This window comes from Toxorhynchites rutilus, chromosome 2 (genome assembly GCF_029784135.1).
Source record: "Toxorhynchites rutilus septentrionalis strain SRP chromosome 2, ASM2978413v1, whole genome shotgun sequence".
Classification (NCBI taxonomy): Eukaryota; Metazoa; Arthropoda; class Insecta; order Diptera; family Culicidae; genus Toxorhynchites; species Toxorhynchites rutilus.
In genome coordinates, this window is record NC_073745.1 from 92,720,178 (window position 1) to 92,864,356 (window position 144,179).

Below are 144,179 nucleotides of genomic sequence, written 5' to 3' on the forward strand. Positions count from 1 at the left end.
CAAGTAAGGTGAGTAACACGATTAATTCTAGCAAATAAAATTTAAATTTGGAACTTAAATATTGGTTGTTTCGTAAAATTTAATATCCATGACCGATCGTGTATTGTGAAAAATTTAGCACAAGTGTAAGTGTAAAATTGTATATGGTAGCAGTTGTGTTAAAAATGACTTGATCTATGAAACAATTTATTTCTATTTTCATAAATAAAAACCAGATCGTGTTCCCGCTCGAGAACGGGTCGTTTGGTTTAAGCTGTCTGTTTTGTTGTGTTTATTTTCATCCAAGTAAAGTTTATACGGCGAGAAAATTTGGAAAAGTGGAGAAATATTACAAAAAGTGATTTCCCATATGCTCTACATATAGTATTAAGTTCAGTTAGTCCAATTAAAATTCGCATTGGGTAACATTGGGTAATAAACACTCAGAAAGTTGTAAAAGAAAATTACCTTCCTCATTTCAAATATGTTTTCTCTATATTAAAGTAACATGCTTTTACTGATGAGAAAAATTGATAATTGTGTACGGTATTGGTAATTATCTTATATTACATTGCACAATGGTCCAGGAGATGTATTTAAGTGGAAATTAACATTTAGAGCTCGAAAGTTATTCTCTAGAAAAAAAAATGTCTTCGACCAAAATTGTCGTTGAAATAAAAAATCTAACTTTCTTATCTTTATAGATAGAGGTAAACATAGTTCGACAATGTGGCAGTCCCAATTATTTGAAACATCTTTGTAGAACAAAGTTTTTTTCTATTTCTTGAAATAACCGATATAGCGCTTTTCGATTTTTTTAGGGTCATCATGAAAAAAATCTGTTTTTTGTTCTAACTTTTAGATTTCAAGTTCTACATACAAACTGTCTTCGGAAGACTTTTAAAGCTTACTAATACAAACATTTAGGGATGCAGAACTTGTCAATATCTCAACTTCACTCAAAGTTATTGATATTTCTTCCCAAAAAATACGCTCTCTTCAATTGTTTGTCATTTTTTCTGGGGCAAACATAAACAAAGTTTATTGGCGGCATTAGAAAGAGCATATATATGATGTGTGATTTTCAACACAATGTTATTTTTTGTGTTTGAGTAAATTTAAATTAAAATCATGAGTTTTTTGGTAAAAAACACTAATTATTTTAAGTAGGATTAAGATATTGACAAGTTCTGCATCGCAAAATGTTGGAATTGAGGATATCTAAAAGGTAAACGAAGACAGTTTTGATGTAGAATTTGAAATCTTAAAATGAATGCAAAAATCCCTTTAGTCAAAGTGCTGTCGAGCTCTAAATGCTAATTTCCACTGAAATGCATCTCCTGGACCATTGTGCATTGGTGAGTTTTGTTTTTCTTTATTTCATCCATACACAACATAGGAGGCATCTCGTCTAGGGTCACAGAGGGTGGTTTTCATCACCTACTGAAGTGGTCTTTTATCTGATACGCACCATCCAATGACTGTTTACCATCTTTCTATCATCATCACGCGGTAAACACTGGTGGAATTAACAAACAATATCTAACAACCAAACCAAACGGCCACCAAAACATTATCAAAGAGTTTAACGATGAAATTCTTCAAACATATCCAAAATCAACAGACAGCCTAACGGAATCCTACGTCAACTATGCGGTCGTGTCTCGTACACAACCCTCCTGTGAGTTTTTTATTCAATCCCATATTTACAAAAAACTTTCGAAAGTATTCTTGACACTGTAGTTTCGGAATTTCTAGTTATTTTAAATATGTGTCAAACGTATACAGTATTGTAAAATTTTTAAGCTTGTATGTTTCAAAAAGTCCAATGCAAACTTTTGTCTCGTGCGCACCTTTTTCCCACAATACTCTACATAGTCGCTTTTCGAGATCCCATGGTTATCTGTGCAAGCAGTGAGGCCATGCTATTGTTGACACGGTCCTTCATGGTGACCCAGTGATCGCGATCAGAACATTAATTCTGAGCAATTTTTTTAAAGGATCCAACACCGCATTTTAAAAAAGCCTCAGAGATGGCAACACAAGTCAACAGTTCAGGATAAGAAATTTCTCTATTTTCATGGAATTCCCCACAACCATGAATTTTATTTTAATTTTTTATTGATCGCAGTATTTTTATCGTTAATTTTTATAAAATTTGGGTTATCTATATGTTTTTTTTCTTTTACGTGTTGTGTGTGTTTCTGTCTGGCTGTCCATCTCGATCGAGACGTTGCTCCCGAGACGATTACTCTACTTACGTTTCTTGCGAACTTTTTTTTTCATCTCAAATACGTTTCTGTTACCCCTTTCAGTAACTACTAATAAATCCTACATATTCGTCTGCTCTTTTCTCCTTCTCTTTGTATATATACTGTAAATAAAATAGTAAAAATAAAATCACAAAAAACATATTAGAGATATCCTTTTTTCTCAATTTGATTTGCTTATAATCTTCACCTAAGCTGGAGTTTATATCTCAGTTTTCGTCCGCGGTTTCTTACTGGAGCTTTGCTTTCTATTTTGTTTTGTCAAAACATAATTTGGTACATGTTCATTTGTAGCTTGAGTTGTTCTCTAGGAAGCTTCATGGGTAAATCATTAGTTTTGGATACACTTCTCCTACTTTATCGTTCTCTCTTTCGTTTTCTAAATATACATACACTACTACATAAATACTAGACTTGCAACGTAAAAGCACATAGCACATAATCCGTGTAGAAGGTTAATACGTAAACAGGAGCAGGCAAAATTAGCGCAAACATTAGAGAAAAATTTTTTCGAAATTAAAATTATTTCGCTTTTGCGTACTTGCTACGCAAATCAACGTTAAAACTAGAGAGCAAATCCTTAAAAGATATTCGCTATTGAAGCAGTCAAGCCGAGTACCGATAAAAATTAAAATGAACTCATTTTTCTATCATAAAAAGGAGCGAAAGTAGCACTTTACAGCACATGTAGCACATGGTTGCGAGAACTAAGGAAAGTGTGTCTGTGATGTAGATTTGCTAACAAAATTCCCGAATTTGGTTTTCATGAGAAAATTTCAGCACTACCTAATACTTCTGGTTATCAGTAAGACTTGCGTCACCCATTACGGTGGCTCGATGAATTCCACTCTTCTCCAACGCTTGGAAAGTAGTTTATTTTCCTGTCGTTTTAGCACATTTATACACACACATACATACGCGCGCACACACGCACACCCAGAAGCGCTTAAAATAATCACATTCCAATGGTTGAGAAAGGATAATAAGTGTGCACTATTCGTTCCGTAGTTTGTAAGTTCTATACAACAGGTGTCGAATCTAGATCACAAATAAATAAACAAGTCCTATCTCGTTGGGTGAGGTTTTTGACCTCCCTCGCTCATTTGTGTTCCGTTGGGGATGTCCTGTTCACAGGATATAAAAGAAAACTGGCGCAGAATGAAGACATCAGCATGCACATACATTATAGGGGTGGAGGTGTATAGTTTGTTCCGGAAGTGGAGTTTGTGTTTGGTCATTTCCACATGTTGTTAAACTGAGTGAGAACAAGACTTTTTAAGGTACTGAAAATCATAAATGTATGAACTTTTCGTAGTTTCAAACAAATGTTGTACTTGAAACTTGTCAGGAGGAGAAATTTAGCGATATCGACAGTATCTAGGATATTCTTTCGTTACAACAAAAGTTCCGTTGAGTATTCAGAAATGAGACGAGTACTGTGACTGAAGCTGGATTTAGAATGTCAAGTCCAATAACGAAAATGATGTGACCGCTAATTGTGCGCATCAGTGCGACGGGAAGCACAACGTGACATCCTGATTTCACCCAAAGTGAGTTAACAGTGCATTGTCCACTTAGAATCCGTATGTGTTGCATATTTTGTAGTGACACACTCAGTTATTCTGTATCCGACGGATTTCCATTTCGTTCGTAATCGTTATTTCGTTCGAGCTATAATTTCGCATTCCCTATTTCGAACGTTTTGCCCATTTAATATTCAAAGAGAAACGGATCGAACGCCACCCAGTCTGTTTCCTATGGTTCACTAACACTTCTTCCCAACATTGAAACACTGACTGCAATGTTAGGCCTTGCACAGACAGCAATATACCATAGTGCTCCAACCAGTTTTCTGTATTTAGCGGACTTGCATCATCAACCTTCGCGAGTTACAGGGACTGACTGAATTCTTGAGCCACCATCCGCCCCTTATGCCCCAGATGCGTTCCGTTTCAGTTTAAACATCCATAGACATTAAAAAGGTACTTCGTTCCGTTCACAGCATGCGATTCGATTTCAGTCTCCATTGTACTATCCACTCGGCACGCTGCTTAGCAGTAACTGCTTCCTTGAAGTTACTTGGTTCATTCAGTTTATTCTACGCATGATCACCGACCACCAGCACCTCTTCAATCAACCATTTCAGTGAAACTGCTTTGTTCGATTTCGTTGGAATCCCGCAATCTCATTCAGAGGAACATCAGCAAATGATGTTCCCGTCTTCAGCCGGATTCTCGTATAATGTGGTGTTCAAGTTTGAATCCGCTTCTTCCTCTGAATTCAGCGTCAGAGCTTAATTAATCCCAGTATCCATACCCTCGGAGATCGAGCTTGGATCTTTGGCAAGTCGACCACAGTGATACCCTCCTATCGGATTTGTCAGAAGTTTCCTTCTTGAGCGAATCTGATTTCTCTCTAGGAATTTAACATCCCTGCTGATCACAATCCAGTCATTTTTCGTATCCAGGAAACGGTATCCTTTTCGCCCTTCCGCGTAACTAACGAAGATCATCTATGCTGCCTCCTTGTCCAGCTTTCGTCACATCTTCTTGGGCACGTGGATATAAGCTTCCGATACAAAGAAGAGCATAAGATGACTTCTTCCCATATCGAAGTGCTTATGGCGTCTTCTCGATAGTTGACGTTGGCAAACGATTCTGGAAATAATTTGCAGCTTGCTGATCACGAAATCCGTCGTTAACTCGTTTCCCAGCCAGTTTTCAATCACATTTATCAAGCTGCCTTGCTTGCAATGGCGGAAGACTCGACAAAATGAGCGCCATAAAAACTCTATCCTTCAGACCCTCTCCAATCACATCCAAACGATTTTCCAGATCCGTTATCTCATTCGGGTGCGCAAGAAGACCACCTCTTCCGATAGCCCGATAGCACAGCTTTCATAAGATGTGAACCGTCTATGACAAAGACGTTGACTCGTGAATCTGCTTTAACGAGTTCCACATTTCTTTCGCTGTCTGCTTTCGGATAACATAACAGCTTTTTTGCCAATTGGGGTTCGTCAATTGATGCCATCCCAATAGCCACTACAGTATCGTGAAAATAACATGGACTACATCGACTAACGGGTGTTCAATAAAAATGAGAATAGCTTTAATACCTTTTTGTAAAAAACAGTAACGAACGTAAATGTTTTTCTCACCGAGAGAATTGTTCTCTGGGCTCCCTAGAAACGGGTTGCTCGTTTCGTTTCGCTCGGGTGCTGTCAGTTCAATTAAAGATGATGTCGAAACAACAAGTACTTCGCGAGCGCGTTGTACTGTTCTTCGAAGTGCGTGAAAGTCAAGGAAAAAAGATCACCTTCGGGACGAGAATGTGCCGGTGAGCACTGTTTACCGGATCATGGTATTTCGGAACGTTGAGCGGAAGACCCGTGGCCGTCCGGCAAAAATCATGACGAAAAAGAAGAAGGAATATCTGAAAAAGCTGTTCGACAACAAGAACGGTACGAGTTTGCGAGACGCCGGCTGAAAATTTCGCTGCTCCCATTCCTACATCCACAGAACCCTCGAGCAGGTAGGGCATCGTCTGTCGGAAGAAGACTAGGTCCTCAGAGTACATAGAAATTTCAGTACCGGTGGATGACGGAGAATTTTCGCGGAACGTCGTTCGTGCTGAACGAAGATAGTTATTTTCCGCTGTCAAAGTCCCACAATCCCGGCAATGACTGGTACTCTACGAGCGACAAGGAATCCACACCCCCGGGAGAAGTACAAATACAAGCATAAGTTTGAGAAGAAAGTTATGCTGTATATTGCAATCTCCGACAAAGGGATTTCAAAGCCTTGGTTTAACAAGCCGAGCGGACTTGCCATCAACCGGAAGGTGTACCAGGAGGAGTGCCTGGAGAAGATCCTGGTTCCGTTCTCAGATGAGCATCATTTTGATGGGAAGTACGTCTTCTGGCCAGACAAGGCGTCTTCTCATTACGCCAAAAAGACGTTGGCGTACCTCGAGGAAAAACAGAAACCGTACGTACCCAAGAAACGGAAGCCGACCAACTTGCCTCAGTGCCGTCCGATCGGCTCCCTCAGTGCCCTGGTGTACAAGAATAATTGGCGGGCCACGGACACCAAGCAGTTGATAACGAGGACCCGGAATTGCTTCCGGAAGATGGATGTAAGTGCCGTCCAGCGCTCTCAAGAGAGTATCTCCACCAAGTTGCGCCGTACGGCTGAGCACGTCCCTTTTGCCAACATTCACTGGCTTTTTGAAGAACAACGGTTATGTTTAAAAAAGACTGTATTGCTTGAAATAATTTAATTTTTTTCACTATTTCACTGAAGAAATTCTCTTTTTTCAATGAACACCCGTTAGAACCTCCACCCAACTGTGGAACGCAATCTTAAGATTTGCAAACGACTCGGACACTGCACAGATGACCAAAGTTTATGACAAACTTTCTAAAATGTTTATACCACAGGTACATCCTTGTGATGACGTGTATCACAAGGAAAATGCACAGCCATATCAGAAATGAATAGAAATCATTTGCCATTTTTTTCTGAAAGTGCAATATAATCACCCGATTCTGTATTTCGATCGAATCGAAATAGGAAATGGAAAATTCGAACTCGATCGAAATAACACTCTTGAGCAGAATATGAATCCGTCGGAACACAGAATTGGGGTAAATATTTGAGCATTTCCGAGACTAGGAATTATGCACAATTATGCACAAAGACGTGAGCCTTCACTTAAACCTACAAAAAATTTCTAAGTTGCAGTATCCTTTGTGATTGACGAGTGTAATTCATGTACTTAACCAGGAAATTTTATCCGTGTACCTGGAAGTCATAGAGAACCTAGAACCTAATCGGCTCTATTATATAAACCGAATCGAGAATTCGATACAGTCACTATCACTATGGCACCGACCAAAATTTCGTATTTTGTAAATCGAAATAATCTCTTACCAAGCTCAAATTTCATGTGTTGCAATTGTATATATTTAAGTGTTCCTGAAATGTTCCCCGAAGGGAAGCAAACCATAGCAAAATAATTATCTGAAGATATGCAATAAGCACACAAAACAACTCGAAAAACTCTGACAGTTGCATCGATAGCTTTCACTCGGTCGATGCTGTCGAATTGCTCGGTATCTATAATAGTAAAAAAGAGCTAACGAGCAAAATTATTATCGACTTGATTTCTATAATAGGGCCCACTATAATCGAACGAAGCAGGTAATGTATATTTTCTAAGTCGATCAAGCCTCCATCTCCATCAGATTCATGAAGCACGCAATGGAAAACTTGTAGTCACCTCGATCCTGCATTTCGATCGCCTTGACAAATTCCATTATGTATTCCGTTTGATCCTACTCGGATGTCACATTTATTTTTACTTTCGTTCTTGCTTTCAATTTTTTTTGTATTCCTACCGAAAAGAATTCGAATAAACTTGAATTTCAGAACCCGACACGATATGACTTTTATTTAGGTTTGTTTTGCTTATTTTGACATTTGTACTCCTGTTAATTTTTTTTCGAACAGTTTAAAAAAAGTTGATCGAATAAACAGAATACAAAATTGTCACCCCTATTCTGTATTCCGATCGATTCGAAATATTTCGAATGGCTTGATAAAATTCCATTCTGGATTTCGTTCGAGTTGTTTTTGCATTTCATTTGATACGTTTTTCTTCGAACATTAAATGGGCAAAACGTTCGAAATAGGGTATTCGAAATCATAACTCGAACGAAATGGAAATCCGTCGGAATGGATGTTGCGCACGAATTGGACGTAGAAACTGACAACTCCCGAAAAGGATCGGGTTTCGAAAACATTGGTAGCTGCCGGAATGAAAGTGATGGCTTGGAGCTTTCTTGGATCGGGGTGAATGCCCTTGCGATCGATGATGTGTCCAAAGTGTCTGATTTCGGTTTGGAAGTAGTGACATTTTCCAGATTGACGTGAAATCATAGCGTCCGAAAACCGCCGGATGGTTTGCTTGAAGTTGCGAAGTTATTTCTTCAATGCACGGCCACAACTTGGCTGCAGAGAGTATCGAATGAAGCCGACCACAGGTTGAACATTTCGATGCAGTCAATTCCTGAGCACATTGCGATCCGGTGATGTCGAGACGAAACCATGCAGTTAAGGGTTATCTTCTTCTTGTTTTTCCTTTCCTTTGTTTATGAAGACATTAAATCTTACGATCCATTCGTCTCCGAGGGTGACCTCACAATGGCAATCGCCGATAAGGACAAGTAGCCCACCGAACGCGTTGGATGTTTCGACCGATGATGGTTTCATCTTTGGACGTCCAAGTTGCTTTCATGTTGTCTTGGAAACCATCGTTATATCGCTTGCGGAATCCAGTTGTAGCGAAATAGTGACATCATAAGTAGACGGACTAAATTCATTTCACGTTTTCCGTCACACACGCTAAAGAAAGACAAACAGCTGTGTGTGGTTTTGTTCTTCTCCTTATGCGCGTTGTTCGTGCTAAGTATGTTTTCGTTTGTTTACGATAAAAACCGCGGAATAGAGTTTTCTCCGTGAGCGCGCCTTTCGGATATTTGGACAGGCTACACGAAGAACTGTTTGCCGAAAATGGAAGTTTTTGTAAAAAAAAGTACCATAAGGATGAAGATATTGGGCCTGATCACGAACGTCACTTCACGGTGAAAACGAAATAAATTGTACGCAATTAATATGCACTTCATATCGTTTTCACCGCGCAGTGTCGTTCGTGATCAGGCCCATTGTGTTCTGATCGGACGTAGCATCCTCCAAACGTACACCACGCGCGGCCGGTCGAGTCGTATTGGGCCGTATTGATGTGCCAAAAAAGGAGATCATAAAGTGGTCCAGATCATGATGGCGAGAGATCCGAGGGTTTCGATGAAAATTAAAGATGAAGGATCACTATCTGTCTAATTGTTTTACACCTCAAACGCATATTGCATGGACTTGTGAAAAAGCAACAAAGAATTTAATAAAAAAAACTTTTTATACTAAACGTGTTTTCATTTAGTCCCGCTACGTATGACTTACCCGTTAGAATGGGAGGCGATCTGGCGTAGTGGTAACATCCATGCCTCTCACGCTAAAGGTCACGAGTTCAATTCTCACTCCCGACATTCTTCCAAAAATGGAAGTAAAAGTGACGAACCAGCCAAAATGAGTTGAAAGTCACTATAATACAGATAAAAAAAAAAAAAAAAACCCGTTAGTAAGCCACAGTAGCCTTATTTGTGACCGGTGCGGTGCGGCTACCAGCAGGGAGTACAAAGGGAGGATCTACATAACGTTTTCGGTGATCGTTACTGATTGTCTGGCTTCTTCTCCGAAATGTTCTATCATCTATCATCCGACTTGAGATTGATGAGCCGCTAGAACTCGTGGATCAGAATTTAAATGGTCGTCGGCGCTTCTGACGTTTCACTTTCGATACGGGAAAGAAGACTTGTTCGAACGTCCGCGTAGCGTGGGGCTTTGAGACCTTAGACGAAAATCAAGCACTTGAAATGGTCGATCTTCAGTTCGTTAAACCCCAATTGTTCAAGTGCCCTGCTGACCTTGCCTCCGTAGGTTCACCAGCTGCAAGCATTGATAATGCTTGTGGAACACGGAAACCTGCCTCTCGAAGATCTTTTCAAGCTCTTCATGGTGTTAGGAAACGTGACATCAATTGACGGTTTCGACAGTAGTTTATGTAGTTGACATAGCGGCTGTGTGGGTTATTCGCAGAAACGCTGCTCGAAATTCCTGGTTTATCGCCATCCTCCCTTGGGTTCAATTCTGGAGCCCTTGAAAATCCCAGAATGATCATCGTCGCCCATAAAGTGTCTTCCAATACTTTGGGAGTAAAAAACTTAAAGTATTGAGACGCTAAAATAGATCCTTTATTCTACTTTCACGGTTACAATCAGTGGTTTCTGTGATTGCATAAAATGGAACAGATTTAAAGATTCATTCGTCCAAAAAACTCGGCGGGTGAAAGATTTAAGGGACGAGAATTTTAATTACGATTCATTTTTGCCATTAAAGTGCTCAAAAAAAGTTTTGTTTTTCGATAAAGTATATTTACACCTAAATGGGTCTGTTAAAAATCAGAATCTAAAACCTATCTTTTAACCAGTAGCTTCTGGCTGCCAGGCAAGATAGGGATTTTTTAAACTTCAAAAGTCAAAATATAACTGCTAATGTAGGTTCATTCAGACTATTTGAAAAAAAATGTTTGATGGTAGTACAATTCGAATGTTGTTCATTTTTGCTTTGCTTGCGTTGCTTTGGGCAACCCTGTCTTTAGATTTCCATTCGTAAAGTTCTATATTGATGCAATAAAATACCTTGATACCTCTCATTCATGTATAACTGCTGTCAAGTGCATGTGGAACACCACGCTTATCCATCCAAATACCACCAGGAACCAGGCACAAACCCCGGAACATAATTTAAAGAAACGATTTTCATGCATTCGTCTTGTCTCTTGTATGTTCAGCGAGAGATCGGATTTGCTGACCCATAATAATATGTACATACTAAATGTATGTGTATACGTTTCTCGACTCTTCTTTGTCAACGGTTATCAATCAGTTTTTTTTGTTCTTTTATCACGACATATTACACGACTAAAACGCTCAATTAGTTCGCTCATTTTTTCTGTGTCTGTGTTTCTTTTTGGTTATTCTCTGTTTTTTTTTTATCAATAGGTTTCAATGACCCCGATACAATGAAGATATTAGTTTAGTTACATGCTTCTTCTCTATGTACGATGTTTATGTATAAAGTCTGCTTGCTGCTGCTGCTGCTTACTTAAGGTAGTAATTTGAGTTACGATAGCTTTACCCCCTCCTCTTCGTGTATAAATGGCTGTGTTTAGTATTACGCGTTATCTCTTCCGCTATCTATGCTTCACAAATCGTATGGTCTTACTCTTAACAATTACTAAACGCTTTATGCTCATTAATGCATGGTATGTATCGTTTTGTGGAAAAATTAAACTTGGAAACATCGAAACCAATAGACATCAATCAGACTTACCGAACGTTTACACTTGTGTTCTATGCCGATGTGTTATTTTTGTTTATTGTGTTCATCATCAACAGTTGGATAATTGTGAAATGTTTATTTCACCGGAATACGATTCATTTTACCATGAATGAAATGCGTATGTTGAGAGTGTTGATATATTTCCTGTGTTCGTAACGATTCTAGTTTATCGAAAGAAGGTTCGGTAATTCGCGCAATATGCTTTTTTGATTCGTTTACTGTTATTGGTCTCAACTGAAGTATGCCTATATTCCATAACAAAAAATCAAGATTTTCGGTTTCATATTTCGGCGTGTTTCTAACGTAATTAAAATTTCATCGGCTAGTAGTTATTGTGTTGTGTATTATTCATTGCTGTAGGTTTATTCAATGAGTATGAGATTTTGTTATTATTTTTTTCCAGTACTAGTCGGTAATTGTTTTTCTAGTATAGTTGTATATTTTTTATCAATTGCGTCGAATCATTAAATTCATATATCCTTCAATATATACCCATTTTACAGATATAACAGTAAATCGTCTGACAGCACGTTTTTTTTTTCAATGCACCAGAAATAGAATTACCTCCAAAACACAGTAAATCTTCCCCGGGGCGCACATACCATCCGTCTGCGAGTCTAGAACCTAAAATCGGGATGCTGTATCCGTACGCATTATACAGCGTAGCGGAAAAAGCGTCACTTGATGTTTTAAAAACTTTCTAATCTCTACTCCAGGAAAAAAAAATCCAAACTCCGTTATTTCGATAGTAGCTCCCCTCTCTCCGAATTAGACAATTTCACTATCCAGCCTTCCTGTTCTCCAACGTCTTCTCCACATCACCGCTCAATCGAAAAATCAACATTTTTACCTCCTATTGAATTCGGATTTGATAGCTTCTATGATCTCCTGTTTTGCTTTCGCAATTTCGTTTCGCATTTCCCGTAAGATTTCCTCCTTGAAATTTTCCAGCTCAAGTGAGCTAGGCAGAGAGAAACTGTCGCCATTGATTTGCTACCGAAACAGAAACAAACATTAATTGAGCACTGCGCAATCGAATCCACGAGAATTCACCTTGAGTATCGTCTCCTCACTGGCACTACCGAATCGTTTCCGCGACGGTTTCGGTGACTCGGAACCACTCAGACTGGTGTTGTTGCTGTTGGCGTTGTTCTGACTGCTGCCACCCAATTTGTGCGGTAGTGTACTGGACTTTTCCCACGCTCGTTGGCGTGTCGACGATTGAGACTGAGCGTCCTCGTTGGGGTCCGGCTGTTAAAACGAATGGAAGCATTTCTTAGGCGCCAGTGCTCCTTTCAACTATACGGATTCAACATACCTCCTTCTTTTCCACCTGTGCTCGCCGTCGAGCTAATGTCTTCGCCATCTCGTCCATCATCGAGGCCATTCCGGAGGAAGATCGCCCTGTGAGTAATGGGTAACGGAAAATTTGTTATAGCAGAGGAAACGACACGAGTGAAGAATCGAAATATAATCTAGGAAATTGAAAGTAACTAAGTAACTCAGCTGCAGTTATGTACTGATTATCCATAGCTGCTGTCACCTCGATATCTAACACTGCACAGAGAGTCGAACAATGCTGCATGTATCATCTCGTATATGGGTACAATAAAGAACCAATTATCCGCGAACGCGAATTCCACTAAAAATAAAATCTCAACCAGCTTGATGCAAGATAACAACGAAAAAGTACAATAGGCCTTATAATGCAATTCTATAGGCCTTCCCAGAATTTTCCGGTGAGTGGCATGCTCTTGCTGATTTGTATTGGTTATGCCGTTAACATCATCGTATCATTGGTGTTTACAACATGCTGAAACACCGCATTTTCTGTATTTTATTGCGTTATCCGTGGTACCCTTCCACATGCTTCCCCGGATAATCCGGACTCTACTGCAAATTAATCATTTGCCTTCAGAAACAGACATTTCTTCTTTCCCAGTCTGATTTTACTATTGCGATACACATTCGATTAGAGACTCAATGTCCGATTGAGCTAATATTTTGCATTGGGTATTTGATCGTGTAAATCAAAATTTCGCACGAAGTTCCAAATGAAAAATCGAGATGAACATTACCATTGGCATCCTAAACCAGTGTCTTAAGCCGGATTTAGACGTTGTAAGTTACTCGGTTGCGAGTAAACGTCAATCGATCCAAAGAATTACGAACGCACGAAATTTGACATTTGATTTGTATGTATGGAACTACTCTGATTGCGGCTGTGGTTACTATTGTGAAGTTTTGGACCGATTAAGAACCGCGATTAAGAACAAAAGGCATAAACCTGGACGAAAGGAGTGTTCCTCATCCACGATAATGCGCGGCCCCATTCTGCTCGCGTAACTCAAGAGCAATTGAAAAACTTCAAATGGACTGTGTTCGAGCATCCTCCTTACTCCGCAGACCTCGCCCCTAGCGACTATCACTTGTTCCCGGTGATGAAAAGGATGCTCGAACACAGTCCGTTTGAAAAATTTCAAATGGACTGTGTTCGAGCATCCTCCTTGCTCCCCAGACCTCGTCCCTAGCGAATGTCACTTATTCCCGGTGATGAAACAGGCGATCGGCAGTCAACGATTCGATAACACTGAAGAAATTCATGACGCAGTTACATCGTACTTCAAAAAGTTGGACGCTACGCACTTAGCGTTCGGAATAGAAAAACTCGTGCCACGCTATGAAAATGCCTCGAACGTTACGGATATTATGTAGAAAATAGAAAATAAAACTTAGATTACGAAAATCACCTTGTTTTTTGTCCTAACTTTATTTTTCCGCGATTTCTAAGGCACTGGAACTTTTTTTTTTGAACGACCGTCGTACTACCAACGTAAAGACAGTTCTACAGGGATTTACAACACTGCCTGTTGTACGGAGAACATTCTGTTATTCCATACAAGTTTCGAGCCCGTGTTCTCCGTTAACTCCACAAAGGACATTTCGTCGTGGAATGTGGACGACTTATACTATCTGATCGATGATTTTCGATGTTCGATTTCATCCCTGATGGAGTGAAAGCTGTCAGCTGTCCTCTATGTGGAAGACATACTTCTGCTAAATACATTCGCAAGATACCAGGAAACGCTTGCAAGGGTGTACCAATGTGGGCAGAAAAAATGCACAAATTACGTAACGCGAGAAAAGGGAAAGGGTAATCGAGATTGCGTTACCTAATGTGACGTAGGGGAATGGCTCCTCTTCCCCGGGAGCTAACAGGTTTAATACTTCCTCAAGATTATGGGGGATTTCACTTGGATCAAGAACTCAAAAAAGCGAACGATGGATATCTAGTCAAAACAGAATATATTGAGTCCGCAAACACCACAGGTGAAGCGAAATTAGTACGATATTAAGGGGAGACCCCTGTCTGGAAGGTCAAAAAATTATGAATTTTCGTGATTTTTTTTCGGATGTTAGGAATAAAGTGAAATGTTCGTGTATTTTGGTTATTGTTTAAGGAATATTTGAAGGTGTATTTTCCATTTTTTGGGTGCACGAATAATGATTATTACGCTGTTGACAGCTGAATGCGTAGATGCTGTCTGAAAATCGGTACCTTGCTGGTGGTATCGGTTCTGAAGCAACGGGGTGTCGTAGAACAGTTTCCAATGAACATTTTGAAACTTTAGGACAATACCTGAAGCGTCACATAGGGGATTTTGAAAATTCAAAAAATTGCCGAATGCGGCCATTTTTGTTAAAAATGAGTTATTTTTCGTGAAAAATCGCTGTTTAGAAGCTCATAGAAAATCGAAAAAATGAGATATCAAAAAATGGGTGGGTTATATCTATCATATAACCGCAAGGTTGACGTGGGACTACCTTAGCTTAGCAATCATTTGTTTGTATTAATTGAATTTTTGATTGAATGAAACAATTTTCGAATTCAATTGACTTCAATAAATTTGCTTTGTGATTAAAAAGATTGTATAATGCCACGTACGGTCAATTCATGCATTCTTCGTTACAAGTAAATTTAATGACAGTTCTTTTACGTTCGGTATGATGCCTAGGACAAAATACGTGAACGGAAGAACTATCAAACGATTATTATTTTATTTTATTTTATGTTTCCTTCTGAAGTTTGCATCTCTCAAGTGTATGTACTTCTCGAACAGCGAATTTGCTTAATTTGATAAACTTCAGACACTCAGTTTCAATTTTGACATATGCGTGGAACGCATATTGTTTAATCAATAGGAGTTATCGCAGCAAATGGTTATCAACATTTTGCCTAATCATCAAATGATATGTGTAGAAATTCAGTGAGCAGAAGATATGAAGGCATATCCTTCAATGCAATATTGAATAACCGAACCAAAGTGTTGTGTTCGTACCCGCTTTTGTAATCCGTGTTAGGAAAACACTTCTCGAAATGCAAAAAAGTACCCCCGGCTTGCATGAATCAATAACTTCAACTTCTTTTTTTATACTATAGAGGATTTATACTTGAAAGTTCATTCGCCTCTAGTGTCTGCACGATTTTCCCAGGTTCCTAAGTTTAGGAGACTGTGTTAAGGAAAAATTTTCTAGTTTGCACAAAGGCAAGCGAGTACAAGAGTACTCGCAATTTGCATTTGTTTGCAAAACCGATCTCGGTTCTGAAGTCTGTGTTGGGGAAACATATTTCAGTCGGAACAAAACTACCCCCGACCTGCATGTATTTGCAATGCCATTTTCCCTACGCTCCATGGATTTGAAGTCTGTGTTAGGGAAACACACTCAGTCGGAACGAAAGGACCCCCAACTTTCATGTGTTTGCAATGCCGATATCCCCAAGGCTGATTGGTTTTGATGGACGTGTTAGGGTAACCGTAAATCGGGCCAATCAAAACGAGGCAGTTAGGGCGTTTAGATAACGCTTAACATTTTACAGTTATTCAATTGTTTATTTAATGAAAATGACATTTTATTAATTGCAATAGAAGCGTAGAAATATTCCCTATCAATTGATGCAAACATCTTTCCGATCCAGTAAAAAATGTTCGAGTTATAAGCATTCGGAATCTTTCATTCTTTCCTACATGTTCTGTGTTTAGGTTTTCATTTTACCCCCCATATACTCCGGTTAGACGTAGTCCCACGTCAAAAAACGGCTATGTAAAGCTCCAGATAATCCATTTTTATATGCTGATAAAAAATTTCAGCCAAATCGGTCGAGTAGATCCTGAGATATCGATACCACCACTTCAAAAAATATGGTTTCGAGATAAACGCGTTTAAAAATTCGTACAACAATACTTGAGATGATTTCATACTTTTGGCTATAACTTTTCAACGAAATCAAGTATCGAAAAATCCTTTTAGGACAACATTTCTGAGGGCATCAGCTTCCCGGAAACGTAAAAAACAAAAATGCGATTCTTTCGATTTTCCAGATCGAGGTCCCACCTTAAGCCGAGTGGTTTGCTCGTTACTAAAGGACATCTCAGGTATCTTTTGCAAGTAATGAAATGTAACGATAGGAACTGCCGCAATGAACCAAGGAATAACGTGTGCAAAATATATTTCAATGAACCAATTTTTTCTCAAATCCTACGTTTATTGAACCTTCTATAAAAATGTATTGACACCCTTATCGGTTGATTTCCAGCAGTCTCGGCGAAACTATGAAACAACTACGTCCGATACTTTGTTCGTTCTGAGAATTTCTCCCCAGAGCGCGAAGAAGTTGGACATCGTAAGGCACTTCGCCATTCGAAGTTCATCCATTTTTTTAACGCATAAGTTAGTTACTTTTGTGTAAATCAACATTAACCAGCCCATGTTCCTCTCAGCTGAACACTAGATGAGTTGAAAGCACCAATCCTAATAAATGTGGGCATTAATTTTCCGTCTGTTTTTTTTTTCGAAATTTTATGAACTTGTCGGAAGTTCTTCCGAAGTCACTATTTGCTTATAAGAAGCTTCCGTATGAACATTTGGCAGATGTCTGTTTTTTACGTTGATATTTTCATTAGTTCAATAATTCTCCTAACGAAAACTTTTCAATGACTTTGACTTTGATTATTTTAGCATTACGTAAATTAAGGGGGTGGGGGGGGGGTTTTGTCTCGCCTTACTCATTGTTACATAGGGGGGAAGGGGTCCATTTTTAGCGTTGACAGATTTCTATAGCAGCATGTCCGAAAAAGAACCTGAAAGTACAGTAGAACCCCGATTATCTCACCGCGGTTTACGTTACGAAAATCGCGGATAATGCAATAAATGCCTAAAAATGAGGTATAAACACAAAAAAAGACATTTCAGCATGAAAACTATGTTTTATCAATACAGGTATCATAAAACTATCCATCTGTAATGTCGTGTACACCAGTGGTCAAATAATGTGATAGTCAAGACCAAAACAAAAGAACAAAAACCTACAACTCATTGACAAATTCAGGGAAGGTTCATAAAATTACAATGGAACTCGTTTTCGCGGTTAAACCGCACCGCGGATCATCCGCTCGCGGATTATCGGGGTTCTACTGTATTGAGAACCAGAGCAGAGGGTCGAAAGTCCCTAAGGAGGATGGTTGTAATCAGAGATGTCAACTTTCCTGATTTTTCAGGATTTCCCAAATGTTTTGTCACGTTCCATAATATCCTGACAAACACTCAATTTTTCCTGATGTTTGTACTTTTAATTTTATCAGAAAAAAATACTTTATTACACACAAAATAAACACACTAGGATCCCTACCAAAACTCTTGTGGTGCAAATCTGTGCCTAACTATTTTATCATACATATTGCCAGTTGTAAATCGGCTGAATAAGCTTTTCCAGAATTAAAACCCCGAATTATATTCACAACACTCGAATTTTTCTAAAATTTTCTAAACAGTGCGGGATAGTTTCATGAAACCAGAATATTTGACAGATTTGAAGGAATAAAGGGTGTGTCACATCAAATTGCATCACGGAAAAAACGCTGTAGAAATTCGCCCAGTAGACCGATCCTTTTGAAAATTTTAGACAGTAAAATAAAAACTATTAAACAACTTTTGGCATTTTCTTTTTATTCATACTTCGAGCCCAAGCCCGTATGCTCGCACCTTCCTCTTTACCCCGTCCATAAGGTTCTGTACAACGTCAGGTTGTAGTTTTTTGACGTAGGACTACGTCTTTCATTTCTATACCGGGGTGTAAAATCAAAGTTTCGAAACCGAAAGCGTTACGCCGAGATTTTGAGCGTTAATAGCTCCTAAACAACTGAACGAAATGGTATGATAAACACTTCATTCGAAAGATAAAATGTCTACGCGTTATATACTTGTTACTTTTTGATGCAAAAACTTGTTTCAATAGCCTTAAAATTGTTCTCAAAACAGGCTATTGAAATCACCAATCGGTATATAAGCGAACGCCGCTCGGAAATCCACTCAGTTCTAATTGAACAGCGATTGGAGCATGTTGTCGCTGTTGTGGTGAAGCTCTTCGTGTTTATCATGAAAGCGCGGATGAACGGTGTCACCAAGAGCCTGTTTGTGCACCTTAGGCCAGAAGGGAATCCATCAGGAGGAGAGTGATGCCACAAACGGTTCCCCGGGAAGACATCGCTACACACACACATACACGCGCGGAATTCTTTCCGTTTGGATGCCATTCAGCATCGAGAAAGTTCCGGAAAGATCTAATCACTTCTGGAATATAATCTGCCAGTTCCTCTGGGAATTTAAAAATACATTCATGTGAAAGAGTTTATTTTAATGTTTTCTAACCAAATAACACAGCGACCAAATACATTTGATTTTGTAATTTTTCAACTAAGTGTAATTAGCAGGAAAGCTTCTGAAGATTATTCTTCCCCATCAGTAGGATATTTCCGTATCCAATATTGTATGCGCACGCAATCGATTACTGCTCAGTCGCCGAAAGTTTCCAGCTCAGAGAGTTCATCGCCCTCTAGTTTGCCTTCCAAATTGCCATCGTAAACCACACCTTCTGTCGATTCAATCACACACAAAAAAACATACTTAAGCGATATTATGGTGGTGAGACGCATTTATTTTTCGTGAGGACATCGACAAGACAACATCGTTGCCTAACGTGCTGGAGGAGGTGGACGGCTAAGGATCGACACATACACGCGCGGAATTCTTTCCGCGCGTGTATGTGATTCGTGTTCGTGATTCGTGATTCGTGATTCGTGTGAGAAAGTTCCGGAAAGATCTAATCATTGCTGGGAAATAATCTGCCAGTTCCTCTGGGAATTTAAAAATACATTCATGTGAAAGAGTTTATTTTAATGTTTTCTATCCATGTAACACTGACCAAATATTTTTCAATAAAGTGCGATTAACAGGTGGTTATCGAGTTAGTATTAACTACTGGTAGGCTTCCAGTATCGAGGAAAATGTGGAAATATCTCATCGTTGCTGGAAAATAATCTGCCAGTTCCCCTTGGAATTGAAAATTACATTCAAGCGAAAGAGTTTATTTTAATGTTTTCTATCCATAAAATATCCATATAATACCTTTGGTTTTGTGATTTGTCAATCAAGTGCAGTTAGCAGAGAAGCTTTTGAAGACTATTCTTCAGAACAAGGTTTTTCGTATCCTATATTGGATGCATAAAACCTTGTGCCTCCACCGTAACGCTCTAGTTTTCGAAGTCCCCCAAATATTCATTTATTCATTTATTCAGAATGGATTTAGATTCAACTTCAAACAAATGATCTCTAAATCAACGATAGTCCTACGTCACCCTTGAGGTTATACCATAGATATAACCCACTTCCTGTTTTTTTAACAGAAATCCATTTTCTCTTGAAGTCCGCCTCCGATTTGACTTTTGGGTTCTTCCGGAGGGCCTGCTTCATAATCGCCCAATATTTCTCTATTGGGCGAAGCTCCGGCGCGTTGGGCGGGTTCATTTCCTTTGGCACGAAGGTGACCCCGTTGGCTTCGTACCACTCCAACACGTCCTTTGAATAGTGGCACGAAGCGACATCCGGCCAGAAGATGGTCGGGTCCTCGTGCTGCTTCAATAGTGGTAGTAAGCGCTTCTGTAGGCACTCCTTAAGGTAAACCTGCCCGTTTACCGTGCCGGTCATCACGAAGGGGGCGCTCCGCTTTCCGCAAGAGCAGATCGCTTGCCACACCATGTACTTTTTGGCAAACTTGGATAGTTTCTGCTTGCGAATCTCCTCCGGAACGCTGAATTTGTCCTCTGCGGAGAAGAACAACAGGCCCGGCAGCTGACGAAAGTCCGCTTTGACGTAGGTTTCGTCGTCCATTACCAGGCAATGCGGCTTCGTCAGCATTTCGGTGTACAGCTTCCGGGCTCGCGTCTTCCCCACCATGTTTTGCCTTTCGTCACGGTTAGGAGCTTTCTGAACCTGGTATGTACGCAGGCCCTCCCGCTGCTTGGTCCGCTGGACGATTGAACTTGACAAATTCAGCTTATTGGCGACATCACGGACCGAACTTCTCGGATCACGTCTAAACTGCTTAACTACGCGCTTGTGATCTTTTTCACTGACGGAGCATCCATTTTTGCCGTTCTTCACCTTCCGGTCGATGGTTAGGTTCTCGAAGTATCGTTTCAGTACTCTGCTGACCGTGGATTGAACGATTCCCAGCATCTTACCGATGTCCCGATGTAACAACTCCGGATTCTCGAAATGAGTGCACAGGATTAATTCACGACGCTCTTTTTCGTACGACGACATTTTTCCAAATTTACGAAAAAATGACAGTGAAGCATGGCCAACGTGATCTATACACTCTTATCTGATTATAAGCGAAAGCTGAAGATATAATTCTTAAAAATTAAATTTCTACAGCGTTTTTTCCGTGATGCAATTTGATGTGACACACCCTTTATAGCGAGATTAAGTTTGAGGCACAACGTAGAGGCGAATGAACTGCAAAAGTTTAAAGCCTCTTAAAAACAAAGAAAGAAAGAAAGAAAGGCACAACATTAGGGGCTGTCCACATACCGCGAGGACAGAAAAATCATGTTTTTGAACACCCCCCTCCCCCATCGTGGACAAACGTGGACTTTTCCTATACCCCTCCCCCTGTTGTGCACGTGGACATTACACCAATTATTTCTAAAAAAAATCAAAATAAAATTGAACTTCGCTTGAATTGATAAAAATGTTAGTTCAATTAATAATAACGGTTTGTTTTGAATTCATTTATTCGCTTTCCAACATTCCCCGCAAAGTTATTTGTACCACTATTTAGTTTCTTCCAAATTCCACTTATGTTGTCAAATTGTTTTCACCGCTAAAATTCACATAAAAAAATAACTGTTCAACCTCGTATGTCTTGGAAAATTTTAGGTTGTTCCCGAATTCGTGCCGGCTTTAACCCTCTAATGGACTGTGAGAACCAGGCACGTAATCAACTCAAACTACAAACTACAGCGACATGTTTACATGCTGAAATACACAAAAGATTTTTTTTTCAATAAACAAAACAATTAAAAACAAAAAATTGGTGGCAATATAGTTGCCACCTGCCCGTCTAGCGGTAAGCACTTGATGGTAAAAATGTTTTTCTTATATTTGAATTTTTGATGTTAGTTTCAACAAAAACAATTAATAAAATTCATGATGAAACTCAGCAGGTCCTAAACAGTTCATATGTATTGAAAACTTCAACAAATAGACTGTTTTTCAATGACTTTTCGGGAAATTTGCTCTTGCTGCTCTAAATTTGGTTTTGTTTAGACGAAATGGATAGTTTTTAATTTTTTCGCACCCAAAAAAATCAGGCACGTTGCTAGATATCAGAACTAGTTACCACAGTTAGGCTAGAAGTAATAATTTATTGTTAAAGAAGAGAAAAAAATAAAATCGTTGGTGGAAATATAGTTACCACTACCCGTAAAAGGGTTCAGGGAAAAAATCCAAAGCATCACTCTTATAGACACAGAATTATTCGAATATATTGGGTCATTTAAAAAGTATCCGCGTTTAATTTCTGATTTTTTCTGTTTTATTTCTGAATAATTTTTTTTGAAGTAAGACTACGTCTAACTTGAAGATTGGGGGGTAAAATGAAAATCTAGGTACTGAACAAGTAGGAAAAAATCAAAGATTTCGAGCGCTCATAACTCAATCATTTCTTAATAGATCACAAAGATGTTTGCAGGGTCTGGGCTATACCGTGGATGCATCAAAGCTTCCCAACTAGTCGCCCTATTTTTTGGGGCGTCATCAGAGATTTATGTGACACTTTTCTGTTGATCGATTTTAGTGGTTTCTTCCATAATCGCCTCGTGAAAACTATCTAGTTGTGAACCGCACAACACTGAATTAACCTTTTGGCTATGTAACTCCTCATGATCGAAGATTCGCTTCCAGTTCCACCATACACACAGCGTCCCTTTTTTGGAGTCAAGGCTTTGATGATATTTGTAGTGGTTTGTTTTGCTTATCTCATGATCTTTTGCGAACGATATCGTATTTTTCCCATTTCTATCACCCGTGATTATTTGTTCCAGAAATGGGTTGATCTAGTTGGGCTTCGCTGATGAAAAATAGTCAATCAAATTCCTATAGAATAATTCATGCGTCTTCCAAACATCGAGTTTCTCTGCGTGGCCTCTCTTTCAAACTATTGATTGCCTAATTCTTATTCCTAGTTTACACAGTGTATGGTATTGCTGAATCGATCCTTCCGCAACATCTAAGCCCAACCTCCCAAAACAATTTTGGTTTCTCGTAAAAAACTGGGTAAGGTTATTTTTTATGCTTTTCTATGAAATTATTGCGCTCAAGAAAAGTGTCCCGAACAATTGATAACCAAAAGGTGCAATATCTGGAGAGAACGACGGGTGAAATAGCACACCTTAGGGAAACATAACATTTTCGGCCGGGCTATCAAAGAGAATGAAATTTGACATTGTCCGATGGAATACGACGTCTATCATATTGGCTAACTCTGTTAGTTTGTTCTGGATCGCTGACTTTAATTTCGCAGTACTTGTTAGAATTTATCGAAGCTTCATAGAATCACATAAAGCAGAATTCCTTTTCAATCTCACCAGACACAAGATGCAATAGTATGGAACCGATATATTGTAGCGTTCTACGTAACCAAGCTTCACCAGGTAATTCGTTGTTCATTTTCCTTTGGTTTATCATTTTTGGAGTTCTCGAAAGACAGATACAGCAACAAACCCGTACCTAAGAAAAGTATGTCGTGCATTTTTCAAATTACAAGATTTTAAAATTCTTTGATGGTGTCTTTGTCCTGGCGGAATGTAAATAAGTTCATCACTCTCAGTTCATGTGAGTTACTCTCAGAATACGCATTTTAGCGAAACAGTTCAATGATATGAAAAAATATGGAGCGGCAAGATTGAAATTCGTTGAAAATGCAGAGCAGATTTCATTCATTTTTGATTATATTGTATTTTCAGAAATATTTATTTTATGTGTCCACGTGGACGTTATCTAAACCCCCTCCTCCCTCTCCGTGGACAAGAGTGGACATTTTCGTACCCCCTACACCCCCTAAAGTTGTCCACGTGGTATGTGGACAGCCCCTTACCTCAGTGAGGATGATGTGTATGTAGGAGTAGCCGCAAAATTTATGATGAAGTGATACGGTTAAGAGTGTAAAATTACCCAAGAGAAAACATTTGCTTTCAAAGTCAATATTATAAGATTTTTATAATCGAACCATATAACATAAAAATTTGAAAATGATCATCAATTTTACCTCTGCTATTACGCTTTCCTTTTTTGGTGAGGTTATATCCAGTTCAAGACATGGACTATAAATACCGATAAATTCTGAATAAAGATTTTTTTGTAATTGACTGCTGTGCTGCAGGTTTTTGGAAAAAATATAAATGATCAAGAGATCCGGCGACATACTGGCTTTTCCACTTCTGGGTGATTTAATAGCATGCTTATCAATTCTTCCACATTTCTCAACATCGGTTGACCGACTTTTCTCTCAATTCAATCTTAATAAAACGAAGATTAAAAAATAAACGAGGAACGGAAACAATGAAAGGAATGTTAGCCACCAAAAATTGTGTAGAGCTAAACAAAGAAAAATACAGGTTCCGTTATATTTCACAGCGAATAAAATCTAAATACATCAAATCAACATATGAAAGATTTAGAAATAAGAACATTGAATAATCTATATAAAGTTGTATGGAAAGCCGTCTAATGTGAATACCAAATCGAAACGTTGATCAGCAATAATCCTCAGGACACGACAAATAAATAAGCAGATTCTCTACAGATACCTTAAACAGCCTTTAATTTGGATCTGATGATACTTGGTTACGTAAATCGTTACGATTCGTGGGTACCAAAGATTTTAACCAAAAATTTTTGATAGATTGCATCTCGGTCTGCGACACGCTTCAAAAACGCAATGAAAATATCATTTTGAAGCGAATCGTTACGGGTGATGTTGAGCGGCTGAGAACTTGGGGTAAGCGAAATAATAAGCTAACCCCAAAGCCGATATTTGCTCGAAGAAAGTATTACCCTGTGTCTGGTTGGATTGGGAAGGAATTCGGATTATGAGCTTCTATCAACCCGTCGATACATTCGCAGAAATACTGCTCGTAATTGGACAACTTAAAAGCAGCGATCCAGAACCAAAGTCCATAATTACTCAATGTGTCTTTTTGTCTGCTTGACCACACTACACATTATTTTGGAGTTTGGCTAGGAACTGCTTCTCAACCAGCTGAAACCAACTTTTTGGATCTGGTTCAGTTCCTTGCAAAGTTCTCTCAAGGTTAAAAACTTAAACTCTATGAACAGCATAGAAAATACCGTGGACAATTTTCGATGTAAAATCAAACACAATCTGGGAGGATTTTTTTAAGTTACATGAAAAATGGCAAATGATTGTGGATCAAAAATTGACATTTGTCTGTCTATAAAGTGATGCTTTTGTTTCCCCAAAAATAGTCACGAACTTTTCGGACAACTCAATATAAGCTATTCTGATTTCTTCCTGATTTTTTTCATTCTTCCTGATTTTTGAAAATTATAGTTGGCAACCCCGGTTGTAATAGCTGTTATCCATGGTTATTATGCGAAAAAAAAAATGGATAAACTCCTAATCACATCACTCACCACAGTGAATTCTAATTTTTACCTCCCCCCACTAACAACTATACCTTCCTTGATAATCGCTAGGAAACCACGCTATAGAGGCAACCCTTCTAGCCTTCGGGCGACAAATACCATACTAACATTTCTTCCCTTCCTCTGGTGATGTGGTAAGGACGTCGTTATTGACTATATAAAACTCGATTCACCGATACTTGCACAATGATAATGATTTGCTACTCTTTAACGTCATTCGGTGTGTTCTTTGTGCGATTTCGCAGGTTCAGGTCAATCACGAAGAGCAAGTCGTTGTTCTTCCAGAGCTTAAGATGCCTCCTAGTATAACTTGGAGGACTAAAAGGCACGTAGAGGCTGGCAATGATCCCCAGAATGATGCCCTACGTACTACAGCTTGCTGATAAACGCATTGTCCATACCGATGGGTCTGTCACTGATGACTTCATTGGAATTCTAGATGGTAATGCTAAAACTAGCATTAGAGGCCAATTAGTTTAGCATCTACTCATGTGAAGCTCTCGGTATTAAGTGGGCATTAGAGAACATCACCGATGCTAATAGTGCCGTGATTTATTCGGACTCGGCAAGTGTTTACAAAGCTGTAGAGGGTGGTAATATCAAACACCCCAATTATTCAAGAAATTGAAGAACAGCTCAGAGGTAAAAACAGGACCCTATTTTGGATCCCGGGTCACACCGGGATCCCGAGGAACGAGGAAGCCGCCCCTATTCTGTATTTCGATCGATTCGAAATATTTCGAACGACTTGATAAAATTCCATTCTGTATTCCGTTCGAGTTGTTTTTGCATTTCGTTCGATCTGTTTCCCTTCGCACATACAATGGGCAAAACGTTCGAAATAGGGAATGCGAAATCATAACTCGAACGAAATGGAAATCCGTTGAAATACAGAATAGGGCTGTTGATACTGTAATCAACCTATAAGGTTTTGCGGGCGGATACCCCGGAATGACTGTTTTACAGCTCAATGTCTTCTAAAGGGTGTGTCACATCAAATTGCATCACGGAAAAAACGCTGTAGAAATTCGCCCAGTAGACCGATCCTTTTGAAAATTTTAGACAGTAAAATAAAAACTATTAAACAACTTTTGGCATTTTCTTTTTATGCATACTTCGAGCCCAAGCCCTTATGCTCGCACCTTCCTCTTTACCCCGTCCATAAGGTTCTGTACAACGTCAGGTTGTAGTTTTTTTTTTTTTGAACAGAAATCCATTTTCTCTTGAAGTCCGCCTCCGATTTGACAACTTTTGGGTTCTTCCGGAGGGCCTGCTTCATAATCGCCCAATATTTCTCTATTGGGCGAAGCTCCGGCGCGTTGGGCGGGTTCATTTCCTTTGGCACGAAGGTGACCCCGTTGGCATCGTACCACTCCAACACGTCCTTTGAATAGTGGCACGAAGCGAGATCCGGCCAGAAGATGGTCGGGCCCTCGTGCTGCTTCAATAGTGGTAGTAAGCGCTTCTGTAGGCACTCCTTAAGGTAAACCTGCCCGTTTACCGTGCCGGTCATCACGAAGGGGGCGCTCCGCTTTCCGCAAGAGCAGATCGCACACCATGTACTTTTTGGCAAACTTGGATAGTTTCTGCTTGCGAATCTCCTCCGGAACGCTGCATTTGTCCTCTGCGGAGAAGAACAATAGGCCCGGCAGCTGACGAAAGTCCGCTTTGACGTAGGTTTCGTCGTCCATTACCAGGCAATGCGGCTTCGTCAGCATTTCGGTGTACAGCTTCCGGACTCGCGTCTTCCCCACCATGTTTTGCCTTTCGTCGCGGTTAGGAGCCTTCTGAACCTTGTATGTACGCAGGCCCTCCTGCTGCTTGGTCCGCTGGACGAATGAACTTGATAAATTCAGCTTATTGGCGATATCACGGACCGAACTTCTCGGATCACGTTTAAACTGCTTAACTACGCGCTTGTGATCTATTTCACTGACGGAGCATCCATTTTTGCCGTTCTTCACCTTCCGGTCGATGGTTAGGTTCTCGAAGTATCGTTTTAGTACTCTGCTGACCGTGGATTGGACGATTCCCAGCATCTTACCGATGTCCCGATGTGACAACTCCGGATTCTCAAAATGAGTGCACAGGATTAATTCACGACGCTCTTTTTCGTTCGACATTTTTCCAAATATACGAAAAATTGACAGTGAAGCATGGACAACGTGATCTATACACTCTTATCTGATTATAAGCGAAAGCTGAAGATATAATTCCTAAAAATTAAATTTCTACAGCGTTTTTTCCTTGATGCAATTTGATGTGACACACCCTTTATGATGTGAACGCACCGAATTGACTGGGCAGCAACAGCCAGCGTTAGTCCTACTCAACATTCTAATAGCGAATTCGTTTTTAAAACTGAGTCAGTGCCAAACTGACTCTGTAATAAAAAAACGTTTTCAGTTTCACGAATGCGTTGGTTTGTTGGTGTACGTTATATAGTCTGATTTGTTTATATTTACGACGGCAAATGTACAGTGTCGACGTCTGGTGGTGATATTAGTGCTTGGGAGGTAAATTGTTCTCCATCAGATCAGAAGGGCCAAGTGCAGTGTAAACATATAAAAGTTTGAATGAAAATTTGTACTTCATATTGTTCGATTACCTAACACATGTAGTTCTGACACTCACTTAACCATTTGTCGATGCATTTCCTGTTTGTTCCACAAATAATTACTATTATAATATAAAATCATCATTAGACACAGTTTTCGTTCAATATGTTTCTGCGATATCGGAAAAATCCTCTTATTTAATCACATAAAATAAATATTCGATACGTTAAAGTAAATTTCCATTCATAATTTTGATTTTGAAATTTATTCCACCTGAATATCCATCATTATTTTCACCTCCCAATGAAAGCACACGTAGCTTAATGCCGTCTACTCGAATATACTCTTCAAAATCAGAATCCGAATTGGATTACGCTTCCAATAATACAAAAGCAAAAGCAGCAGGTTTGCCATTTTCATAGTCTTTATTTTTAGATTTTCCAAAATAATATTCGGAACTTGACAGTTCAGTATAGTTGTATTGGTGAACCCGAGTGCCAACCCGTGAAACATCTCAGTGCGAAACTAATAGTTTTCGGGGCGAACTAGTGCGACACTGAGTGCGAAACTGAGTGAATAAAAAAACGTTTTGACAGCAGTTAGTGCGGCACTGGGGTTGAAACTGAACAAAAACGAATTCGCTATAAGATGGTTCATAAAGTTCTTCCCTAAGGGTGGGTTTAGACTAGTGATATATTCATGAGAAGAAATATGATGAGATTTATAGAAATCGCATCCACCGTTTACACTAGCGCGAACTTATATAATGAATATATTCATATTTTTGGTGAATTTATTCACCTGAAGTAGAACTGCATCCAATTTCAGTGATTTCTCACCAGTGAGAAATTCACCAGCGTTTACATATGCCTGAATTTATTCTATTCATCCTATACATTTATACCTCGGAGAAGTGTATCATATATATTCTCACCCGTTTACATCTATTTTCGGGTGAATAAATCCATCTATAGCTATAGATCTCCCTAATGTAAACCCGCCATAAGAGATCCTTGTTCTATACATTTCGCAGAGCTAGGCGCGATATGTTATGCTCTAAGGATCACTATATCTGGCGCGTTTATCATTATTTCATCGTCTCAAAATTACCTATGTATGGATTCCATTCCATTGTCGAGGAATGAGTAAACAAAAATAATAAACCTGCATTTATAGAACCAAATGTCTATTTCCTCACGATTGAATATTTCGTTTCATTATGCAAAGTTTGGTTTTTTCATAGACTCAAGATCGTAGAAAAAATCAGTCATTCAACAATCATCCGAAAGTAAACAACTTTTCGTTGCACTCCAGAGCAGAAATCAGACTACTGAACGGGACGACGCGTGTCCCACATCTTCATTATTCAAACCCGATAATAATGCTACGTATCTTTCTTTTTTTCCACATAACCATATTACATATGGTTGTGTATTCTCTTTATAGAATTATCCGCAGCCATAAAAGCAGCAGCAGTAGCTCCAATGAATACCAAATCAGTAAATTACATTACGTCGCGTTTGGTTCGCCCATTGAATACGCAATTGTTCGATAGTAATTTGGTGCAAGCGATGATGCGCGAATAGTAGAATGATGCAGCTGAATACGCTGTTTTAGATGAGGCGATGCTCGTATAATGCACGTGGTTAACGAAGTGATGATTATTTTAGAACTGTCTGACCGTTCTTTTGATGGGTACATAATGTTAGCCAATCAGGTTAGTGTGTTCGACTACGATTGTGATCTTCGAATATTCCAATTTTGGTGACTAGCGCGACATGAGGGAGTTAGAAGTAGATTTAAAACCAAAGAGAAAAAACAAAACGAAATGTATTAATGACGGATGTTAGTAGCGTGAGTGATAGACTACCTATTGTTCCATAATTACCACTACCTCCGCTAGAGGTGCTACTGCCGCTGTTTTCCGTTACAGTAGAAACCGGCGCCGGAGGGGCTGTTTTCGGTGGTTGGCTTCTCTTCAACTTGGCTGTAGCGAGTTGGAGTGCGAGGGAGTTGATACCAGCGTCGGATCCCTTTGAATTCAACAGATTGGCACCAGGTGGCGGCGGAGGAGGTGGTGGTGCCGCGACATTGGCCGGTGGTAATGGTGGTGCAGGAGGCTGCGATAAGATGTATATATTGTTACAGCCATCTATACGTAAAATCGTTCACTGAACGTGTGAATTGGGAAAATTGCTTACCTGTGGAATATTATTAGACGGTGCCATTGATAGTGGGAATGCCGGTGGCATCGGCGGTGGTGGCGCTTGCGGTGGGGCATTCGCCTGCTGCATTTGAGGTGGCGGTTGTTGTTGTTGTTGTTGTTGCTGTTGGATTTGCTGAACCTGTTGCATTGGCATCTGAGAAACCTAAAAGCAGTGAAGTGGGAAAAATAAATTCAGTAATTCAACAGAATCTTAGCAAACGTACCGGTGATATGCCGTACTGCGGTTGTCCACCGTACGTGCCGTTCGTCTGTCCGTAATTGTTTGGCGGCCCTTGGGGCAATATCATCTGCTGCTGTCCAGTGAAGATCGGATTCACATTGCTGCTTGTGTTGGGCGAACAGGTCGCCGTTGCGTAGATTGCACCGTTTTGCATCGGTGGCGTTGGAATTTGCGAGGCCATCTGATTCATCAACTGATTTTGATTGGATGCTACATAAATCGGCTGTTGGTATTGAGGTTGCTGAAAATAGTTCCGAAATTGGGAGAGTTAGATGCTACGAGTCTACCTGCGCATGCATAGATTTGAAGTTGGAAGCTATCCAAGGTCACGGCGCGATTTTTAGCCACCAGCTAAGAAACTACAACTTACCGAATTGCTTCCATATGTAATACTGTTGGTGCTGGTATTGCTCTGCTGTGATGCATAAATTGGTTTCGGCGGTTGTGGTGGCAGAACCGGTGGTTGTGGAACTGGCGGCGCACTGTAATATACAGGACAATGTACAAATTAGTTCTACGAATCGAAACGAAGCGAAACAACTAGTAGTCCCGCTGCTGCAGATGTCGAAATACTGTGGGGCTTTTGCTGTGTCGAACAACTGACAACAATGATTGGGTGAGGGTGGCGGTTTTTGCTGAGTATGCGTATTCACACTGCATGATTGGCCCCGTGTTTATGATTGTTATTTTTTATACATATTTTTTATATCAATATGACAATAAAAGTGCTGCAAAAATTTGTCTCATATCAACTCAAAAATAGAGACTAATAATTACGTGTAATAGTGGCCTTCGACAATCAGTCTATCTATGTTTTATTTCATAGATTCCAAACAAGTCTGTTATCAATGCATAATAAGTGTGGGCGACCTCGGAGGTAGACATCTACAAAAGTTTAAGTTGCATTGTAGCAAAGTTACCATCTCCCTCGCCTAACTAACACGCCTGAAATCAGTTCAAAATTGCCAAAAAATCAATGAAAATGATTATTAGATGTTTCTTTTTCAATGATGAAAACAGAACCTTACTCAACTATAGTAGAACCTCGATTATCCGCGAGCGAATGATCCGCGGTGCGGATAATTCACGACAGCGAGTTTACTATAGGCCTATAGTAAATGTATAGGCCTTCACAGGATTTGTCAGTGAGTGTTTATCTCATCATTATTATTTAAAATCATTGTCAGACACTATTTTCGTTCAAAATATTCGAAAATCGAAAACTTTACTTTTTATGAGAAATTTTGGTGGTTCTAAACCTTTTGGTTTGTCATTGGTGTTGGTGATGCTGGATTTGATTTTTAACACGTTAAGCCCCGTTTCGGTTCATAGGGACTGACATTGAGCTTTTCATCAGAAAAACGTTTATCACTGGCAATGAAAGTTACTAGATAAGGAAATAAAAAAGAATGTGGTTTGATCTCGGATGTCGAATTTCGAATTTTTAGCACTTAACCTACCGATATTTCATGTATACCTATTCCTACCAAATGTCCCTTTCTGAATAGTTAATGAATAATGACTCGATGCATATAGTTTTGCTGAGAAACGTGACATACCATCATTCTTCTGTATATTTCGACATTTTGGGACAACAATTATTAGCAAAATAATGAAATTACAATTTTTGATACGCAAAATAGCACTGTAGCTTGGAATAGTTACTGTTAGCTCGCTTGGATAGTCAGCAATATAATTAATTATGTGTGCAAAAGTGTGTAATGCAACCACATATACAAATCTTTCTGATATCATATGAATGTTTGCACGGGTCAAATGACCCATTGCGGTAGTTAGGACAGATCACATATATTTCTCAGTTTAAAAAAATAACAAGAGAGGAGTAAACAAAAAATACATTCGATGTATGTTTTAAGAAAAGTAGTGTAGGCAAATGATGTTGTTCCAATGTAATTTGCAAGAAAATTCTGACAAAACGTTTAAAATGGGTCATTTGACCCCTCGTGATAGGCTTAGTATTAATACAATAAATATCTTTAGGAGCGAGAATCGACGTTGATATTGTGCGAATAATCTTGATATGAACTGAATGCAAATCGCAGCAAAAGATTCCGGTACCCAACGTGTTAATGTTATTATTTTATTTCTACACTATTTCTCAATCTCTTCTCACTTCATTTTAGCGTCCTCTTCTTCTCTTTGGTTGGTTCTATTGAGGCTTTGAACTTAAATGTTCAATCGCCAGAGATGTTTCGTTGATGACGATGATGTTGTTGTGTCTTGAAATCCTGCGAGAGTGTGTGCGAGTGCGGTTATGATGAACGATCCTTATTGATGGCCTTTCTTTGCGCGATTTGCTAAAAATTATACGATTTTTTTTGCACGAACGCATCAATCGCCTAAAAAAATAATACACTGTACATGTCCGACAGTCCCAGAAGTATCATTCCCAAATAATCCACAAATTATACTATGCAGCACCCTACGTAAAACGGTAACAGAAAGTCCGAACCATGATGACGGTAGAGGCAATAGAAGCCGATACCAAAAAAGTTTCACCTTCAGTTTCCAAATAAGGAAAATAGCTCTTACCTCTGGAAAATACCTTATTCATATCCGGCCTGGAATTCTCTGCACCTTGTGTAGCGGTCAGCAGTGTTAAATGTTCTAGGGCAAAACATACTCTTATATTAATTTGCCCTAAGGGAGATGATGAGCATTTGGGTTATGCTGATCACAGAAGTGGTGTAAAGCTTATTCGCCTTCCTGCGTAATATTCTGATCTGAGAGTCTGGGAAAGATTCCTGCGAGAGCTTCCAGGCTGGAGCGTGAAAGGTGGAGCAGAATATTTCCATGCTCATACATGCTACTTCCAATAGCTCAGAACAGTGGAAGCGCTCGATTTTTGTTCGTAGTTTGTGAATTTTGTAAATAAATGCGTAGTCTCGGAAGAAAGAACGTTTTTATTTGTGTATATGTGCAACTTCTCCACAGGAGGCGCATCTTTCAAAATATCCTGTACTAGTCGCATCACACAAGAGCTAATTCGCAGAAGAAAGCTTCGCTAAACACCCGCTACAGCGAAATCATTTGGACCATCGGCAAAAGTTCACACCAAGTCGGTTCCATTGGTCTGCTTCTGTGAAGGATGGCTTCCGGAGAGGACGCTACGGATATTTTTTATAGATCGTCAAAAGTTGGGATTATTGGACGAGACGACAAATTGATCTTGGCGGGCAGTCTTCCTCGGGATAACCAAAAATGAACGAATACGTATACGAACACGTGAAAATGGAATAATCGATCGCAAGGTCACCAAACAAAGCGCAAAACACTCCTCCCGTCAAGATCAATTCGCTTTTTATTATTTCGGATATTACTTTAGAATGCAGCTAACTTTTTGAAACAACTCTTTTGTGAGTGCTTTAAGTATCCTTAAAAGGACCGTAGTTTCATGCAAGCAGCTGAAGATGGTTGATTCACTCTAGTTCTCGATGATTATCGTTTTCCTAATTCTTAATTAAATTATCAGGATAGAATCATATGCACGGTGGAGAACTACGATTGTTTTCGCAGTGGTATTGATGTATTAAAATTGTGTTCATTTCATTTGTTATATTATAGAGACTTTAAACTTGAAAGTTCATTCTCCTCATCAAATTGTATTTCGGTGCTGATCCAGTGGCTCCTTTTGGTCGGTACAATTTGAGGAGCACAAATTGGACCAATCAAAACACAGTATTCAGCGCTTTTAGATAATGCTTGACACTTTACAATTATTCAACTTAAAATATAATTTTATTTATTGTGATAGATACGTAGAAATATTTTTAATGAATTGATGCAAACATGTTTTTGATCTATTAAGAAATGGTCGAGTTATAATCATTCAAAATATTTCATAATTATTTTTTTAAATTTTAATTTGCTGTTTAAATTTTCATTTGACGAAATTTTTGACCTGTATAAAACTTGAGTTGACTGTTTTTTTGAACTTGCGAACAATTAACAAAAACAGTTTTGAATTTTAATGGTTTTCTGATCAAAACAAGCCAGACAAATTGAATCTACCTCATGCCCTTACTACATGCCAAGCCGTTATTTTACAACGTCGAAGTGGTAAGCTGACGCTCTATTTTCACTTCATGATTATTTGATACGTTCACGCCGGCGCTTACGATCGATGGCTCGCGCTAGACTGCCTCATCGGGCTGCGAGTACTCCCCGTGGGGCGCATTTGATAACGCTTTGAAACGCTTTTGATTAACTTCCATGTGGCCACCGTTCTATTTTTTACGGACTTCCAATTTGGTCTGTTTTCCCTTTTTTCATTAACGGCCCGAAGCTCAACTCCTAGGATATACTCAAGCGGCACTACACGAGTCTTTCCATTGACAAAAAGCATTCAGTTGTCACGTTTTCCGTGATTTTAAGGTACGTAACAGCTGCACTGCGATTTCTGCTGGCGTCAACGTAGACGTGTAACTGTATTTTGGGGTGATTCTCAGCTGAGGTTAGAAGTCGGTAATATCGTGGAATTCTCATCTTTTCAATGGATGGAAGAACCTTTAGCCATGTCTGTCATTATGAAACACCATTGATCCACATTTTCGTCCCAGCATACACCAGTCCTCCAAATCTACTGCAAGAGCACTTTGAGGTACATGAGACAATTTACAACGAGACCCAGCAGATCGAAGATGATCATCATGTTTGTAAGACTTCACATTGACTTCACATCGTTGTGATGTGATTGCCTACGAGAAGATCGTCACCCAATATGTTCCTGCTGATTTCGTAAACGAAGTAGTCCGTTTGGGTACAACAACTAACATACCTAGCAGCTTTTCAGTCACATGATCGGATGACAAATCTACACTGAGGGGTTCGGTGACAACACTTTTTCTCCAATTAACTCGGTTCGTGGCTATCTCTCTTCAATTTTGTAATTTTGCACTCCGTGCTCACCAGGTCTTGCTCATCTTGTTTCAACTTGGTCTGGTCTCTTCTTGGCCATTTTTTGTCGAATTAACCGCTCAACATATCGGTTCCACAACGTGGCTTTACTCAACGGTATACTTGTAGGAAAACTTCAATCAACTTTGATTGATTGTCTCTTCCAACTCTCCAGTAATCCACAAAATGAACATCAAATTTTCATGAGTTTGTGGAGACCATAGCAGGCATGACTCCCATTGATAATGCGTCTCCGTATCTCGCGACCGATATCATTGTCAGAAGTTACCATTGGGATAGACAAATTGACTACCTCGAATTCATCGCCATCGATCACTACACTACTACCTAATTGGGCCTATCATACTCGGATCCGGAAGCCAGCATGTATTTGGTTATCATTTCAAATGTTTTGAATGATGAAGATGCGGATTTGTTGAGAATCTTGCCACGTCGTGACTTGCAAGACCTACCATCGATCCCACTATCTCGCAAGATGACCAACTTGATACTGTTGGTTTACGTCCCGAGCTCCAACAGTACTGGGAAAACACGCATTTAGCTGCGTCAACTCGCTCAGAATAACAGTTTCCGGGTTTGTATAGCTTTTCTTGGATATTTGCAATATTCACTGCACGTAAGACAGTTCCTTCGAACCAGTGCAACCAGAGTTACCAACCTTCCAGTTTTTCCTGTATATTGCCAGTTAAGCCAATTATGTCAGTTTGGATAATGTTTATGTAGGTGCTGCTATATGTTGAACAGTGAATATTTCTCAGTATGTAAAATTTCGCACAACGCCGTAGATGATTTCAAGACCAATTCGATAAAGTTTTACATTACACTCTGCAATCAAGTTCGAATACGTTTGAATTTCAATGGTTCTTTCAATCGTCAACATGACACTAATTTATTGATAGAAAGGAAGCATATGTAAATCGTTCCCCTTCTACAAATTCTTCCAAATATTTGCGATCGAAATTATATTCAGGATATCGACAATGAATTTAGGGAGCTCCGAAATCTGCATTTTACAGACTTCACTGTAAACCATGGATTCTGAAAGTGTTCAACATCGACCCGTTGGGGTCAATATCGGTTTCCCAAGGGTCGACATAAACGAAAACTGATTTTAGAGGTCCTCGAGGTCTCAAAATCGACGAAAGTTATTATTTATAACATTCAAGATACTGTATAAGTGGTGTTACTTGAATCAACTTGTTATGAGAATGACTGATATTTTTGTAGAAAAGTTTATTTGTGTTCTGAAATTCATTGGAGCTTGAATGAAAATACACCCATCTATTAATTTAATTCAAAAGATTACATTAGATTGGTCGAAGGTCACCAGGTTCATCCATCACACTGAATTTAATGTTTTTTATCTTTAACATGCGATTCTACTGTTTTTCCAAAAATGTATTACATGCTTCAGTAATTTGTATTAATAATTACAAACCACATGTGATATTTACTGGGTTTTATGTCTTTTTATTTTGTTGAATTTTGATGAGAAAATTATGTCAAGTTTGCTCACTTAACCAACTGCATTTTTTAAAATTTTGTATGAATAAGAAAAAGAACTAGAGATAAAATTTTTAAAGATATTCGGCTGTGGTATCACTTCATTCTAGAAAAGAGGTCTCTCGCCCAAAATGGTTTAAGAATCCCTGTAAACGAACGTACGGATGCTTCTTTCTTTTGGGGTAAAATTTTGTCACTCAGAAGGAATGACAATAATTTTGCTCTTCTCAAATTGAGAAAAAAATATTCCAAATTTTCTGATTCTGCCGCACTCCTCAGCAACCGTTGAATGATTTTTTTCAGAATACAATTTGAATTAAACAAAACGAAGGAATAGAACAGGTACAAAAACTGTGGGAGGAAACCTAGCTTATAAAAAATATGTAAAATACATAAGTCAAAAATATGTAAAATACAGAAGTCAGAATTATTTAGAATGACACAACATGTAAAACAAAAGTATTATGTTAAAATGTATAATCATAAACAGTATGAGGAAAATTAAAAATGCTGCGGTACTTCAGTACAGGTCGGACTCGATTATATGTGATTCGATTAGATATAATTTTGGACTCGATTATATACAGTTTGGAAAAAAATATTTTTTTAATACTTAAAATATTGCTTATTTCAAGAAGAAATGTGTTCTTTCAACGTTAGGGCGATTACACATTATCCGGTTTCTGTCGGAACGGTTTCAAAAAGCGCCGCTGGGTTTGGACGGAAAACCGGACAACAATGTGAAAGAGACCTCGCCCTACACAAAACCATACATCTCTCACAAACACATACATGCATTTATTTATATGTGGATTTGACAGATAAACATTGCTGCAAATTCGCGATGACAGTGGAATAGTGTCGACGTCTGGTGACGACTTTCAATTAGAGGCCATAATTTGGATCCCAAACTCAATTAGTGTAATCTTTATCAGATTAGAAGACACGAAGCCGGTTTTAAGATGATAAAATGTGAATGAAATTTTTTACATCATGTTACTTTATTACTTGAAACACGTATTTCTGATTTTTATTTAACCATTCGTTTATACATTGTCACTGATACTTTTCATTATAATATAAAGTTATCTTCAAAAACAATTTTCGCATGAGATTTTTCCACCACTTGCAGAAAAGGTGTTTTTTATTTGAATAGAATATTAATTTGATACGGAAATGTTAATTTTCATTCATAATTTTAATATTAAAAACATGTCCATTCCGCCTGAAAACCAATTATTTTTTATGCTCCCCTAAACTGGTAAACAAAACTCAATGCCGTCAACGCGAATCCTCCTGCTACATGCAGCCTACGCAAAATGTTGTAATTCCAGCTGGTGTGGCAACGAACCTTTTCAAATTTGCGTCCCTTGGAGCTCTAAGAGCACGGCCAAAGTGAGAGCAGATCTCGCGGACATGACGTGTACCCTGCATCAGGACTAGGTTCTTATCGATAGGTGCGATCAGAGCGGTCAAAGGTTTCAATTTCCCCGCCCCATTTCAGAATACATTCGCGAAACTCCGTAATTCACAGAGCACACACGTTCGTCTTGGGCTCATGTGGATCTATAACGTTTCCCATAACGACGGCAATGTAAACTTGCATGATGAATAAACTTAAAAAAACTTACTGGACAAAAATATGGTTGGTGTCAACAGTATTACTAAAACTAACTTCAATCCAGTTGCGGTGTACTTATTCATACGCTAAATTGTTTTATTTCCCAACATACACAAATAGCATAATTCATTTCACATGCTCTGTAGCCACACATTTTTTCAATAGTCGCAAAAACACGGTTATATAAAAGTAAAGAATTTGATGAACCAATAATAATAACATTTCGTAATAACCTAGGGGCACTACTTAATTATATGTGATATGTGCTCACATCCTGTGATTATCTTAGAATTTTCCTACGAGAGAATGTGTGCCCATCTATCCATTCTAGACAATTTTTATTCCACCATTGCAATAATAATCTTCACAATTAAAATAACATAATTTTCCTTCAAACACTATCTCACTGCTGCTTCCGCAGATTCTCGTCCAGAAACGCTCTCAGCATATGCCGCAATTCCTCGAGCACGTACCTCTTGGGCAGAAACGGCTTCTCGAGGGCATTTCGCATCAACGCACAGCTGTTAATACACGGATCCTGGGTGAAGAATGACCGAATCAGATATGCCAACAGCTGGTTGATTCCGCTCTGACAGAGCCGAAGCTTCGGCGTTGGGCAGCGGAACATCTTGACCACCGAGTACAGATCGAACAGTTTGGTCGCGAACACCTCCTCGTCGATCGCGTTCCGGTTCAGGTTGAACTGTGTGGAATGTCGAATAAGAATATTAGGAGGGAGAGCTATTTTTAATGTGTTCAAATTATCAAAAACTGACCTTCACATTCAGCTCGATAAAGTCGCTCAAAATTTATTCCTTGATGAACCATTTGGAGATTTGTTTGTCATCATCGAACTCATTTAGTAGCAATTTCAAATAAAGGAACTTATCTATGAACAAAACAAAAACAGAAGTTAATTAAAAAACTCAGTCAATTTGTCGAAAAACACCACCCACCGTTCACCCACAGTCAACGGCAATATGCTCCATAATGTCCTCGTGCGCCTTTGCAGAAACTTTTATCGTCGAACTTGTTCCACAGCAGCTGAATAAAGAAGCGAAATAAAAATTTCGGTATCCATATCACTTGCAAATTCTGATTGATTTCAAAATCAACAAACAAACGTGAATAGCACACACACATTTAATACATGGAGCGAAAAATTGCCTGAATTGTACTAATACTAACAGACATGACAAAATAATTCTTTTATCACTTTTATGGTATCGAGCTTCGTGCTCCGCTTTTGGGAAATGATAGTGATAATGGATTTTCAGGTGCATAAAACACATCTTAAAATAAAAATTATGAATGAAAATTAACTTCTTCTTATGAAATGTGTTCTTTATGTAATAGAGTAATACGTTCTTTTGCAAGTGGGGAAACCTCCTGAACAATATTTGTGTTTGATAATGATTGTATATTACAATGATGAGTTTTAGTGAAAATATCAAGAAAATTATACAAAAATGGTTGAGGAAGAATCAGTACCACGGGTTTTAAGCAATCAAATAACATGAAGTAAAAATTTTCATTAAAAATTTAAACAACTTAAAACTGTCTTGAGGTGTGATAATCTTATAGAGAATGATTTGCCTTCCCAAACCGATGTCTCCACCAGACGTCGACACAATACTACTGTCATCGCTTATAATGCTTGTCCGGTCACCGGACATTGCAGTCGCAGTAGACGGCTGCATCACGGCGCCGTAAAGAGGTTGGTCCGGTCGAAATTTGCCATTTGGGTTTCAAACCGGTCCGGCGGAAACCGGATAATGTGTAATCGGCCTTAAGGTGTAGTTTAAGTGGCTATTACTTGTACAGTGGGGTAAAAATCGTGATTTTTAAAGATTTTGCTTGAATTTTCACCAGGAATTGTTTGTATCGATATTGCAGACAAATTAAGAAAGATAGAAGTTGGGCGTCGAAGAACAAATTGTAGAGCGGTTAAAGAACTTCAATTTGATTGACAGAAACAATCTAGTTTAACATAATGTTTTAGGATAAAATTAATATCAACACATTAAAAATTATTAACTTTTAAGTTTTTCACTTCCAAAATGTTATTAAAATCCACTAATTTAACTGTTCCACTACTATATCCTGTACTAAATTTTCTCATTTTTCAAAAGAAAGCATCAGAATCGTCTGCAGTAACGTTCTTTTTAATGTTTGAGGCAACAGAGTCCGAAACAAAAAAAAGGTTCTATAACTCTGTCAATGTTGAAATTCGAACATATGCGTAGGGGGATTCATCAAATATGATCGTCTATCACCTCCTGAGATAATCTGGATAATTTTTTTTTTCATGTGAGAAAGGTGTTTTCTCACTTTAAGGGGATGAATCAAAAATCAAATTCCTCAAATTTTCAAAAAACTAAAAATACATGCGAAAAAAAACAAATAAAGAAAAAAATTGTTTTAACTCGATTATACACAAGATTCGATTATATACAGTGAAAAGAAATCAAAAACTGTATATAATCGAGTCCGCGCTGTATATAATCAAAATATTCCGACGAAAGTTGGGTAAGAAATAAAAAGAAAAACTAAATTGTATGGTTTTAATGTAGTAGAAGTATACTAATGATACAGATAATATACTAAAAACTATAAAATAATCTTTTTAACTTTTTAAGTTAAATGGTTTAATGTCCTAAAAGCTAGAAAATAATTAGACATGTAACAGTTAGTAGTTATCACATCCGTTCCTTCATTAATCTAGGGCAATGATGAGATTAAAATAAAATCGTGGGGTATATGATGAAACTGACTGTGGATAATGGAAATCCAACGTTTATTTCTTACCTAATTTTCTAGGAATATTTTCATGATGTACATTATTCTATTAGTCAAACCATTTCATTTGATACCGATATTGAAGGCATTACAAAAAATACATAGTCGAACATTTAGTGGCGCCGACCTTTTCGAATTTATGTTGTTTTTTATGTTTCGTGTTCTAAAAGTCAAATCATTCAGCCATTTTTCAATGACGGGCAAATTGAGTCTTTCGAGATTATGGAATACGCAGTTTTATAATGACAGTAGAATTAAATGTATGTTCCAAATTTCAGATCAATCATTCAACAGGAACGGTGTCAATTTTCTATTAATGTGGGACAACCCTACAAACATTCAAACATACATAGAAACAGGTCAAGCTGAATGAAACCTTTTGAAAAGTAATTGGTTGTTTGGGAACTGCGGCCATCTTGGAATTGGATTTTTCATTATCTGCTATGTTCTACTAGTCGAGAACTTTCTTTTGATACCCATATTGATGAGATTTTGAAAAAAATATATGGCGCTATCTTGAGGTGGCGGCCATATTGGGTTTACATTTTTCATAAATAACTGTGTTCTACTAGTCAAGCCATTTTCATTTGATATACATATTGATGAGGTTCTGAGAGAATATGTAATCCGCCATTTTGTAGCGGCCGTCATCTTGGATTTGCATTTTTCATTAATAACTGTATTCTACTAGTCAAGCCCTTTTATTTTATACCCATAGTGATGGGATTTTGGGAAAACCCATATTGATAGGATTTTGAGAAAATATGTCCATAACCCGCCAGTTTTTAGCGGCTGCCATCTTGGATTTTCAAGATCATGGAATACGCAGTTTTATAATGACACCAGATATAAACATGTATTCCAAATTTCAGATCAAACGGTCAACAGGAAGAGGGTTAAATTTCTATTAATGTGGTATGGCGCTACAGACAAAGTTACAAAGTTACAAAGTCACAAACATACAAACGGGTCAACCTAGATAAAACCGTTTAATAAATAAATGCAAATCATAATTATATGACGTTTACCGATGGAAAATTCTTTTTTTTTGACTCGATTATCCGGAGTGAAAAAAAAATCAATACTCTGGATAATCGAGTCCGACCTGTACTAGGAATTTTATAGTAAAGGGTAATTTTAAAGGGTAGATTAGAAGAACAATCAATGAAAAATTCTGCGATTGGACCCATGAACAGCGCTTAGTGAGAAAACGTGGATGTGATAACGAAAAATAAATTTTGAGCGGGACGAAGTCCCATCCCGGTAAAATTTTTTGAATGAAGGTCACTTATTCCGGATACCTTGAGTCATTTGAGCGAAATCTACCGTAGATTACGTGCTACGACCACAAATGCAAGAGAGTTTATATTCTTGAACGAACTCTTTAAATTAACATTCAGCTCTCGCTTGTTCTCTCATCTGTTTTAAGTGATCGTAATCAGTGGTAATCTCCGTAATTTGCGGTAAATGCAACTTGAAAGACTTAGAAGTACGTGTTTCCAAGGAAACACATGTGAAGTGATAATCCTATTCGCAGCCAGCCATATCGCTCGCTAATACTGCCACGCCGCTTGACGAGTGTTGAGAGCGACAAAAAACAATTTATCAATCAAAAGCCAGCGCTAGCAAATTATGTACGGATTCCAAGATGCGCCACGATATACTCTGAAGAGCGTTTTATTCCTGGTAGTAAACAAAAGACGAAACACATATGTGGCATTCATGCGGCGATCTTGTGGACCATTGCAAGTCCAGCATAACAAATATGATCGCCAAAAATGAGAGCAACAAATACAGAGATAGTACAATCGGGGGCACAGTAACTAAAAAATAATAGCTGTACACAGTATTACATCTCGTGCCGTTCGCTCGTGAATGTTTAACAGATGCGTTGGGTGCTCTCCATCACTGTGCACACCACATAAGCGCATAACTCAAGATTATGCTGCTGGAGACTCTCGTGCGCATTGTTGTTTATTATTTTCTCGATATTGAAAATTCATGCTGCAGATTACACCCAGTTGAAACCGTTCATCAGAGTCATGCTGGGTTGGGCGCTGTATTAATCATAGTTTCAATGCTGGGTTGTTGAACTAGGTTCAGCGAATATTCTGAAAGAGTATTTTTCAATATTCTATCGTTCCCTGCTACAAAGCTAAGGTCCTGACCTAGTGCCATATTTTGGTTCCAACTAGAGCCGGTACATCACAACCGCAACGATAAGGTATCATTAAAAAAATACACCGCTGAAAGGAAATTTAATTATTCACTCATTCTCTCCCAATGCACTTCCCTTTTAAAAAGCCAGAACCCAAAGGCCAAACCGCACACTATCGGGCAGAGTGCGGAGTTTGTTTCACCCTTCATTGAGGAAGAGGATGTTTTTGATTTAATTACAACGAAAGTGTGGGCGAAAGAAAAACCCAATAAGGTTGTGCACATAAATATACATTATATGTATGGTCGCTTTATATGAACGTAAGCTGAAAACCCTTACACGAGATAAATCATAGTAAAGAGATGTGCGAGTGGAGAAACACTTTTAATAGAGACGACTCTAACCAACACTGCACTCTTTCTAATTTAGTGTACAGAGTGAACGAGCGAAGCCGGAAGTACTTCACTTAAGTCAAGTGACAAACAGTCAGAGCCCGCTGCAGAGAGTGGGTTCTACTATGTGACGACTGCATGTATAGATGAGACGACAAGAGCAGGAGAGCGATTTGTTTCCAAGTGGCGGATGGAGAGGTGAACTCATACAGGGGACATTGGCATTATAGTCTCCGCGTAGCTATGTACGCCATTCTGGGAATGACAATTAATCATATCCAAACCATCGTATAACCGTATATGCAAACTATCCATCAGCTCGTGTGACAGTATCGTATCAATTTGTCGCCGTTTTAGCACAGTGACACGGCGATTTTCGCAGCCGTATATGACCAGAAGGTGTGATAGCTCTGCACGAAATTCGCTACGGAAGTTACACATATCCAGCGAATTTGTACGTTACAATACGTGGCCATCCAATCGGAAATCAAACGGAAAACACCATTAGCCAACCTCCGAAATGTTCAAATGCCCCGATTTGTTTGGATGAGTTTTGAAAACGACATCCTGTTTTCTTTAACGCTACTCTCCGGCGCAAGGACGAATATACAATATACTGCTGCTGCACAGCTGCGCAACTTTTCAAAATGAAAACAAATAATTGCCACACGGTGTGTATCACTGCTTCTCTAGCAGGAAACGAGGTCATCCAGTTCATTTTTGTTCTGCAAACCCTTCGAGTAACTTTGAAATGTTTGCTGCAGGCAAACTCGAAAGGCGAAACATCCAACCTGGATGAACTCTGGGGTTTGTCCTCGCAGTAACTGGAAAGTATCATATGCTGACACACATTTTTGAACCCAACACACATACACATATGCATCTTACTTCAAGATCCTGCGCTCCACATGATTCTCCATTCTATTCGCAAGTATCTACTGACTGTCGGAAGAGCTTTTCAAATATCTCCCACTCATTTTTATTACATTTTTTCCTTTAGCCACGATGTCCTAAAAAACAATGAGGTTATGTAAATTGGGGGCACTCGAAAACGCGCAAACTCGAGATAATTAGAGATTTACTGTGATGCTATCCTCTATCAGGTGGTGGATGGGAATGACTTAAATCTGTGAATTATTTTGAACAGAATCTATGCGTGCTGTCAACTGTTTTACCATTTGCTGTTCTCTCAGTTGATTGTCTATCATTCATGGCCATGGGAGGAAAACCTTTTTTTTCTTCACTCTCCGCTATCCCCCACATCAAAGAGCTCGAATGAGCCCCCTGGTAGTGGACGCAACTATCTCAGTTCGAACTGTACAATAAAAAAAACAATATGTAATGAAAAAAGCTAATATACTAATAAAAATAAGCTGAGAAAAGGAAACTAAAAATTTCAAAAATATGTGTGTGACAGCTAAAGTCATTTATTTGAAATGGGTGTGAAGTCCCAGTGGAAAAAAATTCTTTTAAGGGACTCACTGGTATAAAACATATGAAATCATTACAAATTTACATTTACATTTATGTTATTAACTAGTTACGATTTCTGGTAGATCATGCTAATGTTACTCAACCAAGGATGTCATGTAGATTCTCCTTCAGAATTTTTTTAAGTTTGATTTTGAATATGCTGCGATTGCTAATTCGTTTCAGTTCAGTAGGCAATGCATTATAATTTTTTGGACCAACGATTGAAATCCTCTTTTGACCAGACTGTGTGTGTACTCTTAATAATCTTAAACTGTTAGAATATCCGGTCGGATAACTATGGCTAGTGGAAGGTATCTGGATAGAATGATGGAAGTTAATGTTATGAAGGGTTTCGTGAACAAACAATTGATTGCATGTCGCAAAGGCTAACTATCGGAAGAATGTTATGGGAACTGTCTGCATATAGTTGCAGAGTAGGGAACAATACTGTTTTTTTTTAATGTAGTTTTCAAGCATCTGTTTTGGAGGGTTTGAAGTTTTCGCAAGTGAGATTTGCATGCTCGACCCCAGGTTATAACAAGATAGTTAAGGTACGAAAGGACGTGAGCAAAATAAATTTAGCAGATAATGCCGCGGGATACGAAATCCGAAATGGCTTGAATGATGTGACTTCTTCGATTACACATGAGTTTAACATAACACTGCTGTGCCGTGGGACAGGCTTTCTAGAAGAATGGAAAAACATACATTTAGTCTTGGAGGCGTTCAGTGAAAGAAGGTTGGCTGCGAAGTATTCTGGAGGAATCTTCGAATCATGATTCATGCTGCTGACTGTTTGCTCAACATTAATTTGGGGATAGAAAAGTGCGGTATTACCCGCAAAAGACGCGGAGTTCTCTTCAACTTGAGCCTGTATAAGTCGTACAGAAGAAATAATAACGGACCTATGTTACACCTTTGGGGTACGCCAACTCCAAAAAACTTAATTGAACTTCTAAACAAACCTACTACTACAAACTGTTTTCTTCCTAACAAATAGCTGCGATCACGTCGTTTCATAGCTATCGAGTTTTTTCAGCAGAACGTAATTAGTATTTTTTCCAGTATTTTATTTTATTGCCCCAAGCATCGTTCGGAATCGCTGAATCGTTGTTGTTTCTCATTGACTGTGAGCAAAAATAACATCCACTTCGAACAGAGCCATGGACAATTGCAGAGCATCATCGAAAACGAAAAATTCTGAAAATATTAGTGCGTTTTAGTCGAAAAATTGAAGGCAAGTCAGGTGCTTCTTCGGCTATTGCCAACATCTCAGTGGCAGCATGTCATTTCGATCACAGAACCATGCGATCTGATTGAGCCACTTGATGCGAATCAGCTACTGCTAACACTCCAGGTAGCTTCACGATTGTTGGATATGAATCAGTGGAGGCATATCATCTCAATTACTGAAGCACTGGTCTCGATAAGACCTCTGAGGGCATGTCCGGTATCCAATCAGTAATTAGTAGCGGAAAGTCCACCTCGGACAACACAATGGAGGAGTATCCTCTCATTGTTTGAACCACGAATTATACTGAAATCGTTGATAATGTTTCAAAGTAGAAAATTTCGCCCTATGCCTCATACAGAGGACAGAGAGAAGTTGGGCAAATCCCACGGTCTCAGCTGCTAGGAAATCCATACCTTTGTTGCACAAAAATGCACCCCCGCATGGAGCGTGGAAGACAGCAGCAAAGGCGCAGGAATTAAGGTTTGAGGTGTTAGAGCATCCTCCATACTCACCCGACCTTAGCCTAACAGATTATTGGTTGCTCAGATCTATGCACAATCGTATAAGTAATAGAAAATTCAGATCTAAGCAGGAGTTAATGGACTTCCTTACGGAATATTTCAGCAGCTCATCAGATTCATTCTTTGATACGGGTATAGACTAGCTCAAGACTATGTGGAGGTACGTTGTGGCAAATAATGGGAAATACGTGCCTTAGGAGTAAAGGTGCTAAAAATATGCAGTAGGAAAAGGACATGAAAAGAAAGAAACTAAGGAGGCACCTTAGTCAAGAACTAAGCGTCTTGATTAGATCTCTTATTTGAATAATACCAATAACGACTTTGGAAGAAAGCCACCCAATACGCGAAGCAATCTCCATCGGTATCGGCGGTAATACCCCGGCACTGGTGTCGAGTCCAGTGAAAGGAAGCAATCTCGGTATAATACAAAGACCCAGACCAGCGAAAAAATGTGAAGTCATCTCCCTCGATGGGAGTTTTCATTTTTTTCTGTGATTCCTTCCTTCGCCTGATGGTATGCAGTCAACATTACACAACTATTGAAAAAAAAATCTTCCAACAACGGTCTTGGACATCATCTACACCTACCGTGAACAATTGTTCTGCCACGTATCTTTTTAGAACATCAGAAATAACCTAATAATCGTTATGATTACGTTATGATTATGACACACACACAAAACAAACATAGTGCAGAGCTTGCACTAACGATCAAAAGCAAAGTAGAATATAATTGCTATATTGCATATTATATTCTCAAATCCGTTAAGTCTCGATGAAACGATACTTCACGTCGGTTGGTTTTTATACCGTTGGATAGAGAATGTATATGTATGACTGAATCACACGTTTCAATTCTCGATTTTGTTTGTTGTAAAGGCTCAGAAGTGCGTGTATGGCTGCTGTATGTGCTTTGGTATTAACCTTCCTATACTCGCGCATAGGTCTGACAGACCGAAAATCAATGAGGTGGCTGAATAAAATGACTATTAATAGAGTTAAGGAAAATATATTTTCGGGAGTTAATTCATTCTATTATATCCTTTTTCTTTAAATAAATACTAATAACGCCTGAAAATACACAATAGTAATATTACAGAGACACGCACAGTCTGTGATTATATAAGCTACAATTTTGCGCGCGAGTACAGGAGAGTTAAGGACACGTATTCCGACATATGGCCAGTTTGCGTGTAGTTCTCATTAGAACAAAGATGAATCACGAATTAACCTTTTTCGTCTGCTCTCACAGAATCACGCAAACAATTGAGGGGAACTGGGGGGAAAGTGGTCGCCCTAAGGAACATGTCCATTTCCTGTGTGCACATGCCACTAAAATTCCCGATCTTCGAAGAATATTGTAGCTCAACTATTTAAAGTACAAGATAGTGAGCGGTTTTTATTATGAAAATTGAAAATAGTACAGTTTTCATTATTAGAAAAAAAAGTTGAAAAATAGAACATTTTTTTTAGTGAAGATGTAAAGTGGTCACCTGTGGGGGGCAAGGTGGTCACTCGCACATATCACGCTAGAAGGAATAGATTCATGCGTGTTTTATTGTCCAAATTTTATTAAATCATTATTGAAATGATAGATAAATATGAAATTGAACAAAATATCTGTTCGCCTCTCCTGAACAGTCGTCCAAACTGTCTATTTGTCGTAAATATCAGGTCAAATAAACTAAATTTCGCTAGAAATTCCTTAAATTCGAAACGCACAAAACTACGGCCGATTTTTTAAATTTATATGTTGACATGCAACAGCTTCACTGAAGTACAGGGTGACTCAAAAGTCATGAAATTCTTCAAACATAAGATGACTATAAATACGGTGTCAATAGTCAATAGTTTTACTACCAAACAAGCAGGTGACCACTTTGCCCTCACTACCCCTAGTCCTTTTCAGGTCTACCAAAACTTTCTACTAAAAAGTTCTTTCGTAAAGATCGATTCATTCTTATTGATGATTTTTTTCGATGGATCATTAAATTTTTATGAATTCGAGTATTGTTTCCGGGTTAAAAGTGACGTCAAAGTTAATTATACCATCCGTCCTGTTTTAACAGGACATGTTCTGATTTTGAGACCTTTTTGGGTCGTCCTGATTCATTTTTCATAATCTAACATTTGTTCTGATGAAAATTAAATTTTGTTGACGAGAAAACTTTTTAAATGTCTAAACGAAAATGTCATTTTACCGAGGAAATGTACAGGAAATACACTTGTTTCACAGAAGGATTTAGTGTTTATGCTGCATACGGGTCGATGGCTAATAGCGGTATGTACGATTTGTCATTCTGTTGAAATAAACAATGAACCAATCTGGTTTCGAAAAGCATATTCGAACACTGAAACAAGAATTTTCAAATGGCATCAACTTCCAAATCCACGCTGAACTATATGGCGCAGAAATCAAATCTAACCGCTCGGAAGATTTGGACTGCAGAAGGAGCTCTTGCGTTTCATACCGTGATGCACTTTAAGCAGCATGGATTGTAATTCGGAACTATTACGCTGCCGCCACCACCACCACACAACCTATTCGGTTCGAAATTTCTGTTGACGTTCTGCGTAAGGTACTGCATAGTATGATTTGTGAATTATTTTTCGAGAATGAAGTTTTTGGGAGCGTTGTAATTGTGTTATGTTATTTTGATGTAATTGTTCAATACAATAAGTTATTTAAACGATGTAAGTTTGCAGAAAAGTTATCTTCCTTGGCAGAAAATGTGCTTTTTATTGTGTTACGGCGTCAAATACACAAATGAAAGCATTTTTTTAAGAGTGTTAAAATTTCGTATGTATGGAGCAGACCTCTCATTCTCAGACTGAATGTCAGCTTGAAATTGTACCCAAAAAAATCCCAAACGATGCCAACCAAGGCCGGCTAGGTTGTAAGCAGAGATGCCAACCTTCCTGATTTTTCAGGATTTCCCAGACTTTCTGGCACGTTTCCTGACATCCTAACAAACACTCAATTTTGCCATACGGGAGTTTTCCTGGTTGGAAATGAGAACCATCCATTAGGATGCTATTAAGCTCTCAGTCCGTACTTGTTTAATGCTCAAAATAAATTAAATTCTCGTGACACAAATATACACAATTAAATTTTCCTGATATTAAGCTGTACTTAATCATGATTACTGCCAATTGAAAATCGACTGAATGAGCTTGTCCAGAGCGAAAATCCAGACTTTTTTTTCCTTCAATCAGATGTTTTGAGGCTTCTCAAAACAGTGTTTGATAATTTGTGAAACTACATTATTTTACGAACTTAAGAACACATAACGAGATTACGTTTAAGGAACAGCATTACTTTAGTGAGGATAATGTGTGTGTAGGAGAAGTGACAGATTTATTGAGAAAGAAATACAATGTGTAAAATTACTTATTTTATATGACAATTGCCCGTAAGATTCAACTTTAATGATGAAACTATGGTAATCGTAATCGTAAACGTAAATATATCGTAAATCGTAAATAAAAAAAAACGAGATATAACATCATAATTAAAAAAAATCAACAATTCTTCGACTCCTGATATGCTATCCTCATTTGATTACAAAAATTTTATTTCAAAGAAGGCATGACGAATTCATAAAAATTCTGAATATTGATTTCTCTGTAATTGACTGTAGTGATGCTGCAGGTTTCTGGGAAAAGATATTAACGATCCAAATATCTGGCGAAACACTAGCTTTTCCACTTCTACTGGAGTTTATACCATGGTTATTAATTCTTTCACATTCCTCAACATCGGTAGACGACCTTTCTTTCTATTCATGAGATTAGAAATAGACTACGGAAACAATAACAATAACAATAAAATAATAAAATTGAACAAATGTATGGATACCTATAAAAAATGATGTTTTTGTTTTTCCAAAAATCGACACCAACTTTCCGGAAAACCCAAAATAAACTATACTGAATTCTTCCTGATTTTTATTTTTATTCTTCCTGATTTTTGGAAATTATAGTTGGCAACTCTTGTTGTAAGGGTGTTCCACACAACCAGACTACCCATTCCGATCTCAAATTTTCTCTAAAAATTACCAAGTTCTGTGATATCATGACGAATGTGTATGTAAATTTTATTGCCATCTATCAGCTCATTATATACACTCTTATATTAAGTCAAAATATTTCATGGTTGATATGAGTAACAAAAATTTGATATTTTTATTTCACGATTTCGGATTAAATTGAAAACCAGAAAAAGTAAAAGCGTTAAGGGTAGAAGCGCTAAACGATCAAGGTTGGTTGGCCAATTATCTTCTAATGAATGTCATGAATAATGAATTGATTTGGGAGGTACTGTCTTACTCACACGACACCACAAATTTTCCATTTATTCCGATCGTTACACTTTCCGAATAGCCAGCAATTGACAGTTTTGGATGTTATCCAAAATGCAATATGCTTAAATTCCGCTCAGGAATCGATTTTTTCTAATCGATCATGCATTGAAATTTGATGTCAAAAGGTTAGCAACAAGGATACTCTCCTCAAATCATTGACCAAAACTACCTTCCTCTCAGATTACCTTGAAATTTTATAGCCACAAATTTGACTGCATCCGCAATAAATGGAAAGCTGAAAACAATGGTGCTAATTTGACAAGGCCTAAGGACCGGAGATTTACGACTGTGAATCTCTCAACCGAAAAAGGCACCCTTGCTCAATAATCCCATCTTGATAATCGATCGCTAGCATATATCATCATCACACGGATGCCGCTTCTAAGGTTCGCCGATCGACGGTTAAAACGGCAACTGTTGTGCGCATAGTAAAAGCGTACAACCGCTGCGCTAAAGTGGATAAATTGATTAATAGTGTAGATGAGTGCAGCAATACGAAAGGCGGCGGACGGTTTTAAATTGAAATGAATTTTAAATGCCGCATTCGCGTGCTAGCAGTCATATTTCGGAGGCGCGCGCATTTTTCTTGCTCGTGTGAAGAAATCTTCCGAGATTGAGAAAACACCAACTAACCCAGTGAATGGGGCACATCGTATACGTGCTTGGGGTTGGAGAGGCTGGAACAGCAGCGGCAATCTAAACAATGCGCGGAAACATGACGTGTGATGAGTCGAACACATTCGGTTACAAGGTGATACGATATAGTTTAAATCGCAAGACCGGAATGCGTTGCATATATTTATACGAATAATATGTTGAGATGTTCCAGATTACAGCAGTAACAGTTGTGGTTCATTTTTCACCCTAGAGAGATGCAGAGAAAATACGTAACGAACGCCAAACAACACAAAGTGTGTACAACTCGCACAAGAGAGCGTGAATTAATCACATGTTTGCGCTTGTTATCAGTGACTTTTTTCCGCTTACATCCGCCGCGAGGCAGTCCCAGGTATTTGGAGCGTCTCATGTATTCCCGGTATTTCTCGTGTGATTCCTCACCCAAGAAGCCAACATTGCGTTACGATTGCGTTAGGCAACCGCTGTAGATTCCAAAGAGGTGAATTTGCACGGGAATGCATCGTAATGTTTTGCGTCACCCGGATGACGGGTGTCGATTTCATTCCAACGGATCTCCGCTGACTGACTGAACCATAAATGTTGAAGGTCATCGGATATTTTTTTGTTGGTATTTGACAGCGAGCTGGTTTCTGACTTTGCTGATTAATATGCGAAGACCGGCTTGTATTACTACTGCCCAATAATTGGTGCCCGACATGACGAGAAGTGTTTGAACCATTCGAGTGATTTCTCCGCGTCTGTGGCGCTGGAGATTAATGTCGAGTGTTGATATGGCGACATTTTAAGGTCATGGCGAGTATGATTTTGGTATTTAAGTTGATAATGCATATGTCCATTGGTATGCTGTGAAGGATTCTTGTTTATGCCCGGCGCTGACGTCGAAAATGATTTCGTTGTGGTTGTTTGAGCGATCGATAGTTTTTGTTGTTCAGATCTAGATTTTCCTGAACACTGAGAGTAGCACATAACATGTATCAATTCTGAACTGAAGATTGATGTAATCAAAATAAACGAATAAAAATTCCGATTGTGTAGTATTGGGTCATTTAAAAAAAAAACGCACATTTTCCAATCAACTGTTGAGTTAAATTTTTCTATATTGAAAATCAAATTTTTATCAAGTTTATATTATTCATTATTATCTATAACCTTTATCCATTTTTCGGATAATTTCATAATCCCATCTGTTTCAAAATTCGGTGATTTACTAGCGAAAACTTTTTCAAGTGATTTTCGACAACTGCTATGTCAGCCATTTTTTTCATACAGAATGTTCTGCAGAGATATGAACAGATGGCAGTTACATTGTACAAGGCCGGTTTATACGGTGGATGCATCAAAACTGGTAAACATGTATGTATCGGCCATCCGGAGAAAAATTGGAAGCGAACATCGTTCGTTTGACTAACGAAGTTCCATAGTTTCTAGATGCATGGTAGTCCTTCTTTCAAGCATGAAAAACGGCAATTATTTTTGATTACTCTCAAATTTTGCTTTTAAGCAACGGAATTAAGATTTTTTTAATCAAAACTCATGCAGCTAAAAAACGTAGCAAAATCTTCTTTTTACACTATGAATGTTTATGCGAAATGCTCATCTGTTGACATTTATTGATCTTGTACAATAAAAAGACGACTACCACAAACAAAACAACCTGCATGGATTGGTGCACCATGGTTAGTTGTTTACCTCAACGTTATTGTTGTTGTTTACATTTTCGTTGTTTCACCTCGTTGTGGTAAATAAAAAAAAATGCTTGAAGAACATTAATCCTCCAGTTCCAGTTTAACATGGATAATAACAAGGACAAGTAAGTAACAAACTATTAAAAAAATAGGATGATCTTCAACAGAATTGAACTATTTGCAGCTACGACGGAATAGAGTTCCTGGAGCAGGAAACAGCGGGATCTCCGGTGGCTGGATCGTCGGGAACTTTCAGATTCTCGAAATCCTTGTTGGATACGACCCAGGTCTCTGACGATGGGAACTCGAGGAATGTCGAATTCTCATTGTTGCCCGATAATACGACGGAGGAAGCTGAAAACGAAGAAAGTGGTGCATCCGAGGAAAATGATGTGACTTTGTTGCCAGATGATGCTGCGAAGAGTTTGGAATTCTTCTTTAAAGGGACCTTTCTTCGACGACTTTTTCGCAGTCAAATGCGCCCTCGAGAAATCGGAACCATGAATGTCGGTGGAGATACAGTGCCGGAAGTGATCGGATTCATGTGGAAACTTGCAAAGAAACACGTATCTCGGCAAGTTGATTTTGACAATGACGTTCCGACATGGTCTGAGAAGCAAATGCCAGATGAAGAAGACATTGAACGATTCATCATTCTGCATGACACGACCAAAAGGAAGACCTACAATGTTTCTGCCATCACTCCACGAATCCTTGCTACATGGAAGGATAAAAACATCAAAATTTTTGTGCATCCATATGCGACCAACGTGGAGACGCATGCCCAGCACCAAATGGTACTGAAGACGCTCATTACGCCAACAAACTCAGACCGAGCCGGAGCCCACTCGACCCGTGATTGTGCTGCTTTGGCTAAAGAGCTTAAGGAAACTCACTTGGATTTAGAGGGACATCAAAGCTCGTGGATGTTGTGGGCCAACTTCATCCACTCTTCGCCTGCTCACAAGCAAGAGCAATTGAAAATTGATCCCGCACCGCCTTTGGAGCTCGCCAAATACTTCCGATGGACAAATGTGTCAGAAGCAGCCCGCCTGCAGTCAGTACATCGGGGTGTCACAGTGGCTCATACTGTGAATGCTGGTTGGGTGAAAGAAGCGGCTGAAATAAGGGAAGAAATTTCAGCAGCACTTGGAATACTTAACAACGTTTCCCGCAAGCTCGAAGCAATGATAACAAAAGGATTAGCCGCTGGAGATTTTATCACCGCAGTGCAATCAGCAATCCGACCAGAAGAGTCCGAAGTGAGCCAAGTGTTGGCGGAGAAAGTAACTGATTGTCCCGATGTTGATCACTCTTAAAGTGTTTTTCTTGTTTTGATTTTACGGTTTTGAATAAATAAAATAAGTTTTATTTGCAATAGTTTCACGGTCTTCATGAATTTTATTTATTTGTTTCAGATAGTTCATTATTGTTAACAGTAAACGTTTCAAAACTTGCTCTTATATTAATTGGGAACAATATTCAAATCGACCTCATTTGGATCTTGCGTTAAGCCTTTCTCAGGGCTGAAAAATCCTCCAGGGAAGTATCCACAGTGTTCAAACAGTTTCTGGCAAGGATAAACTTTGAAGTAGTTCATAGCTTCACATACTTCAGCCAGAATTTGTTCACCTTCCCGGTGTACTCTCTGAAGACGTTTTTTCACGAGGCCAAAGATCACCTCGATGGGATTGAAAAAGGGGCAGTACGCCGGAAGGAATATGGGTATGATCCCAATGGATCGAAGATAGCGAATGAGATTAGCGTCGCAATGAATCCTCGCACCGTCCATGATCCATACTGAATGGAATCCTGGATATCTTTGAACCTTAGGATTCCGCAAGGCAAACTTTCGGCAGCATTCGAAAAACTTTAGCCTGTTAAAAGTGCCTTCAGTCCAGAAACTATCCAGGATTCCATCAGCGCCAAGGAAACATAAGAACGATGAACGAGCACGGCGACAAAATTCTCCTCTGAAAATTAACTTTTTTCCTACGACACCATATCCCTTCTGACGTAACGTGCCCCTATTGTCAATACTCACCTCATCGAGGAAAACTAAATTGAAAATATCCCATGGTATGGCGAGGAGCTCATTCACAAACCGCACTATTTCTTCCATACGAATTTGAATAGCTCTTCTCTCAATGGTTTTCCACGACAGGCCTGCCTCGTGCAGAATAGTACAGACGGATGAAGTACTTATTGTCATCTGGAAATGTGCCTGGAACATCTCCTTGGCTTCGTCCAAAAATAAAAGAGGATGCTTGCAATAAAGCTCCACCAACCATTGTCGCATTTCCGACTGGAACTTTTTGAAGACCTGAGCTCGTTTTTTCCTTCGGTAAAGTCCCTCGCTTTCAAACTTTTGAATCCAACCATAAATAGTGGACAGGCTTTTTCCGTAAATGATCGCCAAATTCTTTTGGGAAATACCCAAAAAGTAGTGTCCATAAAGGGCGTGGTATACGGTTCCAGGACTGGCCTGTTGTTGGCGAACGGAATGAATGATTATATCGGCCATCTGAAATGTGTGTAATTTGAATGGTTCAATAATTTCAGCATTCAACTAAGCAGACAAATTTTACCTTCAATTACGTCTTCAATAATGACTTTTGGAAGAGATTGTAGAGCAAAACTAACCGAAAATGCTTCTAATCGCAAACTACTTCGAAATATTTTGCTTTTTTAGAAAGTAAACAAAAACAAACTGAATATCAGCACATCGACTGGCCTGCTGCTCATGACATCGGTTGGTTATTTGACATGTCGTTCGTTGGAAATTTCGTTCGTTGAACTGACGAACGAATTCCAAGATAGTGCTGTGGCGACAATAGTCTCTCGTTGCCATAATGAAAAACAACACATTTTCGGTTGGTCAGTATTGGTCGTTCTTCTTAACCGTTTCGTGTAATCTATCCTGTTGTGAACAGAAGAGCTTCGAATTAATCGTTAGGCCGTTCGGTAGCACCACAATGATTCGTCTACTTTCATTTAGAGATGGGTAAAACAGTTCAATTTGATGAACGGTTCGGTTTCTAACCTTTAATCTAAGTGAATCAGTTATTACTCTATTTCGTTTAGAGGTATTAAGAACAATATAAAATGTTAGCTAGAAACCAACATCAATAGACAGCTATTGATATCGTTGAATTGGATAGGAGATTTTTTTATTCGTGTGGGATTTATACAGTAACGTCTCGATTATATCACTCTCAATAAAAATTTTCGCGTGATATTAGGGAAATGTGATATATTTGAAACAGTTTTTTTTGTAATGAAATATCTGTGGTTTTTCTACAATATGTATAATTTAAATACTTTTTCCCTGTGATATACAAAATATATAGAAAAACATTTATTACTAGGCAAACTTTGCCCGCCCAAAATTTACTTTTTCGTTATCACATCCACGTTTTCTTACTAAGCGCACGTTCATGGGCCCAATCGCAGAACTGTTCTTTGTTTGATCTTCTAATGTACCTTTAAAATTAATTTTTACTATAAATTTTCAGTACACTGGAGTCGCTTTTTACGCGGGGGATACGTGCTGCGTAAACAAAAACCGCGTGAAAGAAAATCGCGTAAATTCCAAAATCTGCGTAAAATAAAACCGCGTAAATTCCAAAAACCGCGTAAAATAAAACCGCATATAAAAAAACCGCGTAAAAAACGACTTTAGTGTACTTCTAACAAAACTCGACATTATAATATCAGATTATTTTCGGCACAATTCTCGTGCAAGATTTTTCATCCGTTGCATGGAATAAATGTTTGATACAGAAAATATGATAGAATGAAGACAGCCCTAGATCGGGCAATTCCTTTCTCGAGTTTTGCTCCTATCAACACGGAGACCATTCGAAGCCAATGCATTTGGATTTTAGAATAGAGCAGACAATCGTGCGTTTCCTTACTTATGCGGCCAAACTGCGTACTTTACAGCGAATTGTTCAATTCGATCCACTTGTACAAACTTGTATTGACGCCGTTTAATCGTTTTAATTCAAATTTCGTTTCAATCTAATTCCTAAATTTGGGTTACAAGGGTTGGTATTTTCAAAAGTGCCAAATTTTCTAAAATTTTTGGAAGCGGATAGATTTTTAAAATAGACCTCCGAGTACTTCTTATTAGCTGTCGTCGACAAGTGGAGGCATATACACGATTCTTATGAGCCACTACCGTGGGGATCTTGAATTACCTTGAAAGCGCAATTCAATGACAATGAAGAAGAATGGAGTGGCATATCTAGAGTACTTTCCCGAGCTGGATGAGCTATCCTAGTCGCATCCTCAATATATAAAATTGTCATTCTGAAGAAATCACACTGATCATATCAACATGGCGCGAAATCCCCAACACGTCCCATGCTAGTTGAAGCTGCCTTGGATTAGCCGAGTTTCTCGCAAGGAATCTAAAATATCAATGAATTGATGGTGGCCAACCATGGTTTCAGGAGGGATTCATAACAAGGCAATGCAGAGGTCTTTGCCGTTGATTTGTGTCTGACAAGCGACAACTTCATTGCCTGTCATCGGGGGGAGTGTGAATTTGTAGCAGGAGTGATATATTTTGATTCGACTTTGTAGCAGTAGTAGCATATTTGAATCGCGGAGGTTTAGCTCGGTTTTTGTATAAAATAATGTTTCAAGGAGAAAAAATACATCATAGTAGTAAGTAGTAACTTTGTAGTAGTAGTAACTTTGAATTGGTCTATTTTAGATGGCTGGCTCCTTAGGCTCCTTAGACTCCTTTGGCTCCTTGGATGGTCGAAGAAAATATCCATCTCGATTTTTCCAAAAAAAATTTGAGAAAAATCAGACTGTCAAGAACAGCTCCAGATCCTGAAAATAAAAAAATTAAGAATTAATTAAACACGAAAAAGAAATCGTACACAAATAACTCACGAATTGTACTTACCTCTATTTACTTACCTTTTATGAAACGCACAAAAACGCAACCATCACATAAAACGCAAACGTCACACAAAAACATCGAACGGAAATGATTACTGTCATTAATAACCTTGGACAATCACCACAAAAAGTCATTCCAATAAAACCATCAACGAGTGAAGTGCGCAGTTGAGATTCGTCTTTCTTTTTTGATCCAAAGTGGAGGAAAGTTTTCGCATAAGTGGTCGGTCGAAGCATAAAGTGTCGGAAAGTAACTTTTTCTATTCACCGAGTCCGCCAGTCAGCAATATTCTTCCGTAACACAGACTTTATTTACATCCCCGAATCATCACGACATTTCAAGCTTTTTTAAGACAATCGACATTTTGCTGGAACTCCCGGTCGAAAATTCAAAGGTCACTTTTTTACATACGTTCATCGCAATATTCCTATACTGGTTCGGCACTCCCCTGTTTTTAAGGGGAGGATGGGCTGCATAACTCGGGAACTACTCGAGCAAATGGAGCCACATTTTACATGTGGAGGTTTTAGGGTACAAGAAATGTTTCTAAAAAGATGGGTTTATTTCATAAAATTGGAAATTTTATTACTAAGATTTCCTTCTTTGGTTAACATAAACATATATTACATACAAATTAAACTAAAAATGCAACGAATTCAACTAAAAACTAGCCTTTTTTGTTTTAACCCTTTCAGGACCATAAGGTTACGGTACATTATTAAATCAATTTACCTAGATGTAATGAATTAATAGGCACCCTAAAAACATAATTTATACTAAAAATTCCAAAAACTCTTACATTTTTTTTTGAAATTTATGGGACAAATATGTCCCTATGGTCGCTAAGGGTTACTTTCTACTGAAACATCTAAATTTTGGTTTACTTGTTGGTAAGAGTGTTTTGTTATAAATAATGTACATTTGTTACTCAGTATACTTTTATTTACTTATTTATAGATAATATAAATATAATAGGGCAAGTTATTTGTGGTACTCGGCGAAACAATTCCTGTTGTTAGTGTAGCAAAGGTGCACTTTACACAAAATACAAGTATTATTTGTGCGGTTTTCTTTTTTGTACTTGGCACAATGTACGCACCTCTTTCTGGCATTCGACTTTTCCATTGGGTGCGATGGTAATTGTCGTTTCACTGCTTTGCGTACTACACTACTTCTTGCAGTTGGAAGGCCTCTTTGTCTGTTGGTAAAACCATTTATCAAACTCCGAGCAACAACTTGTCTGAATTGCAAGGTCGACAACAGAGATCCTTCAATTTTTTTTTGTTCATGAAGCTTAGTGTAGACGGTATGTGCATTATTGATCGATATATCTAACAGATCAAAGAATAGGCGAAGATAATACTTTATTTTTGATCTCCGATCTATTTCATAGCACACTTTTAGTTGGTCCATTAGGTCCACTCCACCCATATTTTTGTTATAGTGTGACACAATTTTAGGACATCTCACGTCAATTTTATCTGCTGAGCCAGCCTGTCGCCGTTTCACGGTATCAGTTTCTACAGGTGACAGAAAGTTGGTCAAGAAATGTACCGCTTTATTATCCATCCATTTCACATACGATATGCCTTGAAAACTTGTGGTGTAAATGTCCCCACGCTTCATTTTTTTATCCACTGGTGCAGTTTTCGGAAGATGTTTTCGGTTAATTCGAACAGTCCCACATGCCTTGATATTCTGGTCAATCAGTCTGTACTGCAACAAAGGTGAGTTGAAGAAATTGTCAATGTAAATTTCACATCCCAAGCCGTCCAGCTTTGTCGTAAGTTTCAGCACTACTGATTCACCTAATCCATACTAAGTCCCTGAAGTTCGTTTACCGGTATATAAATCAAATTCAAATAAGTAACCCGTTTCTGCATCACATCTGCACCATAATTTGAAACCCCATCTTACTGGTTTATTTTTTATGTATTGCTTCATTACGTTGTGACCCTTGAATTTGATCATATGCTCGTCGATGGATTGTTTTTTCGTGTTATTGAGAGCGTTTTGAAATGAAGTATTCAAGTGATCCATAACTGGCCGGATTTTGTATGCTCGATCATAGTTAGGGCTGTTTATGTCTCTTACATCGTCATTGTTACAGAAATGTAGATTTCTGCGTATTTCTTCGAATCGCGTTCTTGGCATAACATTTGAAATGAATGGTACCGCCATGTCTGGTTCTGTAGACCAGTAATCTCTCAATGATGGCAAGATATGATAGCCCATAACCAGATTCACACCAAGAAATGCTTTCATTTCATCGATTTTGATAGTGAACTCCCGTCCATTTTGGTGAGCGTATTGTACTGACTCGGATACTATACGTTCAACTAAAATGTCGAAATTAGTTACTAAACGGAAAATGTCAAAAGGAGTCAATGTATCGGCTTCAACTTCTTGACAGATTTTCACCTTTCCGAATTCATATTCCACGTCAGGAAAAACATTTGGGTGGTATGTTCTCGGATTCCAATTGAAAACCGGTTGAAGGTTGGAATGTGCTTCAGTGACGATTTCCTGTCGAGATGTTGAAGGTTCAGGTGATTCTTGCCGTTGAAGAGTCGTCGTTCCTTCAATCTCGACATCAAATACCCCTTGGTCATCATCCTGTGTTAGAAGTCTTTGGTCTTCTTCATCAAGCACTAAGTCATCTTCCTCATCGCTATTGTCACCCATCAAAATTTGATGAATTTCATTTTCTCGAAGCTCAAAAACTCCACGTCCCTTACGAAACATATTCTGCAACAATATGAATAAGAAAATGATAGCATTTTGGTATAAATCACCAGGCCAAAAAGTTATGAAATTCCGTATAAAAAGTATTCCTTTACGCCGACAGGGACATCCGTGTCCCATAATCTCTATAACGATTTATCACAGAATACAACACAAATACATTACTACTGAATATTTAGAATAACAATTTACTTACCAGGTAACGATAATTTGACACTGTAAAAACTTGAAAAGCACTGCTACAATATCAATTATTTATTCCAAACAGCTGATCATTCGCGCCAAAAGAACTCTGACGTTCCGGTGACCATAGACAATAAACGGTGTTAGATATTATGTATTGCCAGTAAAAAATAATAAAAAGGTACATTCCGAAATATTAAAATAAAAAAGTAATTTACAATGGTTACGTAAATATTGAATTAATTCATGATTTTTGCTTGGGACATCGGCGTCCCCGTGGTCGTGAAAGGGTTAAATCACATCAGAATTCATAATTTGTGGCTAAGAATGATTACTAACATACAAAAATTCGAAGTTTCGAAAATTCCTGAAAATTTGATGTTCCACAAATTTCATCAAAAATAGTTTTACCATCTTTGGCCCATTTTTAAAATTTTCTACATGACTTCCATTTTATATGAAAAAATTGAAAAAAATTGAAAAAATACATATTTTTTGATATCGCAAATTAAAATTTCATTCTGTAAATATTTTTAAATATATTTTATATAGAGTACTAAAATATAAAAAAGAGTAACACTATAAATTAGAAACATTTTTTTAAATATTTCGAAAATGGCTACATTTAGAAGGAGATTGATAATAACCTTTTTTATTTTAAATCATATCAGGATTCATAATTTGTGGCTAAAAATGATTGTTAACATACAAAAATTCGAAGTTTCGATAATTCATTAAAATTCGATGTTCCACAAAGTTCGTCAAAAATAGTTTTACCATCTTGGGCTCATTTTTTAAATTTTCTGCATGACTTCTATTTTGTATGAAAAAATTAAAAAATATGTATTTTGGATATTGCAAATTGAATTTTTATTTTGTAAATAAAAAAAGAGTACTAATTTTTTTCTCAGTGTACCTGTTTTTCATATTCAACCATCAATGCTCTATAACTCTTTCTAAGACACTATTTCGGTACGACTCATAGTTTTTGAGATATAAATTATCGAAGATTTCTCTTACTCGAATCGACACGCCCTTTTCAATAGGTACGCTTGAGTTAAAAAAAACCCAATTGCTGTGGAAAACTCATATTTCCTCTAACCCAAACGGAATACACACTTTCATTCGAATCAAAAATACTCATGTTTTGTCATTTGTCGATTTCATTTAGAATTACTCGTATAACAAAAAAATCATTTTGGGCGGGACAAAGTTTGGCGGATCAGCTAGTTTTTCATAAAACATCGAAGCACCCACCAAAACACAAAAGCCAAAGCTCATTCTATTGATTCCCATCGCCATTATAATGTATGTATAAATCATCACACAGAACGGCTCAATTATCGTATAGTTTCACTCGTAAGAGCATAATGGGGAATAGAGGCGAATGAACTGCAAAGTTTAAAGCCTCTTAAAAACAAAGAAAGAAAGAAGTAATGGGGAAAATCAGTTGATCTGATGACGAGCGCGAGCGGGTTGCATGATGGGCGAATCGGGCGAGAGATATGCAATGGAACCCTTTCCTCGCGCTGGAGTGGCGAACGAGGGTCGCGTCTGCAATTTGAAATTGAATTGCAGCCAAACACTAATTCCCATTGTCGAGACACGACGTCGCTCGACACTCGCGACACTCTGCGAAACTACCAGCTTTCTTGTTCCTGGTGCAATGATAACATAACTGTAGAATCGATTTGCATCAACCCAACTACACTACATACTATGTGACAGAAAAACAAACTAGTGAAACGAGCGCGGTTGAGAGACGGAATGAGATGCAAAAAAAAATGAATCCTTCAAGGACTTCTCCTTTTAAGTGGATACCACACAAAGGCGGAATGGAAACATCGGCATGGCCCGTTGGCCGCAACGTTTCGCTGGGCGTAAACTTTCTCAATCGTTTGGTCGGCCGAGAAACAGTCGGATCAGATGAGGAAACATTCCGGTTGGGAATATCAAAGAAATTCATCGTTGGTTTTTTTGGTGTTCCACCATCACGCCAGTAAGTAAGTGGTGGTGGCATCATAACGGTCGGTATCGTGATAGTGCGATAACGATAGCGGGAAAGTATTTTTTTCATCAGGAGTGGTGCTTGTAAAGCTCTCTTGCTCTCATTGCGCGCATCCAGGCTCTCGCCGAGCATAGCGTAACAAGCTGATTAGACAATGACTGGTTAAGTATTTTCGGATCTCTATATCGATGGGAGTAACAAGCACTTCGGAAGGTAGATTGGGATAAGCGTTCAACTTCTTTTTTCATGAAATGATGTTTGCCACAAGTCCCACAGTATTTCACAAAGTTACGAAACCCCTAACCACTTACCTATTGGTGCGGTGATGAGTCTGCGGCGGCTGCTGCTGTTGCTGTTGTTGCTGCTGTTGTTGTTGTTGTTGCTGGTTCATTACGGTGCTAGGCACAACAACGCCTCCAACACTCGGTCCCCCCGGGGGGATGCCCTGTGACGTTGGTGTTTGAGGCGATAAAATCCCAGGTCCACCGCCGCCGCCTGGTATTCCCGGAGGACCGGTTGGCTGCTGCACTTGTTGGATCGTTAGTTGCTGCTGTTGCTGCATTATGGCCGCGTCCTCTCGGGTCATTGTGCGATAGCCCATGTCCTCGTCATAGGCCATTTGATTCTGTGCTGGATTCGTTTGCATCGGCGCTATCGAGGGCGGGGGAACGCGACCACTTAGCACCTATGGCAGAGATAAAGTTGTTGTTTATTATCATTATCCCCCTTGAGCACGCGAAGGGTAAAAAAATCGATACCCCACGCGCGTTATGTGAGCACAAGCTGTAGTAGGGTAGAACACGAAAGTGTCTGTGTCTGCAAAAAGGGGAACAGCTTTCCTATGACTCACCTCTAGCGCGTGCATCATGGCGCGGGCGAACGCTTCCGCATCTTGCTGGCTGGAGAAATTAAGCCCGTAGACAAACTTCGAATCCCGCCACTGGTGGAAAGTCGTTGTCGCCTGGTTATATTTGAGGCCCTTAATAATAGAGCAGTTGATCACAACCTCGTGGTCCTGCAGCTTGCGGCCAACCACTCGAAATGTGTTGTTCTGCTGGTGGTGGAAGATCTGCACCTTGCTGAGCCCCGACGAGCTACCCGAGGGAATCCATTTCTTTTGGCCATCATCGTAAACCATCACCGAGGCACGGGCACCGATAATACTTTGCTCACTATAATGTATGGATGGAGAAAACGGGAGGGAAAGGAAAAAAAACAGACATTAGTTTTATAGGTCAGACGGAACGAAAGTAAAAGGTGGAGCAAACAAAATTGTTTTGTTTCAATTGAATGATGATGAGAAGTAGTAGCAGACTGCCTATTTTGCAGGAATAATGGCAGTATAAGAGGATTATTGGCATGTACTTTGTATACACGCATCGAATATTTAACACGAGTATCGAATGCTCCTCCCACAAAAAGTGATTAACCTAAACAAGGTGTAAGATTATTTATTGGGTTGTTCAAGAAAATGTATTTTCCCTAGGGGACGTATCAGTTACTGAACCTACTGTTTCACAGCCAACTTCACACATAAACTGTATTAATTTACCTTTTTACTACCAAAAAGATGAGTATACCATTCATGGCCATGTATTCATAAAAATCCAGTTGTAGAATCCTTTTACAAAATCTCTTTTCAACTATTTTTACGTTGAAGAAGCACCATGTTACGAAAGCTATAAAATGCAGAATTAGGACAGTGATCGTTGTAAACCATCGGACAACAACTTGTGAGAAAACTGATATATTTTAATGGGTGTTTTTATAAAGATTAGAACACTTATTGATATATGCGCCACTCTAACTGTCACTTGTTTTGTGTTGTGTATCTTAATATTTTCTGCAAATTATGTATATTTTTCATGAAAAACATGATTCAGAACGAGAAACTAACCACGCTATATATTCGTCCTATATATCAGAGCAATCAATTCGAGCAACTACTTTTACTCTAGAGCAATTCCAAATGAAATCGACAAATGACAAAACATGTGTATTTTTGATCCGAATGAAAGTTTGTATTTCGTTTGGGTTGGAGGAAATATAAGTTTTCCACAGCAATTGGGAATTTTTTCACTCTAGTGTTATTTTTGGTAAGGGCGTATCGATTTTAGTGAGAGAAATCTTTGATAATTTATATCTCAAAAACTATGAGTCGTACCGAAATAGTGTCTTAGAAAGAGTTATAGAAAGAGCCACACCCCACGTGCCACAAGTGATTGATTGAAAGAAGCGTTTGGCGAAAAATTAATTTAACGTAATAAGGTAAATGATTTTGGTTTGTCCAGTCGAAAATATGATCATGGTTTGTCCACTTTTTTGAATGCTCTAATCCAGCGCACTTGTGTCAAATCAGGCATTCCAATGTTTCAAAACATATAAATAAAATTGTCTTTTTCATGATTTACAGTAGTTTTATAGATTCACATGATTTAAAAGATTATAAAATCCACCTTCTGTTTGTGTCAATGCACCCCTCATTTGAAATGGAGCCAAATTTGGCATGTAAAGGTTTTAGGGGGCACGAAATGTTTCTATGGTGAATAGACACTTCTCCCCTCTCTCTAAGGGGTGGCTGCCACACAAATGAAGCACAAACTCGAGAAATAATCAAGCAAATTGAGCCAAATTTGGGATGTGAGGGTTTTTAGGTACGAGAAATGTTTCTATGATGGTATGACACCCCTCCCTCCTCTGGAATGGAGAGGGGGTCCCATAAAAATAATACACATATTTTTACCAAACATGACAATTGAAAATTTTCGGAAAGCTCTGAAAAAAATGGAAAAGTTCGAAAAATTCAATTCGCATATGTTCTACAATTACGAAATTAATCTTCGTTCGAAAGTGCAAAGAAACCGTGGTTGGGATAACGAAAAATAAACTTTGGGCGCGACGAAGTTTGCCGGGTCAGCTAGTTAATTTATAAATAATGAGAAATAATAATACTAATGAGAAGAAATTTTTCAATAAACATAATATCTAATAACGGGGCAATTTGAAACGTTTTTTTTTTTGAAGTTCAACTTAAAAGTTGTCTATTACTAAATCAGTTTGTTTACTGCATATATAAGGAATGGCAGATGACTTTCGATAAAAAATTGAAATTCCCACTGGATGTTTTGTAAAAGAATCAATAATCAAAATGTTTAATTTTTATATGCATTGTAGAGCAGGGTAAGTTGAAACGCAAACTATCATGAGTTGAAGGTGCGGATTTGCTTCTCGAACTATCTACAACTGATTTATGAAACAGTAAGTTGAAGGAATTACATATGAACAATTGAAAAAAGAGGGTTTGGTACACGTGAGATGTGGGGAGTAGTCTGATACACGCAAAATGGACACTTTTTCTTGTTCTTCTTAAATGGAACTAACGTTCCTAGCGAAACTTTGCCATCTCAATGTAGTATTACTTGCGTCATATGTATGTGTACTTAGTTGAGATTTCTATGCCAAATAACACGCCTTGAATGAACATTCTGTGTGGCAAGCTCTAGAATACGCGTGACCACAGTGCAAATCGGAGGAAATTTCTTTGGCGAAAAATACCCCTGACCAGAACGGGAATCGAACCCGAATCCCCGACATGTTAGGTGTGACACTCGGCCACTCGGCCTCGGAAGCACAATAAGATGGGCACTACATACTACTAATCAATATACAAAACAAAAACATCAAGAATACTATTTTAGACGCTTTCGTGTCAGAGTAGAGCCACTCAAAACGGCAACTAATGAGGTTTATGGGATCATTCGAATATTCATATATTACGTAACGCATTTGTTACATGTTATGTAGGGAAGAGTGAGTCTGAAATAGTAAAAAATTGCGTTACGTAATATTTGAACGACCCCTAGTTGCAAAATTAACATTTTTTTGTCTCATGTCTGTGTATTCATAAATTACGCAAAACATACTGGAGAACGAAACATGAATGATTCTTATTTTTATCATCATTCATTCATACAAATTCATCACCGACAAATAACATCCGGCATATGTAGCAATGTTTAAAAAATAGTCGATTTTCACTGGTTTCAACTTACCCCAGGGTTGAAAAAAACATGGGGTGAGTTAAAGTGCTCTGAGCTATACGGAAAAAGATTTTTCAGTTTAGTTTTCGACACCACTACACTTGATTATCCCTATTTGATTACCAGTCGTGCAATTCTGGGGATATTAAAAAAAGTAGTGTTCTCGGACCGATTGAGTTAGCACGCAAAAATGTTTGTTTTGATTCCACCGAACAAGGAAAAGTAAACAAAGGCGCGGAATCCGTTAAAGCATTCCAATATTCTGGTAATGGCTGTCATAAGGAAGGTTAAAAGATCATGTTTACTATATATATTTTTATCTCGTCAATGTATCATTTCTAGTAAAAGTTATGGCTTCCGGTTTAACTTATCCCGTATTTCAATTTGCCCTTATGTACTTTATAAAAAACAAATTAAAAACATTTTTTCCGTATCGATAATATATACTGAGAAAATCATCGATGAATCAAAGATTTCAAATTACATTTCTCTGCCCACCACTCTAGGACACCCTACTATTATTAATACTAAATGAAACTTCCAGACATTGCCGAATTGATTCGCTATAGAGCGGCGTGTAGAGTGTGTTCCAAATAGCACTAAAGTTGAGGCCCATATGAGAAGCGTTAATGGATGAACTGTCCGTGGTTCATAGACCCGGCCTTTTAGCATGACAATTTCCGGGATTGTCGATAATGCCCTACAAACGGTAAGTGTGAATGCGTCGTTGGTTGCACAACGTGATACTCTAACATCTGGTAATGTGGTTAATATGACGCGTGCGCTCGGATAATATCTCCGGCCCTCTTTCGGGCGTGCCGGAATCCGGAATCCGGAAGAATTCATCCGTCGTGACAACTTTGATGAACTCGGTGTTATTATGAATACCACCAGATACTGTCACGTGACGGGGAAAAACAAGTATATTTATCACTTGTGTTATAGATGGTGAAAGCTAGTCACGCGGAATGGAGTAAGTTTAATTTCGGATTTATTTAGCTTTTTAACTAACATTTTGAATCTTGTCTTGCTTTTTAAGAAAGAAAAGATAAACAAACAGCAATCTACCCGCTTGGTGGCATTTTTAGAACGAAATCCTGACGTATCCAAAGGATGTTTATTTGGACTCGATAAATGCGCTATGGGATGTAATTGAGGACTAAAAATGTAGCTCCCATAGACCGATTGAAACATGGCGAAAGGTCTAATTTCGATTGTCCTAAATGACTAATAATTATAATTATAACTATAACTATAACTATAACTATCGAAAAAATATTTAAGTTTCAAATAAAAAAAAAATGAATCAATCATTGCAAAGTTTTCAAATTAATATTTTTAAAACTATTCTGTAGTTCTTTTTCCATAATTTTAATATCCGTCTAAAGAAAACCTGAATCATTTTCTGCTTTTGGCAAATTCCTTGAAACTCATCAGATGTTTCATATGAAAATTATGCTTCTGACCGACGCTACTGATCAGTTTCTGTTTAAACAATTATATTAAACCTCATGTCACGTATATCAAATTACACGAGAATGGGAAGGATAAGAGGATTAAACTTCAGAATCCCATATGGGAGTAGCTCAGATTATATTGATCATGAGATGGATAAATTCCGGTTTATTCTGAGATACAGAAGATATTAGAAGATATAAATTGTAGAAATGGTACTTAAAAAAGGATTCTAACGTTAACCTATACTAAATACTTCTCACTATTCAAACGAGTAAGACAGAGCTGAGTACAAGAGTATGCCAGATATCGATTATTAAACTCATGATCAAGGATGGAAAACAAGGGAGCATGATGTGATTTACGATTAATCGCAAACTGCACAGATCGCAATCTGTGCAAACTGCGACTAACTATTAATCCTCACCCATCATAACCAAATGATTTTCTCTTGGTAACTCTGAGTTGACCAAAGCATTGCTAGACTGAAACTAGTTCGAATAATTGAGTTACTCTCCTTCCTCGTTTTGTTTTCAACTCCTAACAAGAATTTGCTCCATGGGAATGAGTGTCTCTATGACGTACGCTTAACGATTCTCGCTCTTCGTCCGGGCGTTCAATTTTCCTTTCCGAGCGCGTTTACTTCGATGAAACTGGGTAAAATAAAAAAATGCGCTACAGCAGATAGGACGACTTTAATGTTTCATGTTTCACAGAGGATTTCTCAGATGGTGATTAAATTAATCAATTAATCAATTAAATTAATCAATTAAACAATAATCCCCCTCAAATCACTAATTTTATGAGTTAATGTAAATGCGTTATTGGCCAAGGCTATTACGACATCGAACACGTGGTCTTGCGAGATATATTTTTCCGCCAGCCCAAATACAGTCCACTTTTTTCGGGGCCGAGTAAACTGGTGTCTAGAAAAGACCTTGATTACCTTGAATTAATAAAAAAACATAAATTAGCGCAAATATGTCAACATGTGTTTTTTTTGTGTAAGCACGTAAATATTTGCTCATAATTTTTTTGGATTGTGGAACTCTACATAATTTGTATGCAGATAGACTATCCACAGTTTGTGGGGGGATGGAATACTCATACAACTCAAATGGATAATGATTATCTGCTATCACAAAACTGAGGAATTTTTTGACGATTTGTTTTACTATTGATTCATTAAAAAAAAGCTTTATTTTTAAATGTTTTCTTATCCTGAGACTGGCTCACCATATTGCACTGCTACTAAAACCGTAGGCTAACTTCAAGGATATTTTTTATTCATTTTCGGCGAATAATCAATAGAGTACCGTGTTATGAAACATCAGAATAATAGCAAAAACAATATTACGATCATAAGGTGTTGGACAGGGTATTCCAGACGACATTGAAATATATTCCATCTGATCATCTTTAGAAAGGTTAATGACCTTCAAAGGATAAATTTATCTTGGGCACATTGAATTGATGTTCATGACTTCCAGTCGGACGTTTATTCGCTCTGATAATAATTGTGTGGTCCTCACAAAGCATATATTCCAATGCCGTCGGTTCACTGAAATTATTCGCATACCGTTTGATGATAAGGTAGGATGTTGATAATCATTTGCTGCGATACGTATTGTTCCAACAGTATTCATTCGACAACCAACAAGATTCAACCATGCAAATCTGCGGTCAAAGCAGTATGTACACTTGAGAGATGCAACAAGTTTATATAAAAAAACATTAGTCGTTCGATAAATCTACTGCCACATATGTCGGAAGTCCACGATATATGAATAACATACGTCCATACTAATTCATTACATTTATTCGCAACGAAGAACGTAACCACAATTAATTGAATTAATCAAATATGTGATCCGTTTTATCTACAAAATAAAAAAGGGTCTGAAATTCAATCGAATTCGAAAGGTGTTTCGTGAAGTCACTAATTAAATTACTATTGGAAAAAATATTTGGAGAGAAATGTGAATGTTCAGAATTATTGGAATCTAAAAAACGATTTTGAGCGGGATGAGATTCGCCCAAATCTGCTGGTAATAAAATTAATCAATTGCATCCATTACCCGTCTGCTGTTTATCGGGCGGGAGACGACAGCAAAATAAAGTCGACACGAGACTGAGTCAGTCACTCACTGCGGTCAGTACAATAGAGAATTAAAAATCCCTCGATGAGTGTCGTAAGATTTCAGTTGATCGTCTCTTGTTACACTTTCCGGTCAAGAACTCATCATCCGCTCTATGGAATGGGATTAATCGTTTGTGGCTTGCACTCACGATAAAACTTGAGTAGTAGAAGTAATGCTTCGAGAGTGCAAGCAGTGGGGATTCCGCTTTCATATTGCTTTTTTGAGATCTTGGTAGCTCACCGTTCCAAGTATTCTCTTTGTGTACATATGAAGAATAAAAGAGCCTCGCCTGCTGGGGGTGATTTAAAAACATCCGACTAGAGGAATATACTTATTCATTGATCGTTGAATGTGATTTTTTACCATCCCTGCTCATGATAGTCATGCTTTATCTCTAGAGTAATTTATAGAAAGAAGAAATAAAATTACATTCTCATATGTTCAACAACTACATTATTCAAGAGCAAACAAGTATTCCTGCTCATCTTTGAACCAGCGTTTGATTCAGCAAACTAACGCAACAAGCAAATGATTCATGGAATGAGTCCAAATAGTTTGATTGAAATACCGAGTCATCGAGGTATAATCGCAAATTTGTCATTCTAAAACATACGTTCAATTAAATGGAATATTATCTCATAAACTTATTAATTTTACCTACACAAAATTCAAACGTCCGAAATTATGCTACCGACATAACGTTCAAACGATATTATGCAACCGACATAACTGTTATAAATGAGAATGAACTCTTTCAGTTGACGGAGTTTATTTTTACACGCAACTGTCCGTGACAATGATGATAGACACAAAAAGATTAAGAGAAGTGTAAGTAACGTGAAAGCGTTTGTGACAGTGATGTTCGTGATCAGGTCCTACATGTTTGTATCATGAATTTACGAACATACTCGAATACGCTACATTATTTGGAAAATACAAGTCGTGAAAAATCTAAATGCTGAGATCCAAAATATATCTAATTAGGACGGAAAAAAACATCCATATGCTTGTTATATGACAATCAGAATAGAATAAAATTGGCATATGATACACCTGATTATATTCCAGGGTGGCAACTTGATTTGTGTTTTGAAATCTCTGTTTCTTTCCTAATTTTACTGTTTTTTTCCTAATGTTCCTGGTAGAAATTTTTAGGTTTTTAATATACATACAAACTCTGTACATGTTCGCAAAACAAGATGAATTCATTGTGAACTACATTGTGAGCTACCAAGCTCTGGTCATTTTGGTTTACTACCAAACATACTTTGTTCACGGAGGAACCTCGCTCCAATTTAGCATTGCCATGCAACAGAATGAGGATCCCTTTGACAAAGTCAAACAAGTTGTATATTGTTTTCCCGCTGTGCCTATGAATTTCTTCACCCACAAGAAAATTCGGCGAATTCCTGCTTTCTTTTGTCCGCCACAGTACCACTGATTCTGTTCAAGAGCGAAATTCATGGGCTTTTTTGCAATATCAGGATAGTCAACAGCAGAAGTCGACAAGAGAACAAGCTTGTAGATTATATTCTCGCTATGAAGCAATGGTTTTTTGGTGTTACGGCGAGAGAGATCCGGAAGCTGGCGTATGATCTGGCTGAAAGAAATAATATTTCTCACCCTTGCAATAGCCAAAAGCAAGTAGCCGGAGTAGATTAGTTGGGTGATTTCCGAAATGGCCACCCACAACTCTCACTTCGGACACCACAAGCAACCTCCGCCGCCAGGGTCCAAGAATTCAATCGCTTTGCAGTCGAGAAATTCTACGATTTATCGGAGGATATACAACAGAAATACATTCCACCAGTAAGGCAATTCAACGTCGATGAGACATCAGTGATCCCAGTAACTATCTTTTATCAATAGGTGAAGCAAGTAAACTAAAAATTATTATTGTTATTTTTTTGCACATGCAAAATTTAATGATTGAATCAACTAACATGGTCATTTTTGCCCCGCATGGTGGCCCATTTTGCCCCATAGTGCTCTTGATCGACGGAAAATGAACACATTTTTAAAAGTGTAAATTTTCTACATAAATCTTTTTTAGTGCATATTCATACAATTTACATCGATGAATGTTTCAAATCGTGAGGTTTTCACATGTAGCATAATTTATGAATATTCCGACATGGTTTAACCCTTTCTCTACGGCAGTGTGCTCCGTCGGAGTGCTACCGCTGAACGGAGCACTGTGCCGAAAAGTATGCATATCGCGCTAGTATGATCGATGTGCAATGTCACCCTGATGTCTTCTATAGACGACGCTCGTACACACAGGTCGTCGCGCGAATGTCGCCTATAGACGACGCTCGTAGTGAAAGGGTTAAGACGTTTCGTTCTTAGGGGGACCATATTTCCCCTATTTAGCATAATAATAATAATAACAATAATAATATTGGGTTGGGGAAAAAGAAATGTCGTATATTTTCAATATATCGCAACACTTAAACATATCTTGTGTTGTACTTATCGCATCGGGTCATACTATACGGCTATTTGAATAAGACGACAATCTGTATTCCAAGTGTCGTTTTGGCAATGTTATGATTGTCCTTTTCAGTCTCAAGCTATAGCGCGTCAAAGATGGAACCAAGCAAGAAATTTGCCATATTTTACATTTTCACTACCTGCGAGGTAAAACTGCAACGAAGGCGGCCGAAAAAATTCGTGTAGTTTATGGACCCGATACTGTAACGATTCGCACAGCACAGCGTTGGTTTGATCGATTTCGTTCTGGTGTAGTGGCTGTCGAAGATACACCCCGTACTGGTAGGCCAATCGTCGTGGAAAACGATAAAATCGTTGAAATCATCCAAGTAGACCGGCATGTGAGCACTGTTAGGTTGGCCAGGAACTGGGTATGACCATAAAACCGTTTGGACCATTTGCAGAAGATTGGATTCCAAAAAAAGCTGGATGTATGGGTGCCATACGAGTAGACGCAAAAAAATCTTTTGGACCGAATCACACCTGCGATGCACTGCTGAAACGGAATGAACTCGACCCATTATTGAAGAAGATGGTGACTGATGATGAAAAGTGGATCACGTACGACAACCTAAAGCGAAAACAGTTGTGGTCGAAGCGCGGTGAGCCGGCTCAAACCATCGCCAAGCCCGGATTGACGACCAGGAAGGTTTTGCTGTGTGTTTGGTGGGATTGGAAGGGAATCATCTACTATAAGCTGATCAACTATGGCCAGACCTTCAGCTCGGTTCTCTACTGTGAGCAGCTCGACCGTTTGAAGCAGGCGATTGACCAGAAGCGGCCAGAAATGATCAATAGGATTGGTGTTGTTTTCCACCAGGACAACGCTCGGCCTCACACATCTTTGATGACCCGCCAGAAGCTACGGGAGCTCGGATGGGATGTCCTATTGCACACACCGTATAGTCCGGACCTGGCCCCATGTGATTATCATCTCTTCCGGTCCATGCCAAACGCTCTTTGTGATACTAAGTTGACCTCAAAAGAGGCTTGCGAAAACTGGCTGTCTGAGTTTTTTGCAAATAAGGAGGGGGGTTTTATAAAGGGGGGATAATGAAGTTTGCTTCTAAATGGCAACAAGTTTGCGAACAAAACGGCGCATATTTGGCTTTAATTGGATAATTTTAGGTATGTTAAATAAAGCGTCAAATTTCGATCAGAAATACGACATTTCCTTTTCCCCAATCCTATACAGGGAAACTTCGATATAACGTACCCTCGTTATAACGCACCCTCGATATAACGTACACATTTCCAAAGTGCAAATGAAATTTTTTTTGAATATTTTTGTTCTGAAAGAACAATGAACTAAAACATGGTATGTACCTTTAATCAATCCCGAAATACAGCTGGTTTTGTGATTCCAGATTCTAAATGAATCAAGCTATAATCAACAGTACGAAGGGAAACATCATGAGAAAGACTGGCTTCGTCTTCTAATTGAATTTATTTATTAACTTTACTGAAATAGCAACACAATAATGTATTTTAGGCTACGTTTGTGAGTCCTTTATTATGCTTCGATATAACGTACAATTCGATACAACGTACAATTTTGAAAGTGAAATGTACGTTATATCGAAGTTATCCTGTAATTACATCTTCTACAGTGTGTTAGCGACTTTAGTTCCGATGTGCGGATGAAACTCGGAATCGAAAAGTGTAAGGCAGTACAGCTCCATCGTGGACGATTGGTGGAGACTGGAGGATTCCGCATTAACGAGAGTGAAGTGATACAAGAATTGGTGAAAGGCGAATCCTACAAGTACCTGGGATTTCTGCAACTGAAAGGGATTTGTCATACAAAAATCAAAAAGGAACTCCAGGAACAATTCTTGATCAGAATCAGGTTTTGAAAACAAATGAATTTTTTTTCAAAAACCGTCAATACGTTTGCCGTTCCTTTACTCACGTACAGTTTCGAGTTGCTGAAGTGAACGAAAACCGATTTAGAACAATAGAAAGAGCAATGAGAGTGACGTTCACAAAGCACCACATGCACCATCTAAAGTTGTCCATAGAAAGATTCCCCTTGCCACGTGTTGAAAGAGAAAGAGGTATCACTGAACTAAGCAGCAATTTGCAGACCATAGAAGAAAATATAACATCATGGAAGCAAACGAAATTTCATGGGACGCACCCCCATCGTTTAGAGCAAGCGCACATCAACAAAGTATTATCGAACACGTGGCTGGTGCGATGTGATCTCTTTTCTGAGATAGGAGAGTTTATGGTAGCCATCCAAGATCGGATAATAGCGACCAAAAACTACCGGAAGTACATCTTGCACGAAAACGTTGTCGACTGTCGCAGAAAGTGCAACAAAGCAGGAAAAACGATTGAACACGTCATAGCCGGCTGTGGAGCACTTGCCGAATCAGCTTATCTCAATCGTCACAACTCGATTACCTAGATTGTTCATCAACAGCTAGCATCAAAACGCAACTTGATAAATCAGTACTACAAGTATATTCCGGATCCAGTTTTGGAAAATAGCTGCTACAAGTTGTACTGGGATCGCGAGATCATTACAGATGTCCGAATATCAGCTAATCGCCCTGATATTGTGGTCTACGATAAAAACCCCAATGATACCGTTTGTAACCGGTAGTTCCAAAATAGAGCGTGTGACACTGTCACACTTTTTTAAAGGACACTTGAAGGACGACCGAAATCTAACTCTCCCCACGATGTTCAGTTTCCCGCACCTTCTAATCTTTCGCTTCAACACTCACTCTCGGCGTATGACAGTTGCCATTCACTCGAGAAGGTCCTCCACGGATCGGGCAGGGATGAAGGCACTCGCGAGTAGGATCCAAGTATAAATACGGAAAAGCTCGGGTTTTCTCGATTAATAAGGTTGATTGTCTACCTCTTGTTCGGTGTGTTAGCAGGAGTCAAGTGAGTTCTATTCTGACTGCACTAGAGAGCAGTTAGTGCGCGCCCTGATTAAATTGGGTAAGTAACCGAAAGGGCGTCTGGCTTCTTCCGCAGGTTGACGGTGAGGAAAAGAACTACATTTGGACGAATGAAAACTTAGTGTACTAGTAGGTTTGATATTTGCTCTAAAACTATCTCAAAGTGTGCAACGTACGGTCACACTTTATGTATGAAAAAGGTAAATCATTAAATATCTTTATATACATATGTAGGATTGTGAAAAGGCGGGAAGATGCGGCCAGTTTAGGGGATTTCGGGGCACCACAATGTGGCGAGTGTGACTAATCATGAAGATCTCCGTGGCTAAACGATCTGGAAATAGACTATACCACATCTATCCAAGGGAAGCAGTTGCACCTCCACTTTCAGCAGTCGAGAGTTGCGTGTTGCCTATCGGTGCTCTGCAGGTTGAGGATAGGTTTATTGCATGTGTTGGAAGAAAACTGCATGAACCATAGACAGAGTTGAAACCATCGTACCGCTCTCGCCGTAGATACCACGTCATCGCCACCCACCCTGATCCGTCGCCGTGAGCCACATAAACCTCCTAAACTTCATAAAACTGCAAGTAAAAGTATGTGACGTCACATTTAGATTTGAAATAAGAATACAGAAGAACCATATATAGGACAGTTAATTTATTCCAAAAGATTATTATATTGTTGTTTGTTGTTCAATGTAAGAATATTAATAATGAGAATAGTTTGAATCCGTTCATGGTATTGGAAAATCAAAACATTTCACAATTTGTTGCGTTACTTGGACACACAAGGTGTCTTCATGCCTCCCTCACTTTGCGGTTCGGCATAGAACAGTTGACTCTGTGGCCTTTGAGCATTAGAAAACTATCCGCTCGCAGTTTCAACCTCGTTGTTCGGTTCAGGATTGTTGCCGGATCTTATGTGAGAAGTTCGGGGGTTGGTGAAAACTCCAGCTCAATGCTGAGAAGTGCCATAACTCTAGGAGATTAATAATAAATAATGAACCTTGTACAGAATTTACTGAAGTTTTCAAAACTGCATTCCGATTTGGGAATAATCGCATTATTGGAAAATTCTTCATTAGACAAAGGGAAATTTTTCAGTCTGTCAAAACTTTTTCCTTTAGAAAAATAACCTGCAGGAGCGTTCTTGGAATCAAACGAATGCTGATTGATAAGATTAATGAGATTTGATATTGACTTGGTTAATGAAATACTGTGTTAATCTACAAAATCTTAAAAAAACAAAAAAAAATATATATATGTTTGATCTCTCAAAAGTTAAATGTAAAGATAATAATATGCTTTTTTCGTAGAATAGAAAAATGAAATAAAGAAAATCTATATGCATATCGTTCAAATGTTGTCTCGTTGGGAGAGAATACGTACTTCACTTTTCCACGGCTAATTTGCTGAATCTCGAAATCAACGGTACGCCAGATGGAGCAGATGTATCGTTATTATTTGAAACCGCATATATTAGTTGTCATTCAATCACACACACACAGTATTCACAGCGGTATTCTAATTTAGAAACACAGCATTATTGCTACCTTTATCCACGGACTTGCAAATGTATTGATTGCTCTTGGCTCAGCTGAGGCGAATATGGTACTACTCAACCATTTTCAATTTCAATGTCTGCGTTGTTGATATTTGTGAATAACATTATCAGTATTTGTTCGTTGAAATATTAGATATTCGCCTACGGTCGCGATATTGGCGTTGGTGAAATCTCTTAGGAAATTATTTGTACATACTTTTTTGTCTATAAATTTCCTTGCATTTCCGCCAAAACATTATACATAACATAAAATAATCGTCAGACACAATTTTCGTTCAAGATTTATCCCCCAATGAGCAGAGAATGCAGAGAATGTGTTGCTTTTTCACATCGAACACATTTACGATGTGAAGAATTAACTTTCATTAAAAAAAATTGGCTTAAAAGCGTGTTTATTCCTCCCGAATATCCATTTTGCATTTTTGCTCAAAAATGGAACACGGAGCTAAATTTGTCTATGGCGAATTGCGTCGCAAGGTTGAAACATTTGCACAACTCGATTAGACTTGAGTCGAACGGACTTCAGAATGCAAAATTGCAATCTGTTCGGATAATTTTGACTCTGACGCTGTTACGGTGTTGCTCATGATAGTTTCCCAAGTGAATGAATTCTTCCTCAAGTCACTTATGTTGATTAGGTCGTAGGAATCGCAGTCGTTCGCTCTTTACCTTCGTGTACATGTCGACTACGGATTGTTGGTACAGTTCACGACATCATACGATACACATAAAATCCATCGAGCGCACTCCTTTATTTTATTCGTCTGATATAGCTATTCATAAATATTATTTCAAATGAGTAATGATGTTCATAATGAATAGAGTACCTGTGGCAGAATTATGTTGTCTAATGTTTGTACAATGTTCATCTTGTTCTTTCAGAACGGTCAGGCATTTTTCGTCAAAGATATTTGTTCTGGCTCGCATTGTGGTCACACACATCCTAGAGCTTGCCACTCAGAATACATTGGCGTGTTGTTTGGTATAGACATCTCAACTAAAAACTACTAAAAATGATGCAAGTAATACTACGATGAGAAGGTGAACGTTGGGAACGATGTGCGTTAACGATTTATTCCAGATTATTGTTTTTCTTCGAATCATAATTTCTCGCGTCATTGTACGGACACCTTCTATGATTTTAGTAACACCTGCGCACTTAATCTAGACACGTGCTCTCCAAAAGATATTTTATCAGAATTGATGACAATAACGTGATTGCCATTTTGTAAACCGAGCAAGTGTGATTTAAAGTATTTCAATAATCCGTTGTGTTCATTCGAAAATACTTCCAGCTCTCCGGCGATACGCCTGGCTTTAGACGAAGTTAGGTTACTTGCGAATGTGTGGATGAAAGTTCGATTGAGCGCCTGCTGCCATTTCAAAACATAAATAAATTCGTTCTGTTTGGAAAACGACCGACAGTTAAATTATTTGAATATTGTTTGCAAAAAAACTACTAAAATCGCGACTAAAAATAGTGTATGGGGGTTTAAATTTGTTGTTATATGTATTGGTTGATGCAAAATTTAAGAAAAAAAATATTTAGACTTTTTTTTCTGCATAGAGGCACTCTAATCGGTATTGAATATTTAGTAATCGGTATCCTAGCGTTATCGTATATAGTTTACAACCTTTTCTCATGCTTACCAAGTTTTTTCTGACTAATTTCACCAAAATCGGTCGAGCCGTTTCGGAGAAGTTCGGTAACGAACACCGTGACACGAGATTTATATATTTATATAGTTATGAAAATCTCTTTCATATACAGCCATTCCATGCCAAACCGATATAGTGGTTCTCAGATTTTCGTGAAAAGTGGTAGTTTTGTTCTTTATCTCAAAACATTAGACCCGTATTTTTTTTTCAGTAGGGTGACCATTTCCATTTTAGGGTTGTCCGAAAATCAACATTTTCCTCTTTTTTCCAAAAATGACTTTTTTCAAAAATTTATTACTTTTGAAATGCTGATGATCAATATATCAAATTAAAGCCAAATAGCTATTAATTGAATTCTAGTCGCATGAAAAATGATTTTTGGAGCATCGGTTAACTTTGAAAAATCATAACTCAAAAACTAAAAAAACGCCTCTTTGGTTTCGACATATGTTATGTGAAAAATTCTCAGCTTTTCAGAAATTTTTTTTTAAAAAAAGCGCCCGAGGATATGAAAACAATAGAAAACGAATATTGTATTCGTTAATAATAACGAAAACAAAATTATAATTTTTCGCGGGTGCGTTATATTTAAAAAAAAAACTAGTACAGGGAAACTTCGATATAACGTACCCTCGATATAACGTCACTCGATATAACGTATATTTTACCTCGATATAACGTACACTTTTTCAAAGTGTAAAGGAAAATTTTTTTCAATATTTTTTTTTCTGATAGAACAATTAATTATCTGTATTGTGATGTTAAAACAAGTTTTGTACCTTCAATCAATCTCGAAATACAGCTGGTTTTGTGATTCCAGATTCTAAATGAATCAAGCTTTAATCAACAGTACGAAGGGAAACATCATAAGAAAGGCTAGCTTCGTCTTCTGATTGAAGTTATTCATTAACTTGACTAAAACAGCAACACAATAATGTATTATAGACTACGTTTGTGAGTACTTTATTATGCTTCGATATAACGTACAATTCGATACAACGTACAATTTTGAAAGTGAAATGTACGTTATATCGAAGTTTACCTGTAGTTCGATTATATATGAATCAGTGCGGCGTTGCATATTTCAATGTCCCTTAGAACTCTTCTGCACAAATTCGATTAATTCAGTTGACTGTGACGACCGGAAGTGATGGTATCACGGAACGTTAAAACATTTTCGATCATTCACAATATTTAGACGAGATGTTTATCTTTCCGTGAAATTCGTTTATATCTCAAACATCCATGGATTACATAGAAATTTCTTCCCGAAATATGTCTGAATAACGTTCGAAGAAACCGATTCTGGCGGTTGCGCGTTTCGTTCATTTCTACATTATTATTCTTTAGCGGATCATATACTCATTCGATTTCCGGTTTTTTTTTACAACAATGTTAACATTTCCTTTTACGCGATTGTGTGAACGTTGCACATATTCGCTCAAAAATAAAACAAGATAACAAAAAGGGGCCTAAAAATTGATTCAAAAACATTCAAGCTTTTGCGTTCTAACTGTGTGAAATAAGGGACAGTGCGATATTTTTGCAATTAAAAGTCTCACAATGCAAAACCTACCACATATTCCCTGCTGCAATTTTGACTCCGTTCTGGAATACTCCGGGCGCTGTTGTTGTTTTTGTTGGTATTTTTCTGCTGACAAAGCTACCGTCGTAAATGTCGCTCGTGTCGGCTGCTCGAGCCGGTATGTTTCCCTCTTTTGTTTGGCTTTTTTTATTTTGCCCCACTATTCGCTGGGCTATCGTTTTATGCCTTCGATGATGAAGTTTGCTTCCTCCTTGCGCTATTCGCTTCTCGCTCCACTTTTTCTTCGTTCTGCCAGTTTTCGTACAAACCAATGAATTTTGACAGCAAGGAGTAGTGCGTCCTTTTCCCTACTTTTTTGTTTCCTGCAGCGGGTTTTCCGTTTCACCTAAAGGGATATAGCAGACCGGAGCTTGAGCTGAGAGATATTCAGAACGAAGAGAACCGAAGAGAGCATAGAGCTGCTTAGGGCGGAGGCCTGTTTTTATAGAGCTACGCGGAGGTGAAAGAGGATTTTTGCTCCTTTTGCGCTGTTGTTGCTAAATGTGAAATCCCTTTGTGTAAATACACTGCCGTGGCGCTTGGTTCACTGCTTTTTGCGAGAAGGTACAACATACGATGCAACTTTTCTTAATTCTGAGATCTGCGGTTGTGTGGGTACTGATTGCTGGTCCGATGGTGGAAAATGGAAGATGAACACTCGGGAGTTTCTAATGCAATCTACGCTCGAAGCGGACTGGGTGGGAGAGAGAGTGAGGAGGAATCGGGATACGGGTGGTTCCTCCGGAAATTTTCAAACTAATAAACTAATGATTGATTTGGTCGATGGTTTTTGAACTTTTGTCAAAAGCACAATCACATTCAGATTCACTCGATGCTTGTTTCACATATCTTCCTGTTTTCGCAGAACAAAAAACAACTTTGCTTCACTTCTTCTTCTAACTCCAAAGATTGCCAATTTCTTCACTAACTTATCATTAATGGCCGTTTTCACTGTTTCACAAACAATACATCTTTTCTGATTCCTTTTTTCGATCCGGCTTCAGTTAGAATAATTTTTCAAAACGCTGAAAAAATTGAAAAGCTTCAGCCCGGAATCACACAATTCTTACACATCACGATGGTTGATCGACTGTATACAGCTTCGTAATACACATAAAAAATTTTTGCTTTAACAAATAGATCCCGCAAAGAATTTCTCTGTTTTTCACTCGTTGAAGCCTTCTTCTACCGCAGAAGAGGAGACTGCTTCACACCTACAATATGTATCCGGGCAAATATCGACCAAAATCGCCGCCGAAACCCGAAAACAAATCTCGCCTTTTTGGGGCTGGCTAGTCTGTCCGTCTGCACAACCGTGTGCCGTTTCGTTTTTTTGCGCGACAAGCAAAATGCAAACTACTCCCCGTTTTCAAACAATAGAGCAGGCAGTTGTCGCCATGTTTTGGATCAACAGCGAACAACACCACGAAACGAACAAACTCCACAGTCTCGGAACTTCAACGCGAGATATGCGCTGTCTCGAACACGAATGAATGAACCAGCAAACCAGAAATAGGCAGATCACAGAGCGCTCGGAAGGGCTTTGGTACCGTTTCTTGCGGTGGTGTTTGTGAGGCATTGGGAGGTTTCGCTCTCGCAAAATGTGCAAGTGGATGAATTTTTGCGTTTGTTCCAGGAGCAATGAGAACGGAAGGTACTTCGGGACTCGATTAAAATCACTCCCGCAAACTGTCAAGATACATCGACATATTCACTGCTTAGTATAATTTAGCACAGCAATTTGATCCATTATGGAATATAGGTAAATTTGGTTGTTGTGGAGTTTAGCAAAGCGCTTATATCAATGTATAACAGGTGAAGCAACATCATCACTTCAATAAGAAGGGGGTTACGGTTTGTGGAGCGGGGGTTGTTTGTATTTTTATCGCTAGGATACGCTATTTCACATGCGAGAGTAGTGTACATGAGAATGAAATTCTACAAAATCATCCCTTCTTTTTCACATAAATTCGCGAAAGCCGAACATAGTAGGCATCGGTCGAATAAGCGTCGTAGCAGTTGGTAGAGAGCCGCCGGCAGCGTTCTGATGCTGTTTGTAAACAATACCGACAGCAATTTCAATATGGCTGAAAGTGCATTTCATATGATTGTTTCACCTGGTATATATAGAGGCGCCTTGGAGTTTAGTATGCTTTATTATTAGGGTGCTCATACACTGTTTAACCGTAGTCAAATATTTGACTATTTTTGACAGTGGTAAGTGACAAATAAAACTGCCAAGAGGGATGCCAGACCTTTTTATTGTAATTTTTATTAATTCATTTTCAAATAAGTGAAAATCTGTGTAATATATATTTTCTATTTAAATTATTCAGCCGAGTTTGTCATTCTTTTTATTTCCTTAAACCCAACAAAATAAATCAATGAATTTTAGGCCTGAGACACTTTGAAAAAGCAACACGGATCAATCTCTGCGCCTGGCATTCATGCCCGAAAGTAAACATTGGTAAACATTTCGTAATATGGCCGAAAGGTAAGTTTATTATTTTCTATATGAGATTATTTTTTCTTATTTAATATTCATTTCTAGGTTTCATCGCATCATAACGTAACGGATTGCCTTGGTCGTGTGGATTTTTTATGGCCATTAAGTGGCGAAAAAGGAGGCGGCTTCGAGAAATTCGAGGTGAAACTCCTCTAAACTATCGAGAAATTCTCGGACAAATCTCCACAGACCAGAAAAAACGCATTCCAGGCAATCAACGATGTGCCGGTACATCACTACATCCCCGATACGATCGAAAGCCGTAAGATGACATTCGTAGGGTGATCGAGAAGTCCATCAAGAAGCGCAAGGGAACCGAACAAGCGTGTGCTGCACGCATCATTCCGCTCTTGGTGATTCAGCTCGAGGAAATCGACGAAGCCGTGCAGAAGCCGCTATCTCAAAGGAGACAACACACCGAGCAGTGCCAACGCCGATGCTGCTGCTCTTCACAGTTCCGCTTTTAGCGCTTCAACCCTACTGTTCATGATGGTTCACTCGGGGATTTGGTGTTCTTTGTCAACAGTAACAATGCTATGATCCCATCGATCCAAAAAATCGTCGGAATGCTTCAGAGTCCCCATCTTGACGTAAGAATGGCTACCGGAAAAATCATCGCACTCATCCTGGAAAGTGGCCGCTCTCACGACGACGGCTTTCTTGACGAGGAACCTTCCGATTTGATCGAAGCCATCAAAAAGCTGTTTACCGATGCTCACAAGTATCGCAACAAACGAAACCGCAAGGTGCAGCGTGTGACCTTATGTGACGTCAGCCGCTATCTGGAGGAACCAGCCTGAGGGCATCCGTATACTAGCACATAGGATTTGACAGCGTCAAACATGTCCGGGTCGCAAATGCAATTTGCGACCACTGTCACTCGCGAGAACTGCCAAACTCTCAAGCTGGTGTAAAACAAGGCACTTAACATACTACCAGGTGGGTCAAAACGTGAAGTGGTTTTCTGCAGCCATTTAAAAAATACACAAAAGTAAATTAAGACGATTGAGCACAATTTGTGGAATATACTGATACTTTATGAAATACTCATTGCTATATTCATTATATTCATTACGTTTTACGCTGCAAGCGTTTCATTTATTGTCTTTGCGTTGAAGGCACCATAATGATTTGCGCCATTTGGAAAACGAAATTAAGGACGAAATTAACACACTTCTAGAACAAAAAATAATGAATGAAAATTTACTTTTCTGTATTCAATATGTATTCTATGTAATAGAGTAATACGATTCCTCGAAAATTGTGAAATAATATGAAACTGAAATTGTGTTTGATGCTGATTTTATATTATAATGGTGAGTTTTTGTGATTATTGTGTTGTATAATATTTGGAAATATACAACCAAATGGCTAAGTAAGCGTCAGGACTACGTGTTTTAAGTAATCGAATAACTTAAAAATCTACATACTATTTATAAGATTTCAAAACTACCTTCTTTAAATTTTCACGAATTTAACGATTGTTTCGAGTTAAATATGACGTTTACGTTTACGTGCGTTTACATTATAATATAATACTACATTTCAAGTGATCAACCTAGGGTTCTACGTTTTATATTATCATTCAGACCCTTGTGATCATCATGATCATTACATTTCACATAATTTTTTTTTTCAAAAAACAATTCTTTTTTTAGTTAGCGAATGGGCGCACCTTGTTCCATAGATTTGCCTTGAGTTCGCCGAGTAATTTGATAGGTTTAGCAATGACAGCTAAATTTGTAGCACATCTTGACTCGCGGATCATATCCCCTTGCCCGGGGCTTGGGAGGAACACATCTCGCCGGAGATTTGCATCAAGTTCAGCAAAGGTGCTGATCTTTCCATCATCAGTTAATCTACCTCCGGAACGCGCTGGGTTTCGGAATGAACGAGCATCTGTCGAGGAAAACGGCTTTCTGCGGGATGTGCTGCAGCTGGGCGCCCGATTGGCCAAGGCAGAAAAGAACTTCATCAATGCGGCCGCCTTCAAAGTGCGCACAATAACCCGTGGAAAGAATCGTGACAAGCGTTCGGCTGTCATCAATAAAACGTATGTGTACATTGGTGTGCGATAGTTTTTTTTCTATAAGAATATATCATTTCTATGTAAAGAAAACAATTTCATAAATTTAAGTTGAATAAAACATTGGTACATCGAATAGATGTATTCGTTATTTTATTTATTCATATGACGTCTTCAATGGCAGTAACCTTTTTCATCAATAAATATTTTGACGTAGGACTACGTCTTTCATTTCTATACCGGGGTGTAAAATCAAAGTTTCAAAATCGAAAGCGTTACGCCGGAGACCGAGATTTTGAGCATTAATATATCCTAAACAACTGAACGAAATGGTATGATGAACACTTCATTCGAAAGATAAAATGTCTACGCGTTATATACTTGTTACTTTTTGATCCAAAAACTTGTTTCAATAGTCTTAAAATTGATTTCAAAACAGGCTATTGAAATCACCAATCGGTATATAAGCGAGCGCCACTCGGAAATCCACTCAGTTCTAATTGAACAGCGATTGGAGCATGTTGTCGCTGTTGTGGTGAAGCTCTTCGTTTATCATGAAAGCGCGAATGAACGGTGTCACCAAGAGCCTGTTTGTGCATCTTAGGCCAGAAGGGCATCCATCAGGAGGAAAGTGATGCCGCAAATGGTTCCCCGGGAAGAGATCGGAGCAGCCGCCACACACACATACACGCACGGAACTCTTCGTTTGGATGCCATTCAGCATCGAGAAAATTCCGGAAAGATTTGTTGCTGAAAAATAATCTGCCAGTTCTCCTGGAAACTGAAAAATACATTCATGTGAAAGAGTTCATTTTAATGTTTATTATCCATGTAACACTGCGACCAAATATTTTTCAATTGAGTGCCATTAACAGGTGGTTATCGAGTTAGCATTAACCACTGGTGGGCTTCGAGTATCAAGGAAAATCGGGAAAAATCTAATCGTTGCTGAAAAATAATCTGCCGGTTCCCCTGGGAATTGAAAAATACATTGATGCGAAAGAATTTATTCTAATGTTTTCCATCCATATGACACTGCAACCAAATACATTTGGTTTTGTAATTTTCCAATCAAGTGCAATTAACAGGTGGTTATCAAGTTAGCATTAACCACTGGTGGTGGACTTCGAGAAGATCGAGAAGAATCCGGAAAGATGTCATCGTTACTGCAAAACAATCTGCCAGTTCCCCTTGGAATTGAAAATTACATTCAAGCGGAAAAGTTTATTTTAATGTTTTCTATCTACAAAGTGCTGCTGCGATCGAATACATTTGTTTTTGTGATTTTTCAATCAAGTGTGATTGGCAGGAAAGGTTCTGAAGAGTATTCTTCCCCATCAGTAGGATATGTTCGTTTCCAATATTGGATGCGCGCGCAACGGAAAATGTTTCGCATCGCGAAAAACATAATTCTCAATCGATTATTGCTCAGTCGCTGAAAGTTTCAAACTCATTCTCATTCGCCTCTAGTTTGCCTTTCAAATTACCATTGTAAACCACACCTTCTTTCTATTCAATCACGGACAAAAAGCATACTTAAGGGATATTCTGGTGGTGAAACGCATTCATTTTTCGTGAGGACATCGATAAGACAACATCGCTACTGAACGAGTTGAACCAGTTGAACGGCGAGGGATCAAGAGATTCATTACCTGGCCTGACCTGAAACGCGTTCAGTTAGTTTGGAATTGTGAAGAAGCGCAGAAAAGCCGATCCATCAGAAGAAGAGAAGACGACCGAGAGAATACCAGCATCGAAAAACGGTTCCGTTTGAGACATCGAAGCAGCCGCCACACACATACACACACACATATATACGTACGGAACTTCTTTCGTTTAAATGCCATCCAGCATCGAGAAGATTCCGGAAGAATATTACCGTTGCTGAAAAATAATCTGCCAGTTCCCCTGGGAATTGAAAAATACATTCATGCGAAAGAGTTTATTTAAATGTTTTCTAACCATATAACACTGCGACTAAATACATTTGGTTTTGTGATTTTTCAATCAAGTGCAATTAACAGGTGGTTATCAAGTTAGCATTGACCACTGGTGGTGGACTTCGAGAAGATCGAGAAGAATCCGGAAAGATGTCATCGTTACTGCAAAACAATCTGCCAGTTCCCCTTGGAATTGAAAATTACATTCAAGCGGAAAAGTTTATTTTAATGTTTTCTATCCACAAAGTGCTGCTGCGATCGAATACATTTGTTTTTGTGATTTTTCAATCAAGTGTAATTAATTAGCAGGAAAGCTTCTGAAGATTATTCTCCCCCATCAGTGGGATATTTTCGTATCGAATACAGTTTGCGCGCGCAATGGAAAATGTTTCGCATCGCGAAAATCATATAATTTTCAATCAATTATTGCTCAGTCGCCGAAAGTTGCAAACTCAAAGAGTTCATTCGCGTCTAGTTTGCCTTCCATATTGCCATCGTAAACCATACCTTCTTTCGATTCAGTCACGGACAAAAAGCATACTTAAGTGATATTCTGAAACGCATTCATTTTTCGTGAGGACATCGACAAGACATCATCGTTACTGAACGAGTTGAACGAGCTGGACGAGCTGGATGGTGAGGGATCAAGGGATTCATTACCTGGCGCATTCAGTTTGTTTGGGACTGTGAAGGAGCACAGAAAAGCAGATCCATCAGAAAGAGAAGAGAAGACGACCGAGAGAATACCAGGTTCCGCTTGAGGCATCGGAGCAATTACCATACACACACACACACACACACACACACGCATACACGCGCGCAACTCTTTACGTTTGCTGGTTATCGAGAAGAATCCGGAAAGAAGTGATCGTTGCTGCAAAATGATCTGCCAGTTCCCCTTGGAATTGAAATTTACATTCAAGCGAAAGAGTTTATTTTAACGTTTTCTATCCATATAATACTGCGACCAAATACAATTGGTTTTGTGATTTTTCAATCAAGTGCAATTAACAGGTGGTTATCGTGTTTGCATCAATCACTGGTGGTGGACTTCGAGAAGAGTCCGGAAAGATATCGCTTCTGCAAAATAATCTGCCGGTTCCCCTTGGCATTGAAAATAACATGCAAGCGAAAGAGTTTATTTTAATGTTTTTTTATGTTTTTCTGCGACCAAATACATTTGGTTCTGTTATTTTTCAATCAAGTGCAATTAGCAGGAAAGCTTCTGAAGATTATTCTTCCCCATCAGTAGGATATTTTCATATCCAATATTGGATGCATAAAACCTTGTACCTCCAACGTAACGCTCTCGTTTTCGAAGTTCTCCAAATATTCATTTATTCTTTCATTCAGAATGGATTCAGATTCAACTTCAAACAAATGATCACTAAATCAACGATAGTCCTACGTCACCATTGCGGTTATACCATAGATATAATCCACTTCCTGTTTTTTCTTTGAAAAATGACAGCGGACGCACACAAAATAGTATCCGACTCGACACTCGACAAACAGTGTACTATGTGATAACCGTGTTTGGCATTCACTACAAACAACTGTATTTGGCCAAATAGTTTTATGTCAAATTTTTGATGAAAACTAATAGGTGTAATTATGGTTGTAAAATATTTTTGCCAAACATGAAATTTGTACTAAATTTTGACCAATTTTTCTGTCAAAGAGTGTTAAATATTTGATCTCCGATCAAACAGTGTACGGCCACCTTTAGTAGCGGTTGTTTCCTATTCTTTGTTTTTTTTTATTAATATTGCCCGAAAATTTATTTCTCTTCACTTTGTTCCAAATACTATTTATGTGGTATTGATTACACCTCTTCTATCCCATATACCTTAGGGTTTGGAAATCTGTGAAATCTGCAGGGAAAGATCGGTTATGGCAACTGTATGGTACAACAGTTGACCTGCACACTCAAGCAAAACTTTTTTTTTATTGTATCTTCATGTCAAATTTACTTTCACGTAGACCTGTACCAAGAACACAGATTTCAGTATATGCTAAAATTTGACATAGCTTACAAGTTGAAAACAATGATCCTCCTATACCAATGAAAGCTCGATCACTCATCGTTTATGTGAGTTTATGTTTCGTTCAGAATACATAATTCAAGGAAAAGTTCAATGATATGGAAAAATATTCGACATAACCATTTTATACATAAATATGGAGCACTTAAAAAGGGCGGAAAGTTTAAATATTCTTGAAAATGCAGAACAGATTTCATTTATATTTGGAAACAGATCTGAATGTACTTTTAAAAAAATATTTTTAACGTGTCTACGTGAACATTATATGTATCCCAACCCCTCATCATGGACTAGCGTGGACATTTCCGTACCCCCTACCCCTCCCTAAAGTCATCCACGTGGTATGTGGACAGCTCCTAACGCAATCCGCGCCTCTGTTAAGTTTTCCTCGTTCGTGAAATCAAAACAAACATTTTTGCGCGCTGGCTCAATCAGTCCGAAAACACTGATTTTTTCAAAAATATCGCCATATGTATCAATCATATGTCGTTCCATATATGTATCAATCATATCTATATATTCATACGTTCCTCAGTATGTTCTACGTAATTTATCTACGTAATATATGAATATTTGAGTGCCCTAGTGCTGGGCTGAACGTGTTAAGGAAATGGTTGACATTTAAAGATCCTATACAATGTTTCCAATGTACCAAATTTTTACTTAAATGCACACCTAGTAAACATTAAATCGAATGAATAGCCATAATTGAAGGCGATATACATACATCCAGGACACATTTGTATGATATACCATGCATAGTGTCGTTATTATTTGCATTCAATATGAACTCAATATGAAAAAAACCAAACATGAATATGTCATGGTTCATGATGTTATAAGTCAAATTTTTCATTAAATCTATTGGCTTTTAATGGATACAGTCATATTGTGACTCATTCCTTTTATTGAAGAAGAAAAAGGCCCAGAGAACAGTCGGAAGTAGCTACATGTTCAGCGAAATGTTGCTTAGTTGCATAAAAGCCCAATTGACATTTTGGTAGATACCTAAATTTCAGTATTATTGACTACTAAAATTCTCTAAACTTAAATGTAATTCAATTTTATTTTTCGCCGAATGTTAAGTTTTTTAGATTCTGGACACAACGATTGTATTATTTGAACTTAAAGCTAACATGAATTCGATTGACTCCGCATTACCCACGTAAAAATAACACACAAAAATATCACTCTTATTTATTTTTTCCGACATGACTAAACAAATATCAAGTGCACGCAGCTACATTATACTCATATTCAGCGGGAACTCCAAGAAACTATCTGCTTTTCATTGATAAAAAAATTACAGAAATTTGCGTTTTCACATGGATGTGGTAGGCAATTGAATATGAACACAAACATCGACGTCACGATTCAAAAAGTAGTTTATGATATTAGATTCGCACACTACATTCGCAAACTCCACCATCTACACCACCACTATCTTTCAAGAAGTTTAAAATTACTTCTTACAAATTGTTTGATTCTCGTCGCTTCCCCGTCACTTATCGATTCCAAAGAGTTGAATTTTTGTCTATTAATGGGGTATTCTAATATAGAAAATTGAAGAAATGCCTTTTTGATTCATATTTCTGGATATCTATATATTCAAGAAAATGCCTTCGGAAGGATTTTGCGAAACTATCATTATTTTCCGAGTAATTACCAGTTTTTGTTCAATTCGTTTATTCATAAAGCTAAATCGCAGTAGATTTGTGAAGCCACTAAATCAATGTTCGATTATACAAAATTATATCTTGATGCTACGTTTAGTAGAATTCGTCCAATTCCTCGTGGTTTACTCAAGGTTAGGGAGATACCAATTTTTGAGAGACTGATCAGTGCATTGTACCCAGCGAACATTAAATTGCATAACGAGCGTATATATAACATCATTTTATTTTTTTTTTTAACCAAAATATATATTTTTATTAGGGCTCATATGGCGTCAACCTGACGGGGCCGGGAGCTCAATATTTCGACAATGTTTGCCTTATAACTATGTTAGTAATATGTAACCGATTATTCGCGGTTGGCTCGAGGTTAGTATTACAAGTGTTTTCGTAATTGTGATGTTGCTGTCTCCAATACTCTGTACCTGTACCCGACACGGGATACTTCCTATTGGGATGCAGCTGACCATTAATCAGCAACGCCCCCCTAGTCTGTACCCCATATCTAGCGTGGTGCGTCTTCTCGACTCGAGGAATCCAGGATAGAATGGTCACTAGCCGGCGCAAACATCACCTCGTGTAGAGTTGTCATGAGCGGTACAACCTTTGGCTCTTATTGAATGATCAGTGGACTGCACAACCTTTGGCCCGTGTATCTGTAAAGAGTGTGTGTATGTATTGCCGCGACTAAGTAAAAGTTTATAGATCGGATAGGAGGGATATGAAACAGGGACACAACGAAGGAAACATCATTAAACGTTGACATCGGCGTTTCTGAGGAACAGGTATAGATGAAGCAGAAGATCAGGATCACGGCTACCTAAGATATCCCGGACGGGGATATCCGATTGTCTGCCTTTTACTCTCAGTGCTCTAGAGAGCTGAGAGCGAGCAGTATGGAATCGGATACACGACCAGACAATATGCTCGATGTCGTGGTAGCCATCGCCACAATCACATAGATTGTTTGCGCGTTTAGGTTGTAGTGATTGGACATAAGCCGAGATATCACGCGAATGAAATCACGACCGACATTCAATCCCTTAAACCAAGCTTTCGTCGAAACCTTAGGGATAATCGTGTGTAACCAGCGACTGAAATCATCTTCACTCCACATGCGCTGCCAACTAACGAGTGTGTCCTGACGAGGAATGTGAAAAATTTTGTTATAAGCAATTTGCCTTTCAAAAAGTGTGCCTTCTGAAGCGCCCACCTTAGCTAGCGAGTCCGCTTTCTCATTCCCCGGAATCGAGCAATGAGAGGGAACCCATGCTAAGGTAATCTTGAATAATTTTTCGACCAAAACACTCAATAGATGTCTTATTTTTGTTAGGAAATAAGATGAGCGTTTATCAACTTTCATTGAACGGATTGCCTCTATTGAGCTAAGACTGTCTGAAAAAATAAAATAATGGTCGATGGGCAGTGTTTCAATGATCCCTAGAGCATAGTATATCGAACCCATTTCAGCGACATACACGGAACAAGGATCTTTGAGTTTGAAAGAGGCACTGGAATTTTCATTGAAGATGCCGAAGCCAGTGGACCCGTTTATGCATGAACCGTCAGTAAAGAACATTTTATCAGATCTAACTTTCCCATATTCTGCCGAAAATATCGGCGGAATATAATCGGAGCGTAGATGATCTGGGATTCCATGGATCTTTTGTCGCATGGACAGGTTAAAAACTGACAGAGGAATTGCAAAAGTATGGGAAGCAAACTTGGTTGGAGATGCCCGGTGAAGGGTGCACTTCATGGGCAAGGAAATCATGGTACAAAGACATAAAACTTGACTGAGGAATCAGTTGGAGTAGATTTTCGAAGTTATCAATCACCAATGGATTCATGATCTTGCAACGAATGAGAAATCTGTAGGATAATTCTGTGAACCGAAGAGTAAGCGGGGGTACTCCTGCCAAGACTTCGAGACTCATCGTATGTGTCGAATGCAAACACCCCATGGCTATACTCCAAGGTATTTGAAAAACATCGAGTGCCTGATCGCTTTGCCGGATAGGTGAAGCTGGAATTGGGCGGGTTCGTGCTTTCTAGAAAAAACGACCATTTCAGTTTTCTCCGTAGAGAATTCAATACCCAGCTCGAGAGCCCATGTGATCAGGTTGTTCAGGGAATCTTGCAAGGATTTTTGCAGAGCGGCGGGATTAGTACCCGTGATGGAAATAACTCCATCGTCTGCAAGTCTCAGCGTGCAGTTTCTAGTTAGACAATCATCCATATCATTGACGTAAAAACTATACAAGAGGGGGCTTAGGCAGGAGCCTTGTGGTAGGCCCATAAAACTGTATCGAGAAGATTTCAAGCTGCCATGATTGAAAAACATGTGCTGGCAGCTTGAAATCTTCTCGTAACAGTTTTATGGGCCTACCACAAGGCTCCTGCCTAAGCCCCCTCTTGTATAGTTTTTACGTCAATGATAACATCATATGCCCTTAAATTTGGTTGGCATATAATGCGCCTGACTGGCATATGCATGCAAAAGTGGAGGCCATATACATACATGGCAAATGCTTACCAAATTTGTTTGGATGAATATGCAACTTTGACCGGCTAAAATAGCGAATTTTTGAATTGAATTGCGATCTAATATGAATATATTCATGAATTGTCAAAGCACCAAATACGACTTTTGCCACACTCATATACGATTTATTATAGATATAGAAAAAAAACAAATGACGCAAAATATTTTCGTGAAATGTTTATTATAGCCTCACGTATCGCCATTTTTATATATGAGTATTTATGTTTGTAAAAATAATAATTGTTTGATTGACTTGTGTTGGGAGTGGAACATGAATGTTTAAAATGGCACAGACTGATGTTTGGTGAAAACTGCTGCGATGTGGGTTCGAACTCCGGGCGTCTGGATTATCATCCACCAGCTATCTCGCGCGGCTATCTGAAATTTAATTCAACAGCAGTTAAAACTTTCGAGTGCATCAGCATTTCATTGATATTTCAATGTGATGTAATATGTTCTTTATTAGGATCTAATATGATTTACTGTTTCATGATTTTCTTCAGCATGCAACACGATTTACTACAGTACTGAATCGATTTAAATTATACGCTTATACGACACACAAACTGCATCAGCGTAATATACGCATATGATGCGGATTAAATATATTTTACGACACTGTACATCATAAAATTGATGTTTATTATACCGAATTGCGACTTAATTTGATAATGATATATAAAATCGAGTTTTTACATTTTATGCGATTACAAATATACACGATACATACTTTCATTGATATTATATGCGATTATGATTTATTCGGATTTCTTGTAAGACTTGGCACGTGCAAAATTATACGATTTAATGTTTGCTGGGTAGCTTTGTGCACTAGCACCAGGGGTAGCATCTGACGTTCGATTGAGACCTAAAGTATAGCTTTTATTGAACTATTTACACCCTGCTCTACCACATGAACCGCTGTAATTAAATGAATTAGCTGTAATAAAATTAATTAGTTGGACAATGGTCGAACAATAGCTTTGAGCGTTTAATGAAACGATATGCTGAGCAATACGATGTATAAAAGATTATTTAGCCCAAATTGAAGCTTTTGTTTAAACATTGATATTCTCCTGGATAATATGTTTAAGAAACGTTTTGAAAACGTTTCTTTCACAGCAAAGCAGCTTTTGTACGACACATGACGGACAACTGAAATTCTTGCTGCATGCGTTTTTAAGCTCGTGTTCGACTGTTGTTAAGGTGCCTAAAATGAAATCGAGCAAATATTTGACAAACGTTTAAATCGTTCTTCAAATAGCTGCATTTGCCAATGATTTCTTTGAGAATATCCTGCTGTAGTGGTAAGATAGAAGATAATCTTGTATTACATTTAAGTGGTCTAATGGATCAAGTGGTTTGATGTACTATTATTAATGCAAAAGTTTGAATCTTAACCATTTGGTTGATTTTATTTAAAAACTCATCAAAAGCTGAACAAGTTTTATCTAATAGCTGTAGAATACTCTAACAAGCGCCTATCTATTTATATAAATTTGTAAAATAAATTATGAAATCAAATTAAGATTATCTTCTTTGATAGTGCAGTAGAAATAGAGCTAAACAAATCAAAATATGGTTCAATAGACCTTTCCTTTTTTTGTATTTGAGAGGCTTCAAACTTTGCAGATCATTCGCGTACATCACATGTCGAAAAGACGTGTGGACGTTAATCCACACATTGGAGTTGGACGAACGTTTTGCAATTGATTCTAACTGCATTTAACGAACAATATTGGCTATGGCTACATAATTTCTACTAGCTTACGTGAACAAGGTTTGCATAGAGGTTTTGATGACAAATAGTTCAATCATCCTTAAGATGTTTGATATTTCCGTACTGTTGACGGAAATCTTAATGTGCAGGAGTATATGTTGACCTAGGTTAGGTTCACATTTCTATTGAGTTGATAGTACAGGGTCTACTCATCACACGAATGAAGTCATGATTTACGTGCAAACCTTTGAACCACGCTCTCGAATGAACATTTACGATAGACTTTCACTATTTTCATTGGTAAAATTCATCGTATGAAATCTCTCTATCATTTAATTTTAAGCTCCTAACTTTGCGAGGTAGTTCGCTTTCTTATTACCAGAGATTGAACAATCCGTGAGGACTCATACGAAGGTTATATTAAAAGATTTTTTGATCTATACAATCATCTGATGCGAGCTACTTGGGCTCATTAACCGCAGAGCTTCTATTGAACTGAGATTATCCAAAAAAAATTATGGTCTGCAGAGTTACTGGGAACCATCCCCAATGCGAAGTTGATTGTTTTTCAAGATAAATGGAACAAGTTTCCTGCAGTTTGTGAAAGGCGCATGAATTATCATTGAAGATACTGAAATCGATGCATCTATCGAAACGAGACCCATCTGTGAAGCATATTTTTATGCAATTTGACTTGCTGATATTTTTCATCAAAAATATAGCTATACGCAACCCAGCAAACATTAAATCGTATAACTTTGCACATGATAAGTCACATATAATTTCGTATCAAATCACAATCGCATAAAATATCAATCAAAATATCGATCATATATATCTAAAATCGCATAAAATGCAAAAACACGATTTTCCATGTCATCGATGGATTGAGTGGTAACGTTGTCGTATCAAATCGCATATCAGTCCAAAAAGCATCGCATATCGTTATATACGGCTTTATATGCGTACAAAACATGGCATATACGTATATCGCCTCCACTTTTGTGTGTATATGCTAGTTATCTGCATCATATATCATACAAATGTGTCTTGGTTGTATGTATATCGCCTCCAATTATAGCTATTCATACGACTTAATGTTTGCTGGGAAGGCAATGATAATACATTCGCTGTGAGAAAGCAGAAAGAGCAGTAGAATAGATAAAATAATTTTTTTATAACGTGTTATGAGATCTCTCGGTTAATCTTCCCTCCATGTGCCGCAAATCGAACGGAGAAAGTTTAGCCTCAATTTGGCATTTTTACTTCAAATACGTGATGTGGGTATCCCAAGTGCATTTTGAATCAAACAAGACCTCAATGTACTTGAAGATTAATGACTGGGGATGTTTCTATCCGAAAACTTAAGCTGGTATAGGCTGGGAACCGTTTTCTATTAATCACTATTAATTCATTTTTCTGCGATCCTTAGATTCCATGTCCCAAAAGGACAAGTTGTCTACAGAACTTTGCAATGGGTTTTTTTCACAATGATGCTACATCTCATGAAGAGATTGGATCTTTTCTACAGCATTGTTTCGCCAACATACACGGTACATAGCTGTAGTTCTCCAAATCCGAACCGCACCGATTCTTGCCGACTCCTGCTCTACCTCCTCATCATGTCCTCACCAGATTTGACGCCATATTTGCAGGGCTGCTGTTCGGCAATCTTGAAACATGCAACTTAGTGACTTTCTGGATGCTGGGTTCGGCGTAGAGTTACGCCAGTTCATCCTCCTTCTCAATACTCCTTTTCCTGTACACTGGCGTATATTGTTCTGAGCACTCGACGTTCGATAGCTTGTGAGTCCTCTCCGAGCATTCGTGTCCATAGAGGACAACCGGTTGAATCAAGGATTTGTACACGGAACACTTCCTAATGTATTGTCGTTCGTATTTCCCGTGTTTCCTCTTCCAGTACCACGGCAATCTTGTCAAATGCTTCAATGGACACGGTGATTTCTTTAGCTTTGTCGAATGACAAGTCGTTCTCTTCGATGAGACACCAATTGGTTTTTTAACTCCTTCTCGAGATATTCTTCAAACATGCAGAATTTTGCATTTCGTTGAAGTTCAGTCAAGAATTCCATGATCGTTTCTCTTTCTTTTTGCTTGCGCCCAGCAAACATTAAATCGTATAATTTTGCACGTGCCAAGTCTTACAAGACATCCGAATAAATCATAATCGCATATAATATCAATCAAAGTATGTATCGTGTATATTTGAAATCGCATAAAATGTAAAAACTCGATTTTATATACCATTATCAAATTAAGTCGCAATTCGGTATAATAAACATCAATTTTATGATGTACATTGTCGTAAAATATATTTAATCCGCATCATATGCGTATATTACGCAGATGCAGTTTGTGTGTCGTATAAGCGTATAATTTAAATCGATTCAGTACTTTAGTGAATCGTGTTGCATGCTGAAGAAAATCATGAAACAGTAAATCATATTAAATCCTAATAAAGAACATATTACATCATATTGAAATGCCATTGAAATGCTGATGCACTCGAAAATTTTAACCGCTGTTGAATTAAATTTCAGATAGCCGCGCGAGATAGCTGGTGGATGGTAATCCAGACGACCGGAGTTCGAACCCACATCGGAGCAGTTTTCACCAAACATCAATCTGTGGCATTCTAAACATTCATATTCCACTCCCAACACGAGTCAATCAAACAATTATTATTTCTACGAACATAAATACTCATATATAAAAATGGCAGTTCGTGAGGTTGTAATAAACATTTCACGAAAATATTTTGCGCCATTTGTTTTTTGTCTATGTCTATAATAAATCGTATATAAGTATGGCAAAAGACGTATTTGGTGCTTTGACAATTCATAAATATATTCATATTAGATCGCAATTCAATTACAACATAATCGCTATTATAGCCGGTCAAAGTTGCATATTCATCCAAACAAATTCGGTAAGCATTTGCCATGTATGTATATGGCCTCCACTTTTGCATGCATATGCCAGTTAGGCGCATTATATGCCAACCAAATTTTAGGGCATATGATGTTATATATACGCTTGTTATGAGATTTAATGTTTGCTGGGCGGTTTTAGAAAATTATTATTAGAACATTTACCCATCGTATTCACCAGTGCCTTTTAAGTTGTATTAACTGGCTAGGCGTGCGGGTAAAATGGTCCCGTGGCCGAGAGGTTCGTGTCACACATTATTATGTTGGGGTCCGGTTTCGATTCCCGTCCGGGTCGGGGGTTTTTTCGTCAAAGAAATTTCATGCAACCTGTTCTGTGATCACGCGTACTCAAGAGCTTGCCACTCAGAATACATTCAAGGCGTGTTTTTGGTATACGATATCTCAACTGAGTATTAATATAAAGGACGCTAGTAAATATCTATAAAACTGTACAAACATGAATTTGTTAAAAAACTGACCGATTTTGCAGAATGAAGAAGTCAAGCGTATTGAGCATCGAAAAACTATCTGCCTCTCTATTGTATATTTTTATTTCTTTCATATTCCCCTTCGGTTAGCCCGGACACCAATCCGTCAGAGAGCCTCACCCATTGACGATATTCCCTTTGCCATTAGCATCTGACAGCGCTCAACCGTCAAAACACATCACATCTAGCCAGCAGATGAAAAAATTTCATTCGCGAATGTGCAAGAAGAGGTGTAGAGCAGAAGTGCAACGCGAAATCAACAAATTGAGTAGAACAATTTCTGCTAATTGCTGTTTCTGCTGCCCCGTGGCCACAGGCTAGTGAACAAGTTTCCCCAAGTATCGCAGTTTGCTCGGATCGGTAGTCGAATAATTCGTGAGAAACGCGAAAACAACAGTCGAAACCAGGAAGAGGTATTTGCAAAAACAAGAAAAGCTGCTGCTGCTTCAGGTTGGCTGGAGGCGAGGAGCAGGAAAAAATGTTGACAGAATGGCCCACGCAACCAGTTTATTGAGTTCCGGAATCTCACGCCGCAATCCAGAGGACGAGTACGAGCTAATCCACAAGATTGGCTCCGGAACTTATGGCGATGTGTACAAGGTAAGTGGCGATAACGTTGTCCCCCTTTGTTCTTCGCCAGCAGCAGGTGATGAGATGGTGTGCCTTGGAAGTGCCTCGCTCGCACTGTTACCCTCTCGGTGTGCCAGTCAGTCGTCTGCGGTCGATAATTAGTCTTCCTGGTGATGATAATTTTAGAAACAAACTTTGCTTGGATATTCAATCCCCGGGGAACCAGGAGATGGTTTAGATTCCGCACAGCAAGCAGACGAAGTCGGGTCGAAAGAGGTTTTAATTAGCGGCGATATGTAGGCAAACAACAGTAAACATTCATGTGGAAAGCAAACACGAAAATTGAAACGAGGCGGTCTGCGTGTTATGATAATACTAATAATAATACTGCAATTTGAAAGTGCATTTTCGAGTGCGACAGAGTGTCGCAGCGCAAATTGCCCGGCTCTGTGCCCTTGTTCACGTATGTTGTAGATAAATTTGGCATTGATTTGCGTGAATCCCTTATTCAGCGGGGTAATTTTGTTTCTTCTGAATCTTCTCCGGCTGCTTCGCTATTTAGTGCTGTGTGTCGGATCGGCTTTTTTTTATCACATGACAGATAAGAAAATTATTATTTATTTAGTTTGTGTACGTGGTTCTACAAGAGATAGCTTTGGCATTCTCTATCTGGCTGGATTTTGATGAAATGTGATAACATGTAACATGAATGTGTTCGTTGTCAAGATATTGTCGTTGTGTCTGCTGTTTCATCTTGTGTTGTTTTTTTTCCTCTGTATTCCTATGCCTATCGATTGCATGACTATTGTTACTAATGCTAGTGTGAAATTGCTACAATCTTTTTCCAGTTATATTGTAAATTTGGAATATATACTGGAAACGTGGAAATATAAAACTATAAATGATTTCTGTGGAGGAGCTGATTGTGAGCGGAAAGGGCTGCCATAAATGTGAAGCAAACGTTTTGTGACCTCTTGTTCACAATATCCTTGGCAATAGTTGTTCTTCAATCGTTTGACGATATATTACAATTAATTACAACAACTAGCTGATTTAAAGTGTCAACTAATTACATAGTTCTCAATGTTTCTCGTTTTTGACATATAAATAAATAAATTGATGAAATTTCATTATTTGAATACGTTTGTGTTCGTTTGTAAATGTTTCTAAAGTACTTGTGAAATGTTTGCCTAATTTGGCTGATAACTTTTCGAGCTATTGATTCGCGCAAGCAAAAAAGGCTTCGAGATGCAAAGGGTTAAAAGAAACGAAACGATGAAGGATTATGTTGGTAAATTGAAGGAAGGCTGTCATTCCTTTATTTTTTTGATGATTTGCAACATTGGTATAAATTCATTAGGCAATAGAAATCATTTTCACTGAAGACAAACTTGTTTTTGTACGGGGGATAAGGATTGCACAAAAAAATCGCATAAAAACCGCACAGACACAGGTTTTACTGTACTATTAATCTTTTTTTTATCTATTATGGAGTAATTCCACTCCAAATAAGCCGGTCGCTGACCCGATCATCCGATTTGTTTTAGAAATTTGGTACTTATGATCAAAATCCGAGTAAAAATCTAACAAACAATGAATTATTAGTTTAAAATGCAATCCATATTCTAACAATTGATTAACTGATTTTTTTTGCATGCTACAATCATGATATCTGTATCTCGTTTTATTTCTCAACTACTACTAATCTGTGATACAATACAAACTTATTTCGTAAAAAGTCACATCAATTATTCAATTCAAAGTCACATTAGCATATTCAATTTTTATGCGGTTGATACGTGCCGCGTAAAAAAAACCGTGTAAATTCCGAAATCCACGTAAAATGAAATCGCTTAAAAAAACGCGTAAAAAAAGATTTCAGTGTAGTTTAAATCATGTTCGTGAAATATTAGAAAATATTGTGGAGCCGATCTGGCGTGGAGGTAACATCCATACTTCTCACGCTCAAGATCACGAGTTCAATTCTCACTCCCGACATTCTTCCAAAATGGAAGGTAAAAGTGACGAACCAGCCAGAAACGTTGAAAGTCACTATAATACAGAAAAAAAAAATATTAGAAAATGTATACTTCGTATAGGAATTTCACTAACATCATTTTCACTATAAAAAATGGTTATTTCTCGAAAACGGTTAGTCCAACGATAAAACGTTGTTTAGTTTTTCATGTAGAATCGTATGTAGATTCCATTTTTTATGTTACGTTTCTTAACACTAAACCTACCAATGTTTCATGTATACCTATTCCTACCACACCGGGTCAAGTGACCCTTTCTAAATAGTTAGTGAACAATGACTCGATTTATTATGTTTTGTTAAGAAACGGGGCATACCATATTTCTCCTGTATATTTTGACATTTTGGGATAACAATTATTAGCAAAATATTGAAATTACCATTTTCGACACGCAAAATAGCACTGTAGCTTGGAATGGTTACTGTTAGCTCGCTTGGATAGTCAGCAATACAACAAGAAAGGAGTAAACACTGAAAAATACATTCGATGTATGTTTTAGGAAAAGTAGTGTAGGCAAATGATGTTGTGACAATGTAATTTGCAAGAAAATTTAGACTAAAAGTTGACTAAAAGTCTGCTAGACCAGTTCCAGGCCGGATCGTTGCCCTGGTTAGGGGTGTTCTGTATCGCAGTATTCTCCGCCTCTTCTGGACCAGCTGCTGACCGTAATATTGTCCCGGTTGGATATAAGAATGCTCCGTCTTTCGGGTCGATACCGGGATGTTCCGGAATTTACGTTTATCGGCACAATCACTGTTAACGCGTACTATAGAACTCCCGCACTAATGGACTCGAACGTTTTATTCAGTGGGTCTGAACACAACTCTTCAGACAGGTGCTAATAGGTGATGAATCGAACACGTCTCTTCTCTATCTCGTGTGTCAAGCAAGTCCGATCTTCTCAGGCCGAAATTTCCTCCACCCCGCTAGCTAACTCGTCTTTTATTAATTGTATTTTGTTTTTCGTTTCATTTAGGTTTTATTTTTATCAATTGGGTGTAAATATCCGTAAATAGCTTATTTAATTTTCCTATAGATGTGTTTTGCCTTTTTTCTCTATATTTTAATGCCGTGGGTAGAGATAGAACCACTAACAACATAAACGAACAGGTGACCTGTCACAAATTTCAAACTTGAGCTTGAGCTTGAGCTTGGGTAGACTGTACAATTCGTAGTTGCTCTCCGTGATTGACCTGAACCAACCAAATTGCACAAAGAACACACAGAATAACGCTTGGGACTAGCAAATCATTCTCGTTGTGCAATTTTCGGTGATTCGAGCTTTAAATGGTCAATAACGACGCCGGCCACGTCCTTACAGTCACCAGGGGAAGGAAAGGAATGTTAGTATGATAATCGCCGCCCGAAGGCCAGAAGGGTCGCCTCTGTAGCGTGGTTCCTTAGCGATTACCATGGAAAGGATAGTTGTTAGTAGGGAAAGGTAATAATCAGGATTCACTGTGGTAAGTGATGTGATTATGTGAACGCGAACTATTGACTACACTACAAAACGAAAATCCTAAATCTCGTGTTACGACTCAAGGCAGAAATTATTGTTAGGTATCCTATGACCTATGAAACCTGTCAAATTAATTGGACTGACTGTATATTCCATTATTTAACGCATATACTTTTATTTCAATCTCGACGGCGGAGTGTTATCTTTGGCAAATCCAAGGAATTTATATATTATATTATTTATCGCACATACTTTTCATCGAAATACCTCTCCGCGTTATCTTTAGGAAACCTGAGAAGGTAACCGAGAGAAATCTACATATTCTATTATTTATCGTGCTCCCGTGGCCAAGTGGTTACCGTCACACCTAACATGCTGGGGATTCGAGTTCGATTCCCGTTCTGGTCGGGGGAATTTTTCGTCAGAGAAATTTCCTCCGACTTGCACTGTGGTCTCGCGTATTCTATAACTTGCCACTCAGAATGCATTCAAGGCGTGTTATTCGGCATAGAAATCTCAACTAAGTACTAATAAAAATGACGGAAGTAACACTACGTTGAGACGGCAAAGTTCCTCTAGGAACGTTATTCAAGAAAAAGATTTATTTATCGCACGCGCTTTCTACCTAAATCCAATCGCTATGACGGTGTGTTATATTTGGGTAACCTTGCCGGGATAAATCTAGATATTCTATTATTTATAATGAAAAGTATCATCGAAATAATTCTCCTGGTTATTTTTGAGAAACCTGAGAAGGTAATAGAGAGAAATTCATATATTCTATCAATTATCGCTCCTACTTTCTATCGCGAATGGCTAGAGTTATCTTTGGGATCCCTAAAATCAATCGAGGCCATATATTATGTTATTCATTGCACGTACGCTGCAATCAAGTTATTTTTGAGAAATTTGAGAAAAACCGAGAAAAGCCTCTAAAATTGCACGTACATTTTCTCAAACTCCATAAAAAAAATACATCGAATAAGCGCCACCCGCTGAAGAAAATTTAGTTGAATCGGCCGCACAGATCCCGAAACAAATATGTCGTCAGGTGAAAAAAGACGGGTGGGTAATGTCGGTGACATAACCGGAGTGACGTAGGACAAAGGGGACAGCTTTTGCCAAATATACATCCTAAATATACTGTTTTATTTTCTTCCTATCTACCTGAAAAATGGACTAGTCCACTGTCCACTCTTCATGAACATGCTGGGGGTTCTGAAAAGAACCTTTGGTGTTGTGTTTTTGCGTTTTTTCACAAACTTGATTGTTGATTTTTTTCTGAAGGCTTTGTACTTATTAAATGTTCAACTTCGGGCATCTTTCGGCGTATACACATATCGTACAATCAAAATTATGGCTGTGATAGGGAATGCACAGGTGGTCATCAACTCGTTCACTATCATATATTTCACTATTGTGCACATTACCGTACATTAAGCTGTGGTTTCGGAGAAGAATGAATTGTAAGATTTGTAGTCTCCGCAAACAAAGTAAATAAAAATGAAAAAGAACTGAGATTTTGGAGACGAACTCTACGATCTGTCGAGAAATAAACGAGCTATAAGCGTTCTGAAAAACCAACAGTAAATACAGGGACGGATGACCTTCGGATTAAAGTCCTTTAAAATAATAACAGAGCAGCAGGAAATACATAGCTCATCGTGTTGCTCCTTAGTTATTTCTCTATGCAATGCAGATGCAATGCAGAAATTGACGTCAGTCAATTTTCAACATCAGTTATCATCATTTATCTCTACAATCGCTGTTAGGTATACTGGCACCAATCCGTTCGACCTAGTTACCCTTGCGGAGCAATCAGTGAATGAGACCAACAGGGAACTGGCGACCTGCACGGTTCGAGTGAGCCTTCTCCTTTCCCTTAACATTTCCTCCTTTGTTACGTCCACACGTCCACGTTGCTGCTTGTTTTCGCGATGCGATGTTAAACGATGCCGTACAACCACACTGGTTTACGGTTTGAAAGAAAATGAGATATTTTTTTGGGATCCGCGCGTTTTATACTCTAGCGGTACACGCTCACAGGATAGAGAGAAATCGGCAGACTCAGCCGGAGGGGCGAGTCCAACGAGACGAACGAATGAGCGTTAAAAGGCAGCGATGGCAAAAAAATACATTCATTACGATTTGTTCGCTCGTTGGATTCACATGCAGGCTAAAAAGGGTCCTTTTCAGGATCACAAAATTATCTTCAATCTAAAGAGTTTTTTTTTGTTATCACTCGATATCCCCATCTTGCTCGGCTAAACCCCTCCGTTTAGCGATTGCGTCTGCCACTCGCCACAGCTCTCACAGTTGGAAAACTTCTTCGCATCCAGCCTGTGACATGCCTGTTTGAATGGAATCTACTACCAGCCGCCGTTTTGCGATTGCGCCCGCCACTCGCCACTCGCTGCAACTGCCTGTTGTTGTCTTGGTGTTCACCGAACCGAATGTGTTCCGTTCCGAATGCGGGTCCTCCTATCGTCGCGAGCAGCCCCGCCAGCCAACTCGATCACTTCGGCGGCCGAAACCACATAACGCCGGCTAGGTGGACTGGTGCACTGGTACCAACGCGCTCGGCCCAGCCACCCTTGCGGGGAATTCCAGATCAACACGGTTCGAGCGGGATCCCGCCCTTCCCTTCACCTCTCCTCCCTTACCATGTCCAGACATGGCTGCCTGGGTTGGCTTGTTGATGCGTTGCGACGCGAACCGATGTGGTGCACGGCTCGAATGAGAATGATCGCTACGGCAGCGGAGCGGGGATTCCCAAGCCGACTGGCCGGCTCGAGAACTACGCATGTGTGAGACTGCGACCAATGTTTCGTTCATCTCCCTCTTTTTCCTTTCCAATCGTGGTTCATTCTATTTCGCTGCTGCTCCGGTTGCCCGCCTTGGTCGGCTCGACTTGAGGAGCACAAAATGGACCAATCAAAAATGGGCACACAGTGCACTTTGACAATGCTTGACATTTCACAACCATTCAACTATTCATCTCAAGAAAAATGAAATGTTACTCGTTATGATAGATGCGTAGATACGTTTCGCATCAATTGATGCAAAAACCTTTGCGATCTATTGAGAAATGCTCGAGTTATAAGCGTTCCAAATCTTGCACTTTTTCCTACTTGTTCAGTGCCTAGATCTCCATCTCACCCCCCACATCTTCCGGTTAGACGCAGTCCTACGTCAAAAAACAAGTTCCAAGGAAAACATGTCTCACCCCACTTATACTGATATGCGTTGTAATGAATGGATCAAATTACTCACAAATAAATTACTTTATGTGTTTATAGTCGTTAAAATTTTTATGTTATAAGTTACACAATACCTTTCAACATGAGCATCTCTAGATGTCTTTGTTTGAGCCATGAGATTCATTTTAGAGAGTGCAGCGCTGTGATTTATACAAAGCGTAAATATCTAAGCTGAGAAAACAATCACCTCCCTCTGCTCAACCACAAATACATGTGAAAAAAAGAGAGAGGGATAGAAAAAAGTCTCTGGTGAACGAATGCGATGATGACGTATCGTAGGAGACTATATTTCCTTCTACCGCTTCCACTCACTCTCCCTTAAATGGCTAACGAAAAACTCTCCACACCGATACCCCACTCTTACTACCACAATTTCTCTCGCTGTCGTACCAAAATAAAAACGCTCTACCACTACTATCACATTATTAGAATCTTTTTCAATTTTGGGCCGCGGACTGCTCCTCTTCTTGGTGATAATATCACTGCTGTTTATTATATGCGTTCGTGTTGACCAAGTGTTGTCTACACTTCAGAGAGCACTTTTATGACACACGCACAGGACGACGAACAAGACGAACGAATATGACGCTAAACTTTTCTGCCGTTAGCACAACATGCATTCAAAGGAATTCGTCATAAAAATTAAAATTATAAATTGACTTCTGTCGAAACATTCTTCCTCTCATCACCATCATATTCTCCTACAAAATCTAAGCCGCATCACAAAAACACAGACGGAAACTAGAATGAACCGACAAGTAGACGCGCACTTTTTTCTTTTTATGAAAATGAAACATTATTTCAGAGAAAAACAACATATTTTCAGCCTTTCCGATTTCCACGATTTGTTACCGATTTTCAAATTTCTGAATAACCTACAATTTACGATCACAAATTAACACTATAACAAGTTCAGCCGAAACACGATTAACCATGACGAACGACGAAAAAAAATAAATAAACGCGGAGCAAAAAAATCACGTCTATACTCGACGACGGTACAATCGCCTCTCCCTGTCACAAATTTCAAACTTTTGCAAAAATTCATATCTTCATTTTCACAAATTTCAAACTTTTGCAAAAATTCATATCTATTCATAAAATTTCAATATACTAAGGGTGCAGGCCCTGCAAGCCATCCGTAGAAATGAAACGCACAGGAAAATTCACAAAGAATTTCGAGACAGGGCAATCCGACTAGACCCACGCAAAGAACACGGACTAGAAATTGGAATCTTGGGATATGGAACTGTAAGTCTCTTAACTTTCTTGCGAGTACCCAAATTATTTCGGAATATTGAGAGCCCGCAATTTCAACATCGTAGTATTGCAGGAGGTGTGCGGGGAAAGGTTCGATTGTGCGATCTTTTCAAGGTAGTTATACCATCTACCAGAGCTGCGACAAAACACACGAGCTGGGTACAGCTTTCATCGTGATTGGGAAGATGCAGAAACAGGTGATTGGCTGGTGGCTGATCAATGAAAGAATGTGCAGACAGAGGATGCGAGGCTACTTCTTTAACATAAGAATGATCAGCTCCCATCTAGCTAGCACCGATGACGAACAGGACGAATTCTACACGCAGCTAGAGCGTGAATATGATCGCTGCCAAAACACGACATCAAAATCGTCATCGGTGATTATTTGTTGAAACATTAATTTTTGTAGTAATTGACTAGTATGCCTGATATGTGAACTTCCTTTTTGTTACATTTTAATCTTTGATTAGAATTTTGTATGTATTAAACCTTTGCGGTCGTTTGTCTGCTCTCAGCCTCCACAGCACGGAAACCTACTACATACAGGTCGGACTCGATTATCCGGAATTTTAGACTCGATTATGCGGAGTATTTTATTTTTGATTTTAGGAAATTTTGAACAATTTGTAGCATAATTCTATATTGAATAGCTAATATGGGTATCAAATGAAAGGGCTTGACTAGTAGAACACAGTTATTTATGAAAAATGCAAATCCAAGATGGCGAACACTACAAAATGGTGGATTACATATTTTCTCAGAACCTCATCAAAATGGATATCAAATGAAAGGGCTTGACTAGTAGAATAAAATTATTCATGAAAAATGCAAATCCAAAATGGCCGCTACCACAAGATGGCGCCATATATATATATATATTTTTTTTTTCACAACCCCATCAATATGGGTATCAAATGAAAGGGCTTGACTAGTAGAACACAGTTATTTATAAAAAATGTAAATCCAAGATGGCGGATGCTACAAAATGGCGGATTACATATTTTCTCAAAAACCCATCAATATGGATATCAAATGGCTTGACTAGTAATTATTTATGAAAAATGCAAATCCAAAATGGCCACCACCACAAATCCAAGATGGCCACAGTTCCCGAAAAAAATAATTTTTATTCAGCTGTCTTGCTTGTGTGTATTTTTGAGTGTTTGTAGGGCTGTCCCACATTGAATGAAATTTAGTCCTGATTGATCTGAAATTTGGAACATACCTTGAATTCTACTACCGTTATAAAACTGCGTTTTCCATGATCTTGAAAATTCAATTTAGCCGCCGCTAAAAAATGTCTTGACTTGGAGAATACACTACATTATAAACAAAAATAAATTCGAAAAAGTCGCCGCCATAAAATGGTCGATCATGTATTTTTTGCAATTCCCTCAATATTGTTATCAGATAAAAAGATTTGACTGATAGAATACAGACATCATCTTAATATTCCGAAGTAAGTTAGGTAAGAAATAAAAATTAAAAAAAAAATTATGGTTTTATTGTAGAGAAGTATACTAATGGTACAGATAATTTACTAAAAACAAGAAAATAAAATAAGTAAAAAAAACTTTTTAAGTTAAACGATTTAATGGACTAAAAGCTAGAAAATAATAAGGAAAGTAGCAGTTAATAGTTATCACATCCATTCCTTCATTAATCTAGGGCAATGATGAGACTAAAATAAAATCGTGGGGTATATAATGAAACAACTAGCTGTGGATAATAGAAATCTAACGTTTATTTCTTACCTAATTTTCTTCGGAATATTTTTTATGATGTACTGTATTCTATTATCATTTCATTTGATACCGATATTGAGGGGATTGCAAAAAATACATAGTCGACCATTTATAAAGGCCATCTTGGATTTGGATTTTTCATGATCTGCTATGTTCTACTAGTCGAGTACTTTCATTTGATACCGATATTGATGAGGTTTTGAAAAAAATATATATATGGCGCCATTTTGTGGTGGCAGTCATTTTGGATTAGCATTTTTAATAAATAACTGTGTTCTACTAGTCAAGCCCTTTCTTTTGATACATAATTGAAGCGGTTCTGAGAAAATATGTAATCCGCCATTTTGTAGTGGTCGCCATTTTTGATTTGCATTTTCCATAAATAACTGTGTTCTACTGGTCAAGCCCTTTCATTCGATACCCGTATTGACGGGGTATTGGGAAAACCCATATTGATGGGATTTTGAGAAAATATAAATATAATCCGCCATTTTGTACCGGCCGCCATCTTGGATTTTCAAGATGATGGAATACGCAGTTTTATAATGACACCAGAGATAAAGAAGTATTCCAAATTTCAAATCAATCGGTCAGCAAGAAGAGGGTTAAATTGCTATTAATGTGGTACAGCGCTACAGACAAAGTTACAAAGTCACAAACAAACGGGTCCAAGCTAGATAGAACCGTTTAATAAATAAGTGCAAATCAAAATTATACAGGGTAACTTCGATATAACGTAAACTTTACTTTCAAAATTGTACGTTGTATCGCATTGTACGTTATAACGAAGCATAATAAAGAACTCAGAAACGTAGCTTATATTACTTTATTGTATTGCTGTTTGAGTAAGGTTAATGAGAAAATTCAACTAGAAGACGGAGATCTTTCTCATGATGTTTCCCTTCGTACTGTAAATTGAAATTTTAATTCATCTAGAATCTGGAATCACAAAACAGTTGTACTTCGGGATTGATTAAGAGTACAAATCAAACTTTAATATCGAAATGCAGATTATTTATTGTTTTTTCAGAAAGAAAATCTATATTCAAAAAAAAAATCCTTTGGATTTTGAAAATGTGTACGTTATATCGAGGTAAAATGTACGTTTTAGTTTACGTAATAGTTTACATTTTTTTCTTAACGAGTTATAATGTTTAGTGAACTTTTTCACGAATGTATACGAAGTTTCTGTGTACAATAGGTAACGGTATTCGCTATAAACAAAATATTATTAGAGTGGAAAGATATATAAGAATCTGGTTGAATTGAAGTATATAATGTAGGATATAATAGCCATGTTCATTTATAGCCCTGGCCATTTGAACCTTATTGTTGTGTCCAGGCACGAAACATTAAAAACCCTTAAATTCCAGTGTTTCATAACTATAGAACCAAATGGGAAAACTTTCACTCCTTTATAAAATAAACGTCAATGAACCCAGCCAGCCAAGCTGCGCCATTTTGTAATGTGTATCTCGTTCTACGCAGAGGATACAGCTCGTTTAAGCTCTTCAAATCAGTCATACTGCTTTTGAGCTGCATCTACTATTCGTACGATCACTCCTCATAAGTTCTTGATAGGCTTTTGATCTAGTAAACAAGCTTACTAGTCCAGAATCGGAAGCCCCCATTCATTAAACCATACCATGATCTTCCGGATTTTATGAATAAATAGCTTCTGTTTTTTGAATCAAAAACACTGTGATAATTGGGTCCAAATTACCCAATTATCACAGTGATAATTGTGTCAGAAGTAAATAATTCTAAAGTACTTCATTGCATTTCTGACTGTGTTGATGAAAAGCTATCTGAACCAGGCGTTTTTGAAAATATTTTCCGCAATCCATCAAACTGCCGCCTGCAAAATTACGATTTTAAAAATCATATGAAACGTTCCGTAAGTCCTTTCAATATGAAGATATTCTATTCAAGTTGAATTTATTTTTATCAGAGAAGTTTTCCTGACATAGTGAAACCAATAGGATAAGCTTCCTCATTAATTTTCGGACCCGCAGTTTTTGAGATGGGATTTTTATAGTTTTGGAGAATTTTCTCAAAAACGCCTGGTTTAGATAGCTTACCATCAACACGAATGAACAGCCAGAAGTCCAACGAAATACATCAGAATCATTTAATTCTGTTTTTGGCATTTGGTAATTTGGCATCAATTCATAAAATACGGGAAGTTATGGCATGGTTTAATGAATAGGGGCTTCAGATTCTGGACTGGTCAGTTTGTTTACCAGATCAAAACCCTATTAAGAACTTATGAGGAGTGATCGTACGAATAGTAGATGCAGCTCACAATCAGTATGAGTGGTTCGGAGAGCTTAAACAACCAGTAACCTCTGCGCAGAATGAGATACGTCCTACAACATGCCGCAGCTTGGTCGAAACTTCCCCGAATGGGTTATTCGAACTGATCGAGAACTAAAGATGATTTACGAATTAGAAACTTATTGTAATTCATGTGAAATTTACGTTAATTTGTAAAGGAGTGAGAGTTTCTTCATCTGGTTCTACAGAAACAGAAAATGTCATGACTCACAAATACTGGTAAGCACAAATACTGGTAAGTATATTATACAATACATGGTTCAGCAGTATAAGATTATTACGAGTGAGCGAAACAAAAGACAAATAAGCATTCCGCCTAGATATTGTTCGCTCCTTTTTTACACTTAGAAAACACTTCCCAACTTCATTTTATAATCAGGTGCAATATTATCACGTGTTTGTTGAACAACTGCTTTGCATTTCAGCCGGCGTTGGTTCGATCCCCATTGACGTCGTATGGATTTTTTTTGGCACAATCCCAAATGAAATGAGAAAAAAAAAACAGAAAGAGATGTCTGCACGCAGAAATACAAATCATTTTTAAGCTTTTAAGGTGAAGGTGGAAGCAAGCCTTTGTAGTAGTATAGGTAAAACCATGTGTAAAAATGGGGTAATAGTGTTTGTGAGAGAAGAGGAATTTCTTTCGTATGTTTTGATCTTTGTACGTAAATAGATCAATTCACTTATCAGACTGTGTGGCGCTTCACTGACACGAGTCTTAGAATAAATTTGAAAAAAAAAAATAATAATTCAATACTGAAGTTAAATGTATGAACAATTGCAAATATAAATATATACATGTAGAAGGTGTATTTGCATATGAAGAAAAATTCTGAGCGTAACATGAGCAAATTTATAACACAAGCGAATTGGGGCTCTTTGTTATCAACAAGTTCTTCCGCACAGTAACTCGATATTGATAATTCCTCAATATTTTCCTTCATTGATCGTATTGTTTTCACATACTCACGTTGGAGAGCCATAACCCTTCTCTTCATTGGCCGAGGCATTTTGATTGAATGTAATACTTTTCCGTTTACTATTTTTGAAAGCATAGGCAGCCGTGGCAGTGTTCCGAGCTCTGCAATACAACTTTCTTAACCAATGTTCAAGTTGCTAAAACATGTCTATAATTTATGTTAACATTAAACGTAAAAATAATAATTGTATTGATATCAACACAATTTTATTTTATTGATTTTCATGACATCAAACGCTATGACTCAGGAATAACATTTTATCGAGTGGTTTTTATTTCTGTTTCAATGATGTTGTCTGGCATCAGTGTCGGAAAAATAAAGATGTTTTCACCAATACAAACGAAACCATTGCGGAAAATTGAAAAATGAAAAGTTAACTTTCAGAGCACTAGCTCGAGTTTTACGACGTTTTCCACTATACTTTGATACGGCAGATGGAAATTTAATATTTGATGAGTAATCGATTAGATTTCGGTTAATATTTTTTGATGGGAAGTGTGTGCATCATTTTCTTCACACTATTTCACAAAATTATTGATTTTCGGGCGAGGGGTAAGGGAGGGAGATGAAAGAAATGAGCGCCATTGTGGCAGCCATTTGTGGCTAGCTTCCACCTTCACCTTAAAACAGCTCATTATTTGCGCATTTGACTCTCCAGCGCACTAAATGGCATCATTTCTGCCATTTCTGCCAACGCTAGTTTGGGTGTAGTTATGAAACACTGGAATTTTAGTGTTCTGAATGTTTCGCACCTAGACACAAAAATAAAGTTCAAATGGCCAGTCTTATAAATGAAGATAGTTATAATATCCTACACTATATACTTCAATTCAACCGACTTCTTACATATCTCAGAAAACTCAGAAAATGAAGTGGTTCTATAATTATGAAACGCAGTGTATCAGGCGTTTTCGTTAAACATTTAAAACAATTGCGTTATTCTTGCTGTACATGTAATTTTTGATGAATATGGTAGCATCTTCTGGCGTTAATGTTCCCTGTGGAGCTTTTGCCGTCTCAACGTATGCATTAACTAGCGTCATTTGTTAATACTTAGTTAAGATTGCTTAAGCCAAATAACATGCCTTGAATTTATTCCGAGGGGTAAGCTCTAGAATACGCGTGACCACAGTGCAAGTCGAAGGGAATTTCTTTGACGAAAAAAAAAACCGGCCAGAACAGGAATCGAACCCGAACACCCGGCATGATAATGTGAGACGCTAACCACTCGGCCACTGTGGTAACTTACGAAATGCAATCGATAACTCGAACTTGTTAATTTCCCCTCTGACTTAACATGGACCATATGTAAAAGGTTTTAGGGAATCGGAGAGAGTGGCCTCAAAATATGTTGTTTTTCGGCTGATTTGACGTGGAATTGCTCCATAGCAGCGTCGGACGAAGTGTAAAAGCCTTAAAAACTAGGTTGAAAAATAAAACAATGTTTACCTCAAACAATTAAGTAGTTTTTATTTTTTAACAGATTTTTCAAACGAATCGCCAAACATGCACAATAAGAATGGATTGCAACTCCCATGCTCCGGTCAATGTTTTCTTTGTGCAATTTCGTTGGTTCAGATCAACCACGAAGAGCAACTACGGAGTGTTCAGTCTACCCAAACTTGATTTGGATGATAACGAACATGGAATGATTGATGAATGGAAGCGTCTACAATTAATACGTCTGAATGATAAACTACCGGGATGGAAGAATAGTCATGTTCATGGATTTTTCAAGAATTATCTAGAAAGACTGAACTGGGAGATTCTAGTTGATTCGCCATATTTCCGAGCCATTATTCACCAGATTGCTATTTATTCCGATCCATGGTCATTATAGTGACCCAAAGTTGACTCGAATAAACTGAACATTTTTGGTTTTTTTTCCAGGCAAAGAAACTCCAATCGAACGAACTAGCGGCGATCAAGGTGATCAAGCTTGAGCCGGGCGATGACATCCAGATCATCCAGCAGGAGATCGTGATGATGCGCGACTGTCGCCATCCAAACATTATCTCCTACTATGGTTCGTACCTACGCCATGACAAGCTGTGGATATGCATGGAGTACTGCGGCGGTGGAAGTTTGCAAGACATCTATCAGGTTACCGGACCGCTAACCGAGCTGCAGATTGCCTACATGTGCCGCGAGACATTGCTTGGACTGTCCTATTTGCACTCTATGGGTAAAATCCATCGGGACATTAAGGGAGCGAATATTCTGCTGACCGAGAAGGGCGATGTGAAACTGGCGGATTTTGGTGTGTCGGCTCAGATTACGGCGACGATCAACAAGCGAAGAAGTTTCATAGGTGAGTGGCCATGGCACAAACGATTGACGGATGGGAAGAAAGTGAATGTGTTTCGCTTTCAATGCTATTTGCACCAGAGCATCACACCCTACTGTTTGTTCCGGTTCATTGAGTTAACGAATGGAAGAACGATGTAATGAACAAGGTGCAATGAAGCAATTTTCGCAGTTATCATCCACAGTTTTTAGTTTTCCAAAATTGTGTCACAGTTTTTACATTAACTTCATTTTTAGGGACACCTTATTGGATGGCACCGGAAGTGGCAGCTGTTGAGCGGAAGGGTGGTTATAACCATCTCTGTGATATTTGGGCGTGCGGCATTACCGCCATCGGTAAGACTTCCAAGATGTGGAAGAAAATTGGAAAGACGAATATCCTTTCTTTTTCTTATGTAGAACTTGCCGAGCTGCAACCACCCATGTTCGATCTCCATCCGATGCGAGCTCTGTTCCTTATGTCCAAGAGTGGTTTCAAGCCCCCTACGCTCAAGGACAAGGACCGTTGGAGTCACAACTTTCATTCGTTTCTGAAGGTGGCGCTGACGAAGAACCCGAAGAAACGACCAACGGCCGAACGGTTGTTGCAGCATGGTTTCTTTCAGTCGGAGATGTCCGTGCGGCTGGCGATGGAGCTGCTCCAGAAGTACCACAGTCCGCATCAAAGCTATTTCTATCACGATGTCGAAGAAGAAGGGGTATTGGTTCTGGGTTATTTTGTCCTTGGATGTTTCATTTATGATTGGAGTTTTTTTTTGTTTTCAGGCGGTCGCGATAGGACCTCAAAGGATTACGAGTAAAATGCATTCACCTAGTCCGGTGTATTTATGCAGTGAGTATTTAGCTGATATTAATTTTATATAAAGCATATTAGGAATGTCTCGAAAATGTTAGAGATTAAGATGATGAGCTCAACTGGCTCCTAGTCTCATTGGTCAGTTAAACATACCGCTTGAAATTGGAATATTTTTGCAAAATTGGAATATTTTTTTTGCGTGTAAATAAGTTGTTCCTGCTAGCGATTTCCATATCACTATGGTAAATATGGCTATGGTAAAGGAAAAAAACATGAATTTTTAATAATAAAAAAAGAATATGAGCATTGTAATATGCTTTTCTCGAAAAATATACGACGAACATTGTTCCGTCTACCGCCGAGTGTATGGATATGCAGGATAAGTCCCCGTAAACAAATACAACACGCAAGCGCGTCTGCATATCCAGTTATTTTAGTTTCAACTTCCAAATCGACAACAGTAGAACTATCAAAGAAGTAAAGCTATCCAATTCAATTTACTCAAACGTTGTGCCTTGTTTTCGACCGGACCTAACTATGATAGAACCCCACAGGTGTTAATCCTTTTTTCTTCATTTAATTAGGCTCAAGGGGCTAAAGAGCCATCATCTAGTAGTACGTTTTTAAACATAAGTTTAAATAGACTTAAGTCTAATTAGTCTATTTTCAAAACAAAATCGTTGCCTGGAACAGTGGGTCGTAAGAACTACATCGCCTACATAGATGTAGTATTGGTATCCTTTGGAAGTGAGTGTCTCCTTGCTATGTTTATAGCTTCTGTAGTGTTCTGATCTCAATGGGTACTAAGTTCTGCTTATGTAATAGGAAAGGAAGAGAGAATGGACGAATTTCATGCCAACTCGTTATAGGAGTTGGCAGCATCATCTCAGATTGTAGTGAAACGTTGTGGGTGTAAAGACATGGGTCATTTAAGCAACTTTACATACTTGAAATATTCGAAAAACAATTAGACTACTTTTTGGAAAAAGCCAAATTTTTTTTATTATTGTTAAACTGTTTTCTTAGCAGACCCGTTCTCAAAGATTTTTGATTTTGGTTTGGATCAGCTTTAGCTGAAAAATAGTTTTTATTATAATTTTCTCTCCTCTTAGGCATATGTTTTAAACTTACAATTTTACAGTTGCTTCTTTGAATAGTAATTAAGATTCAATTCACAATTTAGGTTAGATATGTGTTCTAGAAATAAGTTTTAATTAGTTATACAATTTCTTTTTAGGCTTTTCTAACTCACTCACTATGAATTCAAGATAATTATTTTTTAACAATTATTTTCCTTTTCAGATTATTGTAAATTATTATTTAAATAAAAAATCTTCTGTTCATTCGGTTTTCAACACGAGTAGCAATATCTGGTTTGTTTTTGTTTTTCTAGCAATTCAAACATTATCGGTTCTCCATCATATGTCGAAAGTTCAATTGATCCCGCGACTACTGCACGTTGGTCGACGAGGGGTTCTCGACGTCACATTCCCCCACCCGTAAAGCCTTGTGAGCGACTTCCGGTTTACCATCATCTACGACGTCGAGTAACGCTAACTTCACCACTGGTCTTCGCAAGGTACCACTTGCAGTTTGTACCCAGGCTTGTCGGACGCGTCCATCTTTTCCTTGAATGATCTTGACCACCTTTCCTCTGATCCATTGATTCCGCACCGTACTGTCCACGATCAGCACCAGATCCCCTTCTGTTATCTCCCTCACGTCTTCAAACCACTTTGACCTTCTCGAAATCACCGGCATATATTCTTTGATCCAACGCTTCCATAATGTATCCGACAAATACTGGGCTAGCTTCCATCCACTAGTCAACGTTGTACGATAATCAATGGGCATCGTAGGTGGCTGCTTTATACCGCTTGAGCTCCCCAAGAGAAAATGGTTTGGGGTCAAGGCTTCATGATCCGCCGATTCTAATGGTATGTACGTCAACGGTCTCGTATTTATCATCGCCTCCGCTTCAATCATAACTGTCATGAAAACCTCATCATCCGGTCGTCTCTGCGTTTCCAAAATGGCTCCGATTGCTGTCTTCACCGAGCGGACCATTCGTTCCCACGCGCCACCCATATGTGGCGCACCAGGTGGGTTGAACGACCACCGAGTAGTAGTGTTGGTGAAGGTTGTTGCTAGATCGTTATTCCGTTCCTCTATCTCCCGCTTTAGTTGATTGTTCGCCCCGTGAAAGTTAGTCCCATTATCGCTGAATATCTCAGCCGGAGCACCTCTTCGTGATACAAATCTTCTAACAGCCATAACACAGGATTCCTTTGACAAGCTATGGACGATTTCCAAATGCACAGCGCGTATGGTCAAGCAGGTGAACAATGCTATCCACCGCTTGACGTTGTTCCGACCCACCTTCACGAGCACTGGACCAAAATAGTCTATACCGACATAGGTGAACGGCCGCACAAACGGAGTCAATCGTACTTTTGGGAGTGGTGCCATGGGTGGTGGGCGAGGATAGGCACGAACAACTTTACACCAAATACATCGTTTCGAAACTTCTGCAACAATTGATCTTAGCTTCGGAATATCGTAGAGTTGCCTCATCTCGTTGACAATTGTTTCACGGTTACAGTGACGGAAGCGACGATGAAATGAGTCGACAAGAAGAAAGGTGATCGGATGTTTACTGGGTAGAATAACCGGGTACTTGGTTCCATACGGTATCCATTCTGCATTCGCCAACCGATTGCGTTTACGTATCACTCCGTCCTCATCCATGAATGGCCATAACCTGTAGATGGCACTGGATTTTGGTAGAATTCCATGTCGAGCTTCTGGTCTTCCCTTCGTCTTCTCAAGAATGGAAATTTCCGCTGCAAATGCCTCCCCTTGTGCTTGTCGCCACAGTGATTGTTCTGCACGCACCAGTTCTTCTTGTGTCAGCACTCCGTAGAACATCATTTGTTTTGATTGCGAACGTTTGAGATTATGGATGAATCTATGTACATACGCTAGGACTCTATGGAGCTTCTTCCACGTGCTGAATCTATCCGTTTCCACCAGTGGTTCCTGTGTAGGACAATGTACGTTACAGGTGATTACCTCCTCTTCTGTGGAAACATCCTTTTCGTCATTTACCGGCCAGGATTCTTCCGGTGCCCTCAGAAACTCTGGTCCATGAAACCATCGACTGTCAGAGCTGATATTTGGGCCTGAACCCCATTTTGTTGCATCATCCGACACGTTCAATGTCGATCCGATCTTCCTCCATTCACTAACATCCGTTGTCGCTAATATCTCCCCGATTCTGAACCCCACATACTGATGATATCGGCGCTGGTCTGATCTAATCCAAGCGAGAACAGTGCTGGAATCGGACCATAAAACACCCTTTGTCACGGGGAGAGCGTGCATGGATATCACGCTGTTGAGAAGGCGAGATCCTAGGACAGCTGCTTGTAGTTCAAGACGTGGAACAGTCAGCATCTTCAAGGGAGCTACTTTTGCTTTGGCAGCTACTAGGCGAACACTCGGGCCATGAAACGTCTCAATGCGGAAATACACCGCACATGCATACGCAGATCTGCTCGCGTCGACGAATACGTGAACTTGTAAATTCTTATAAGTTTCTTGAACGGCTTCCGGAAAATAGCATCTCGGGATTCGCAAGCGTTCAAGATTCGGAACGAGATTAATCCAATTCTTCCACTGTGACCTTAGTTTCTCATTAATTTTGTCGTCCCATCCAATTCCAGCTGCCCATATGTCCTGCATCAATATCCTTCCGTGGATCAGGAAAAACGAAATCAGTCCTATTGGATCGAAGAAGCTCATTACAGTGCGTAAGACTTCTCGTTTAGTAGGGACGTACGACTCTTCTAAAACGTGTTGCAGGTTGTCTCGTAAGGAAATGGTATAGGTAAAGGTGTCACTGCTCGGTATCCATTTCATACCCAATACCGACTCAAGTTGATCACTTTTCTCCGCTCGGATATTCTTCTCTATCGCCGTTGGCTTTTCTCCAACTTGTGCTGCAATCTCCGGAACGTTGGAAAAGAAATTCCGGATTTCGAATCCTCCGTGTGCATGAATTTTCTTCACCTCGCTGCCGATTTTCACTGCTTCTTCCGCTGTTCCGAAACTGTCCAGATAATCATCAACGTAATGGCGATGAATGATAGCTGCTACTGCTCGTGGAAATTCAGCTTCGAACTCTTTAGCATTTAGGTTTTTAATGTATTGAGCGCTACTTGGTGAGCACGATGCACCGAAGACTGCTACGTCCATGACGTAGATCACTGGATCTTGTCCTGGGTGATCCCTGAACAGAAATCTTAGAAATTGCCGGTCTTGAGTTCGTATGAAGAAGCGATGAAACATTTCCTTAATGTCTCCGGTTAGAGCAAAACGGTAGAGTCGAAAGTTGCTAATGACGGACGGAAGACATGTTAGAAAATCAGGACCCTTCAACAACGCCGAGTTGAGAGAGACACCGTTAACCATAGCAGCTGCATCCCAAATCAACCTCAATTTGGTCGGTTTCTTCGGGTTCAATACAATACCCACTGGAAGATACCAGCAATGCCCTGGTTTGGTAGATGTTAATTCATGCTCCGAAGCTTTATGTGCATATCCCTTGGCTTCATAATCCCGTATCTGCTGTCGAACTCGATCATATAGACCGGGATCTTTATTCAGACGTCTCTCGAGTGAACACAACCGTTTGTATGCCATCCCATAGCTGCTAGGAAAGCTGAAGTTGTCCCACTTCCACAATAAACTCGTCTCGAAACCTCCTTTGACTCTTCGGGTAGTCGATTCTAACAGAATCCTTGCTCGTTTGTCTTCTTCGGATTCCAAAGGAATAGATGGATGTGTTACCCCGATGTTATCCAGTGTGATGTAATCCCGAACTAGTTGATTCAGGTCTTGCTCTGGATCGGTCCATCCTCCAACGTGAAACCCACATACAACTGTAGACTTTAGCTCTGATGCACATCCGTAGATGCTCCATCCGATTCGGCTCTTAGCGGCTATTGGCTCCTCCCACGATCCTTCTCTGATTTTCAACGGCACGGTGAGTTTCAAGTTGTCAAGACCGATCAAGAGTTTTGGCGATACATTCGAGTAGTTCTGTAATGGTAGGCCACGCAAATGAGGATATTTTCTGGTCATTTCGCTATAGTTCATAGTTTGCGATGGAAGGAGTAGTCCGCCGACTGTACGTGCATTCACCAGTACATAATGCTTCGAATATCCGCTACCGGAGATATCAAAACTGATTCGTCTAGATTTCGGTTCGCTACGCTTGATGTTACCGGTCCATTGTAAGTTGAGTGGTTCCATAGTTCCGGCTATACCAAGTTCATTTGCAACCGAATCCTCCAACAAAGTTATTTGTGACCCTTCGCCAACGAATGCAAAAATGTTCACTTTGCAATTCTTCCCGTATAGCGTAACAGGTATAATCCTGAAGAGCGGTCCACGCAACGTCTTCAAATCGCTAAGATGACTTGTTGATATCGCTGCCTGCATGGTTGAACTCGAAGAATGTAGGAGAGGGTTATGCTTTAGTTGGCAATTGTTTATTCCGCATTCCTTTGCAGTTTTACAAGGCCATTTTCCATGATAATTCAAACACGACCTGCATAGACCAATCTCCTGTGCCGCTTTCAGCCTTCCGTCGATATTCATCGATTTGAACTCGCTGCATTCTGATACTCTGTGTCCTTCTACTTTACAAACCGCGCATGGTTTTTTCGGTGTTCTTCTACCTGGTGTAATGTTGTTAATCGGTTCATTCAACGATGATTCCGGTTCCGCATGAGTCTGGACAAACGACCGCTGCTTGACCTTTGGTTTCACACATTTTTTTTACAAAAAATTATAACTTAAAAACTATGATACCTACAAAATTCTTGTGAAAGGGTGAAATGTAGGAAATTGTTTAAATTTTAACAAAAAATTACCAAAAAAATTTTGGAAAAAAAATTTGCTGACAAAAAAGTTATTTTAAAAATAAAAATTCATTTTTCTTAAAAAACGTATTTTTTTAAAATTCACAAAAATATATATATATATGAAGAGCCCTTAAAATTTCCAACAAGTTATCCATACATCGGAAGATGGGCACTTTTACAGGGAAACAGTTTCTCGAACAACTTTTTCATGTTTTCTTTGAAAAAAATACAACTAATCCTAGTTTTGTTTAAATACAAGTTAGCGATATAGAGTATTCGACAAAGTTTTAGATCTTGTTAAAGTATAAACTTTTGTCGAAGACATCAACTTTCTATCTTTTATAGTTTTCGGAATATTAGTCATTTTTGTATGAAGACTCCTGAAAAAAATAATGTTTTGCTCGTAACATTTTTGTGTGTAAATTCTCACGTTTGACATGTTTCTAAATAGAGAAAAGTTAGCAGAGTATTTAAAATGCGATAATTTATACAAAAAAATGTTACAAATTGAACATTAATAGCATTTTTTCAAAGAAATACATGAAAAAGTTGTTGTTCGAAAAACTTTTTCCATGTAAATGTGCACATCGTCCGATGTAAGTGAAAACTTGTTGGAAATTTCAAGTGCTATTTATAACTATTTCTTTCAGAATTTTTAAAGCAATTTCGAGAAAAATGAATTTTAATTTAGAAAATATTTTTTTTAAATGAATTGTTTTTCCAAAAATTTGTTTGATAATTTTTAATGAAAACCAAAATAATTTCTTACATTCCATTCTTTGACTAAAATATTGTTTGACTAAATATATTTATTTTGGGAATTTATAAAAAACCGTTTTTGAGAAAAATGAATTTTAATTTTTTAAAAATTTGTTTTTTAATGTAATTTTTCCTTAACAAAATTTTGGTATTTTTTAAGGAAAATTGAACAATTTCCTACATTTTAACCTCTGACCATAATTTTGTAGATATTATAGTTTTTGAGTCATAAGTTTTTGTAAAAAATATAGAGAAAAATTTAGGCCCTTTTCAAAAAGTAGTCTATTTCTTTTTTGAAGACTTAAAGAATGCAAAGTTGCTTAAATGACCAATGCTGTTACACCCACAACGATTCACTGCAATCTGAGTGGGGCCGCCAATGGTCCGTCGAGTGGGCATGAAATTCGTCAATGGTTTTAATTGCGTGATATATTGCAGCCAATTCAGCAACATACACTGAACAAGGGTCTTCAAGATTCTGGAAGCTAATGTGATTTTTGAACATTCAGTGTAAAACATTTATGAAGGATTGATACGGTTATATTTTGAAGCGAAAATAAGAGGAATTATCGACGACCGAAGATAACCTGAAATGTCTCGAATTTCTGCCTTCATAGAAGAATCGGAATCAACAGAAGATCTGCAGGAGCTCGGGAAGCTAACATCATTGAAAATGTCTGCTGAAGGTTTTATTTCTTGAGAAATGTAACAAGAGTATAGATCCACGGATCTCGACCGTTGGTTCAATTCGAGAACCTTGGTAAAACACCTGCCATGACTTCAACGCTCATGTTGTGTGTCGATTGTATGCACACTAAGGCTGAACGTAAGCAACCATACTGTATCCTCTCCAGCTTAATGACGTGGGTTTTGACTCCATGACTGACAATATAGTAGTTTTGTACAGTTTTGTACTGGATGAACAACCAACCATGTTCCAGTAACTGTCCGGAGAAAAATTGTTCTCTATTGACTTTTTTTTCATTCAGATACGCAATATGTGTTCCCCATGTACATTTAGAATCAAACTGTTGATTCGATAGTCTCGAGAGCGGAGGCTCTGGTCGAAAGTTTTCGCTTCATCGACGGTGTACTCATAGTGGAATTCAATATTCATGTCGTCCACATTCTCACTAAAATTAAATGAAGCTGATATTCGATATGATGTCGATGCTGCTTCACTGTCCATCAATTTCTGGGTTGAACATTTTTCTCGCCGCTTCGATAGCAAGTCCATCAATCCAACAAGATGTTCTTGTGTATCGGCTGTATACGAAGCATTCGGTACTACGGTCATGTATTGCGAAAGAGTCACAATTTTCAAGTTGTTCCTGAATTGCAATGGAGTTGAGCGCTGTTGTTTTGCACGAATCAATGAGAGAAGACTCGCGACAATCTTAAAAAATTTTTATAATATTTGGCAACTCAGGCATCTTTATGTTATGGCGTCGTTTTTGGACAACGCGACGATAGGCTGATCGCGTAATGAGAGAATCGCGTGAAAAAATAGCGTAAAATAAAATCACGGGAAAAAACACGTAGAAGCAGAATCCAGTGTATTAAGTGATATGTTTTCTGCAGGAACGAAATCTGGGCATACTTGTTAGCAAAATTTGGAATCCATCAGTCGGAATACTCTTTTCTTTGTATGATTTTTGTTTCGCATGCAGCCTGCCGTGTTCCAAAGAGTGGTCATAGATGTTTCCCTTGACAAACCATTAACATATCACCGTCAGTAACTGCGTTTTTGGCTCCAATAAGATTTTTGAATTTGATTTCCGAAAATTCATACTTATCAAAACTTTTCCATTGAGTAATTTTTATGAAAAAATTTAAAGCAGAGGATTTATCGAAATAAGCATTCGAGCACTCTTTGTTTCTTCAAGGAGGACCAGGGCGTCCGAAAAATTCCGCGCCAGGGAAACTTTTCTTCTGTGCTTGAATGGCAGTGTTGAAAATCAAGCTGGCAAAGAAATCATATTCTTCGAGAGGTGGGAGTTCAGGTGTCGAATTGATGCACTCTGATATAGTATGAGCAGATTTTTCCCAGTCAATATTGTGGGTAAGATCGTATACAATTTCGAACAATTTCTGTGGACACATTCCATTTGTAATAGAAACAAGGATTGGTAAGTGATCCCGTAATGTTGACATTCGAAAAGTTACTCCTTTTTTCGAGATTGGATCAGTTTCAAACTTCAGACCTTCTTTCACCGTTTCCAGAAATCTAACAAATCTCCAAGTAATCACACCAGCACAGCACGATCGAATACCGACTTTTGATATGAATCCGGAAGACATATATAAGAATATACTTTCCGTGAAAAATATATTACATTGCTCACATTCTTTTCTCAGAAGGCGTCGTGTACAAATTACGTAACGCGATAAGGGGGAGGGGGCGGTGTAGGGGGGTCGAGGTTGCGTTATTTTCTGTGTATTAGAGATAGGAAATTGCGTTACATAGGGGGGAGGGGGTCCAAAATCCGGATTTTCAGCGTTACGTAATTTGTGCACGACGCCTAAAGAACAATTCTTTTTGCTGCTCCAATGGCGCTTTCTATCGTAATGTTCATTCGTATGTTCTTTTCCTCCCCACAGAGCCTTCGTTGGAGAATGAGCGATCATCTAGTCCAGAAACTCTACCTAGTGATATGTAAGTAAACGTGGCGTCGTCCAGTGTGAACTTTCAACGACATTCGAATCACGCTTTTGTTTCGGAGTTTTGATCGTTATTAGTTTCCACCGGCGAAATCAGCTGCGCGATAATTGTAGATGTTGTTATCCAACGTCTTGGTCCATGATGTGCACTCGCGAATGATGTAGTTTCTATGTGGAGCCAATCCAAGCAGTGAATCCACTAACTTATGTTAATTGAACTGACAAACACACATTCACACGAACACGCCGTACACTTACAACGCTTCTCATACACAGATTGACACAAGTAAAACTCTCACATCGAACGTAACCACGTGAATAAACGTTGCAATCTTGTTTCTAGTTGTAAGCTAAAGCTCTAATGTTATTTTTTTATCTAATTGTTTTTGGTCGTTATAATTTTTTAGCTCGATCAGTCACGATCAGTTGTTGTTGTTTCAATGATATTAACCATCTCTCACAAACACATTTTCGCTCAATCAAGTCTGTCCCGTACTGTGATCTTCAAGAGACTGCTCGCTAATCCATTCGAATCCGTTCCATTGTTCGTTTTCTCTTTTCTAGGAGTCTATTGCATTATATAGACGAGGAGTTGAAGTTAAGGTAAACTACTCAAATCAATCAAAGAACAAACAAAAGACATATCGCATACATTTTTCTCCATTGTATCCCACACCAACCCCACGCAATCTTGAAGAATCTGTTCAACACCTACTAATACAAATAACACAGGCGCATCCAACATTTGTTGAACTCATAACTCATCCAATCGGCCTCACTCACCATTTTTCGTCAGTCCGTTATTCGCATGTTGAAATACCTCCCGGTCATGCAAGCGATACTATATACCATAATATTAGTTTTAAAAAGACAATGATCGCTTGCATGAAATGGGTCCTTAATTCAAAGGATACACTGCATCGTATCAGTGGTATCGTTTTTCGCATTTTTGCTTGCTTTTTGTTGTGTGCAATCTCCACCGACTGTAGAGTTAAACAATCCGTGAGCGCCGTTCCACACTTTTTTGTTATAATTATTTTATTTAATTTGGGTGGCTTGCTTATGTATACCTCAAACTAATATCATACAAGAATGGGCTTCCGGCCAATACTTCCGGGAAGCGCACTATCGTGAGGCGATAATTTCATACCATATTCCCCTGCGCATAGAATAGTAACCAACCGCTTGTTTTTTGCAGGCGGACCTTACCGCTATCGAATCTTCCGAACGATTCGCTGACATCCAGTGAGTGCTCCTGTGTCGGCGAAAGTTACGACAATAATGGGCGAGATGACTCCACGCTCAGTTATTCGGATATCGATGAGTTGAACGCACGCATGGAAAAGCTGAATGCGGTAATGATGAAAGCGGATGGTTTAATGGTAAAAAATGTTTAACTTTGGATCCATATTTAGCAGAATGGAACGAGCCAGGAGGAGACGCAAAGTAAACGACGATCGATGGATCAACTGACCGGACTGTTCAACGATCTTGAGAAGTCTTCCAGGCAACGTAGTTTGAGCGACGGCGATGGTAGTAATGACAACGGTAAGTGGCGACAACAGCATTATTTACATTGTTGTTCCGGTATTCAATTCTGACTGAGCACTTCAAAGGTGATTTTAACGATTATTTCACCTCGTCGACACGAATTGATGATGCGATAAGGGACAAAGTGATTCGAGACGTTCGTCATCGAATTCAGAAGGTGCGTGTCATCGACGTCAAAGTCGCCATTTTTGAACTTTGTAGATTAATTCCGTGCTGTAGACCGTCTCCATACACGTCGCAAATGTCGCGGGTTGTTTCGGCGCTTTTTGACCTCGATAAAAAGCAAAGAAGAGTAGGTGCCGAAGATGTTGGTTTTTGTCTCTTGGGTATTCTATTGATAAGCCTCAAAACTAATAAAAAAATTAAATAACTTAAAAATACAAAACGAAAGTGTTCTATCGAACAAATTTGCCAAACAGCAAACAAATCGTGTAAAATAAAGGAAATATAAAAACGACATGAACTTATTCTCCATTCCAATATTTGATCCCTAGATCAGCCATGCATTCATTGAAACCTAAACTACGAAGGTAATGATTCCATAGTTAAACTCAATGAGGTGCATATCGAGGTGAAGCAGTAGGTTTATTTGTATTGGCAAGCGAAATGTTGTGTCGTAATTATTTGCGTTCTATATGAAGCGTATATGGAAGAAACAAAACAATGTTCAAAATACTCATAGTTATGATGATTTGAGCCAAATTTCTCATGAAATCTTGCAACTGTTTGTCTTTTAACAGATGACAATTGCATCATTGTATTTGTATTATTTGTATTGTATTATTTATGTGGTGAAAAGACCCACAGAGCAGTCGTAGTTTTGGTCTTCCACATTTTCCAGTCCAGTAACATTTTCAGTAAAATACTGTTTAATTGAAGACTATTTTCCCAAATCACACAACCGGCACAGAGAACCATAGTCATATCAATATGGTATTGTAAAAATAATGAAAGTTCGTTTGTTTCTATGACCTTGGGGGAGTGAAAATGTCTTACTAAAATATCACTTTTATTCGCCTTTTTCGACGTGATTTCACAAATATCCACTGCACGCTGTCACATTAAGTTCGTAATCCGTGGGAACTTCAATAAAATGTATGTTTTTCATTGATAAAACACTTACTGTAAATAGCATCTTCACATGGCAATCAAATATAAACACAAATACTGACGTCACGATTTGAGAAATACTAACGGCAGCGTATTCTATGTCGCACGAAACTCTACCATGTTCATTACCTTTATCCAAGGACATTGAGTTAAACCGAAGTTCTTTGTGTTTGCATTCCTCTCGCTTTTCATACATTCGCGGTTCCGCCGAAAGACTCTGCCTTTCGAGGGAACATGTATTAAGGAATGAAGGGAAATCAAGAGTCTTCTAGATTTACATTGCTCAGTCGCTCAGCCACCGAGGCACCCACGCTGCCAAATAATAGAAATCAGTACCGTGATAGAAGATTTCATGTCGAATCTATCATCAAAAAACTGACATTTTCCTACACGGTTGGTCCCGAAGGAAATCTCTCTTGTGTACTGCACAATGAAGAATTGCTCGTTTGAGCTTATAAAACCGTTGTCGAAACTGTTCAATATCTCGTTACAGCAGGGTGTGTTTCCAACACGTTGCAAAAATTCATTTATATTTCTGGTTTATAAGAATAGAAATTCCAAATGAAATCGACAAATGACAAAACATGAGTAGTTCTGATTCGAATGAAAGTGTGTATTCCGTTTGAGTTAGACGAAATATGAGTTTTCCACAGCAATTGGGAATTTTGACGTGGGACTACGTCTAACCGGAGTATATGGGGGGTAAAATGAAAACCTAAACACTGAACATGCAGGAAAAAATGAAAGATTTCGAATGCTTATAACTCGAACATTTCTTACTGGATAGGAATGATGTTTGCATCAATTGATAGGAAATATTTCTACGCTTCATCGCAATTAATAAAATGTTATTTTTCATTAGATAAACAATTGAATAACTTTAAAATGTTAAGCGATATCTAAACGCCCTTACTGCCTCGTTTTGATTGGCCCGATTTACGGTTTCCCCAACACATCCATCAAAACCAAGCAGCCTTGTGGAAATCGGCATTGCAAATACATGAAAGTATGGGGACTTTTGTTCTCACCGAAATGTGTTCCCTAACACAGACTTCAAAACCAAGCAGCGTTGGAGGAATTAACATTGAAAATTCATGCAGGTCGGTGGTATTTTTGTTCCGACTGAAATGTGTTTCCCTAACACAGATTTTAAATTCAAGGAGCGTGAGGAAATTGACATTGAAAATACATGCAAGCCGTGGGCATTTTTGTTCCGACTGAAATGTGTTTGCCTAACACAGACTTCAAAACCAATATGTCTGAGGAAATCGGCTTTGCAAATACATGCAAACTGCGATAACTTTTGTCTCTTGCTTTTGTGCAGACTAGAATATGTTTCCTTAACACGGTCTCCTAAACTTAGGAACCTGGTAAAATCGTGCAGACACTAGAGGCGAATGAAATTTCATGTTTAAATCCTCTATTGTATAAAAAGTAGAGATTGAAGTTGTTGATGCACCCGCTTGTTTTTTTTTGCACTCCGAAAAGTGTTTTTCTAACACGGATTACAAAAGCGGGTACGAACACAACTCTATAAAGATGAAATATAAATTATCAAAGATTTCTCTTACTAAAATCGATACTACCTTTTCAAAAGTTACACTTGTGTCAAAAAATGAACCATAGTGATGTATTCGGAAAAGTTGTTGGAAACTATAAACAAATTCATAAAATTTCATGAACATGACGGTATAACACGACAAACATATTAAAAGAAATTATTTACTATAAAAAAACAATAAATTAGAAATATTTTTTAAATATCTCGAGAAAAATTATTATTATTTAAAAAAAAATAAAAATATGTATTTCAGATATTGCAAATTAAATTGTTATTTTGTAAATAAAAAAAAGAGTACTAATTTTTTTTCTCAGTGTACATTTTTTTCATATTCAACCATCAATACTCTATAACTCTTTCTAAGACACTATTTCGGTACGACTCATAGTTTTTTGAGATATAAATTATCAAAGATTTCTCTTACTAAAATCGATACGCGCTTTTCAAAAATAACACTAGAGTCAAAAAATTCCCAATTGCTGTGGAAAACTTATATTTCCTCCAACCCAAACGGAATACACACCTTCGTTGGAATCAAAAATACAACTTTTTAAAATCTGCATTTTTAGGACGATTTCATTTGGAATTGCTGAGAAAGAAGATAAGTATAACTTCTAAAATTATCGATTGCGTCGCTTAAGGGGGATCCCGGTCTGAACTTGAAAAAATCGAAATTGTTTTTTCTTGCATTTTTGGGTAGAAATGTTTTTTTTATTAATCCGTTTATTTTTACAGGCTCAGTTACATAAGTTTAAAGGAGCCAAACTCAGAACTATATTTCTACTAGTATATATTAGCATGTTTCCTTATCTATGGTTAATAAAATAGGAAACCAATTACTCGCGGTCGACTCGAGTTTAGAAGGGCGACACGTTTTCATTAGGAAAAGGATGGGATGTAAGGAGATGTGTGTTCACACTCACACTCACATTCACATTCACATTATCATTCACACTGACACTTCACATTCAATTCTTAAAACTATCCTTACATCTAATATGTATTTACAATTTAACTTATACTAATGTTAGTAGGAAGGGAACCGATAGCTCGTGAAGGACGAAAAGAAGGGGAAAAGGATGTGTGAATAATCACACTTGAATATCGATAGCTTTACGGAAAACATATATTTGGGACATGTAATCAAGGTCCAACCGAGCCAACACATCTCTCACCGGCACATTGGGCTGCTTTCCTCGAGCCCGAAGGGAGTTTTCTAAATTCGATCTGGCGACAAGATACAACTCGCACGACCAAACAACGTGTTCGATGCCGTGATAACCATGGCCACAAACGCAGAGATTGCTGTCAGCAAGATTAATACGATAAAGTAGCGCATCTAACGAACAGTGATTGAACATGAGTCACTAATGATTCAGCCCTCTCAGCAATGTGAAGAGACCCAGACAAAGGTTATGACATAACAGCGTCTGGATAATGCACTCAAAATTTCTCGTATTTTCTCAAGAAAGTACGGCAAGTGCTTTTCCGGCCTCACTTGCATATCATACTGGGGGCTTTCGGTGCGATTAGAATACAATCGAAGCGCGTTATTTGACTATCTTTTGAATGCAGCGGACGATGTTATTAATTTTGACCGGATCCTTAGTGGCATTGTTATAGGAATACATGGCGGTTGAGAACCTAGCCTCTAAACTTTGTAGTACTGAAGTTGTGTTTTATCCAGAAATGGAATTTCTGCAAACATTTCTTGCAAAGCTTGAAACTATAGCGGTTTTCTTTGATAATCGGTTATCTTTACGACGTTAATGTGAAGACGGTTTGAAAAAAAAATCATCTTGGATTTCAAAGTGTGGTCCGTAATCATGTCAAATTCTTTGGATGAAATAAAAACCTAATTGTGTTCCGATTATAGACGAGTGTCAATAAGACCGTCTTTAATTTTATGTTCTCTTTACTATAATGTTATATAAGAGTCAATTTACCCATACCTTGCCCTTCTTTCCAGAAGCCCAACCGGACTTGTTGAACAACACACCGCCAGTGCCACCGAAACGCAGCCATCGCAGCCGCCGCCATACACCACCTCGCCCAGTGTCCAACGGGCTACCGCCGACACCAAAAGTTCACATGGGTGCCTGCTTCTCGAAGGTTTTCAACGATTGTCCGCTGCACATTCACTGTACCGCCTCGTGGATCCACCCGGATACCCGGGATCAACACCTGCTGATCGGAGCCGAGGAGGGTATTTTCAATCTGAACATGAACGAACTGCATGACGCCGCGATCGAGCAGCTGTATCCACGGAGGACCGTGTGGCTGTACGTTATCAAGGATATCCTGATGTCGCTTTCGGGGAAGACAACGCAGCTGTACAGGCACGACCTGATGGCGCTCCATTCCAAGCAAACGCATCGATTTTCGCTGCACATGAAAAAGATTCCGGAGAAGCTGGTTCCGCGGAAGTTTGCTCTCACGACCAAGGTGCCCGATACCAAAGGTTGTACGCAGTGCTGTGTTACGCGGAATCCCTACAACGGGTACAAGTATTTGTGCGGGTCTCTTCCGAGTGGAATCTTCTTGATGCAATGGTAAATTAAAATGAGTCGGAAATTTGTTAAATCATTCTATACAAAAGAACACGACTTTTGGCAGGTACGATCCACTAAACAAGTTCATGCTGCTGAAGCAATGCGACTGGCCTTCTGGTAATTTACAATACTATGGTGTCAATTCGAACGTGTTCGAGATGATTATCACTCCAGAGTTGGAATATCCAATTGTTTGTGTGAATGTGCGGAGGGGGCCAAACGACAGTCTGAAGTTGGATTTGATCAATACAAACAATAGTGAGTGCAGTGTTATTAATGTTTTGAATATTTTCTCAAAAATATAACTTTCTCAAATTTCAGCTTCCAGTTGGTTCAACTCCAATGCGGAAGAGATGGACGGAATGGCCACGGTGATAAATAGAAGGGATACCTTAAGACCAATTAAAGTGCATCAGGTGAAATGAGAGCATATTTCCAATGTACTCACAGTTTCAAAATGTTTGATTTTTCTGAAAAATAGATTGAGAGGGATGCGATACTGGTGTGCTACGATAATGTCGTACAAATTGTAGACGTTCTTGGTTTTTCAAAACATAGCAAAAAATATATTTCACGTTTGGAATTTAGCTATAATATCGATACCATAGGTAAGTGGCAGTCTTATTTTTGCAGAGTCACGGTTCTTAATTTTCCGTTTTTCTAGTTTGTCTCACGGATAGCGTGTTAGCGTTTCATAAAAACGGCATGCAGGGTCGATCTTTGCGAAACGGGGAGATTACTCAAGAGATTACTGACACCAGTCGGATATACGAGCTGATCGGGAGTGACAAGTAAGTACTCTGCTGAATTGAACGAATTTTTTCGAGTTAAATAAGATACTAAATTAATAATGTGGCAGCTTTGAAGACGTTGGGGTTATTGATACCTGAGGAGATGTTTCGTGGGCTTGAACCTGAGAGAGACGAATCCCACGCTTACTCGTTTTGGAAGTTATAAACATTGTGTATGCGTAGATATTAGATAATTAAGCATCATTACATACCCAATTCTTACCAAATCAGCTGCTGTTAGGCTATATCGATTATTGAAAAAAGTTTCACTCGTTCCAGAAGACAGTCTAGACCAGCGGTTCTCAATCTTTTTTTCATAGGAGTCACAAACACGTGTTAGGCGTGTTATTGCAGGCCGTAAAAAAATAAAAAATAATGAAATGTGATGTCCAAGACACGATCGCATTGTTCACATAAAATTACGAAACTGTTGCCGGAAAACATTAAAGAAATTTGATAATAAAACTCTCTGATATAAGTATTTGATAGCAATGATAAGGGCCGATAAAAGAATGCTTTTATTGAGTGAGAAGCACGAATGTTTCGCGAAGCAATTTGAGTAGATTGTCCCAAACATTAACATGTACTGTTGATTGCTCGCTGTCTTGAACACTGGAACTGAAATACTGATCTTCTTGAATATGTTCAGTATCTCTATACAAAAATACATCTCCTACGTAGTGCGAAACATCTCACAGTGTAGTGTGGTGATGGCGGCGACGGAAGCAATAGCAACGAAAGATATTTTCACCTTTCGTTTTCCACCGAAGAACACAACTCTCAACGCTGAAAAATACTTCACGTCTCTTTTAACCTGGAAACAATAATTGAATGATCGACAAATAAGTCATTATCAGAAATCCAGCTAGCGAGCGGACGGCAACATGGCCTTCCAAATGGTATTTCTCAAGGCCGAGTTGTTAGTTTGATTTTTCGAAATGTTTTTTTTTCATGGCTATAAGCGAATGAACTGAGAGGCTTGAGACCCCTAGGATTCAAAACAATATACATGAAATTAGGAAAATAGAAATTTTTTGACGTAAGACAACGTCTTTGATTTCTATATAGGGGGGTCACTCTATGAAAAATGTAACGTTTGTTAAGTGTTTTCAAATGCATATTACGCAGAATCGTTCTTACGATATATGTTTTAGTATATACCATTAGACGGCAATTTTATCCAGCATTTTTTGGAAATGATAAAACAAGTGAATAATTAAACAAATAAAAGAGGTATGTTTTGCGAGCGAATGCGAAGGTAAATCATGTATTATGCATTCTTTCTTTCAACTTCGATCCCATGAATGTTGTATGCAACACAAAATTGTGTGCAATAATTCATTCTCTCGAACAAATTAGCAATACCTTTTTCGAATGTTGAAGTAATCAGATGCAAGATTCCATGCATCAATCAAATTACGTGCAAGATTCCATCAAAGCAACAAGGAAAGTGTTACCCCTACAGTGATCGCTCGTCAATTGGGCCGGAAAATCAATACAATTATTGAATTTTACTCGCTAACTGGACTGCAAAACAGCAAAAGCAATACTTCAAATTGAAGATGACATCTTTTATTGATACATACATGCCTCGCAGCCCAGTTAACGTACGCTCTGTTATGTATAAGTTAGCAGTTAGCAAATTACTTCTGTATATAACGGGGTCGAGCGAGTGTCTTGCGGCAACATGGGTAATTGTACAGCGAAAAATGATATCAATACTAGGGGGTTTGCAGCGATTATCATGCGAGGACTTATTGAGATCGGCTTTACATCGCATCACAAAAATGAAACGAAATGAAATATTAATAATTCACCAATACGACTTGATTGTGATAGTCTGCAAACGAACAAGCTACTGTTTCTGATGCCTTAGAATAAAACTAATAACTAGAATACAATGGAAAGAAATCACAATACCACAGCTATCCATTAAAATTAGAGCAACTTTATGATTTCATGTGTATTTTACCTCAAAATATCACGAAATCGTAAGTATTTTCAACTTGCTTTTTTGTTTCTTCCCCATAGACTTCATATGCAATGTAATCAATGACGATATTTTTTTTTGTCTGCCGATCCACATACCATTCCCCCTGTTATGTTAGTTGGTTAGTTTTTGTTTTTAAGAGGGTTTAAACTTTTCAGTTCATTTGCCTCTAAAGCCTGTTATATGCCACACTGATATTCATTGATCATTTTCAGTTAGACAGTTGATCTTCCTGCCAGAAATTTATAATATTTTGACGTAGGACTACGTCTTTCATTTCTATACCGGGGTGTAAAATCATAGTTTTGAAAACGAAAGCGTTACGCCGGAGACCGAGATTTTGAGCGTTAATAGCTCCTAAACAACTGAACGAAATGGTATGATAAACACTTCATTCGAAAGATAAAATGTCTACGCGTTCTATACTTGTTACTTTTTGATCCAAAAACTTGTTTCAATAGTCTTAAAATTGCTTTCAAAACAGGCTATTGAAATCACCAATCGGTATATAAGCGAGCGTCGCTCGGAAATCCACTCAGTTCTAATTGAACAGCGATTGGAGCATGTTGTCGCTGTTGTGGTCAAGCTCTTCGTTTATCATGAAAGCGCTGATGAACGGTGTCACCAAGAGCCTGTTTGTGCACCTTAGGCTAGACATCAATCCATCAGGAGGAGAGTGATGCCACAAACGGTTCCCCGGGAAGATCTCGAAGCAGCCGTTACACACACACACATACACGCGCGGAATTCTTTCCGTTTGGATGCCATTCAGCATCGAGAAAGATCCGGAAAATAATCTGTCAGTTCTTCTGGGAATTTAAAAATACATTCATGTGAAAGAGTTTATTTGAATGTTTTCTATCCATGTAACACTGTGATCAAATATGTTTCAATCAAGTACTATTAACAGATGGTTATCGAGTTAGCATAAACCACTGGTGGGCTTCCAGTATCGAGGAAAATGTGGAAATATCTAATCGTCACTGAAAATAATCTGCCAGTTCCTCTGGGAATTTAAAATTACATTCATGTGAAAGAGTTTATTTTAATGTTTTCTATTCATGTAACACTGTGACCAAATATGTTTCAATCAAGTGCTATTAACAGGTGGTTATCGAATTAGTATTAACCACTGGTGGGCCTCCAGTATCGAGGAAAATGTGGAAATATCTAATCGTTACTGAAAATAATCTGCCAGAACCTCTGGGAATTTAAAAATACATTCATGTGAAAGAGTTTAATTGAATGTTTTCTATTCATGTAACACTGTGACCAAATATTTTTCAATCAAGAATTATTAACAGGTGGTTATCGAGTTTGTATTAACCACTGGTGGGCTTCCAGTATCGAGGAAAATGTGGAGATATCTAATCGTTACTGAAAATAATCTGCCAGTTCCTCTGGGAATTTAAAAATACATTCATGTGAAAGAGTTTATTTTAATGTTTTCTATCAATGTAACACTGTGACCAAATATGTTTCAATCAAGTGCTATTAACAGGTGACGGTTATGAGTTCATATAACGAACGGCCCTTTTCAGGGCTACTATTTGGAGTTTTAAAAAAGTTAAACAGATTTCTGAGCAATGAAATGAATTACTTTTTAAAAAATAACTGTTCAGAACAATCAGTCCTACGCCAAACTTCCGTCCGTGCCCATAGATTCAGACACTTCTACTTTTTTCGATGCCAGATGACTTAAAAATGAAAAAAACGTCGTGAACTGGTGTCATCTCGAAAAAAAAATTTGACCGGAAATCGACATAGGGACATAGACTTGGGCTAATAACCAAAATATACATGATCAGTTCTTCAAATTCGATGATGATTTTTCTTCCATACATTCAGTGCCACTCAGACTAAGAGTCCCAGGAGGTAGATTTTCGGCCAAAGTTTTTTTTCGAGATGACAGCAGATCTCGACGTTTTGTGCATTTTTAAGTCATTTGGTATCAATTTTCGATTTTTGTAATTTCAAAAGTTTGATTTCGAAGCAGCTCTGATCTATTGAAACAAATTTTTGGGTCAATAAGTAACCAACAAGTATTTGACGTACACCCTTTTTTCAACTGACGCTAGAAATTTTGCCCCCCAAACATAACACTCTCGTTTTAGAAATTTGAAACTCACATCCCAGTAAAGATTAAAATACTCTTCACCAGACGGCATGCAAACCGACGTGGTGCCCCCACCGAACAAAATTGCACCATACTGTGCGATATCTATCTTTCATCCTTCCTTTGAATCGAGTAAAACCACTGTGTGTGACATTAGCATTGAAAAAGACTCCTGTCTGATAGTTAGAGCGAGACGACCCAAATGATGATGATGATGATGATGTTTTGAATTATAGAGGCTTTAAAACTCGTCAGTTTCTTCGTCTCTAGCCTTCAAAAAAGAACAATTTGGAAAACTAAAAAAACTCGGCCTTCAGAAAAGTCATTTCAAAGCCTTGCTGCCGTCTGGTCGCTAGTTAGATGACTGATGAATTGTGAATACTGTAATTTGAGATCGCTAATGGCATGTTTATACTCAATGGATAGAATACGACAGAGCTAAGATTCCAATATCCATATTGTTCGTAGAACGAATGCTGCATTTGCATTTCAGACGACCGATTTACGCTCGTCTGAGTAGCAGTGAGGTTGAGTATGGCTGGTCTAGACTCATGTTGGAAAAAATGAGTATGTGAACATGCTTATACAGCTAATATACTCACATCCACAAAGTGGTGGTTGAACTCTGCGAGACTGTCGTCAACCCCATAAATGAGTCGATAAGAAAACTTCGAGCGGAAAATAATTCTGAAAATATAGAGCATTTCACGTCAAATTAACCAGGTCCTGCCTTATTTTACTTTATACTTGCAAGGCGGCTAGCCGAAATCTCAATTTTTATTATCATACGACCAATTTTATTTGCGACTAACTTCTTCTTCTTCAATAACACTAAGTTCCTAGTGGAACTTCGTCGTCTATGTAGTATTCCTACGTTATTTTTATTATTATTTATTAGTCTATGCCAAATAACACGCGTTGAAAGTAGTATCCTAAGCGGCCAGCTTTGGAATACAATGCAAGTCAGAAGAAGTTTCTTTGGCCAAAAATTTCCCGATCAGAACGGGAATCGAACTGGAACCCCCGACATGATAATGTGTGACGCTATGCGACTAACTTCTATAGGGCATATATTTCTGATTTGACTCAAATGATTGAACAGCCATCAAAAGTGTAGCGGAGAACACCCACATGACGAGGGGCGAGAACGAACACTACAGGACGAGTGGTTCGATGAGGAGTACCAGCAGGTGTTACATTGAAGAAACGCTGTGCACGCACGTGCTAATGTTGCGGTAAGCTACCCGTCAGAAGGTGGAGCGATATAAATGAAAACGGAGACGTTACACCGGACTCTTTTGGAAGAAGAAGCGTCGTCATGAAGCGAAGGAGTGTAAAGAACTAGCTCTCATGAGACACGAAATTCAATGCATTCCGAAAAGGTGACCAAAAGATGAAGGCAGCACTCCGATGAACACCTGAATAGTTTAAAGGCAGATAACCAAGATAACGATGGAATTATGGTGGCGATTATGTTGGTGCAGTAGATAATGCCACCCCCGGTAAGTAGAGTTAGGAATACCATCATCGAATCCGAAGAATAAGTGGTAGTATCGAAACGGAAGCTATCAGAAACGTTCCGAGAAAGATGGCTAATTGTCTGCATCGAATGGTTGTGAGAACTTGGGAAACAGAACAGCCCGAGGAGCAGCAAGATAAGATTATTTGCCTTTAGTGCAATCATCGTCTTGAATCCCGCCTACAAAGTGCCTTCCCGAATCATCTTCTTTCGACTATCGCCACTAACGAACAGATTCGTTGCAAGTTATCAGGTCGAATATGCTTCAATAGCACGAAAAGATCTATGGACAATCGTGGACAAAAATAGCTTCCCCGAGATACTGATCAGACTGGTTAACGATACGATGGATAGGGCTTCGCCAAGGTAATGGTCTCCTAGTCATTATCACAGAACATTTGAGACGGTTGCTGTACATTACACCAGACTTAAGTTCGAAGCAGAAAGAGTTGAACTGAGAATCAATGCATCCAAAACCAAACACATGTTGGCTTCCGGATTCGACCACGACAGGGCCCGATTTGGTAGAAGTGTAGTGATCAACGGCGATGAGTTCGAGGTGGTGGACCAATTTGTCTACCTTCGCTGGTAACGTCTGACAATGGTACCAGCCTCAAGATCCGGAGACGCATTATCAATGGGAGTCGTGCCCAATATGGTTTCCACAAACACTTGAGATCTTTGGCGATGTGCAGGAGAACGCCGTTGGAGACAAAGGAGGAACCACGAGCTCACGCAACTCACTGGTGAACCCAGTGTCAAGAAAGTGATTCAAGATGGAAAAATACTCTGGGCTGGATATGTTGCAAGAATGTTGGACAACTATCCTGCAAAAAATGGTGTTCATCACACATAATCACACGTAAGCATATTTGATTTGTTCAAGCTTTGTCATTGGTGATAGCGGTATAGATATAGAATCGCCTGTGGCTGCAGTGTGCATCTAGAAGAAGAGATGAATTATGTGCATTGGCAATAAGGACCAGGACCCGAAATTTCGAAGAAGAAGAATGAAAATCGACTTTTCTCTCAGTAACTTCGCTTCGACTAGAACTACTCGGCATTCGCCGTCAACATGATTTGAATTGACTAGAAAATGAATTGACGAGCGTTGAGAGCGAAGATGACTATCTAGCAAATGCTTATTCTAATTGACGTGGCTAATGAATACACATCTGTCTCTTCATTCAACCTGACTTCAATCCACACTTCTACTCCCCCTGACACGAATCTGGTTACCCGCGTACACAATGTTATTTTTACGTCCACGAAAACTTGATTTCTGATGCAAACAAGTGGTTACTCCATCAATGGAGGTTTATTGTTTACCCACCATGAACTCAAACCAACGTACTTAGACAGCTACCAGGTATGTTATAAAGGTCTTCGCGTTAGTATTAGTAAATAGCGTGCAGTTTGCATCGATACATGCATACGTGATATATGAGAGAGAGAAACGAATTCATTTTTGGGGGAATCACTTCAATATGCATTGAGGTCCATTTGACGAGAAAGAATGTAATGAGATAGTCGAGTCGTACGGTGAGATAGCAACTAAACGCCCGAATGACTGTTGAATCATGTCGACGGAGAAACTGTCGTCTTCAAATAACCGTATAGTATGACCCGATGTGATAAGTACAACACAAGATATGTTTAAGTGTTGCCATATATTGACAATATACGACATTTCTTTTTCCCCAACCCAATATTTCAAAGCTAAACACGAATAGCTTAAAATTTCCCTTTATGATAAAATCCAATACTTTCCAATAGTTGACGTTAGTAAATTGTACCTCGCTTGATATAAGTGCGATCGGGTTGTCCTGGGTGTGGTTAAAAGATACGATTTCAAACTGAAAAAAGATAATTTAATGGTCAAATTTACCATGAATCATAATTTAATTGACTATGTTGCAAGAATATTTTGGAAGTTCTGTCGGGCGGCCTTCCGACAGTTGACCGAACTTTCGTCATTGCTGTCGGTAACATACTTGTTGGCATGTTTTTCATGTCTTTCTTCTTAGCTTTATTTATTAGTCCTCCGTTTTTTTGTTGGAGTTGGAGTTCGAGTTTGCCCAGAAATTCATCTCCTCCAGCTACTTCTTTGCGTTATGAGCAGATACCAGGTCCGACTAAAATACACATCTTCGTCCGGAATTATGTTTTTGGATGAAGGAGACAACATCCGGTAGGCACTTTGTGCTGTAAATCTCCCCGTTCACCGCAAGTCCCGAACGGAAGAATAGCTTTGGCATCTCCTTTTAACTGATGGTTAGCCACAGGAGCACCTTCTTTGGGAACTTGATGTATGATATGTATTTCACGTCGGAACCTTCTTGGTGGAGGACGTAAAGTAGCTGGTTCCCTGCCAGTCGTTGCCATCCTGCGTTAAATACAACTCGATTGCGACGATCTGCTTCGCCGGAAAATTTTCGTTCTCCATCACTTTCAGCCTTTGTTTCTGGGTCACAGCTTGCTGTGTTTTTTCAATGCAAGCGTTATTATACATCTTCATGACGAGTTTATGTAATTACAAGTTATTAAGCTTCTGTCCAGAATATCGTTAAATGCTTTGTGTCTTTCTCCGTCTCTTCCACAGCCGAATTGTGATGCTGCAAAGCCGCATCATGCGGGCGGAATCTATGGAGGGTTCTAGCGAGGAGGGCCATGATTTGTACGTGGTAGCAGGACACGAGGCCAGCTACTAGGAAGGATGCAGTGCTCTTCGGTGAGTGCAAATATCAGGAGAACAATTATAGCTGTACTACTAGTAGAAACTACACAAATTTAGGGCGATCCTGAGTATATCCGAGCAAACAGAACAAACGTTTCATAGTTTGGAACGAAAGTACTAAAATATACATATAGTTTAACACAATTAGAAAACAAACAAATCAGAAGGCGAACAAAAGAAAAATCGGGAAACAATGTATAGTGCGAGAGTAATCGAACGGATGAGTATTTAAAGTTCTTATTAGATATATTAGATATATCTCTATAGCACTACGTAAGCTAAATTAAGAGGATAAAAGCAAAATTATTAGGAGAAAAATAACAAAAAAGAGTAATTACACATTCAAATCTAGTTATTAAACGATAGAGTGTGGGAAGACAGTTAGCGTATGCAAAAGAGTTTTTTTCCGGTTGGGTTGTGTACGAATTGCGGTTGATTTCACGCGCTATCGTCAGGTATTGTATTTTTGATGGGACAGCGGAAGTACAGAAACGATATGATAGTCTGTTTTATGATGAAAATATAATTGTAGCAAGTTAGCGTATTCTTCTTGTAAGTTTGTTTCGATTTTCAAGGTTGTTTTTTGCTGAGCTACCTTGAATATTCCACTGAATTGTAAACAAAAGTTTATCTCTGTATATTTATGTAATTTTTTATGTAGATATTTTTTATATCTAATGTAGGAAATGCTCCCTGTTTTAATTTTTCGCATTTCGTTGTCATCCAGAAAAGTTGCCGGTAAAGTTGGACAAACAATTTAGCAATCAAATGTAAAACCCCAAACCACGAAAGCAACATGAAATAGAACGAAAATTTTGAATCCAATCAATCACAAAAAGATAGAAACAGATTTAATATTTTAATAAAGTTTTTCTGGAAAATAGCATTACATGAATAAATGAATGATGAAATCATACACCTATATATATATGGAAACAGAAAATGAAAAAGGACAAAATTAAATGATAAATGACACTGAAAGAAAATATATTTTATATCATGTAATGGAAACAAATTCTCTATGTCGACAAATAAAAGGCAAGATTCAATTCTGATCAGCAGGAAAACTGACACTATAAAACATTAAACATTCGTAATCGTCTGTAACTGAAAAAAATATACAAACAAACCAGTCGTACTATTCCACATACTGTAGCAATAGAAAAAAGGTCAAACCATAATGAAGAACACGGATGAAAAGTTAGCAATTGCATTTATTTTTTGAGATCAGTTTACATTTACAGAGAAAACGCGTCTTTAATTTGTCACCATGTGAACTATCGGCTTAGACTATTTTAACATTTGTTGCACAACTCATGAACTATAGAAGTTCGAAATATCAATTATATTTAATTGCGGATGTAAGAATTGTATCATTTTTAGGACAGATTTTTCACATGATGCAAATTGAAGCTCGTAAAATATTTGATCCAGAATACCACCATTCTCCATTTACTCGATTACACTCCAAAGCTCTTTTCGTGTGTAACAAGTAGCTTGTGATAAAATACCTTAAACTAAAATAAATTCTTTTTGGTCAGACCACTGCCGCCGCCGTTCGGAAGGCAACCCTAACCAATGCGTAGCTGATAGCAGAATTACCGGTAATCCCTGTTCGAAGCATTCAGAGCTTTATTGTGAATTCACTCATAGTCACTGAAGTCGTTAATTATAATGTGTTCTATACCTGTTACATTCGAACTTAATACAAACAAAAACAAACTCAGATATTTGTGATTAGTATTTGTTTTCGTCAACACGAAGATTGAACAATAACTCACACAAGAACAAGATATAGAGTGTATCGAACTGTACCTCTCGGTAAAAAGAACCGGGATCGGATACAATTTTCCGTATACACCACGATTGTGGAGAATCAAAATAAACAAATTTCTTCTTAGCAGCTCAGAAAACAAGATTAAGCAAAACAGAAAAAAATAGATAAACAAGAAAGTCTCCTTCCACACTGAATGTCCCGTTCCCACTAAATCCTTTTGATCCTCTCACACCTCAAAAAAAAAGAACAGAAAACACAATTCTTGTAAATGTCGTTATAATCAATACAAAGTTTAACCAAGATGCAATAATTTTACAAAGGAAAAAAAGTACATTGCAAAACAAGAAGTTGCAAGACAACGCGGACAGACAGCTAGGGAGAGACTATCGGGAGCAGAGCAGTTATCGCGGGAAGAAGATATCGATAGTTAGTGATAGTAGAAGAATAAATTGTTTTTTGACATGAGATAGATCCCCAGATATGATCCGAACGCCCTCGATTGTGATTATCAACCATTCACAAACATCATAATTTCAGCATCACGTGATTTGTGAATGGCACTTCTTGATCTCAGAATATGCACGTTGCAGTTAATACGCATTAACTAAGTAAAGAATGTCTCAACAACAACGGAGTCCGGTCCACCTTCGGGTACACGATTTTGGGGGTGTAGAAATACCCCTACATTAACAAATACTTTACATTCGACATACACCATATGCATATAGCAAAGAGATAGTGGTGCAAGAAGACACTTCTGCACCGGGTGCGAAAGTTCCACTCGACACCACTGTCCATGGCTATAGCGTAAAGAAAGAAAGTTGGGGGTTGGGGCATGGTTTAATTTTATACGCTTCCGTTAACGGAGCCTGTCGAGTACCAGAGTACTCCCCACAGTACTTTACGCCGTTATTGCATTAAGCGGGTCACTGATGCAGTAGACCTTCTTTATCGCGCAACTCATGGACCTTTATGAATAATCCCAACAAAGGAAACGCCAACCCGGAATCTCCAAACTCCAAAAACCTTGGAAATCGGAGATCCTAATTTGTGGTTCCACACAAAATTCAAAAAGACGTCATCGGAGCTTCTTGTTAAGGGA

At 38.5% G+C, this 144,179-nt stretch overlaps 4 protein-coding genes, 1 long non-coding RNA gene and 1 pseudogene across 9 annotated transcripts; 3 read left to right on the forward strand and 3 right to left on the reverse strand.

The window, feature by feature from the left end:
* Positions 1 to 2,107: 2,107 nt before the first annotated feature.
* Positions 2,108 to 82,877, reverse strand: LOC129764271 (protein enabled). Its single transcript, XM_055763190.1, has 10 exons — positions 81,371 to 82,877; positions 64,373 to 64,694; positions 63,834 to 64,207; positions 30,712 to 30,823; positions 30,325 to 30,582; positions 30,096 to 30,263; positions 29,765 to 30,014; positions 12,588 to 12,673; positions 12,323 to 12,520; positions 2,108 to 12,262 (listed from the first exon to the last, which is right to left on the reverse strand). The coding sequence occupies exons 1-10, from the start codon at positions 81,373 to 81,375 to the stop codon at positions 12,116 to 12,118; spliced, it is 1,920 nt and encodes a 639-aa protein (XP_055619165.1). The 5' UTR covers positions 81,376 to 82,877; the 3' UTR covers positions 2,108 to 12,115.
* LOC129764274 (uncharacterized) lies at positions 38,810 to 39,439 on the reverse strand. The gene is made up of 3 exons (XR_008741097.1): positions 39,360 to 39,439; positions 39,180 to 39,292; positions 38,810 to 39,106 (listed from the first exon to the last, which is right to left on the reverse strand). It is a non-coding gene; the product is annotated as an uncharacterized LOC129764274 (long non-coding RNA).
* Positions 53,618 to 55,052, forward strand: LOC129764272 (uncharacterized). Its single transcript, XM_055763192.1, has 2 exons — positions 53,618 to 53,793; positions 53,853 to 55,052. Exons 1-2 carry the CDS (start codon positions 53,774 to 53,776, stop codon positions 54,985 to 54,987), a joined length of 1,155 nt encoding a protein of 384 aa, XP_055619167.1. The 5' UTR covers positions 53,618 to 53,773; the 3' UTR covers positions 54,988 to 55,052.
* On the reverse strand, positions 54,448 to 56,287 carry LOC129764273 (uncharacterized). Of its 2 annotated transcripts, none has more exons than XM_055763194.1 (2): positions 55,713 to 56,275; positions 54,448 to 55,238 (listed from the first exon to the last, which is right to left on the reverse strand). In XM_055763194.1, exons 1-2 carry the CDS (start codon positions 56,190 to 56,192, stop codon positions 55,134 to 55,136), a joined length of 585 nt encoding a protein of 194 aa, XP_055619169.1. In that variant the 5' UTR covers positions 56,193 to 56,275; the 3' UTR covers positions 54,448 to 55,133. The 2 variants fall into 2 exon arrangements, with proteins under 2 accessions (XP_055619169.1, XP_055619168.1); XM_055763193.1 differs by having other exon boundaries at positions 54,450 to 56,192; positions 56,257 to 56,287.
* On the forward strand, positions 82,030 to 85,963 carry LOC129765930 (uncharacterized; annotated as a pseudogene).
* Positions 85,964 to 99,438: 13,475 nt separating this feature from the next.
* LOC129768031 (mitogen-activated protein kinase kinase kinase kinase 5) lies at positions 99,439 to 143,542 on the forward strand. 4 transcript variants are annotated; one of them, XM_055769395.1, is made up of 15 exons: positions 99,439 to 99,873; positions 114,811 to 115,231; positions 115,465 to 115,563; positions 115,627 to 115,925; positions 115,993 to 116,059; positions 125,314 to 125,368; positions 125,938 to 125,976; positions 126,572 to 126,728; positions 126,789 to 126,921; positions 131,568 to 132,147; positions 132,212 to 132,405; positions 132,469 to 132,563; positions 132,629 to 132,755; positions 132,812 to 132,938; positions 141,166 to 143,542. In XM_055769395.1, the coding sequence occupies exons 1-15, from the start codon at positions 99,763 to 99,765 to the stop codon at positions 141,272 to 141,274; spliced, it is 2,613 nt and encodes an 870-aa protein (XP_055625370.1). In that variant the 5' UTR covers positions 99,439 to 99,762; the 3' UTR covers positions 141,275 to 143,542. The 4 variants fall into 4 exon arrangements, with proteins under 4 accessions (XP_055625370.1, XP_055625368.1, XP_055625369.1 ...); XM_055769393.1 differs by having other exon boundaries at positions 99,440 to 99,873; positions 131,565 to 132,147; XM_055769394.1 differs by having other exon boundaries at positions 99,440 to 99,873; positions 126,792 to 126,921; positions 131,565 to 132,147.
* Positions 143,543 to 144,179: the final 637 nt, after the last annotated feature.

Coding starts and splice junctions, on each gene's coding strand:
- LOC129764272 (XM_055763192.1), top strand. CDS start 53,774: ATGGATAATAACAAGGACAA. Junction 53,794..53,852: donor ATGGATAATAACAAGGACAA/GTAAGTAACAAA, acceptor AACTATTTGCAG/CTACGACGGAATAGAGTTCC.
- LOC129764273 (XM_055763193.1), bottom strand. CDS start 56,192: ATGGCCGATATAATCATTCATTCCGTTCGCCAACAACAGGCCAGTCCT.
- LOC129764271 (XM_055763190.1), bottom strand. Junction 30,264..30,324: donor CGCAGTACGGCATATCACCG/GTACGTTTGCTA, acceptor CACTGCTTTTAG/GTTTCTCAGATGCCAATGCA. Junction 12,521..12,587: donor CACAGGTGGAAAAGAAGGAG/GTATGTTGAATC, acceptor TCGTTTTAACAG/CCGGACCCCAACGAGGACGC.
- LOC129768031 (XM_055769393.1), top strand. CDS start 99,763: ATGGCCCACGCAACCAGTTTATTGAGTTCCGGAATCTCACGCCGCAAT. Junction 99,874..114,810: donor CTTATGGCGATGTGTACAAG/GTAAGTGGCGAT, acceptor TTTTTTTTCCAG/GCAAAGAAACTCCAATCGAA. Junction 126,922..131,564: donor CGATGGTAGTAATGACAACG/GTAAGTGGCGAC, acceptor CCTTCTTTCCAG/AAGCCCAACCGGACTTGTTG.